The sequence below is a fragment of the Sus scrofa genome, chromosome 1, assembly GCF_000003025.6.
Source record: "Sus scrofa isolate TJ Tabasco breed Duroc chromosome 1, Sscrofa11.1, whole genome shotgun sequence".
NCBI classification, from domain to species: domain Eukaryota; kingdom Metazoa; phylum Chordata; class Mammalia; order Artiodactyla; family Suidae; genus Sus; species Sus scrofa.
In genome coordinates, this window is record NC_010443.5 from 195687046 (window position 1) to 195831224 (window position 144179).

At 37.8% G+C, this 144179-nt stretch overlaps 1 long non-coding RNA gene across 1 annotated transcript; it reads right to left on the reverse strand.

Moving 5' to 3' along the window:
* Positions 1729 to 113548, reverse strand: LOC110257021. The gene is made up of 3 exons (XR_002339173.1): positions 113347 to 113548; positions 59791 to 59961; positions 1729 to 2401 (listed from the first exon to the last, which is right to left on the reverse strand). It is a non-coding gene; the product is annotated as an uncharacterized LOC110257021 (long non-coding RNA).

Below are 144179 nucleotides of genomic sequence, written 5' to 3' on the forward strand. Positions count from 1 at the left end.
GTATCATTTGTGAGTAAAGAGCACATTGTTAACTCTTCTAAAGTCACAGTGGAGCATGATAAATTGATTCATACTTATCTTTTTATAAACATACAGTTAACAAGAAAAAAGAGATAGTTAAGACGTTGGATTGTATGCTTTAATGCAGCTCGGGTGCCCCCACCTGTAGAGAAACTCACCTGCTACAGAGCACAGAGGTGCATGTAGAGTGAGGGTTACGGGACCAGCAGGAGACCAAAGAGACAGCAGAGCGAAATACAGTGACCTACTACTGTCCTACTGAAGTTTCGTGCTAAGAGCAAGTCGTGGCTCCAGGGGACAGACAACCAGCAAATGGATCAAATATCATCATATACACTTTAGCCAACATAAGAGAAAAATAAGAGTTTAGGATTACTAAAGTCTGTTTGGAGATCCTTTTTTTTTTTGTCCTCTGGAACTTTATGAGATGATGAAGGGCTTACAAGGGTGGAGAAATAATGGATGAATTTTGAGAAGAAGGTAAAAAAAAGAATGACCTGGTATTATGAACCCAAGTATTCACAAATCATTGCTCTTTCTTCTCAGTTCTCTAGGTCCTCTCTTAATGCAGCATTTGAGCATTAACCCCAACAAAGTCTATAATACATAAGGCTAGAAAGTTTATTTTAGTACATAATATTTTCAGCAGTGAATAATATCCCACTTTACGTTGTTCAGAAGTTACACTTCTTTTCCTAACTAGGTCATACATTCTTATGAAGGCATGAACTATGCTATACATGCATGTGTTTATGTGCTCTAGATCATGCAACAGTCTATGATGTCACTAACAGTTTCATTAAGAATGAGCTTGGGGTTATCAGACACAACTTAGAATAGATTTACAAGGAGATCCTGCTGAGTAGCATTGAGAACTATGTCTAGATACTCATGTTGCAGCAGAACAAAGGGTGGGGGAAAAAAATGTAATGTATACATGTAATGATAACTTGATCCCCTTGCTGTACAGTGGGAAAATAAAATAAAAATAAAATAAAGCAGGATTTTGCATCTAAAAAAAAAGAATGCCCATTGAATTAAATTACACAAATATTATTGAAAGATTAATGCTATTGGGCAGTTGCAAAGAAATAATAAAGATGCTTGAAACATCATAAATGTTAATACATGAATTTGAATATATAGAGACTTTAAAAGAAAGTCATGACATATACTTAAAAAGTATTTCTTTTGACTGAGAAGCATTTGCTTAAACATTTAGGCTATACTGGGAATAAGTATCACAGTACAAAGTAGTGATTAGTACTAGCAGCATGACTGAGCTTTTTTATAGAGATCTACTTTATTCCTCTAAGAGTCACATTTATGTCAAATAAATATGGTAGTGGTAGACAATACAAATTTTATAGTTATTTAAACATTCAGAAAAAAATGGAAGCTTGAACTCTTACACTTAATAGCTTAATTATTAAAATGTTAAATTTTAACGAATTACTAGCAAACCTAATATTGATTTAAAGCTACCATTTATTATGCCGCTACTTCTATTAGGAAAAACATAACATACTCAAGCCTGCCTTGCGTTTAATGAAGAATTGTATTTGGTCAGGTTCCAACAGAATATAAAATATTGCTAACATTCTCCTTGCTATTAAAATATGTGAAATCTGAAGTGGGCAAAATAAATTAAAACTGCATCAAGGAAGGTTTATAATATATGAAAATATGTAGCTTGTTTGTATATTAAGTTTTACATTTTCTTCCTAAAATATGTATAAAATTGTAATTGGAATATAGGAATCAAGAAATTTATTCTATTATTATAATTTCATTGATTTGTGATTTGTGGGTTTAGGCTTTTCTGGTTCTCAAAGTAAAAAAAAAATAAATAAAACACAGGAAGAATCATTCTGATGTGCTTCAGTAGAATCGCATGATTGTGTACCAGTGTGCAGTTTCATGGGTTTATTGCATCCACATCATGAAAACCATAGCAACAGCAATAGCTTTCTTGGTAGCACTGAAATTGCAAGTCCCTGGTGCCACAAATCCATTTAAATCAGCACAAGAGAATTTATTTTATTTAAAAATAGATATATAAATTATTTGTATAACCCACAGAATGAAGGCTGATAACCCTCCTCTTTAGTTTTAATTCAGTGTTAATCCATGGTATCTGTGTTTTAGGGACTCCTCAGATGCAGGCTGTATTGTGTGTCCATTCCACCACCTCTCCAAGTTCCTCATATCCCTCTGGTCCTATGTCCAGTCTCCAGGCCGAGTAGCAAGGGTTAGCAAAGCTGTTCATGTATGAGATCTTTCTGAGTATCATCATCACCACCAGCACTGGTACTCTGCTGAGCTTGCAAATTGCTGTTTATCTGTTGAGGTTGCAAATGGCTTATGGTCCTTAAATTGGCTGTAATCAAAGGAAAGTGGTTGCAAGAGAGATGGGAAGAGAGTATTTAAGCAGAGTTCCACTTGAGAATACCCCAAAGTGTATATTAATCACAAGTAAACAAATGCATAGAATTTCATAAATTCTTAATATGGGTTAATTTTGTTATTATAAATGGAAGCTCTCAAGGTCTCCCTAGCAGGACATTCATTCACTCCTAGGTTTAAGGGCCTATAAAGGTAATATGAAGATTTTTTTATATACCATGGTTTTTATATACCGTTCCCTTTCTCTGGAAAATCCACCTCTTACAATTCTTCCTGGACCATCCTTCTCACTCAACCCCCTTTTTATCAGGGGCTGTCTTTGCTGTGTTGCCCTCCTTGACTCCACCTTACTTTCCCCTGTGCTATGCTTCCATTTGTCATGGCCTTTATAAGTATATAACTTACTCTATACATTTTTCTCCCAATTAGTCTGAAAGATCCTTTGGGGTAATAGTCCTTTTTTTGCTCTTTCTTTATAACACACTGTTCTGAACTAATCAGAGCTCTGAATTGCAGATTTTGTTAGAGATGGGTCTTGAAGTGTGGTTACCAAGTACCTGTTCTCAGTTTAGTGCTAGATTGAGAGGTTTTTAGGAAGACAGATTTCTGGACCCTATCTTTAGATGTTCTAATTCAGAAGATTGAAAGTAGGTACAGAATTATGCAATTTTTAAAGATATCTCAGCTTTTGGTCTCTGAAATTGTATTGGTGGAACAGATGTCCTGAAGATTCCTGTCCTGAGTATCCCACATTCAGACTCAAAATCAAGTATATATTTAGCTAAAGTTAAGCTGTGAGGAAAGTTGGGTATTGGGAGCTATTCTGGTTATGCCAAGTTTCTTCATTTCCTAAACTTTCTGCTCCCCTGAGGACATGAGAATCTACAGCAGATATGGATGCGATCAACAGAGACTAAGCTCTTCCCCAACATTTTTTTGTGTCTGCAATTCATGCCATTTCTAACTTTAAGATTTATGTTTCAAAAAGTCATAAATCAAATGAGGTATTCAACTATTTCATGTCTAAATGTGCATTTTAAAATTTTACTTGGTTAAATAAAACTTTTTGTTTATAATTTGTCACAATTATCTCTAACTCTACTATTAAAATTAGTACTTTTACTTATTCAAGTGGAATTAGCTAGAAATTTTCTACTATAATGGAGTTTCCATCTGAGATCTTTTCATTTTTCCCTGATAGTCATTTTAAGAGTTTTCAGTTTGGGTCTGCTGATGACATTCTCAGTTTTTGTTTGTTGGTTTTGCTTTTTGATCTGAAAATATCTTCATTTTGATTTTATTCTGTAAGGGTATAATAACTGGGTAGAGAATTCTAGATCATTAATTACTTTCTATTAGCTTAAAAATATTTTTCTACTGTCTTTTAGATTCCAATGGTAATAGAAAGAAGTTAGCTGTCAATCTGTCATACATTTGAGGACAGTTTAACTTTTCTTCTGTTGCTTTTGAGATTTTTCATTGCCGGTTTTCAAAGTTTGACTCTAATATACTTCTGTGTACTTTATGCACACATGCATGAATCCATATTTTAGGTATTTAAAAATATATCCTCCTCAAATATGTGATTTGATGTATTCATCAGTTACTGGAAGTTTTTAGCCATTATATCTTCAAATATTATATCTGCATTCTCCCCCCCCCACTCATTTACTTGGACTCAAATTAAATAGATCTTAGACTTTCTAACTGTATCAAGTATGCCACTTACCATTCTTCTGTATTTCCCATCTTTAGTTTCAGTACTTGACTGTAGATAATTTCTTTTAACATATCTCCCAGTTCACAAATACATCTTCAAATTATTAATCTATGTTAAGTACATCAATTAATTTTTCATTTTAATTTCTACCTGGTTCTTTTTTTTTTTTTTTGGTTTTTAGGGCTGCACCCATGGCATATGGAGGTTCCCAGGCTAGGGGTCAAATCTGAGCTACAGCTGCCAACCTATGCCACAACCACAGCAATGTAGGATCCTTAACCCACTGAGCAAGGCCAGGGATTGAATCCACAACTTCATGGTTCCTAGTCAGATTCATTTCCGCTGCACCATGACGGGTACTCCTATTTAGTTCTTTTTAGTGCTTTACTATCACATGCATTAATTTCCAGTTCCTTGCTGATGTTTTTCAATTATAAATTTTATCTCTGGAATAGACAGAAGTGTTGTTTTCAGTGTGTTTCTGATCATTCTATTATCTGAAGTCCCTAGGTATCTTCTCCTGTTTCTGGATAATTTTGTCATCAGGTATGATTAATAGTATTTTCTAAATTATATTATTACAAAATAATTTCAAATCTAGATGGCTTCTTTGAGGGAGGGTTTTAGCTATTTTTGCAGGGCATCTGAGGGCAGTAACATTCTCAGGACCAAGGGCTGAGAATTTTCTACTTCAACTAAATAGGAAACCAGGTCATATTCTGTACCACCATTTTTAAAAATAGCTCTCCAGAGTCCCAATCCAGAGCAGGATTGTTACACTGGGGTTTCTGCTGTTAGTGGGTACCAAACTCCAAACTTCATTGCTCTGCCCCAAGAGAACACCAAGATAGTCAGCCTCTCAGCAACATTCCAAAAATTAGAAAATGATCTCAGAGGAAAATCCCTGGGTGGCAGAGAGTGTTAAAAACAAAAGTTCTTGGAGTTACTTTTGTGGCTTAGCAGGTTACAAACCCAACTAGTATCCATGAGGATGCAAATTCAGCCCTTGGCCTAGCTCAGTGGGTTAAGGATCCACCAGCATTGCTGTGAGCTGTGGTGTAGGTCACAGAAGTGGTATGGATCTGGTGTTTCCGTGGCTGTAGTGCAGGCCAGCAGCTGCAGCTCCAATTTGACCACTAGCATGGGAACATCCATATGCTGCAGATAGAACCCTTAAAAAGAAAAAGTTCTTTCTCCCTCTCCTAACCCCCACAAGCTCAGACTCAAATCCATACACCCTACATCTCTTGCCCTTCACCAGAAACTGTCTCTGAGCTCCCTTTTCTAGATGGGCATTTACCCCTGAGGCAAAAAAAAAAAACAAACAGTTCTGGTTCAACTCTGAAGTGTAGTTCTCTTTCTAGTCTCAGTCTGGCAATTTTTCATCCTCTTGTTAGGTCTCTGAACTTTTTAGAAGGTGATTTTTTTTCAAGCCATTTTAGTTGTCATTACCAGGGATATTGATCCTATTTACCTGGACTGTTGCTTTGAGGATGTGTTACTAGTTACTATTAATAGTATTAATAGTCATTTTTCATTTTATGTTACTTTTATGGTTTTTCTTTTCCCTATGTTTTGCAATTTCATCAAATTGATATTCATAACCGTTTTTCATTTCTTTTTTGTTCGTTCATTTTTGCTTTTTAGGGCTGCACTCACAGCATATGGAGGTTCCCAGGCCAGGGGTCAAATCAGAGCTGTAGATGCTGGCCTACACCACAGTCATAGTAACTCAGGATCCAAGCCACATCTGCAACCTACACCTCAGCTCATGGCAGCACTGGATCCTTAACCCACTAAGCGAGGCCAGGTATCAAACCTGTATCCTCATGGATGCTAGTCAGAGTCATTTCTGCTAAGCCACAATGGGAACTCCCCTTTTTTCATTTCTTAAGGGTTTCACTGAGTTTCAATTGCATTAACTGTTGTTATTTTCTCAATACTCATTATCAATCATATATTTTTTTACTACTATGTACAATTAAGATTTAAAAAACATTTCCAACCAATATGTTTCTACTAGTAAATTGTAACTTTTAAATGTTTTAACCTCTCCATTCTCCTCCTCCCTGACATAGAGGAGATCTTTGGGATACTTTTACTTAGACTGTCTTTTCCAAACACCGCTCATGGTCTTTTCAATGTACGAAATTTTGCTGATATAGCTGAATAATAAAAAAATATTTTATTTACAGTTGGTCCCTTATATTTAAAAAAATCATTATTTAAATTACATATTCTCAGGAAGTTCACTACACATGTATTGCTTTAACTTTGTATGCACTACTATAAGTGGTACTGTATTTAAATTCAATTTCAATTCCATTGCTAGTAGCATAAATATAAAATTTTAACATTGTATTCTATAAACTTGTGAAGATACTTCTTAGACAGTAGTTTTTTCATAGATTACTTTGAATTTTTGGTAGATAATGACATCATTATGAATTAGAACAATTTTCTTTTTCTCCATTCCTATTTATCTTTCTTGCCTTATTGTTTTAGCCATGATCCCTAGTATGATGTTGAAGAGGATAAGAGAAGACATAACACATTTTTCCTCATATTAATAGGATAGCACTTGCTCTTTTACCATTAACTATGTTATTATCTGTAAAATTTTTCTAGAGATTCCTTTTATCAGTCTGAGGAGGTCTCATTATATTCCTAGTATAATTACTGTTGGTATTATAAATAGGTATTTTTTATTTAATTTTATTTTATATTGAAGTATAGTTGATTTTAAAAGGGTTTGTTAGGAGTTCCCGTCGTGGTGCAGTGGTTAACGAATCCGACTAGGAACCATGAGGTTGTGGGTTCGGTCCCTGCCCTTGCTCAGTGGGTTAATGATCCGGCGTTGCCGTGAGCTGTGGTGTAGGTTGCAGACGTGGCTCCAATCCCACATTGCTGTGGCTCTGGCATAGGCCAGTGGCTACAGCTCCGATTAGACCCCTAGCCTGGGAGCCTCCATATGCCGTGGGAGCAGCCCAAAGAAATAGAAAAAAGACAAAAAAAAAAAAATGTTTGTTAGTTTCAGGTGTACAGCAAAATGATTCAATTACAAATATACCTATATTCATTGTTTTTCAGATTATTTTCCCACACAGTTTATTAGAGAATACTGAATTAAGTTCCCTGTGCTATACAGCAGGTCCTTGTTGATTATCTATTTTATATATAGTAGTATATACATGTTCATCCTAAACTCCTAATTTATCCCTCCTCCCTCCAAACTTTCTCTTTGGTATCCACAGTTTGTTTTTGAAGTCTGTGAGTCTTTCTGCTTTGTAAATTTGTTCATTGGTATCATTTTTTCGATTCCACATACAAGTGATATATGATATTTGTCTTTGACTTAATTTAGTTTGGTTATCTCTGTCTAGGTCCACCCACTTTTCTGCAGATGGCATTATTTCATTCTTTTTTATGACTGAGTAATATTCCATTGTATGTATATACCACTTACTTTTTATCCATTCATCTGTCAAGGGACATTTATGTTGTTTCCATATCTTGGCTACTGTGAATAGTGTTGCAATAACTACTGGGTACAGGTATATTTTCAAATTGTGGTTTTCTCTGGATATATGCTCAAGAGTAGGATTGCTAGATAAAATAGTTTTATTTTTAGTTTTTTAACAAGCCTCTATACTGTTCTCTATATGGTTGTATCAGCTTACATTCCCATTTACAGTGCAAGAGAGTTCCTTTTTTCCAAACCCTCTCAAGAATTTACTGTTTGTAGACTTTCTGATGATGGCAGTTATGACTGCTGTGAAGTAATACTTCATTGTAGTTTTGAGTTGCATTTCTCTAATAATTAGCAATGTTGACCATTTTTCATGTATTTTTTGGCCATCTCTCTGTCTTCTATGGGGAAATGTCTACTTAGAACTTCTGCCCATTTTTGGATTGGGTTATTTTGCTTTTTTAAAAATAAAACTGTGAGATGTTATATATTTTGGAGAGCAATCCCTTATTGGTCACCTCATTTGCAAATATTTTCTCCCATTCTGTGTGTTGTCTCTTATATTCTCATTTTGTTTATGGTTTCCTTTGCAGTGAAAAAAAACTTTAAGATTAATTAGGTCCCATTTGTTTATTTTTTTTTTTTACTTTCATTACTCTAGAAGGTAGATCCAAGAATATATTGCTGCAATTTACGTCAAAGAGGGTTCTTCAAATGATTTTTATATCAACTGGACTTATATTTAGATCTTTAATACATTTAGAGTTTTTGTGTATGGTGTTAGAGAATGTTCTAATTTAATTCTTTTACATGTAGCTGTCTGGTTTCCCCAGCATCAATTATTGAAGAGACTGTCTTTTCTCCACTGTATATTCTTACCATCCATAGGTGGATGGGTTTATTTTTGCTCTTTCTATCCTATTCCATTGATGTATATTACTGTTTTTTTTCCTGCCAGAACCATATTGTTTTGATGACTGTAGCTTTGTAGGGTAGCCTGGAGCTAGGAAGCCTTGTTCCTCCTGTTGCATTTTTCTTTCTCAGGATTTCTTTGGCTATTCAGGGTCTTTGTGTTTCTGTACAAATTTTTTATTTTTATTTTTGTTCTATTTCTGTTGAAAAATCCTGTTGGTAATTTGATAGGGATTACATTGAATCTGTAGTTTGCCTTGGGTAGTATAGTCATTTTTACAATATTAATTATTCTAATCCAAGAGTATCATACTGCCATTTGTTTGCATCATCTTTGATTTCTTTCATCACCGTTGTATAGTTTTCAGAGTGCAGCTCTTTTTTTCTCCTTAGGCGGGTTTATTCCTAGTTTTTTAATCTTTCTGTTGTGGGGTAAATGGGATTTTTTTCCCTTAATTTCTTCTCTCTTATCTTTCATTCTTAGTGTATAGAAATGTAAGCCATTTCTGTGATTTAATTTTTTACCCTACAAATTTACCAAATTCATTTATGATCTCCAATAGTTTTCTGGTAGCATCTTTAGGATTTTCTATTTATAGTATAATGTCATCTGCAAACTGTAACATTTTTATTTCTTCTTTTCAGATTTGGATTCCTTTATTTCTTATTCTCCTCTGACTATTCTGGCTATACTTCCAAAACTATGTTGAATAAAAGTGGTGAGAGTGGATATCCTTGTCTTGTTCTTGATCTGACAAAATGCTTTCAACTTTTCACCATTGAGTATGATGTTAGCTTTGGGTTTGTGATATACAACCTTTACTATGTTAAGGTAGGTTCCCTCTATGCCAAATTTCTAGAGAGGTTTTATCATAAATGGGTGATGAATTTTTTTCAAATTTTTTTTGTATCTATTGAGATGATTGATATATTATTCAATTTGTTAAAATGGTGTATCAAAATGATAGATTTGCAGATGTTGAAAAATCTCACATAGCTGGGATAAATCTCACATGATCATGGTGTTTCCTCTGTTTAATGTATTGATAGATTGCATTTGTTGGGGAATTTTGTGTATATGTTCACCAGTAATACGGGCCTGTAATTTTCTTTTTTGTGCTGTTTTTGTCTAGTTTTGATATCAGGGTTGTGGTGGCCTCACAGAATGAGTTTTGAAGTGTTTCTTCCTCTTCAACTTCTTGGCAGTAGTTTCAGAAAAATAGGTGTTAACTCTTCTCTAAATTTTTGATAGAATTCGCCTGTGAAACCATCTGGTCCTGGATTTTGTTTGCTGGAAGTATTTTAATCACAGTTTCATTTTCAGTATTTGTGATTGTTCTGTTTATATTTTCTATTTCTTCCAGGTTCAGTCTTGGAAGATTGTACACTTCTAAAAATTTTTCTATTCTACGTTGTCCATTTTATTGGCATATAGTTGCCTGTTGTAGTCTCTTATGCTCCTTTGTATTTCTGTATTGTCATTTGTACCTTCTTTTTTTGTTTTTCTCTAATTTTATTGATTTGAGCCCTCCCTTTTTTTCTTGATGACTCTGGATAGAGGGGTTTATCAATTTTGTTTATCTTTTCAAAGAATCAACATTTAGTTATCTCAATTTCATGTATTTCTGTTCTGATTTTTTAAAATTTCTTTCCTTCTGCTAATTTGGGGTTTTAATTGTTCTCTTTCTCTAGTCACTTTAGATCTAATGTTAGGTTGTTTGAGATTTTTCTTGTTTCCTAAGATAATATTTTATTGCTATACATTTCCTTTTTTGAACTGTTTTTGGATCATAGTGTTTTTCTTGTCATTTGTCTCTAGATAATTTTATTTCTTCTTTGATAACTTCAGTGATATATTGGTTATTTATTAGCATATTGTTTAGCCTCTGTATGTTTGTGTTCTCTGCAGTTTTTCCAATAGTTTATTTCTAATCTCACGAAAGTGTGGTCAGAAAATATCTTGGTATGATTTCAATTTTCTTTTTTTTGTTGTTGTTGTTGTTTTTGTTTTGTCTTTTTTTATTTTTTTTATTTTTTTATTTATTATTTTTTTTTATTTTCCCACTGTACAGCAAGGGGGTCAGGTTATCCTTACATGTATACATTACAATTATATTTTTCCCCCACCCTTTCTTCTGTTGCAACATGAAATTTAGCAAGGCTTTCCCATTGCCCAGCATATAATTTAACCTGAAGAATGTTCCATGTGCACTCTGCTGCTTTTGAATGGAATGCTCAATAAATATCAATTCCATCTTGTCTAATGTGTCATTTAAGGCCTGCATACCATACTGATTTTCTGTCTGAATGATCTCTCCATTGATGGAAGTGGGGTGTTAACTTCATCCACTATTATTGTTTTACAGTTGAATTCTCCTTTCATGGCTGTTAGCAGTTGCCTTTATATATTGAGGTGCTTCTGTATTAGCTGCATATATATTTATAATTGTCGTATCTTCTTGGATTGATCTCTCGATCATTATATAGTGTTCATGTTTCTTGTAGCAGTCTTTATTGTAAAGTTTATTTTGTCAAATATGAGTATTGCTACTCCAGCTTTCTCTTGATTTCCATTTGCATGAAATACTTTTTTCTGTCCCCTCACGTTCATTCTGTTTCTGTCCCTGAATATGAAGTGGACCTCTTGTAGATAGCATATACAGGTCTTATTTTTCTATCTATTCAGTCAGTCTGTGCCTTTTGGATTGAACATTTAGTCCATTTACATTTAAGGTAATTATTAATATGTACTTTCTTGTTGGCATTTTGTTAACTGTTTTGGATCTGGTTTTGTAGGCTTTTTTTCTTCCTTTCCTCTTGTTCTCTTGTGATTTGATGACTATATTCAGTGTTGTGTTTGGATTGCTTTTTAATTTTTTTTATCTGTTTGTTATAGATTTTTGATTTGCAGTTATTACCGGGGTTTGATATTGGAGTCTCTCTCTCCATATATGTATATACATATAAAAGATTGTTTTAAGTTACTAGTCTCTTAATTGCAAATGCGTCTTTAGCATCTTGCATTTGTACCTTTCTCTTCTCACAATTGCTGGTTTTGATATCATATTTGTGTGGGAATGATTTTCTAATTTTATTATATCTTTGCCTTTATTGGTGAGCCTTTTCTGTTATAGTTTTCTTTTATCTAGTTGTGGCCTTTGCTTTTCTACTTAGAGAATTCAGAGAAAACACTACAGAGATAAATAGGAACCTTACATAATAATGATAATAATGAACAGATTGGTTTATTAAAGCAACTATGACAAACATGCATGCATATAACAACAAATCTTCTACATACATGAGAAAAAACTGATAGAACTAAAATGAAAATAGACTCAGACATAGAGAACAGAGTTGTGGATGCCAAGGGAGTTGTGGAGGGCATAGGATGGATTGGGAGTTTGGAGTGAATAGATGTGAATTATTACATCTAGAATGGATGAGCAATGAGACCCTACTCTATAGCACAGAGGATTATATCCAATATCTTGGAATAAAAAATGATGAAAGATAAGAGAAAAAGAATATACGTGTATGTATGCCTAGATCCTTTTCTATACAGCAAAAATTGGCACATTGTAAATCAACTGTAATAAAAAATGAAATGGAGTTCCTGTCATGGCTCATAGTAAATGAATCTGACTAGTAACCATGAGGATGCAGATTCAATCCCTGGCCTCACTCAGTGGGTTAAGGACCTGGCATTGCTGTGAGCTATGGTGTCAGTTGCATATGCTACGTGGCTCAGTCTGGCATTGCTGTGGCTGTGGCATAGGCTGTTGGCTACAGCTCTGATTCAACCCCTAGTCTGGTAACTTCCATATGCCATAGGTTTGGCCTTAAAAAGACAAAAAAATGAAATGGAAATATAAAGTTCTTCAATTATAATTAAACCTCAATACTCTTCTCTCAGCAACTAGTAGATACTAGTCATTTGCACATGGCTTTTTAAAAAAGTAATATTACCAATCTTCTACAAACTCTCCCAAACATAGAGCATGTTGTAGCACTTACCAACTTACTATAACTCAGTATTACCCTTATATCAAAGCCAAACATGTCATAAGAAAAATTAAAAACAAACATTCCTCATAAATATAGTTGCCAAAAATTCTAAGAAATACTAGCAAGCCAAATTCAGCAAAACCATTGGTCTTGCTTGGGAGTAACTTTCCACTTCCATTACATCAGGAGATTTCTAAAGGGTGTTATCTATAGGATTTTTAGGCCAGAATGGTTTCTGACAACTTCCAGGAATAAAGGACTAACTTTACTCCTCATTCAGCTTCAATGTGTCTTCATCTATATGTTCTGTATGTGATTTGCCTTTTTGCCACTCTTCCAGTTACATAAAGCTTTTTTGTTAACACAGAATATTAAAAGGAGGCTTTGTGACTGTTCACCCCTCTCTATAGCCAATAATCTCTACAGTCTTGGACCACCACTTAGGGTATTTTTACTGTCTCCTGACTTGACACTAGTAATTATCTCAGCACCCACTATTCTGAGAAGCATCCTGTATATGATAGAAGGCTTTCCTTTTGTCAACTACCTCTTCTTCTTGTACTTGGTCATAGGTGAGAGAGTTTTGGAATCCAGTTTTCTTCTTGGAAGTGTTTAACTCCTTGAGGGTTTCAGGGTAGTTGATTACCTTGTAATGTTGGATCTTTGATTATCTTAAGGAAAGTTATGATTTTTTTTTTAGTTTCTCCAGATTTTCCTCATTATTATGTTGTTAGCACATTCTCTGCAATTTTGACCTCTGTTCAAAATTGTTCTCACAGTCATAAGATCAACAAAAGTAAATGGATATATCCTAAATGAAGGGAATTGCATGCCCTCCCCTATTGCTCTGGTTCTGGTTGTCCCAATCCTGTATTCTGGTCAATTCTCTATTCTGTATTTTCTTCACTATTCATCCACACCTGTCCACTATGTTTTCATGTCCATTCCCTTCCCACTATTCTTTTGATCTTTCTGTCTCTTATATCCAACATTTTCCAGTGACTCTAGCATACTGAAATAAGTATATTTCCCTATGCTGAACAATATATACTGTTGCTTATCTATTTTAAACAGAGTAGTTCATATCACTCACCACCCTATTTTGCCCTTCTCCAGTCTCTTCTCCACTGTGTCTCAGTCATCAAAACTCCATCCTGTTAAATTGCTATCTTATTCAGCCTGGGCAGAAGCTCTTTCCCCACTTCCTCAATCACACAGCCCTGTACCTCAAGCCATTACACTTTCTCTCTTGAGGCTGCTGCTTTAGATTATTTCTTACTTTCTATTCAAAATTTCATGAATATGCAGAGAAGTCTCTGGCCAAATGTTTCCCAATTTATTTTTAAAATAAATAAATAAATCTAAAACAAAATAATACCATGCTTACATCCTCATAACATCTAAGGTCTTTACAAATAGTCAAACTGCTATGTTGCCCATAAGCATGTGTAATCCTGAAATCTTAAAAAAATAAACTTAAATGGAAAGTATGTCTTTCATAATTCATTTTTAACCCAGTTCCTAATTCATATACATGAGACATAACCTCAGCTATATTTATATATCTTTTTATCACATTTTAGACTTAAAAGAAACTCTCAAACTATATTATGACAGAAAATGTGATTTGTTTTCCTTACACAATATTTTCCAACTTTTGAACTAGTCATCAAAATTTAAAGTTCTGGAGATTTTACAAAAAATCTGGACTCAGTTTTTTTTGTTGAAGTATAGTTGATTTATAATATTATATTAAAGTGTGCAACATTGTAATTCATTACTTTTATAGATTATACTCCATTTAAAATTCTTACAAAATAATAAGTATATTTCCCTATGATGAATGATATATCTATTTTAAACATAGTAGTTCATATCACTCAACACCCCTATTTTGCCCTTCTCCACTCCCTTCTCCCCACTGCTAATTGCTAGTTTGTTCTCTATATTTGAGAATCTTTGTTTTGTTTATACATTCATTTATTTGTTAAATTTGACATATAAGTGGTAATACAATATTTGTCTTTTTCTGTCTTACTTTACTAATTATAATATATTTTAGGTCCATGCACATTGTTGCACATGACAGAATTTTCTTTATTATGGCTGAGTAATATTCTACCTTGTGAGTGTGTGTGTGTGCATGTGTGTGTGTGTACCATATTTTCATCCATTCATCTATTGATGGACAATTAGGTTGCTTCCATATCTAGCTACTGAAAGTAATTCTCCTATGAATATTGGGATGCTTGTATTTTTTTTCAATTGGTGTTTTTGTTTTCTTCAGATATATATCCAGTTGTGGAATCACTGTATGATTTATGGTAGTTCTATTTTTAGTTTTTGAGGAACCTCCATAACTATTTTTCATAATGGGTGCATCAATTTACAACCCCAACAGTGTATTAGGGTTCATTTTCACTACATCCTCAACAATATCTGTTATTTGTAGATCTTTTGGTGACAGCCATTTTGACAGGTATGCAGTGATATTTGTTTTTATTAGCATGTTTCTGATGATTAGTAATGTTGACCATTTTTTTCATGTGCCACTTGGCCACCTGTATATCATCTTTCGGAAAATATCTATCCAGGTCTTCTCCCCATTTTTTTAATTGGGTTGCATGTTTTTTCGGTATTAAGTTATACAAAATTTGCAAATATTTTCTCCTATTTAGTTAGGTTGCCTTTTTTGTATTGTCATTGCTGTATAAGAGCTTAAAGTCTAATTAGGTTCCATTTGTCTCTTCTGCCTTAGGTGGAAAATCCAAAGAAATATGCTACAATTTATGTTAAAGAGTTCACTTCTAGGAATTTTATGGTTTCAACTATTACATATAGACCTTTAGTCAAATCTGAGTTGATTTTTGCATATGGTGTGAGAAAATGTTCTAATTTTATTCTTTGATATGTAGCTCTCCAGTTTTGCCAGCACTGCTTATTGCAGAGACTGTCTTTTCCTCACTGATGATTCTTGCCTCCTTTGCCATAAATTACTTGACCATAAGTGCATGCGTTTATTTCTGGGCTGTCTTTTCTGTTCCCTTGATCTGTGTGTGTTTTTGTGCCAGTGTCATCTGGTTTTTATTACTGTACTTTGCAGTATAGTCTCAAGTCAGGAAGTATGATACCTCCAGCTTTTTTCCTTTTTTTTCTCAAGATTGTTTTGGTTATTTGTGTTTCTATATAAATGTTATGGTTATTTGTTCTAGTTTTGTGAAAAATATCATGGGTATTTTCATCAGAATTGCATTAATCTGTAAATTGCTTTGGATTGAATGCTCATTTTAATATTAATTTTTTCAGTCCAAGAGAATGGGATATCTTGTTATGACTTTATATCAGCTTCAGTTTCCTTCATCAGCATCTTATACTTTTCAGAATATAGTTCTTTCACCTCCTCGGCTAAGTTCACTTCTAGGTATTTTATTCTTCTTGAGAAAAATTTAAACAGGATTGCTTTATAGGTTTTTCTTTCTGATAGTTTATTAGTGTATAGGAAAGCAACATTTTTGGTATAATAATCCTGTACACTGAAACTCTATTTGAATAAATGAATTCAGTAAACAAATTTTGTGTGGAGACCTTAGGGCTTTCTACATATATAGTCTATTATCTGAAAAAAATAAAAAAATAAAAAGACAGTTTTAATTCTTCTTTTCCAGTTTGGATATTCGTGGCTGATTGCTGTGTTGAGGACTTCCAATATTATGCTAAATAGAAATGGCAAGGGTGGGCATACTTTTCTTGACTTTATTTTAGAAAAGTTGTTCAGAATTTCCACCATTGAGTATGAAGTTAGCTGTGGGTTTGTCATAAATGGCCTTTATTATTTTGAGATATGTCGCCTCTATACCAACTCTGATGAGTTTTTTGTCTTTTTTTAAATCCTGATTAGGTTTCATTTTGTTTTGTTTTAGGGAAGCACCCACAGAACATGGAAGTTCCCAGGCTAGGGGTCAAATCAGAGCTGCAGCTGCCAGCCTAGGCCACAGCTATAGAAACACCAGATCCGAGCTATGTCTGTGACCTACACCACAGCTCATAGCAATACCAGATCCTTAACCCACTGAGAGAGGCCAGGGATGGAACCAGCATCTTCATGGCTATTATTTATGTTCATTACCACTGAGTCACAATGGGAACTCATATCATGATAGGCTTTTGAATTTTTTTCAAATTTGTTTTCTTCATCTATTGAGATTATCATGTGATTTTTTTTATCCTTCCTTTTGTTAATATGGTATATCATACAAATTGGCAAATATTGAATTATTCTTGCATCTCTGAAATAAGTCTCACTTGATCAAATTGTATGATCCTTATTGTGTGTTGTTAAATTCAGTTTACTAGTGTTTTGTTGAGGATTTGCATCTATATTCATCAGAGATTTTGTCTTATAATTTTCCATTTTCATACTCTGTCTGGTTTTGGTATCAGATAATGGTGGCCTTGTACAATGAATTTGGGAAGTTCTGTCTTCATTTTGGTATAGTTTGGGAAAGATAAATACTAGGTCTTATTTATATGTTTTGGAGAATTCCCCTGGGAAAATACCCAGTCATGGAATTTTGCTTGCTAGGAAGCTTTTCGTTACTAATTCAATTTCACTACTAGTGATTGGTCTACTACTTCTGGTTCAGTATTGGAAGATTGTATATTTCTATAAATACCTTCTATAAATACATCCATTTCTTCTAGGTTGTCCACTTTATTGGCATTTAACACTTCATAGCACCCCCTTCTGATTTTTTTTTTTTTTTGTATATTGGTGGTATTCGTTGTTATTTCTCCTCTTTCATTTCTTATGTTGTTTATCTGAGTTCTCTTTTTTTCCTGGTGAGCCTGGTTTTATCATTCAAAATATCATCTCTTGGTTTCATTGATTTCTTTTTTTTGGTCTCTGTTTCCTCTCAGATCTTCATCATTCTCGTCCTTCTGCTTATTTTGTGCTTTGCTCTTATTTTTAATTCCCTTAAATTTTAGGTTGGGTTATTGGAGATTTTTCTCTGTTCTTCAGGTAGGTTTATTTCACTCTAAACTTCCCTCTTGGAACAATTTTGGCATATCCCATAGATTTTCAAAGTTTGGTTTCTGTTTTGATTTGTCTCAAGTTATTTTATGATTTCCTCTCTGATCTCTTCATCAATGGATTTTTTTAAAGTAGAATGTTGTTTAGTCTCCAGTAGGTTTCTTTTCCTATTATTCTTCCTGTAATTGATCTTGAGTTTCATATTGTTGTGGTCACAGAAATGGTTGATATAATTTCTACCCTCTTAAATGTATAGATATTCATTTTGTGACATAGCATTGATATCCTGGGAAATGTTCTACATGAACTTGAAAAAAAGAATGTGTATTATTCTTTATGGCATATTATGTCCTGTAGCTATCTATTAAATTTAAATGGTCGAACGTATCATTTAAGACTACTCTTGCCTTATTGACTTGCTGTCACCATAATTTGTCTATTGATCTAAGTGGGGTGTTAAAGTCCCCTGCTGTTATAGCATTTTTTTAATCAATTTTCCCTTTATGTCTGTTAGCCCTGCTTTATATATTCATGTGCTAATTAATTGGCTGTATACATGATAAGGAGTGTAATATCCCCTTTTGTATTTATCCCTTTATCATTACAGAATGCTTTTTTGACTTTCACTATAGATTTTAAAGTCCATTTTTTTTCTGATATAAGCATTGTTATGCCACTTTCTTGTCTTGTCTTTTGGCATGAAATATCTTTCCATCACCTCACTTTCAGTCTATGTGTATCTTTAGCTCTAAAATAAGTTCCGTTAAGCAACAAAAAGAAGGGTCTTGTCATTTTATCCAATGTATTGAAACTCTTAGTCCATTAACATTTAAAGTGATTATTGATTGGTGTGTACTTATTTCCATTTTGTTTCTTGTCTTACAGTTGTTATTGTTCTTCTGTTTTTTTCTTTGCAGTTGATGCTTTTCTTTAGTTATATGTTTGTGTGCTTTTTGGTCTGGTATTTTATATCTGATATAGGTTTTGATTTATGCTAACCATGGAGTTCATAATATGTTCACCTAAATCTACTTGTTTTAGACAGAAACTCCTTTAAGTTTAGACATATTTTAAAATATTTAAATATATTTTAAAATATTTAATTACTTTTTCCAAATTTTTTGTTTTTGTTACCATACTTTATATCTTTATGGTCCTAACTTTACTGACTATTAAGGCTCCCTAACTTCATACTATACTACAAAGCTATAGTTATCAAAACAAGATGGTACTGGCACAAAAACAGAAATATAGATTGATGGAATAGGGTATAAAGACCAGAAATAAACCTAAGCATCTATTTTCAACTCATCTATGATGCAGGAGGCAAAAACATATAGTGGAGGAAATATAGTCTCTTCAGTAAGTGGTGCAGGGGAAAAAAATGGACAGCTACCTGTAAAAGAATGAAATTAGAACACTCTAACACTACTCACAAAAAGAAACTCATAATGGATTAAAAACATAAACTTAAGGCCAGATACTATAAAACTCCTAGAGGAACACATAGGCAGAACACTCTTTAACATAAATCACAGCAACATCTTCTTTGGTCCACCTCCTAGAATAAAGACAATAAAAGAAAAAATAAACCAATGGGACCTAATTAAACTCAAAATCTTTGCACAGCATAGGAAACCATTTAAAAAAAAAAAAAGGAAAAAGAGGGTTCCAAGTACTTCCTACCTCAAGAAGTAGAAGACAGACAGGATTAAGATGGTACAATAGAAAGACTGGAAACAGAACAACAGAATTACAACCAAATGCTGAACAACCTTCAATCAAATGGACTGGAAACTTTCAAAAAGATAACCTACTCCAGAAGACAAAGAAGAGGCCATATCAAGATGGTACGAGGGGCAATTATGCGATACAAGCAACCCTATACCTGCCAGGTGGGAAGCCCACAGACTGTAAAGTAACTGTATCACAGAGACTCACCTACAGAAGTGAGAATACTGAGCCCCATGTCAAGTACTTATGCCTGGAGATTTGGTATTGGGAGAAAGCCCCTGGAGTATCTGGCATTGAAGACCAGTGGGGCTTGTGTACAGGAGCTCCACGGGACTGGGGGAAATGGAGACCCCCTTCTAAAAAGGTGCACATGGACTTTCTTGTGTACTGGGTTGGACAAGACTGCAGTTCTTGGAGGATCTCTGGGAAAACAGGTGGTGACTATGGCTCATTGTGGGGGAAAGACGTTGGAGGCAAGGGTCTTGGGAGTATACATCAGCATGTGATCCTCTAGAGGTGGCCATTGGGGGAAAATATGGCCCCACCCATCAGTGCTGAGAAGCCCCAGGCCAAACAATAATCCAGGTGGGATCACAGCACTACTGATCAGTAAACAGGCTGCCTAAAGACCCCCAATACAGGCTCTAATCTCACCCAGAGACAAAGCCCCACCTAACAGTGGACAGGCCCCAGTCCCTCCCATCACGAAGCCTACAGCAAGCCCCCATACCAAATTCAGCCACAAGGGGGGTAACACCTCAGAAGTAAGAGAGGCTACAACTCTATTATCTCTGAAAAGGAGACCACACCAAAAACCTATAAAAATGAAAAAGCAGAGAACTATAACTCAGATAAGGGAGAAAGAAAAAAACACAGAAAAACAGCTAAGTGATCTGGAGATTATTAGCCAGGAAAAATATTTTAGACTGATGATGCTGAAGATGATTCAAGACACTGGAAATAAACTGGAGGCAGAGATTGATAATTTACAGCAAACACTGAGCAACAAAATAAAATATTTAAAACTTAAGCAAGCAGAGGTGCAAAATACAATGACTGAAATAAAAAATTCATTAGAGTTGACCAACTGCAGAATACCGGAGGCAGAAGAATGAATAAGCAAGGTGTAGGACAGACTAGTGGAAATCAGTGATGTGGAACATAAAAGAGAAGAAAGATAGAAAAAGAAATGAAGACAGTCTCAGAGAACTCTGGGACAACATTAAATGCAACAACATCCATATTATAGGGGTGCCAGAAAGCGAAGAGAGAGACAAAGGGACAGAAAAAATATTCAGAGATAATAGCTAAAAATTTCCCTAAAATAGGAAAGGAACCACTCACTCAAATCCAGGAAGCACAATACCATATTAAAAAAAACCAAGGAGGAACACTCCAAGACACATATTAATAAATTGACCAAAATTAAACACAAAGAGAAAATACTGAAAGAAGCTAGGAAAAAGAAAGAAATTACATACAAGGGAACTATGATAAGGTTTTCCACAGATTTTTTCAGCAGAAACTCTGCAGGCCAGAAGGAGGTGGCACAATATACTTAACGTGATGAAAGGAAGAAAACTCCAACCTAGATTACTTCACCCAGCAAGGCTCTCATTCGGATTTGAAGGAGAAATCAAAAGCTTCATAGATAAGCAAAAGCTAAGAGAATTCTAAACCAGCTTTACAACAAATACAAAAGGAACTTCTCTAAGTAGAAAAGAAAAGGCCACAATAGAAACAAAAATACCACAAATGACAATGCTCACCCATAAAGACATATGTACACTAAAGATAGGAAATCATCCACACACAAATATGCTACCCAAATCAGAAACCATAAGGAGGGTATAAATGCAAGACACTGCAGATGAACTTGCAATTAAAGACCAACAACTTAGAACAACTATATATATATAATTGCTATATAAAAATATATAACAATTATATATATATAATTGCTATATAAAAATATATAACAATTATATATATATAATTGCTATATAAAAATTTCAGGGTACTTGCAAACCAAAAATCTGCAACTGATAGACACACAAATAAGAACAATCAACTCAAATACAACACTAAAGTCATCAAATGACAAGAGGAGAGAACAAGAGAAGATGGGAAGAAAAAAAGAGCAACAAAACCAAATCCAAAACAGTTAATAAAATGGCAATAAAAACCTACAAATCAATAATTACCTTAAATATAAATAGACTAAATGCCTCAACCAAAGACATAGGATGGCTGAATTGATACAAAAGCAGGATCCATATATATGCTGTCTTCAAGAGACCCAGTTCATTTCTAGGGAAACATATAAATTGAAAGTGAGAGGGTGGAAAGAAATATTCCATGCAAAAGGGAATCAAAAGAAAGCTGGAGTAGCAATACTCATATTAGACAGAATAGACATTACAATAAAGAATATTATAAGAGACACAGAAGGACATTACAAAATGATCAAAGAATCGATCCAAGAAGAAGACATACAATTGTTAATATATATGCTCCCAACATAAGATCACCTCAATATATAAAACAATGACCTTAAAAGGAGAAATTGACAATAACACAATAGTAGTGGGGGACTTACATACTGCACTTACAGCAATGGACAAATCATACAGATAGAAAATCATCAAGGAAAAACAAGCCTTAAATGATGCATTAGACCAGCTGGACTTAATAGATACTTATAAAACATCCCCCTGACACCTATAGTCAATTAATCTTTGACAAGGGAGACAAGAACATAAAATGGGAAAAAGAAAGTCTATTCAGCAAGCATTGCTAGGAAACCTGGACAGCTGCATGCAAAGCAATGAAATTAGAACACACCCTCACAACATGCACAAAAATAAACTCAAAATGGCTGAAAGACTTAAATATAAGACAGGACACCATCAAACTCCTAGAAGAAAACATAGGCAAAACACTCTCTGACATCAACCTCATGAATATTTTCTCAGGTCAGTCTCCCAAGGCAATAGCAATTAGAGCAAAAATAAACCCGTGGGACCTCATCAAACTGACAAGCTTTTGCACAGCAAAGGAAACCAAAAAGAAAACAAAAAGACAACTTACAGAATGGGAGAAAATAGTGTCAAACGATGCAACAGACAAGGGCTTAATCTCTAGAATATATAAGCAACTTATACAACTCAACAGCAAAAAAGCCAATCAATCAATGGAAAAATGGGCAAAAGACCTGAACAGACTGTTCTCCAAGGGAGATATACAGATGACCAACATACACAGGAAAAAATGCTCAACATCGCTGATTATAAGAGAAATGCAAATCAAAACTACCATGAGATACCACCTCACACCAGTCAGAATGGTCATCATTAATAAATCCACAAATAACAAATGCTCAAGGGGGTGTGGAGAAAAGGGAACCCTTCTGCACTGTTGGTGGGAATGTAAACTGGTACAGCCACTATGGAGAACAGTTTGGAGAGACCTTAGAAATCTATACATAGAACTTCCATATGACCCCACAATCCCACTCTTGGGCATCTATCCGGACAAAACTCCACTTAAAAGAGACACATGCACCCCCATGTTCATTGCAGCACTATTCCCAATAGCCACGACATGGAAACAACCCAAATGTCCATTGACAGAGGATTGGATTGGGAAGAAGTGGTATATGTACGCAATGGAATACTACTCAGCCATAAAAAAGAATGACATAATGCCATTTGCAGCAACAGGGATGGAACTAGAGAATATCATACTGAATGAAATGAGTCAGAAAGACAAAGACAAATACCATATGATATCACTTATAACTGGAATCTAATATCCAGCGCAAATGAACATCTCCTCAGAAAAGAAAATCATGGACTTGGAAAATAGACTTGTGGCTGCCTGATGGGAGGGGGAGGGAGTGGGAGGGATCGGGAGCTTGGGCTTATCAGACACAACCTAGAATAGATTTACAAGGAGATCCCGCTGAATAGCATTGAGAACTATGTCTAGATACTCATATTGCAACAGAACAAGGGTGGGGGAAAAATGTATACATGTAAGGATAACTTGATCCCCTTGCTGTACAGTGGGGAAAGAAAAATTAAAAAAATAAAAAAATAAAACACACAAACAAACCAAAAAATAAAGTAGAGAGAAAGTGAAACTAAGGATTAAAAAAAAAAAAATCCCATCCAAAAGCAGCAGAATACACAGTCTTCTCAAGTGCACATAGAATATTATCTAGGATTGATCATATTCTGGGCCACAGATCAAGCCTTGGTAACTTTTAGAAAATTAAAATCTTATCAATCATCTTCTCTGACCGTGATGCTATGCAACTGTAAATTAACAACAACAAAATTTTCAAAAAACACAAACACGTGGAAACTAAAGAATATGCTACTAAACAATGAATGGAGCACTGAAAAAATGAAAGAGGAAATTAAAAATTATCTAGAAGCAAATGACAACAAATATATGACATCCAAAACCTATGGGATGCAGCAAAAGCAGTCCTAAAAGGAAAGTTTATCGCAATACAAGCCTACCTCAGGAAACAAGAAAAAGCTCAAATAAATATCCTAACATTACATCTGAAGCAGCTAGAGAGAGAAGAACAGACAAGACATAAAGTTAGCAGAAGGAAAGCAATCATAAAGATCAGAGCAGAAATCAATAAAGTAGAAACAAAGAAAAACATAGAAAAAGATCAATGAAACTAAAAGCTGGTTCTTTGAAAAGACTGACAAAATCAATAAACCTTAAGCCTTATTCAACAAGAAAAAAAGAGAGAGGACTCAAATAAATAAAATTAGAAATGAAAAAGGAGAGGGTGCAACAGATATCACAGAAACACAAAGGGTCATAAGAGATGACTACATCCAATTATATGCCAATAAAAAGGAAAACCTAGCAGAAATGGTAAAATTCTTAGAAAAGTACAATCTTCCCAGACTAAACCAAGGTGAAATAGAAAAGATTAACAGACCAATCACAAGTAATGAAATTGAAATTGTGATTTAAAAACTTCCAACAACAACAAACTTCCAACAAACAAAAGTCCAGGACCAGATGCCTTCACAGCAGAATTCTATCAAACATTTAGAGAAGAGATAACACCTATCCTTCTGAAACTATTCCAAAAAGTTGCAGAGGAAGAAACACTCCCAAACTTATTCTATGAGGCCACCATCACTCTGATACCAAAACCAGACAAAGATACTACAAGTAAAGAAAATTACAGGCCAATTTCCCTGATGAGCATAGATGCAAAAATCCTCAAGAAAATATTAGTAGACTGAATCCAGCAATACATTCAAAGGATTGAACTTCATGATCAAGTGGGATTTATCCCAAGGATGCAAGGATTCTTCAATATCCACATATTAATCACTGTGATACACCAATTAACAAACCAAAGAATAAAAACCATATGATCCTCTCAATAGATGCAGAAAAAGCCTTTGACAAAATCCAACACCCATTTCTGATAAAAAACCCTTCAGAAACTGGGCATAGAGGGAATCTATTTCAATTTAATAAAGGCCATGTATGACAAACCTAGAGCTAACATCATTCTCAATGGTGAAAAGCTGAAAGAATTCCTACTAAGATCAGGAATAAGACAAGGATGTCCGCTCTCACCACTACTATTCAGCATAGTTTTCAAAGTCCTAGCCACAGCAATCAGAGAAGAAAAAGAAATAAAAGTTATCTAAATTGGAAAGGAAGAAATAAAACTATCACTATTTGCAGATGACATGATACTATACCTAGAAAATCCTAAAGATGCTACCAGATAACTGTTAGAGTTTATCAGTGACTTTGGCAAAGTCACAGGATACAAAATCAAACACAGAAATTGACTGCATTTCTATATACTGACAATGAAAGATCAGAAAGAGAAATTAGGGAAGCAATCCTGTTTACCACCACATCCAATAGAATAAAATACCTAGGAGTAAACCTACATAAAGAGACAAAAGACCTGTACTCTGAAAACTATAAGATGCTGATGAAAGAAATAAAAGATGACAAACAGATCAAAAGATATACCATGATATTGGATTGGAAGAGTCAATATTGTCAAAATGACTATACTATCCAAGGCAAACTACAGATCCAATGCAATTGCTATCAAATTACCAAGGACAGAACTCAATTTTTCACAGAACTCAAACAAAATATTTTAAAGTTTGTTTGGAAGCACAGAAGACTCAGAATAGCCAAAGTCATCTTGAGAAAGAAAAATGGGCCTGGAGGAATCAGGCTCCCAGGCTTCAGACTATACTACAAAGCTACAGTCATCAAAACCATATGGTACTGGCAAAAGGCTGAAATATAGGTCAGCAGAACAGGATAGAAAGCCCAGAATTAAACCCACGCACCTGTATTCAACTCATCTGTGAAAAAGGAGGCAAGAATATACAATGGATAAAAGACAGCCCCTTCAATAAGTGTTGCTGGGAAAACTGGACAGCCACATGTAAAAGAATGAAATTAGAACAATTCCTAACACCATACACAGAAATAAACTCAAAATGGATTAAAGGCCTAAATGTAAGACCAGATACTATAAAACTTTTAGAGGAAAACATAAGCCAAACACTCTCCAATGTAAACCACAGCAACATCTTCTCAGATCCACCTCCTACAGTAATGACAATAAAAACAAAAATAAACAAATGTCACTTAATTAAACTTAAATGTTTCTTCACAGCAAAGGAACCCATAAACAAAATGAAAAGACAACCCACAGAATGGGAGAAAATATTTGCAAATGAATTGACTGACAAGGGATTAATTTCCAAAATTTATAAACACTTTCTGCAGCTCAATAGCCAAAAAAAAAAAACCCAAACAACCCCATCAAAAAATGGACAGAACTAAACAGACAATTCTCCAAAAAGACATGCAGATGGCCAAAAAAACACAGGAAAAGATGTTCAACGTCACTTATTATTAGAGAAATGTAAATCAAAACAACTATGAGGTACCACTTTATACCAGCCAGAAGGGCTATCATAAAGTAGTCTACAAACAATAAGTGCTAGAGAGGGTGTGGAGAAAAAGGAACCCTAGTACACTGTTGGTGGCAATGTAAATTGGTACAACCACTGTGGAAAACTGAATGGAGATGCCTCAGAAAACTAAAAATAGAATTACCATATGATCCAGCAATCCCACTCCTGGGCATCTATCCAGAGAAAATCATGACTTGAAAAGACACATGTACTCCAATATTCATGGCAGCACTGCATACAATAACCAAGACATGGAAACTTAACTGTCCACTGACAGAGGTGTGGATAAAGAAGATGTGGTACATATACACAATGGAATATTATTCGGCCATTAAAAGGGAAGAAATAAAGGCATTTGCAGCAACATGGATGGACATAGAAATTATCCTACTAAGTGAAGTCAGTCAGACAGTGAGACACCAACATCATATGTTATCACTTACATGTGGAATTTAAAACAAAGGACAAAATGAACTTCTCTGCCGAACTGATACTGACTCACAGGCTTTGAAAAACTTATGGTTTCCAAATGAGACATTTGGGGTGTGGGGGGAAGTTCTCTGGAGGTTTGGGATGGAAATGCTATAAAATTTGGTTGTGATGATCACTGTACTACTATAAATACAGTAAAATTCATTGAATACTTTAAAAAAATACAAATAAGAAGTGGAAGACAAAAAAAAAAAAAAAAGCATTCCCATAATGGCTCAGCATAAATGAATTCTACTAGCATCCATGAGGATGCAGGTTTGATCCCTGGTGTTGCTCAGTGGGTTAAGAATCTGATGTTGCTATGAGCTATCCTGTAGGTCACAGATGTGGCTCAGATCTGGTATTGCTGTGACTGTGATGGGGCCAGCAGCTACTGCTCCAATTTGACCCCTAGCCTAGGAACCTCCATATGCCACAGCTGTGGCCCTATAAAGACAAAAGAAAAGACAACCCACAGAATGGGAAACAATCTTTGCAAATGATGCAACTGACAGGGGCCTATTCTCCAAAATATACAAACAACTCACACAACTCAAAAAAAATTCAAAAATGGGCAAAAGACATAAATAGACATTTTTCCAAAGAAGATATGTGATTGACCAGTAGGCATAAAAAAAATGCTCAGCACCACTAGTTATTGAATAAATTCAAATAAAAATTACAATGAGGTACCACCACATACCACTCAGAATGGTCATCACTAACAAGTCAACAAATAACAAATACTGCAGAGTCTGTACAGACCATAAGTCTGTACCCTCCTTCACTGTTTTGGGAGTGTAAACTGGTACAACCACTATGGAAAACAGGGTGGCAGGAGTGGGCTGAAGTTGGATATTTATTTCCCTTTACCCAGTCAGTTAGGCTCTACTAATAGCCCAGCTGGCTAGGCTCCCCTAAGGATAGGCCTTATTAAGAATATGGTGCTATGGCATATTTCAAAAGGAGTATTATTTACCTTCCCCCTGCCAGAAGCATAAAGAAATTATTCTGATATTTACTATGGGAAAATTATCACTCCAAGAATTATATTTCACAATACAATGTCACCCCCCTGGAGGTTTTAAGTCTTAGAGTTTTCTACACTGAGGCTCCAGCAATTAATCCATTACAAGTCCAGTTTTTCTACTCCAGCACTGGTTCCCCTGGCAGTTTCAGCTTGAGAATCTTTATTCTGGTAAGCTGTATTCACCTATCTGTCTCTCCAACCTTGGGGGCCACAATTTCCCCTAAATGCACTATCTTCTCTTACAGATCCAATAGGAGGAGTTCCCATTGTGACGAAGTGTAAATGAATTCAGCTAGGAACCATGAGGTTGTGGGTTCAATCCCTGGCCTTACTCAGTGAGTTAAGGATCTGGCATTGCCATAAACTGTGGTATGGGTCTCAGAGGTAGCTCTGATCTGGCATTGCTATGGCTGTGGGCATAGGCCCACAGCTTTAGCCTGGGAATCACCATATGCCACAAGTGTGGCCCTAAAAAATAAATAAAGATACAATAGGAGTTTTTGTTCAGTTTCCAGTCTGTTCAGCTTTATACTTGTTATTAGGGTGCAGTGGCAGCTTCCAAGTTTCTTACATGAGACACTGGAAACCATATATCTTTACCTCTAATGTTCTTTATTCTATTTTATCCTCCTTGGATACTCACTACTTCAAGGTAGTATATCCTGAAATATTAGATTATACTAACTTGTGTAGGCTGGATAGAAATCACTAATAGCACTATTACCAAAGATAACTAATTGCCATTGATACATATAACAAGTCTTTCCAAATAAAAGTATTTAAAATGGAAAGAACAAAAAATTGTCTTTAAATTAAGAAACACAGATTATTCTTGCCACCTTAAATACAACTTGTTGAATATTTATGAAGAACTTTCAAGAAGAGATAAGATTAACATTAATTAGAGAGATTCTGAAAGCCTCTAAAGTTGCATTATTGAATCCAAGCTCATACTCCTTGTCCCATGGCAGGCCAATAAGTCAAGAGATGAGTTGCTGGGAGCAAGCAATAGTGACTATTAAGAAAGCCAACAAACCAAGAAGATGGTGAACTAATATCCTAAATAACTATCTTAACTTTGAATAGAGTTCAGGCTTCTTTTATGCCAAGTGAAAAAGAGAAGTGGGAGGGTTCAGGATTAAAGGGAGAGGATGGATTGCAGACTTACTGGAGGCACCTGACCTTAAAATATTTCTTTGTTCTTTTTCTTGCTTACTTAGTCTGGATTACAAAGATACTGCAAAACTTCAATTTTTTTAGTAGTTATTTTTACTAACCACTCTTACCTCTGCTTATTCACAAGACTTCTATTCTGAAAGAAAATGTATCTACCACAAGAAATGGCCATAAATATCCAAGGACCTTGAGATGAGAACTTTCTGCAAGGAATTTAATGAGCTATCTGGGCACAAGCATTATTTCTTCTTTATTATTAATGCTTAGCTCCTGACATGCATGGCTAAAAGGCCAAGTGGAATGAAAGAACATCAGTATTTTTAAGCCCAAGTAGTATAATATTTCAATAAGAGATAATAGAAACTTAAATAAGAGTAATAGCCATGGGGTCAAATTAGGAGTAGTTTGAAGATGTGAAGAATTAATCTACATAATGTAGCAACTGACTGAGTAGGTGAAATGAGGGAAACTATAAAACCAAACAAGTTTTGTGTTTCTAAATTTACAACAGTGATGGGACAGGCAAAGGATAGAAATCCCCACTCTAAAAGGGATAAATAGGGAAAGGAAAGAGGGTGACAGTTCTCAAGCAACTCTAAAACTAGCAGGGAAAACTACACTAGACCTAAAGACTTGAGAATAATCATCTCTGTCTGCATCATCTGTCTTCTGGACCCCCTGGGGATTTGTGCCTCTGCAGCTGTGCTGGACAGGGGTTATACCACGAAGGCTCTGCCTGGAAGGCCTGCTTCTTGTGCTTTGATCAGCTCTGTGAAGAGGTCTTCAAGTCTGTTGAAAAGCAAATTTTCCCCCTTTGAAAAATCAATATTCTAAAAATGGCCATACTACCCAAAGCAAACTACAGATTGAATGCAATCCCTATCAAATTACCCATGACATTTTTTTACAGAACTAGAACAAGCAATCCAAAAATTTATATGGAACCACACAAGACCCAGAATTGCCAAAGCAATCCTGAGAAACAAAAACCAAGCAGGAGGCATAACTCTCCCAGACTTCAGGCAATACTGCAAAGCCACAGTCATCAAGACAGTGTGGTATTGATACCAAAATAGACATACAGACCAATGGAACAGAATAGAGAACCTGGAAATTAACCCAGACACACCTATGGTCAATTAATCTTTGACAAAGGAGGCAAGAACATAAAATAGGAAAAAGACAGTCTTTTCATCAAGTATTGCTGAGAAACCTGGACAGCTGCATGCAAAGCAATGAAACTAGAACACACCCTCACACCATGCACAAAAATAAACTCAAAATGGCTGAAAGACTTAAATATAAGGCAAGACACCATCAAACTCTTGGAAGAGAACATAGGCAAAACATTCTCTGATAACAACCTTACAAATATTTTCTCAGGTCATTCTCCCAAAGCAACAGAAATAAAAGCAAAAATAAACCAATGGGACCTAATCAAACTGACAAGCTTTTGCACAGCAAAGGAAACCCAAAAGAAAACAAAAAGACAACTTACAGAATGGGAGAAAATAGTTTCAAATGATGCAACTCCATCATAAGTGACTAGACATACTTCTCAGTGCTACCCAGCAGGATCTCATTGCTAATTCATTCCAAAAGCAATAGTTCGCATCTATTAACCCCAAGCTCCCAATCCATCCCAGTCCCCTTTGGCAACCACAAGTCTGCTGTACAGTAGGAAAAAAACTGTATTGGGAAATAACATTAAAAATATTTTTTAAAATGATGCAACTGACAAGGTGACAAGGGCTTAATCTCTAAAATATGCAAACAACTTATACAACTCCACAGCAAAAAAGCCAACAACCCCATGAAAAAATGGGCAAAAGACCTGAATAGACATTTCTCCAAGGGAGACATACAGGTGACCAACAAACACATGAAAAAATGCTCAACATCACTGATTACTAGAGAAATGCAAACAAAACTACCACGAGATACCACCCCACACCAGTCAGAATGGTCATCATTAATATGTCCACAAATAACAAATGCTGGAGGGAGTGTGGAGAAGAGGGAACCCTCCTTCACTGTTGGTGGGAATGTAAGCTGGTACAACCACTAGGGAGAACAGTATGGAGGTACCTTAGAAAACTATACATAAAACTACCATATGACTCAGCAATTCCACTCTTGGGCATATATCCAAACAAAACTTTCCTTGAAAAAGATACATGCACCCACATGTTCATTCCAGCACTATTCACAATAGCCAAGACTTGGAAACAATCCAAATGTCCATTGACAGAGGATTGGATTCAGAAGATGTGGTATATATACACAATGGAATACTTCTTGGCCATAAAAAAGAACAAAATAATGCCATTTGCAGCAACAGGGATGGAACTAGAGACTCTCATACTGAATGAAATGAGTCAGAAAGACAAAGACAAATACCATATGATATCATTTATATCTGGAATCTAATATATGGCACAAATGAACCTTTCCACAAAAAAGAAAATCATGGACTTGGAGAGTAGATTTGTGGTTGCCAAGGGGGAGGAGGAGGGAGTGGGATGGATGGGGAGCTTGGTGTTAATAGATGCATACTATTGACTTTGTAATGGATTAGTAATGAGATCCTGCTGTGTAGCATGGGGAACTATGTCTAGTCACTTATGATGGAGCCTGATAATGTGAGAAAAAAGAATGTATACATGTATGTGTAACTGGGTCACCATTATGTACAGTAGAAAATTGACAGAACACTGTAAACCAGTTATAATGGAAAAAAATAAAAATAATTATAAAAATACATAAATAGAAAAGCAGTAAGAATCCATGGGAAAGAGAAAATCACAATTGGAAAAGTGATAACAACTACAATGAACAGCAAAAGAGTAAACATAAAGATGCAAAAGCGGGACATCAAAATCATGCAATGTAGGAGAGAGGAGCAAGATAATGTGGATTTTTTAAAAGAATGTGTTTGAGCTTATATGACTACTAGTCTAAAGCAAGTAGGTATAGTAATCAGTTAAGATACTTGAAAAACAATGTAACCATGAATCAAAAATATACAATAGAATCACAAAGTAAAAACAAAAATACAAAGAAAATCATCAAACCACAAAAGCAAAAACAGAATAAAAAAAAAGAAAGAAGTATAAAATCAACTGGAAAACAAGAATTAAAATGGCAATAATTACCTTAAATGTCAATGGACTAAATAAACGCTCCAATCAAAACACACAGAGTGACAGATTGGATAGAAAAACAAGCCCCTACTATATGCTACCTACAGGAGGCCCACTTTAGGGTGAAGGACACATAAATTTAAAATGAGAGTATGGAAAAAGATATTTCATATGATATATATACATACACACACAGGATGGAATACTACTCAGCCATAAAAGAATGGAATTACTGCCTTTTAAAGTGTCATGGCTGGACTTAGAGAGTGAAAGAAAAATGTCATTGATATTTGTTATATATAGAATCTAAAACATGATACAAATGAATTTACAAAACAGAAAAAGACTCACAAAGAAAACAAACCTATGCATACCAAAGGAAAAATGGGGTAAGGGAGGGGTAAATTAGGAATTTGGTATTAGCATATACAAACTACTATATATAAAATACATAAACAACAAGGTCTTACTGTATAGCATAGGAAACTATATTAAATATACTTCAATAAACTGTAATGGAAAAGAATATGAAAAAGAATATGTATATACATACATAGGGTATATGTGTGTGTTTATATGTATATATGAATCACTTTTTTGTACACCAGGACCAAACATAATATTATAAATCAGTTATACTTCAATTCAAAAATGTTTAAATAAATTATATAATGTACTTCTAAATTATTAAAAAAAATATATACCCATGGTTCCACAGCAGTATATATAAATGAGGGGGGGAGAGATTTCAATGTGCATAAGTATTCTAAATAATTTATACAAATACTCTACCCTAAAAGAATAAGTGCAAAATTCTTCACTCCTTAAGTCTACACAATTAACATCTGCATAAAGTGATGTCCTTCCAAAGACTACAGTAATATACCATCCCTAGTTTAAGATAAATAGACAAAAAGGAAATGAGAACATAAAGATTAAATCACATAAGCAACAAGATGAATCTTAATACATATCAAATTTTATGTTCTGATAACAGCACATTAACAAAAAAGTCATCATACGTCAGCTAACAGAGAAAACATCAATAAGTCCCATAAAGCAGTAATACTACAAACAACCCTCTCTGATTCACATTACAATAAAATTAAAAATTATTAACAAAAGAAAAAGCCTTTCTTTGTGATATTAAATTTTCTATCAAACAACTCTTAGATGGAATGAAAAATATAAGCCAAAGTTACAGAATTTATTTTAAAATAATTAAAACTCTACCTTAAATTCTGTTAAATACATTTAGAACAGTAGACAGAGGAATATTCAGTGTGAAAGACTTATCAAGATAAAGCAAAGAATTGAAATAATTTCATTAAATTTTCATCTCAAAAAGCTAGAAAGAGAACAATGAATTAAACAAAAGGAACCCACAAAGAAGGAAATTAAAGATAAAAATCAGATAGAGAATAGATCTATATTAAATAAGTCAAAATCTTTTAAAAAATAAAATACACAAACCACTAGTCAGTTTAATCCAGAAAAATAGGGAGAAAGTACAAATATACAACATAAGAAATTACAAGGGGACATCGCCATAGATACATAAAAAATATTTCAAAGCATAAGAGTGTGTTTTAGAGAGCCCTATGCAAATAAGTTTGAAAATCTAGATGAAATAATTATATTCTGAACACACAGTTTATGGAAAAAAAACTATCCCATTAGTGATATAAAGCTTAAACAGACAAAATTCCATGGAAGTAAAAAAGCAAACAAACTGATGCACAAAAAAAAAGCACTGAGAGCTGATGGATTCACAGGAAATGTCTACAAAATATTTAATGACCAAATAGTACAAATGCTCCATAATCTCCAAAATATACAAAAAACCCATGTGACTCGACCACAAAATAAAAAAAAAAAAAAAACTTGAAAAATGAGCAGAAGACATAAACAGAAATTTCTCCAAAGACATATGGATGGCCAACAGTTATGTGAAAAACTGATCAACATCACTAATTACTAGAGAAATGCAAATCAAAACTACAATGAGGTAGCACCTCATACCAGTCAGAATAGCCAGCATTAACAAGTCAATAAACAACAAATGCTGGAGAGGGTATGGAGAAAATACCCTGCACTGTTAGTGGGAATGTAAATTGGTACAATCACTGTGGAAAACAGTATGGAGATACCTCAGAAAACTAAATATAGAACTACCATATGATCCAGCAATACCACTCCTAGGCATACATCAGGACAGAACTTTCATTCAAAAAATAAATGCTCTTCTCCTGTTGTGGCTCAGTGGTTAATGAATCTGACTAGGAATCAAGAGGTTGTGGGTTCGATCCCTGGCCTCACTCAGTGGGTTAAGGGTCTGGCATTGCCGTGAGCTGTGCTGTAAGTCACAAACATGGCTCGGATCCTTCATTGCTGTGGCTCTGGTATAGGCCAGCAGCTATAGCTCCAATTAGACCCCTAACCTGGGAACCTCCATATGCTGTGGGTGTGGCCCTAGAAAAGAAAAGAAAAAGATAAAAAAAAAAAATACATGCACTTCTATGTTCATTGCTTCTCTATCTGCAATAGCCAAGACATGGAAACAACCTAAATGTCCATTGACAGATGAATGGATTAAGAAGATGTGGTACATATACACAGTGGAATACTACTCATCCATGAAAAGAACAAAATAATGCCATTTTCAGCAACGTGGATAAAACTAGAGATTCTCATATTAAGTGAAGTAAGTCAGAAAGAGAAAGACAAATACCATATGATATCATTTATTTGTGGAATCTAAAATATGGACCAGATGATCTTATCTACAAAACAGAAATAGATCATGGTCAAGGAGAACAGATTTGCCAGGGATGAGGAGGGTGGGAGTGGGATGGTTGGGGAGTTTGGGTTTGATGGATGCAAACTATTACATTTGGAATGTATTAGCAATGGGTCCTACTGCACAGCACAGGAAACTGTACAATTGGGTCACTTTGCTGTACAACAGAAATTGAAGAAACATTATAAATCAACTATACTTTTAAAAAAAAATTTTAAGTAGTAAATTTTTAAAAACTGTTTCCATTTGGGAAATCTGGGTGAAGGATTAAGGGAACATACTTTTCTTATAGTACTATTGTTACAGTTTTTCTTTAAGTCTGAGATTACAGCAAAATTACAAATTAAAGGAAAAAAAAAAAACATTGCTCTGTATTCTCTTGAAAACAGGCCATAGGAAGTAGATAAGAGAAGTGAAAATTTGCCTGTATCAAGCAAGAAATGATACTGGTTTCAACCATGGTAGTCACAACAGAGATAATAGGAATGATACGATTTTATTTTGAATATATTTTTAAGACAAAACTAATATCATTTCCCAATAGACTAGATGTGGAATGGAGAAGTTAAAAAGGGTCAAGGAGGACTCGTGTTTTTGGCACAAGCAACTGAACAGATGGAGTTGTCTTCAACTGAGAAGGGAAAGAAACTTGGTGGTACAACTTTGGAGGATTAATTCAGGTTGGGATTTGTTAATTGTAAAATGTTTTTAGATAGTTAAATGGGGGTACAAACAACACACTTAACGCTTGCTCTAGCTTGTATCCATCCAGGACCTCATGTATTCTCAGGTTTTGCTACATAGCAGAACAGGGAAGAAAAATAAAGAGAGAGACTTTGCTTTCCCAGCCAACATAGTAAGCCAACATAACTTGCTATTGATTAATTTGGGCTCAGTATTGATTAGAAGGTTTCTGTGGGCAACTTTCTAGTGGTTTCTCCCCCATTTCATATGAATTAAGAGTAAAGAATTAAAATCACTGCCCATTATTCCATTCTAGCAAACCACAGTTGACTAGAATAAAGTACTTTATTTTGGAAGTTGCCTTAAGTCTTTTTAACTGTTTAAAAAAAAAAAAAAAAAAAAAAGCTATTCTAACCCTAAAAGGGCTGGTTAGAAAAACACATTTTTTAGTGTGTCTAAAGCTCAGATATATCATCATAGGGTTGAATTTATCATTAATTCAACCTTTTTAATTACCTTAAATTTTTCATATTGACCCAAGTTAAAGAAGCAGAAAAAACAACTGAAAAATTAGCTAATTAACAGACTAAATGTATGGAGATGGCAAAAGATATTTCATGGAAATATAAATGACAGGAAAGCAGGGGTAGCAATACTCATCAGATGAAGCAGACATTCAAACAAACACTATAACAGAAGTCAAAGAAAGGTATTATATAATTAATAATAAAAAGATCAATACACAGAGAGGCTATAACACTTCTTATCATATATGCACATAATACATGAACACCTAAATATATAAAGCAAATACTAACATACACAGAGGGAGAAATTCAAAATAATACAATAATGGCTGGGGATGTAAACACCCCACTTACATCAAAGGACATGTCATCCAAAGAATTAAAAAACAAAAATAAAAATTGGGGAGGAGGGATAAATTGGGAGGTTGGATTGGCATATACACACTGCTGTATACAAAATGATAGGTAACAAGCACCTACTGTTTAGCACAGGGAAATCTACTAAATACTTTGTGATAGCCTGTATGGGAAAATAATCTATAAAAGAATGAATATCTATTCATTTATCTATCTCACTTTTCTGTATACCTGAAACTAACACAAAATTGCATGTCAATTATACTCTAATAATTTTTTAAAATGAAACAAATTTATGCTCTTAAAGAATCAATTATAGGAAAAAAATAGGAAAAGCATAAACACATGTATGCTAAATAACATATTACTAAAAACCAATGGGTCAATGAAGAAATAAAAAAAAAATCAGAAAATACCTAAAAGAAAATGAAAATAAAAATACAACTTTCCAAAATCTATGAGATATACTAAAAACAATCCTAAGAGGAAAGTTTATAAGAATACAGGCCTAATTCAAGAAATAAGAAAAATTTTAAATAACCTAACCTATGAATTAAAGGAATTAGGGAAAGATCAAAGTCCAAAGTCAGCAGAAAGAAGGGAAATACGCACACACACCCAAAACTTAGAATAGATGAATTCAACAAAATTGCAAGACACAATATACAGAAATTTGATGCTTTCTGATACATTAATAGTTAGCTATCAGAGAGTAAGCAAACAATTCTATTTAAAATCACATGAAAAAGAATAAAGTATCTAGGAATAAATTTAACCAAGGAGGAAAAAGAATTATACTCTGAAAACTATAGATGTAAATGAAAGAAACTAGTTGGTACAAAGAAGTAGAAAAATATCTTGTGTTTGTGGATTTGAAGAATTACTATTGTTCAAATATCCATACCAATGAAAGCAATTTACAAATTTAATGCAATCCCTATCACACTAGCCATGGCATTTTTCACAGAATATAACAAACAGTCCTAAAATTTATATGGAACTATAAAAGACACCAAATAGCCAAATCAATCTTGAGACAGAAGAAATAAGCTAGAGGCATATACTCCCTGACTTCAGACTATACTACAAAGCTAAAAACAGGCATAAAAACAGACATATAGACCAATGGAATAGGATTAGAGCCGAGCCACTAATGCCCGATTAATCTACAACAAAGGAGGCAAGAATATGCAATGGGGAAAAGACAATGTCTTCAATAATTGATGCTGGGAAAACTCAACGACTACATAAAAAATAAGGAAATTAGAACAAGCTCTAAGACCATATACAAAAGTAGGAGTTCTGTTGTGGCTCAGCAGGTTGTGAACCCAACCAGTATCCATGAGGATGCAAGTTCAATCCCTGGCCTTGCCCAGTGGGTTAAGGATCCAGAATTACTGTGAGCTGTGGTGTAGGTCATAGACTTGGCTTGGATCTGACATTGCTGTGGCCATGGCATAGGCTCGCATCTGCAGATCCAATTTGACCCCTAGCCTGGGAATTTCCACATGCTATAGGTAAGGCCCTAAAGAGAAAAAATGAAACAAAACAAAACAAACAAAACCAACAATATACTCAAAATAGATTAAAGACCTAAATGTAAGACCAGAACATAAAAGTCCTGCAAGAAAACATAAGCAGAAGACCCTTTGACATAATCATAGCAATATTTTTTTGATATGTTTCCTAAGGCAAAGGAAATAAAATCAATAAACAAATGAGACCTAATTAAACTATTGTACAGTAAAAGGAATTGTCAGCAAAATGAAAAGACAACCTACTGAATGGGATAAAATATACATAAATGATATGACTGCTAAATATTATCAATGACAACAACAAAAACTGGATTAAAAAACTTTAAAACATGAATAGACATTTTTCCAAAAAAGACAGAGATGGCCCATTGAAAGATGTTCAATATCACCAATCATCAAAGAAATAAAAATCAAAACCACAATGAGAAATCACATCATAGCTGTCAGAATGGCTATCACCCAAAACACCACAAATAACAAATATCATTGAGAATGTGAAGTAAATGGAACACTTGTACACTGTTGGTGGTAACAGAAGTTGGTGCAGCCACTATCCATAATATAACATGGAGATCCTCAAAAAAACTAAAAATAGAACTACAATATGATTCAGCAATTCCACTTCAGGGTATATACTCAAAGAAAATGAAAACAACAACTTGATACATGTGCCCCAATGTTCATAGCAGCCCTATTTACAATAGCCAAGACAGGGGAGCAACCCAATGTTCATCAACCGATGAATGTATAAAGAAAATGTAGTATATGTATTTACAAATCAGTATTACTTAGCCATAAAAAAGAATACAATTATGCCATTTTCAGCAATATGAATACCTAGAATATTATACTTAGTGAAATAAGTCAGACAAATACTTTATTATATCACTTTTATGTGGAATCTAAAACATGAAACAAACTAATGTAGATAGCAAAACGAACAGACTTACAGATATAGACAACCAACTAGTGGTTACCAGAGGGAAGAGGAAAGGGGGAGGGGCAAGGTAGAGTCAGGGGATTAAGAAGCACAAACTGCTATGTATAGAATAAATAAGCCAAAGGGATATCTTGTACAGCATAGGGGACTTAGCAAATACTGTGTAATAAATTTAAATGGAGCATAATCTATAAAAATATTAAATCACTATGTTGTGTACCTGAAACTAATATTGTAAATCAATATTAATAAAATTTTTAAAAATTCTTAATATGGTATATTTCTAACATATAAATATTACAAAGATGCATCTATAAGTCCACCTCTTGGTGCCCTGGTACAACTTCATTTAAAACATTTTAAAATATTTTCTCTTTTCTTACATCTTATATGTGTATAATATAATGCAGATGGTCAGAGCTCCTTGCCTATTTAGAAATTTAGATATGATTGCCTCAGAGTGTTACAAATTCTGAATTTTTTAATGACTAACACCTTTGTGATTCTGCTTACTTCCATAGAATTTAATTTTTCCTATTGCCCTCTGACTCTAAATTTTGCGTATAGTTCTTCTGCATATATTTAGGCTCTTCACAAAATTCCACAAGAACTCCATTTAATCTGAGCAGAGACCTAGCTTTAACAAGCAAGTGGCCACTGGACACATAGACATATGAGTTTGAGTTCAGTGCAGGAAGGGGTTGAGGGTAGGAGAGGAAGGTGGAAAGAGAGGGAAGATAATTAAGCCTATTAGAGAGTAGCAGCTGCCTGGAGTTGGGGGTAGTGCAGAGTGGCAGGTAAATTCTATACAGTGAATGTACAAGATCAAACATCTGAGGAATGAACAAGGGAAGGGGAAAGGAGGCAGGCAGGAAGGAAATGCAGGATGGAGACAGAGAAGGAAGGGAGGGAGGGAGAAAGGAAAAAGGAAATCAAATAAAGGATCAAGGAAGAGGATATTATGAATATGTGCACAGAGAATGGGAAAGATGTGACATCATATAACTGAATTATGAGCCACTGCCAAGCAGGTTCAGGCGTCCTAACAGTATGGATTAAACTTCCCAGATCATCAGTGGAACAGGACTTGTAATCAAACCTGGCTTCATTTTTATGTAGGAAGTTTGTAATTAATTCAAATGCTTTTACTTCAGCATTTAATAAATTCAATTATTTGAAATGTATATTTTCCATCATATTAATCTCAAGATCCAATAAATACCCCTAAACCAGATATTGTTCATATCAAATATAATTCTAACAGTTACTGAACAGGAATTTAAGGAGGAAAAAGTAAACCCAAACTCACCCACTAAAGTAAAAGTGGCAAGCAAGGCCAGGCATTTTTTGGCATCTGAGTTCTCTATGACTGTTATATTAACATAATGCATATTAAGTGCAATTTTTTGAATAAAGCAGTCACCTCATTATTCTGCCTCTCTGGCAACACACAAGAGTAACTGCAGCAGTCTGAAATCACATCTTCCCATAGCACCCTGGTTCTCTGTTGCCATGACAACTCCAGAGAAAATGAAATGAGGTTCCAAGATATGATCAAATTCATTGATTTTTTTAAAAAACTGGAGTTACGTATTTCATGAATAGCAAATCCCAAATACTGAGCTAAAATTAAATTAGAATATATTGCTTGAATTATTTTATTATACATATTGAAGTAAGGACTTTACAATCTTGAATTCAAAAGGACAATATTCCTGGAGTTACTGAAATAAACCTAGCATTCTCTCCATTATGTTTTCACAATGAACATTGAATCATCTATGTAAAAACGATGAAGGGACTCTGCTGTCTGCAAAGATAATGAGTTGTCACTTTCTATCAGTTGCATTCTAGAAAACAGGTGTTCAGTAAAAGGTATCACAGCTCAGTGTTTTAATAATTATTGGAATTACGAACAGTATTTGGATATTTGGTGAAGAATACAAATACAAATTAAAATAAATTGCAGGTAACTAACCTTGGGAAATATCAATCAATAGATAACAAATAAATACATTGAATCATAAATATGTATAACCACTACTGTCTGATAGTTAAGGCCACTTGTGTTAGGCTGAGGAGAAATCTATGAAAAAAATGTACTGAAAAATTTACTTTGTACTTATGTTCTTCATCACTCTGTAGAAGTTTCAATAGAAAGAATAAAAATGTCAGTTACTACCTTAAATCACCAATATCTATGTCTAATAGTATGTCTAATGACAATAGCTTTTTTTAATATCTTAGAGAAACAATGTATATACTTCCACTGTTTCTTTTTTAGGGATAAATGAACTCCCTCTAGGCCTGGATTCATTTGTTTGCCAGTCTACTTTATAGGTTAGGCATTGTGGGACAAATGCCAAATTCAAGGCTTTTAGCTGCCCCATTTCATAGCTAAGAGTTTTATGTGAAGTGTGAAAGAAGGTCAGTTTGCAACAACACTTATGAAGAATTAAGTGGGGTGGTATGTGAGAGAAAAATATTCCCTGGTTCTTAATAAAATAATAATGAGATGTTATTTATGGTTTCTATATTTATAGTTCAGGGTAAATTTAAAAGGAGTCAAGGTTCTATTTATTTTGAGAAACAGAATAAGACAGTCTCAATATCTGGTTTTAATGGTTTATCACATTGTTCATGGTAAACAATGAACAAGGAAAGTTGTATATGGCCAACTGCTATGAATTTATGTCCCTTCCAAATTCATATGCTGAAGCCTCAACCCCCAATACCTTAGAACATGACTGTATTTGGAGATAGGACCTTTAAATAGGTCGTTAAAGTTAAATGAAATCATAAAGAAGGGGCCTTCATCTAATGATTGGTGTCCTTTTAAGAAGAAGAGGAGACACCAGGGATGATAGCACAGAGAAAAGGTCATGTGTGTATCCTGAAAACACCTACCAAGGGGTGACCCCATGAGGACACCAGGAGCAGACAGCTGTCTGTAAGCCAAGGAGAGAGGCCTCAATAGAAACCGAATCTCTGGTACCTTGATCTGTGGCTTCCAGCCTCCAGAACTATGAGAAAATCAATTTTGGTTTAAGCCACCCAGTCTCTGCCATTTCATTATAGCAACACTAGCAAACTAATAGCAATTCTGAGAAGTTAAAATCAATTCATATCAACTTATTTGGGGGGCCTTTCCATTCACACATCCCAACTCCAACATTCAGGCTTTCTTCTTCACTCTTCCTTACCAATCTCTGTCAAGTTAGAGGGATGAAATTAAAGACAAATAGGTTTCTCTATCTTAAAAAGAAAGAACCAAGATCAAGAGTCTCTCTTCATATTCTTCCTTATTCTTGGCATCTCTGGCTGGAGTCTAGAGATTGCTACAGCAGAGGGGCAGCTTAAAAAGCTTGGACTGTGGGAATCAGTTTATAAAACAATACGTTAAATTTATGCTGTTATTCTAAAGTCAATAAAGTTCCTACAATTTTCAGAAAAAGTGACCAAGAGAAGCTGCTCCAGGCCACAACCCTAAGTAGTGTGTCTAAACAATCTACCACAACCAAGTGAGTTTCTGTGGCATTCATTGTTTAACAGTTATTCTAGGAGGAGTGGATAGGATGACCACCACACTTACATGTAGTTTTCTTTTTAATTTGTTATTAAAGTATAGTTGATTTACAATATTGTGTCAATTTCTACTGTACAGCAAAGTAACCCAGTCGTACACACACACATATATATATGTATATGTATATGTGTACACACATTCTTTTTCTTATATTATCTTCTATCACATTCTATCCCAAGAGATTGGATATAGTTCCCTGGGCTGCACAGCAGGACCTCCTTGCTTATCCATTTGAAATATAACAGTTTGCATCTACTAACCCCAAACACCTAGAGCATCCCACATCTTCCCCTTCCCCTTGGCAACCAGAAGTCTGTTCTCTAAGTCTGTGAGTCTGTTTCTATTCATTTTTGACATATTTTAGATTCCACATATAAGTGATATCATACAGTATTTGTCTTTCTTTTTGACTTACTTCACTTAGTATGAGCATCTCTAGTTGCATCCATGTTGCTGCAAATGGCGTTATTTAATTCCTTTTTATGGCTGAGTAGTATTCCACTATGTATATCTATGATATCTTCTTAATCCATTCATCTATCAATGGATACATAGGTTGTTTCCATGTCTTGGCTATTGTGAATAGTGCTGCTATGAATATATGGGTGCATGTATCTTTTTGAATTGTAAGATATTAATTGAAAAGGCCATGAGATACAAGTGGAAAAGGATAGTAATTCAAAGTAAACAGTAAAGGAGATGAAGCCCCTTCTTGCCCAGGGACATATTATTTCTGTGCTGAAAGTCTAGATGGTGGTAACTTGTGGAGATAAAAGGCTTAAAAGTTACCTGCATCATCTCTAATCTCTGTCTACTCTTCCCCTAGGGCATTTTAGTGCTAGGTTATGTACAGATGTTACCAATACATCACCTTCGTGCTGGAATACACATGGCTGTCTCTGTGTGATTCCTATCAGCATAATTCCCACAAACATTAATTCAAAAACATTCTTTCTAAATTCTCATTCTTATATCTCATCTCGAAGTCAAGAAGAGCTTCACAAATGATACACTCTACTCAAACTGCCCTCCAAACTTGAAGTAGATGGGAATAGTCACGATAGTCTTGAGTGACCAATTCCGGGTACACTTTCTATTCCCAAAGCAGTGTTATTCATGGCCATGGGGGAGGTATGTCCACCTCCTGCCAGCCGAATGAGATACCAGCCACCTGCCAGGCTCACAAAGACTGTCATCACAACTTCCTTACTTCTGAGGGACAAGAGGAGATATAGGAAGTAGGGCAAAAGCAGAGAAATAATGCATGATGCATGACAGATGTACTGGAATTAAATAGCTTTTATTTAGTAGTATACTTAGTTATGCATGAATTCCATCCTTTTAGAAATCATGTGCACTACATGTTTTAGCTTTTAGGCTAAAAGGAAGCAAATGCTCACCAGCATCCAATTACTATGGCAACCTTTCTATTCCTCAGTTAGAAACCTGATTTAGGAATTTTTGTGCATTACTCCCAGCAGTTAACATGTGTGGGGGGCCTCCTGAGCAGGAATTTTCAATCTTGCTTGCCTAATTCAACTCTCTTTCATATTACTCTAGATCAACAAGCATTCAGCGTGCCTCTACTACATATCCTGGCTGTGTTCTAGGGATTCAAAGACAAATATGGAAAGACCATGGCATATTGACAGCCTGCCTGCACACCTGCCCCTGGGAACACACTGGAAAAGTCTCACTCTATCAATCTTTTTTTTTTTTCTTTCTTTATGGCCACACCTGCAGCATATGGAAGTTCCCAGGCTAGATATCTAATCAGAGCTGCAGCTGTCAGCCTATGCCACAGCCACAGTCACGCCAGATCTAAGCTGCATCTACAAACTACACTGCAGCTCACAGCAATGCCCAGATCTTCTAACTCACTAAAGCAGGGGGTGCCAGGGATCAAAACTTCATCCTTGTGGATACCAGTCAGGTTCGTTACTGCTGAGCCACAAGAGGAACTCCCTCAATCCTTTTTCAAGATTTCTCCTAAACCACTGTCATAGGCTACCTACTCCCTCTCCTTTACATAATCAAGGTGTGCAGGTCAAAAATTCTCAAGGATAGAGTCTATACTTAGCTGTTATATTTTAAATATTCATTCTAAGATACTAAATCATGGAGTTTCCGTTGCGGGTCAGCAGTTAACGAACCCAACTAGGATCCATCAGAATGCAGGTTTGATCCCTGGCCTTGCTCAGTGGGTTAAGGATCTGGCATTGCCATGAGCTGTGGTGTAGGTCGCAGACATGACTTGGACCCTGTGTTGCTGTGGCTGTGGTGTAGGGCCAGTAGCTGTAGCAAAAATTAGACCCCTAGCCTGGGAATTTCCATATGCTGCAGGTGCAGCCCTATAAAAGCAAAAAACAAAAAACAAAACAAAACAAAAAATACTAAATCACGAGTCCCTCATTTATACTTAGGAATAAACCTAGCCATGACACACACATAAATAGCAGACTCATGCATGAATGAATGAAGTGAATAAACTAATGAGTTGACAGACTTGTGAATCACCTTTAGGTAGATCAGTTCCAGGACACATGGCTCTTCCTACCTATATTGGTTTTTCTTAGCTTCAGTGTCAGAGAATGTTAAGTTGGGGCTTGTCCTTAAATTGGGTGAGGCTGGTGGATAACTGCATCTTCTTGGAGCCAATGAATCTCTTGCTCAGACTTTAGACTGACTTAGAAAAGATGGAAGAAATAAGGATCTTTGGCTTTTACTCCCTAGCCTCATTGTACCACCCTGTCAGACAGCAGAGTAAAACATGCACTATTCTAAAGCAATAAAAAGTTTGTGGTGGCTCTGATACCACAGTCTGGAAAATACACTATATCAACATTTTTTAAAACACAAGTGAAAAGTTGAAAAGGTATCTATTATTTGAAACTTGCTCTTAACGAGGAAAAAAATTTTGTTTTAAAACACTTCTCTTTGTGGCTGGTCACGCCCTTGTTCATAATTGTACTCAGATTATCTGGTACTGAAAGAATAAAGACAATGCTCCCTGCTTAGGTGTTCATGGCCCTCCTCAGACTGGCCCTTGCCTACATTTCACCTTCTCCCTCCTTACCTCCACTGGCTAATGGTTTCTCCTCATTTGGCTAAAGTGCTAGCTTTGCTCAATTCTGCTAATGACGTTCACTTTACCCAAAGGGTTTCCTGGCTCCCCTGCACCAACTCCTACAATAGCTATTTTCTGAGGATCACAGGAATTCTCACCTCCCACTGACAGTTCACCGTGCTATGTCCTGCACAGCTTGGAGCTGTGTTACTCTCTACTATGTGGATGACTCTTCTGACAAATATATCAACCTTCCTTGAGATACTGCTGATCTCAAAGCTGCAGTTATTTTTATTCTGAAGACTTAGTTCCTAAAATGTGTAGGTGCTGGTTTTCAGAATTAGTCTAAAACTCTTTGAAATCAAAGACCATCATCCTCCACACAAACACAGGACTGCATTCTCATTGAATGTATACATCTATATAGATATAGATAGATATCTATATAGTTGAATGACTATATGTATGATTCTGAGTTTTATATTTTCATTCCCTGAACATTATTGGAGGCACTTTAAAATTATATTATTAAAGGTCAAGCGTAAAAGAAATATAAGCATTTAGAGGAGAGGGATACTGTGAACATTTCGAGGAGATAATGTTGATTTGGGGGTGCTTCACGTGATATACAGGATTGTCCATATTTAGGCGAGTGATTATATAAAGTGATGTACTTCATTTATTATGGAGAGACATTTAATGAGGAGGCACACAGAAATATCTTGAGTGCAACTAAGTGTTTAACAAATAAAAATCATTTTATCTTGAAATAATTAAAAACTACCACTTGAACCTTGAAATAAGGGATTAGATATTTTCATCTTTGAAGAATCATTGGAATGGAGGAGTCAGGAAGTTTTTATAGCCCATTGCTTTTGCTGCACTTATCTATCCAAACTTGGATTTCTTTATAGATATATTTATGCCATTTTATGGCTTTCCATTAAGATTATAAATCTCCTTAAGATCAATATCTGAAATCTCTTATTTCTTTAGAATATTGTCAGAGTGATACATAGTAAGTATTCAGTAGCTATTGGCTCTGGCCAAGTGATTAAACCTTGAAATCTGAGTCTCCCTGTTTTAAAAACAGGTAATTGTATGTAGCTTATAAAAACAGCAAGCATTTTCTGAATGATACCAGTGTATATCTGGTACATAACTTGTACTCAAAAATTATCTGTGGAAAAAAAGGAGAGAGGCAAAGTAGAGGAAAGGAGAGATAGGATAATATATGCTCTATAGTTTACAGTTTGGAATAGAACCTGTACATTTCTGCTATTAAGGGTAATACACTACCAGATATAGATAAAAATAGGGTACACAACATTTCCAGAATCAATAGAGAAAATCCTCCTTCTCTTTGCTTTCTGTTTTTATTCAACTCATATTCATCAAAATAAACAGTATGAGCTCCCCCCACCATCTACTTAGATGTCATCAAAGCTGTTTTCCTTTTACCTCTAGTATCAATATTATTCAAAGTAATCATATTTTACTACTAGCAAGAAGAACTTTTAAGAAATAATATTTTGCATTAGGAAAAAAATCTACAACAAAAAATGCCAAATTGCTAAATAACTGATGTAAAGTATTAGAAGCCAAAAACATGCTCAAAATTTGTAACCATGCCCAGAGCTACATTTAAGCAAAAGAATCATTATTTGTACTTTAAAGAAAAAGCATCTAAATCAGCAACTAAAGAAAGTCAGCTGAACTTTTCTCTGAATTGTTTGGCAAACAGCACATTTAGTAATATTTTTTACAGAAATAATACCACTTTTTTAAGGTGTTCAAAATATTTTGCAAACAGCCAGTCAGCTTCAGAACATTATGGTTAAATAAAGAGCAGTGTTTGTACTTTTCCATAGGAAAAAAAAAACTCCATAGTAATCAAATTGTGTAGCAAGCCAGACAGATTCTTCCTCAATCCTAACTTACCCCTCTACCCTAGCATATTCCTGCCTTTTTCCAGATCCTGTGCTAAAATAGAAACTGATTTCCTTACCTGGGACTCCTCAAGAAAGGTAAAAGAGCAAACCTAGGTATCTCTTGCTGTCACTCAGGAATAAATTGATTTAAGAGGTGAGTCTAAGGACATTTTCAGCTAGAACAAGCTACAGCTGCCTTTTGAGATAACAGTTATTCACTGATAATTGTGGTGTCTTCAAGTAACTACTGATTTCAGGAACATCCACAATTCCTCAGACTTTTCAGGTCTAAGGGGAAATGGCCAGCAGTCTCTTTTCCACGACACAGTAAAACAGCTTTTAAAAACTCAGATCTTGATAGGAAGGAGCATATAAAAAGATGCTCTACACCTTATGTCATCAGGGAAATGCGAAGTTTAAAAATGAGATACCACCACACACCTATTAGAATGGCCAAAATCCACAGAACACGGACACCACTAGATGCTGGTGAGGATGTGGAGCGACAGGAACTCTCATCTAACTTTGGTGGAAATGCAAAATGGTACAACCACTTCGGAGGAAGGTTTAGCAGTTTTGTATGAAATTGAACATAATTTGACAATATGATCCAGCAATCCCACTCCCTGGTATTTAAGGAGCTAAAAACCATGTACACACAAAGGAGCTAAAAACTATTTACACACAAAAACCTGTACACAGATGTTTATAGCAGTTTTATTCAGAACTGCCAAAACTTTGAAAGCAGCTAAGACATCCTTTACTGAGTAAATGGATAATCTATGGTGCATCCAGACAAATGACTGTTATTCAGCAGTGAAAAGAAATGAACTAAGACATTAAAAAATATGGAGGAAATTGAAATGTGTATTACTAATTGAAGAAGCCAGTCTTAAAAAGCTACATAGTGTATGATTCCAAGTATATAACATCCAGGGAAAGGCAAAACTATGGAGACTGTAAAAAGATTAGTACTGCCGTAAGTTGGTGGGAAGAGAAGAATGAATAGGTAGAGCACACAGGGCTTGTAAAGCAGTGAAACAAATCTATATATTATAATGGTAGGTACTGTTATATTAATTTGTCCCAACCCACAGAATGTATAACACCAAGACTGGACACTAATGTACATGAGGTATTCTGGACAACAATGATGTGTCAATGTAGGTTTATTAACAGTAACAAAGGTACCACTATGATAATGTTGATAATGGCAGGGGTTGTGTTTGGAGGGGGCAAGGAGTGTATTGGAAATCACTGTATCTTCCTCTCAATTGGGCTATAAACATAATATTGCCCCCCAAATAAATTCCATTTAAAAATTAATCCTTATCTGTGTCCACCATTTTCACAGTAGCCACTGATGACACTGACTATGGAAAACAGCCATCAACTGTTTGCTCCTGGTTACTCCAACAGTCTCATCTATGATCCCATAGTAGCCCGCTGTAGGTCACTCTTTTGAGTCCTTCTTAGGGCTGCTCTTTCCTAGGCTCCCTTAAAGACTCCATGCTGATACATTTGGTACCTCTCAACCAGATCCCTTCAATATCCTACCCATCTAAAGCTCATGGAATCAAAACTGACCATGATGAAAGATAGTATGAGAAAAAGAATGTGTGTGTGTGTGTATATATATATATATATATATATATATATATATATATATATACACGACTGGGGCACTGTGCTATAAAGTAGAAAATTGATATAACATAATCAATTATACTTTAATAAAAATAAATGAATAGAAAAAATAAAGTTATGCTACCTGTAAATTTAAGATGAACTTTTAAATATAAATCACCGCATTATAAATAGAAGGAACCAGTTAATTTACTAGGCATGGAGATTAGTCCAGTTTTCCAATTAGCTAAACTTGAGACATTTAGTCTTATAATAAGCAAGCTAGTATTCTAGGATAGAGCTATTTTAAGATGTGGGTAAGAGTAAACTGGCTAAACTGTAGTTCCCAAAAATGAACACTTATCTCTCAGCTTCACTCTACATTAGAAATTTTCCAATTGCATGTCTAATATTAGAGTAAAAACATCATTATTTAAATTTGACGCCATATCTTATGCCTATGTTCCTCTCACAGAACCACATTGTTTCAGAATTAACTATCTATGATTCTTTTTCTGACTCCCTCCTCTCCCTATTGGCTCTGAACTCCCTAAGACATATGCTATCTGTTAATCTCCAAAGGTCCAGAGCAATGCCTAGCACATGGTAAGTACTCAGTAGATACTTGTGGACAGACACACTCAATGTGTGAGTGAAAGATGAAAAGAATGAATAGCATGTTCAATAGCATATTCACTAAACACACAACTCTGTATTTTCTTTTTCTCTGTGTTTTTTCAATTGCTGCCAAAACGTTTACAACGCATAAAAAGAAACAATATAGATAATAGCAAATGATGCAGTATTATCAGTGTGGTTTTGGCAAAGATCTTAGCAGAGCTTCTCCTTGAATACTTCCTTAAAATCCAAGTGAAGAGGAAGGCAAAGTATGGGCTAAATTGTGCCCCTCCCTCCCCAAATTAGCATGTTGAAATCCAAATCCCCAGTACCTCTGGACATGATGGTATTTGGAGATAGGGCCTTTAAAGAGGTATTAAGTTAAAATGAGGTGACTAGAGTTGCCCTAATCCCACATGACTGGTACCCTTCTGAGAAGGGACAATTTAGACACAGAGAATGGACAGAGGGAAAACTAAGTGAAGATACAGGGAGAAGATAGCCAAGGAGAGAGGCCTCAGAAGGAAACATTTCTGACACCTTGGACATTTAGCCCTCAGAATTGTGAATCAATACATTTCTGTGGTTTAAGCCATCTAGTCTGTGGTACTTTGGGTTTTTTTGTTGGTTTTTTGTTTATTTGTTTTTGGTGTTTTTGCCATTTCTTGGGCTGCTCCTGTGGCATATGGAGGTTCCCAGGCTAGGGGTCAAATCGGAGCTGTAGCCACCAGCCTATAGCAGAGCCATAGCAACCTACACCACAGCTCACGGCAACGCCATATCCTTAACCCACTGAGCAAGGCCAGGAATCGAATCCGCAACTTCATGGTTCCTAGTCAGATTCATTAACCACTGAGCCACAATGGGAACTTCGGGTCTGTGGTACGTTGTATAGCAGCCCAAGCAAACTGACATAGAAGTGCACAGGCTGCTTAAGAAGCCATTGGCACTTCACCCAACAAAGCATATTTTATGTAAGAAAGAAGAAGTGAATGAAATGATCATGATTGTCTTCTATATGCCTGAGTGCAGTGCTAGGCCTTTCACAAGGATCACCCTTTTATCTATCGATCTATTTATTTATTTTCTTGCAGAAAGGAATTTTTAATTCCCTGTGTAGCATGGAAAGTTGACACCAGCTTCCTAAGGCAATAACGGTCCTGAGCACAGGTGTACACAGAAAATATTCATGAATCTATGCCTAGCCCTGAGTTTTGGCATGGGTGGGTAATTTGTAAACCCAAACCGATATGTTCAGAAATCTGATTTTCCAATCAGGCAGGAGAGTTAACTGAGCTCAGAAATCCATAGCTCTATCAGCACATCCTTGTCATATCTAAGTATAAAGTTAATACACAGATATCTCAATGAGTGCTTTGACCTCTTCCATTTGCAGTAGAATTGAAGAATTACCCTTTTAGTTCCCTCCCAATCATTATTAAATTATTAAATGGCATCCCATTTTAAAATAAGGGAGTTTTAGACATTAAGAAGTTGTCTAAAGTTACATGGCTGATTTATTTCAGAAGCAGAGTGTCACTGGGTATCTGTCTGCTTTCAACACCTATATCCTTTTAGCATGCTATGAGCCCTACCAGCTAGAAGTGTTCTGAAGCCTGAGGGTCTGGGAGAAAGATACTCCTGTGTACAGAGGCAGAAGAGCATCTCTACTCATGTTCTGGTGGTAGAACATGTGTAGATTCATATTTTTACCATGTATTAATAATTATAATATCTGTCAGGATAGAAAATGTTTTCTTCCACACATACACAAGAAAGACAGAGAAAAATAAGGTGGAGAAGGGAAGAAGAGAAGAATTCAAAATTTACCTTGCATCAGCTGAGCTATTATTTTGAATGAAGGGGAAGCAATTAAGGTCAGAACTAGAATAAACTAAAACACAAAGTATCACCACTGCAAAGTTCATGTTAGCAATCATTTTCTTAACAAAACAACAACAAAAAGAATTCACTAAGTGGAGATTAGGTTATACTTGGAACATATGAGAGTCTGTTGCTACCATAATACCTAATACATAATGAACTTTTTAACTTTATGAATTTGTACTTTTTTCTGGATTATTAGAATAGTAATATCCATAAGATTATAACATCATATCCAAAACATAGGATTTTTTTACCTGAACTTTATAATATAAAGTATAATATATAAACAAATAATATACTTCCCCTAGAATATATTTTATGACTGTATCATGGAATGCAATTCTTCTTCCAAATTCATCTATCTTTAGAAAATGAGATGTGTCTTTTACAATTTTGTGTTATATGTGGTATGAAAAGTGACACTGGGGAATTTTATATATTTTTTTTATTTATTTATTTATTTTTTTTTTTGGCCTTTTGCCATTTCTTGGGCCGCTCCCATGGCATATGGAGGTTCCCAGGCTAGGGGTCGAATCAGAGCTGTAGCTGCCAGCCTACACCACAGCCACAGCAAGGCGGGATCTGAGCCGCATCTGCAACCTACACCACAGCTCACGATAATGCCAGATCGTTACCCCACTGAGAAAGGCCAGGGATCGAACCCGCAACCTCATGGTTCCTAGTCGGATTCGTTAACCACTGAGCCACGACTCCTACACTGGGGAATTTTAAAACTAAAGTTAAAAATTAAGTTAAAAGTTCATTTAAATTCCCCATTCTTTTTATTTGTACAGACTAGATTTGCACAAATTAGGTTCAATTCAGCAAATATTTACTGAAAACTGGAGAAATGATGACAACTAAGAATTTCTAACTCTGAAGAATTCACTTTGTCCAGAATTCTGAAAAATTATTGACTCTATTTTTTTTTTTTAATAGCTGCACCTGCAGCATGTGGAAGATCAGCATATGAACGTTTCCACGGTGGAATCTGAGCCACAGCTGCAACCTACACCACAGCTATGGCAGCACCAGATCCTTAACCCACTGTGCCAGCTAGGGGATCGAACCCACACTTCCACAGTGACCCAAGCTTCTTGAAGTCATATTCTTAACCCACTGTGCCACAGTGGGAACTACGAATATATTACGTTGTTTTGTTAGTTATAAAACCAGTGTGCTGGAGTTCCCAGTGGTGGCTAAACAGGTTAAGGACCCGCCTGACTTTGTGAGGATGCAGTTTCAATCCCTGGACTCACTAGCTACAAGCTGCAACGTGTATTGCATTTGTGACTTAGATCCTCTGTTGTTGTGGCTGTGATGTAGGCCTGAAGCTGCAGCTCCAATTTGTCCCCTACCCTGAGAACTTCCATATACTGCAGGAATGGCCATAAAAAGAAAAAATAAAAACTGTTCCAACTTCTATTGCCACTAGAGTATAATGGTGAAAAAAAAAAAATGTCACTGCATACTTGCCAACACTAATTTTTATTTATGAAAAAAATGTAATCAAATGAGGTTTTAAATGTCCCTTAAATTTTGTTTAGGTCCCTGACTACTGATATGAAAGAAATTTTGTATATTTTAATTTGCATTTTTTTCTGAAAATGAATGTTCTATGCTGATTTATCTGTTAAGAGTTTTAAGATTTTTTTCATAAAAAGATAGAATTATCATTTATTAATCAACAGTCGTATCATTTGGTTTATGTATTATTAAAGGATTGTACTTATGGTACATTTACCAGGTTTCAAACTACCAAAAGAAACTGAAATCATAAGACTATTCAATACTTTCTACAAAGATCTTAGATGGGGGGGAATTTATTATCTATAACATCAAAAGCACTTAACACAGTTATCCACTTACCAAAGAGGCATGATTTGGTTTCAAAATTATTATGGTTACCAAGCTTAAAGTAAATAGAAAAAAAATAAGATAACCATCTGTTAAGAAATATCTTTACTCTTGTCTTTTCTTCCCCTCTCTGGGTGAGTGGTTTAAGGGGATTAATACAAACATCTGAACATGCTGTTTTGCACTGAACTCACTTAGTCTTTTCTTCTCAAGTCCTTGACCAGATAAAGGAAGATATGATTTCCAAATTCAATGAAAGCTTAAACTGGAGGGGAGGTAAAGTGCTATCTCAGCTCAAAGGCAGAACTTTCTGCTGTCCTACAGTTGTAATTGTAAAATAAAGCTTCACTTAAAAATACCTCCCTTTGTTCACAGAATCATTGTGTGCAAGGGATCTTGAGATGTCATGCACCATTGCAGACCACGCATTATGAACACAAACTCAAAAGAAATAGCCTAACAAAAGACTTTTTTCATCTTCTTTGCCAATGCATATATAATGATCTTATAAGTGTCCAAAAAGTCATATGAAGTTATACACAAATCAATTGCCCAAGTCTCACTCTCTCCTTTCTGTCCCTAAGCAATCTCATCTAGCATGAAGGCATCCATAGGACTAATGTGCTGCCCCCTCCTTTCTGTTTTCAGCTCTTCTCTAATTGAGTCAGTTTATTCTCCACACACATCCCATAGGTATATCAAACACAACACATCCAAAGTTGAAATCCTCTCTCATTCCAACCATTCTTCCACCTCTCATCCTCTTGTCATGAACAATACCACATCGTTCATCACCAAAGCCAGAAATCTTAGGGCCCTCACAGCCTTGCCCTTCTCCATCCCCTACTCAGTCCCTGAATCCTGCCAATTCTGTCTCAAAAGAATAAGATCTCATGTGCATTTCCTTCTCTTCATCCTCACCATCCTTATAACTTCCTGGGCAAATTATTGAGATTGTGACTTGCCGCCAATGTTGACCACCCTCATCTCTGTCATAGTCTTTAGAAAAGACACATCTCGTCACGTGAGCACCACTCTTTATGATCTTAAAGATGGAAGTTTTCTGCTATAACTGAGGTAGTCCTGAATAAAAATATTCACCACAATAGGGCAAATGAGAAACCTTGAATTGTTTTAAAGAACAGTTGCCAGGCTGATTTTCTTCTCTAACACAGTATTTCTAGGATCGAAAATTGCCAAGCAGCTTTGTGATCCTGTTTGTATTGACCCCCACCTCCCCACACCCAATCCTCCAATCTTACTTCAGAAAGTCTCTTACATTCAAAATATATTGTGAACCCAGTGTTGGAATATACAAAAGCAAAGAAAATATGTGGAGACCTCAAACAGCTGCAATGTATAATTATTCAGTTAAAGGAACAGACAGACCCTTAATGACAGTCCTTATAAACCATGACCAATTGTTATTCAAAGATCCTTTCTCCTTTGAGGTGCTGTGAGCTTTTAATAAATATCAACTCTTTTCTGAATATACAAACAGAAATATAAAAAGGAGTGAACACAGAAAGTATCTTTTTGTTGTCCTTTTCTCACAAAGACAATTCCTTAGGTACCAAAACCTGGGGATGAAAAGGATTAATTTATTTATATATACATAAATTCTTTCAATGGTAGTTCTGAACTATAATGGGCCAGGAAGTGTGCTCTGGGAACCTCCTGGTGCCAGAGAGAGTGTGTGATTTTTCTAGAAGTTTCTGAGGGCAGAGACCATATACATGTTGAACATTAGAGGAAAATAGTTGCAAAATGACAAGATACTGTTCGAAAAGAGGCATATAATAAAGCATTGCAGAGGAGAGGGCCTGACTGCAGTCCGAGTGGAGTGAGCTGGTATCCGGAAAGGTTTCTAGACAGAGTTCTAGGCAGGGCTCTTTAGGTGACAGATATTGTGTGCTGTTCCCACTTCTGGAAGTGTCCTTTCCTATTTCTCTGCATACCTACCTTTCTCTTACTTGTCATTCAAGATCCAGGTCAATTCTCAACTCCTCAGTGAAGCACTTCCCAACCTTTACTCTCTCCCCATCAAAATCTTCTTACTCCAGCTTTCTGGAGTGTTTTATGTATACCCATGTTTACATACACATTCTAATAACATGTACTTATCATGCACTAATGTCTTCTATTTATATTGTTGGCACACTTGTACAGCACTTACTATGTACCACGCAGTGTCATAATGGCTTTGCAATGTTATCTCACTTAATCCTCACAACAAATCTATGTGCGGTTTTATTATTATCCCCACTTACCTAAAACCCAGATTTATAGAATTCTGTATTTTGCACTGTAGAGCAAGGTCCCTAGGAGAAGAAATTTCATTGTCTCCATCCTTATAAACTCAGTTTGTAGTACATGACTTGGAAAATTTTAGACTTTCAATCTGATAAAGATACATATGTATATAATTGAGTGAAGAATGTTTGGCAGAGACACCTGTTCGTATCAAAGAGACTCTACTTTTTAGAAGATATTTAGTTAAATGTGTTTTTCTATAACCTCTCCTACACAATTAAAATATTTAGTGAATTATTGCTATTGGGGGAAGAAAACCAGAAATAAGAAATAAGAGCTGTTCTGAAGCCCAAGGAAATCTCATTAGACATGGTTCACCCATTCGCTTCAGAAAGACAAATCTCACATCACTGCAAAAGGTAGATGTGGTACTTGCAAATTTTCTGTAAGAAATCCCAGTTCAATCCTGTACCAGCCCACTGTTTAATGTGCTCAAGAAAAAGGATGTCTGCAGTTAAAGCTACTGAAAAGACCAACACACTGTTCTCGTTGACAACCTCACCCCTGCCAGGGGTTGCACAGAAAGACCCAGAACACAGAAGCAGGGGTGACTGTGGGAAAACCCTTTCTCCACTCCCTCCCCAACTCCCAGCATTTAGAGAAGCAATATCTGCTCAAATATGAAAAGGAAGAGAATGCACAGAAGGTGGCAGAGAACTAAAGGACAAATGGAACTGTACGAATGGTGTGCACTCTCTCAACAGAGAGTAAGGTGTCATTAGGTAAAGACTTGCCTTGTAGGGCTCTGGTCCTCCTGAAATTTCTACCTCGAAGGTTATATTAAGTACTGAAAATGAAGCCTGGCCTAGAGAATGGACGCACTCTGATTTTGGAAAATGCCAAAAGACACCATCTCTTCTTCAGTGATTATAACCTCCTTTATTTGGGGCAAGTTCCTGTTTTCAAATGTCAACACCCTGTAAGAAGGTAAACCTTAGGTCCTTATCAGCTTGCATGTGGTTTACCCAATATTCCCTGTCAGAGCCTTGTTCACCCAGAGATAAAGGTAAGAAAAGGTCCCAGACTGGTGGCAGTCCTAGGAGAGGAAAGACCTCACACACACAGTGGCACACATTATATTTTTCCCAGTTTTTCCAGGCTGGCTGCATGATCAGGACAGGGCAGAGCTGTGGGGACACCCAGAGCACTGGAAATAATAAGCCATTTCTACTCAGGAAGCATTTTTAGTGGGAGAGAGAAGGACTGCTTTACCAGTTACTGTTTATTTCCAAATAATTATCTGAGTGAGTGGGGCCATTGGCTACCAGGCCAGCACCCATGACACCTTCAGATTAATCAAACAGCCAGGAGGAGGAGAAGTGCTGTGGCATCAGGCTGATCATCAGCACACAACTGAACAGAACGCTGGCCTGAAATTACTCAGAAGTGGTGGGCGACTCAGTGTTCTATTCTGACCGCACAGAAAGACCAGCCACTTGCTGCTCCCTGCACACCCTGACCAGAAATGTTTCACAGATAGCCTGAGTAGTTCACAGAGATGCTGTTGATGGTTTAACTCCTCCTATTCACGCCATCAAGGTCTGGAGACAATAAATTTTAAACATCCGGAAACAATAAGTATGAAACCTTGCCACATTCTAACCTTCTAACTAGAGGGCAAAAAGTTACCCAGTAACCAGAACTTTCAAAATGACCAAGTATGGGTTTGGGCTCCAGCACATAGACGTGTAAGAAACTTTCACTTTAGCTGAAAATGAGGCAAAGCTGATCCTGGATACAAACAGTGCAAGGAAAAAGTAAAAAAAATGAATTAAAGTTCTAAGTTCTTCCTATAGCTCCGACTCAACCCCTAGCCTGGGAACCTCCACATGACATGGGTGCAGCCCTAAAAGGCCAAAAATAAATAAATAAGTAAATAAATAAATAAAATTAAAAAAGCAAATATTTCTTGCTTAAATGATTCCATTTCTAAGAATTTATCCTGAATTTGTGGACACAGACATATACATAAATGCACTTATTGCAACATTGTTTTTAGTAGTAAAAACCAAAAATAACCTAAGGTTAATCAACTGGAAAATTGTTCAATAAAATAGGATACTCTATAGATGAATTACTATATAGTCATGAAAAGAAAAGCAGTAACTATACATTCTAACAGAGAACTACGTCGAAGATATGCTGTTGAGTATAAAATGTAACCTCTGTTATAGTGTTCATAAAATGATACCATTTGTAACAATAAACAGGATAGAACCATGCATTCCCAGAGTTCCCATCATGGCTCAGTGGTTAATGAATCCAACTAGGAACCACGAGGTTGTGGGTTCAATCCACTGGCCTTGCTCTGTGGGTTAAGGATCCAGTGCTGCCGTGAGCTGTGTTGCAGACACGGCTTGGATCCCTCGTTGCTGTGGCTCTGGAGTAGGCCAATGGCTATAGCTCTGTAACATATTTGCTCCTGGGGGAAAAGACTGAAAGTACTGGATAGAGCTGACCTTGGGTCTAGTGTGGACATAAGAATTTTCCTCTTTTTTAATCCTTTCTGTTTTAAATAAAAGTTTACGCCCTATTTTTAAATAAATTAAAAAATTGCTAAAAGTAATCATGCAAAACAGTTTCATAGCACAATGGCATAGTATATAATTTGAAAGAATAAAGTATAGAAAACCTCATGCCCTGAAATACCTCTTTATAATGTCATAAGTCAGGATTCTTATTCTGGGGCTAGGGGGCCCCTGAACTTGTGTGGGGAAAATTTTTTTTTTTTAATTTAACCTTTGCCTGAAAGCATTTTGTTCAGTAGGAATGCAGACAGCAAGCCATAGTAGAATTAGCAAGATATGTCACCCATAGAAATCAAATTTATGATATGATATTACATTTGTTGCAGATATCTTGAAATATTTCCACTTGTCACTATTTCAAATTATAGTAGTTATTTATTTGACTTGCTGTTAGATCTTGTTTAATATATTAATAAAGTACACTGTTTTACTCTACAAAAAAATAGAAAAAAAATTCTAAGTTCTTCCTTATGTTCTTGGGCCAAGAGCCAGGGCTTCCCTAAACTGTTGCACAAGTTGCGCCCTAGGCAAGGACACCCAGTCCAGGTGGGCTTGAGGAAGAATTCACTTCTTTCTGCAAGCCAAGCAGGTGGGCAGAACAGAGCCAGCTCTAGAAGGGGTGCATTTTCCAACTGGGCTGCCTGAGTGGGTGCCTTTTTTAAATCATTGGTCCACCTGCCAGAAGTACTGTGATTGTGGTAGGCACAAAAACACCTGCTATCTAAGCTGAGGCCATGCCAAGTCCAGTTTAATTGGATGTGAGCAGCAACAAAACTGAGAGCTGAAGGGTAACTGGAGCTCACCCGCACCACATCTACAACTACTGTTCTTTCCTCTCAGAGACCCTGCACTCTACTCAGAGTCTCTGCTCTTGTCTCACAACAGAGGGGTCATTGTCCCAGGAAGACCAACAAAGAGAGGCCCCGTGGCCTAGTCCATGTTCATGGGCATGGATGAGTTTATTTAAGTAGCTCCAGAGGCTCAAGAAGCACATGGATGAGAAAGTATACAAGTAGCATCCCCAAGGAGCAAGGAAGGGGAACAGGGGAAGCAGAGGTGACATGCATGCTCTGGATACCTGTTCAGTTGAGATACGGGCTGGGGTGGGGACTTAGCTGGAAAGAGCTAAGGGATGGCACCACCTCTGAGAAGGTCATGTTCTTTCGTTGCATGTTGGAAAATGAGAGGCCGAAGGGAAGTTGGAAGAACCTATGTGTTGAGCAATGGGAGTGGGTTAAAGTACTAAATATCATTTAAGTCCAACTACTAGGTTTCCTCAGAACTGGATGCAAATTTCCTATTTGCTTGTGATCTCTGGGTCCACATCTAAGCTCTTTGTCTGGCTTCCTTTTGAAAAACCCAAATCATTCTGCTTGGAGTTTTCTGTGTGAACTCAAAGATTTACCTTCTCAGGAGCCCTCCCCTGGTAGACTGGCCATCCATGGTTCTTCCTTGTTGCTTAATGCAGCCCCTGAGCTCCCAGCTGGCATGAGGGCAATGTAGAGGAGTCAAGCCCCTTAGAAGCCACCTTCACCTGCAATGGGGCCTCATTCTTTTGTCCCGTGAGCTGCCTCCACTGAAAGAAAGGAGCAGAGTTCTCATCATGGCTCAGCGGTTAACGAACCCAACCAGCAACCATGAGTATTCGGGTTCAATCCCTGGCCTTGCTCAGTGGGTTAAGGATCCAGTGTTGCCGTGAGCTATGGTGTAAGTCACAGACACAGCTCTGATCCAGCATTGCTGTGGCTGTGGCATAGGCCAGGGCTATAGTTCCAATTTGACCCCTAGCCTGGGAACCTCCATATGCTGTGGGTACAGCCCTAAAAAGACAAAAAGACCAAAAAAAAAGAAAAAGAAAGGAGCCTTTATGTCATTATGCTGTTACGCTTCTAAGAGTGAGGAACATACTTTGCCTGTCTCAGGCATCAGCCAGCTTGCCTGTGAATTGTGCATTTTAAGCACCTCAGATCTCAGCTTAATTAAGAGCATCACTGCTCCCAGAGCAATCTGGTGACAGAAAAGCAGGCAAGCAAAAAAAAGAAAAAAAAAAAAGCTCAGGAAGCTGAGTTTCACTCCTTCAAACAGTCATTCCAGAGAAGCTCAGCAGGGTATAAGCGCTGCCATGGGAGTGGGCCAGGGCAAGAGCCAGGCAAGCATCATGAAGCCACAGCCTGGTCAGAAACCAGAGGGAAGAAGCTAGAGGGCAGCTTTTTGACAACTTGGCACAAGGCTTCAACAGTCAGCCTCTTCCCAAACACACAGGATCACAGGTAAACGGTGGCCCAGCAGGGAAGCTGGTCCTAAAATTAAGCTTGGGGTTACTGACACCATTAAATGTGATGGTGTCTGGAAAGTGCTGAGCGAAGACCTGGCTGGTACTTTTGATCATTAGTAGCTACCACAGTTATTACAATGTGGCCCTTGGCCTTACCCCACTCAGCTCCAGGGCTCCCACCATATACTCCAGGAAGGACTGTCCTAGCAAATCCTAGCAAGGCCAGCAAGAACTTATCCTCTTCCCTGCCAGGGTAAGGTGGGCCCAGCCCCTTCCACCTGGAAAAGCTAAGCCCAGGAAGACTGAGAGAAATGGTTCAGCTAAGCTTCAATCAATCTGTGCCTTTGTCTTTAGCAGCTGACTCTTTGGAGTACTTAGAAAAGCAAAGAGCCCAACTGAAAGCTACCTGGTTAAGAGACACAATGTAGCTTTTTCTCTCCTAAAGCATCTCCTGGACCCATGCAAGCAGGTATGCATCCAGAATACACTTTTCTCAGTTAACAAAATTACATTTTTGCTTAACAGAAGTTCAGCTAGACTCCTCTGGATCTACAAGATAGGAGGAGAAAGGAAGGAGGAAGAGGAGCTAGAGCTTTATTAGAGAGGCTGGAGAGCAAGAGAGCCTACAGCTGAGCCCAACCTTGCCTCTCTCTAACCACGTGGCTTTGAGCAATTGTTAACCTCATTCGTCCAATGAGCAGAATGACATTATGTAGTTAATAGGGTTTTGAGAATATTAAATGAGCTGATACATGCAAAGTGCTTAAAAACAGTAGTTTACATAGTTTCTCGCCATATATATTCATCTAAGTATCATCCTTAGAAATTACTAATCCATAACAACACTGAAGTAGATGCTATTAGTATACTCGCTTTGCAGATAATGAAACTGAGGCACTGGGCCCAAGCCACACAATTAGTAAATGGTGGGCCTGGGAGTTGGACCCAGAGTCTGTGATACCCATTGAGCAATAGGGTCTTCTAAGAGCTGCACTTGACAAAGGGAGTGAAGGGGCTCTTGTTCAACATCACATTAAGATTTCTCTTCAGGTACCAAGATTTTATACAGACTTTTTTCCTAGTAACAAACTCTACCCATGAAAACTGAGCCATTTTTTTGTATTTTTAAAAATTTTTACTAGAGTATAATTGATTTACAGTGTTGTGTCAATTTCTGCTGTACAGCATAGTGACCCAGTCACACATATATATACATTCCCTCATCTTCCTTGCCCACCAGCCCACTGTCTCCTTCTCAATCTGCATATTAAAGGGCAATTCCTTGTGCCCCACCCCAGACATAAAATCAGACTTTCTGGAGTGGATCCTAGGAAACTTCATTTTTAACCAACACCTCTATGCATAGACAATGATCCCTGTCACCACTCACCATAGTTCTCATGCACCCCAAAGTGGGGGCTGTGGCTACAGGTTATACCTACCCAGTTCCAGTGCTTTTCGGTTTGTTTGTTTTTTAAACAAATCCTTAATAGGTACGTTCTAATTTCAGAACATCGAATTCAAAACTTACAAAAAACAAGGGAAAAAAAAAACCATAGCACTACTTGACTTGTCTTTTACAAATAACACACACAATTCATGTCAAAGTCCACAGTTTGCGGAAGGTAAAGGTTGAAGGAAGTCCCATCACTAGCGTTTATCTAGACTGTTTCCATTAGGAAAGAAAATATTAACTCCCTAATTAGCCCCACAACTCCAGGCCTGCAGTGGTTCTTTTAATCACCTGCTTAGGATGAAAAAGTTAACACTTTCCAGGGAAGCAAAAGAACTTATCCTTGTCCTCAAAGGTGCTGTCCTGGTGATGTGACCTGGAGGTCAAGGCTCGGAGTAAATGTGAACATACCTGACAGACGCATTCACCTCCTTCTTTCATTGGAGCATCACCTCAGAGAGCTGTTATTATTATTATTCCTAGTGCATGTTGTTCCAAACACAATATGTTATCTAAGTCACCCAAAAAGCATAAAGACCAAGCGATTCATGAACTACCCAGTCTCAGGACCTCCCACGGAAGCTCGCAATCCAGCCATGCAATTTGACTCTGTGAAGTCCTGTGACTATGTGTCAAGTGAACAGTTTTGTTGTGACAACAGCACAGCAAAACGTAATAGTAAGGAGTATTGACTGAGCCCTTAATTCCTAAGTTCAGTGCTCAGTGTTTTTCATAATTAACTGATACATTGAAAAGAACAAGAAAGAAGGTGAAAGCTGCTTGCCTTTGAAAAATGACAATGAGTTCACAGCAAATCTGTCTTGGTGAAATGTACAGAATGCAATTTACCAGTTCTCATTGCCCTTCCCCTTAGTGTCCAAGAAGTTTTTCCTGGCCCCCAACCACCTTGCAGATGACAGCCCCCAGCTGCCCTGCCAGATGGTCTTTGTCACCTGGAAGATACATGAACAGGTAACACCTCTGTTCTGCTGGAAGCTCTCTGCATGATGTTCTCCCAACACAGCACTTAGGGGATTTTAGTTGAGGGTTGAGGGGCAAGGAGAGGGTGGTGGAGTTACCGCAGGTTGAAAATGAGAAGCAATATGTGCAGCTGGCCATCCCCAATTAAACACCAGCTCTTTGGTTAGCAGTGCTCTAAGCCTGCAGCACTGGGGTTGTTTTTCCCCTGAGGTATCAGGATATTCATTAGTTCAAACAAAAATCTGCAAGCAAGCTGCTAATGAAGACAGTGAATTTTGCTTCTTACCAACTCGATTGTGGAGCATTTTGGATTGTTATCTCACTTAATTGTCTAAGGAAACTAATTGTTTTGGCTCATTTGTTGAAATTTATAATACTTGGATCCTTTTCTTTGCTTGTAGAGCAGGCCAGAACATTTTGGCATTGAAGAATACATATTTGATCCATGTATATAGTCTTTTGAATATGCATTTTCACTATGGTGGAAAATTTATTGAGAAGCTCATTAGTTTAAAGTGGAATGTCCTTTGGATAAGAATAAATATAATTATTCTATAAGAAGAATTGTTTTTGTACATACGGACAGAGGGAAAGGAGATATCCAACTCATTGAATGAGGAGTCTACGTGGGCCCAGAAATAGATTCTTCATTGACAATCCTGTGGTGACGGTGGTGGTGGTGGTGGTGGTAGTAATAATAATAGCAACAATAATAATGAAAGAGGAAGAAGCAATTGTTGTTGGAGGAGGAAAGAGAGAGAAACATACAAACAACTTGTATTTTCCAGTCCCACAGTCCTAGATTCAAATTAACTACAGCTCTGAACTTCATTTTTCTTACCTGTAAAATAGTTACTACTTTACAAGGTTGTTGAAAGAATCAAATGTGCTAATGTATGTAAGGCTTCTGACCCACAATGGGTATCTAACAAAATTAGTTCTTGCTAGAAGCCAGGTAAAACACAGAACAAACACTAAGTTGATTAGTTTCCTATTGCTGCTGTAACAAATCACCACAAGCTTAATGACACGAAACACCACAAATACATTATCTTATTATTCTGGAGGTTAGAAATCTACAATGGAACAGCAGGTTGTGTTTCCTATGGAAACTCTAGAGGAGACTCTGTTTCCTTGACTTTTCTAGCTACTAGAGGCCACTGACATCCCTTGGCTTGTGGCTTCTTCATCATCAAAGCCAGCAAAATCTTCTCTTCTATTTGAACTTCTTACATCTGGCCATCTGACCATCTTACTTCTTACATTATATCTGACCTTCTTCCATCCTTACATCTTCATCTTCTCCCTTATAAGGACCATTTTGGTTTTCTAGTCCAGATAATTCATGAAAATCTCATTCCAAGACTCTTAATTTATCCATATCTGCAAAGTCCCTTCTGCCATATAAGGAAACATATTCACTTATTCTGGGGATTAAGACTTGGACAACTTTGGAGGCCACTGCTTAGCCTACTACCTTCTGGCCCCCAAAGATGCACATCCATCTCTTATCAAAGTACATTCACTCAATCCCAACATCTCTAAAAATCTCAGGGCATTACAGCATCAATGCCATTTCAAAATCTCATTGAAATATCATCAACAAAGAAGTCCTAAATCTCATTTTTTAAATCATGTTTGGGTCCTAACTCTCAGTAGAATTCATTTGAGGTAGGATTTTCCTATCTGTGGACCTGTGAAAATAAAAAACAACTTGTGTGATCCTAAAATACAATGGTGGGAAAGATGCAGGATAAGAGTTATAGTCATTTCTATTCAAAAGTAGGGGTAGGGGGTGAAACAAAGAAAAGAATCCTTGGTTCCAAGCAATATTGAGATCCAACAGGAAAAAAATTCATTAAGATTCAAGGCCTGGGAATGACCCTCTGTGATGCTCAGTTCTGCCTTCTGGGCCCTAGATTCCATCCTCTGGGCAGGAGGCTCAGGCAGCTTCACTGTCTGGGTCATTCTTTCTTTTTCATGAAGGATAGAAGGCATTTGCAATTGATGATGTTTAAGCTTATCTCCTGCATGTAGAACTTTCAGAGTCTGACTCCTATCATTCCTTCCTCTATGTCTTTTAATCCACACTGGCAGTATTTCTGACACACATACAGCATGTGTATGAGAGAAGAACACACTCTGGTTATTGAATAACATTGGGAGTAGCAATGCAGAACATGTAACAGACCCAGTTCCCAACACTTCACATTCAGTGAAAGCATTTCAAGAATCCAAAGGCAAATATGAGGGTGCTAAGGGAAAACATTTAGACCCTTAGAGGAAAGATTATAAGAGAGTTGCAGTGATTTAATTTTCAGAAGGTAAAAAGATAAACTAAAAGTGCTAGTCAAAGACATGAAGCATCCCTATTACACAGATGACTCTCATCTCCATTAAACCCAAAAAATTTAATTTGGATATACATTCTTGCTGGAAAAACTTCAGGTCACTAATAAAGTGTAGGAGTGGGTCACCCTGGGGAAGCTAATTTCTTTCCTGGTGGAAATCTTCTAAAAAAGGAACTTCAAATCTACCTGGAATAATAAAAACAGTCTGGCTAGAGATGAGGACATAAATGAGCCTGAGGATTTCATAAGAATTGTACTGAAAAAACATTTACATTATAATGTTGAATAACTACCATTAGAAAAAAAACTTACAGTTTTTCTAGTGATAGTTGTAAGCTTATTTCCTTTTTTTTAGTTAGTAGAAGTACTTTATTACTTTCTAAGGTATCCATCCCTCATTTCTTTTTCAGACTCGCTTTCACTAAGGTAACTATTTCACACCCACCAGTTTTATTTATTTGCATTTATTTAACCTCCTTTAGTCTGCCTTTAAGTTTGGAGATGAGAATCTTTTTAAATGTTTTCCTTTTATGATTGGAAAATATATATACCTTTAATAAACATTAAATAAAGACTAAAGGCAAAAGAATAAAATCTCCATAAACACAAAACATTCTGGCTCACCAATTAACGTATAAATATTTTTTTAACAGTTAGAATCCTTAATATGGAAAGATTACGGTTCACTAGGCAAGTTTATCCACTGCTGGTCAATGTGCTGATAGAATGGATCCTACCATTTAGAAAGTGCTTTGCCAGAATTACTCAACAGCATTAACATTTTCATACCCTGTCATGCAATAATTCTAATTCTGGGACTGTCTTGAAAAGCTGTCTTAAAGAAAGAAGAAGCTTTATACATAAAGGTGTTCATCAAAACATTATTAAGGACATTGAATTTGCAATCAAAGTGTACAATTATAATACTCTACATTAATTTAAAATGATGGGCTCTGATAATAATATGTTAAAAATTGACCTTTTGCTTAAAATCATCCCTTGGCTCTCTCAGTATCTATCATTCCAAAAGATAGTGATGAACCTGCAGCAGAGACTTTGTGTTAGAGAAATTGCTTTGTTCTTCTCTTCTTTCAGAAGCCAGAGACAAATGATAGGAAAACAAAATCAAGTGAGGAAAATGTGTTGTCAAAGAAACCTGGTCCACAGAACATCCTGGAGTCACGGGTTTCATTCCAATCTCCTACTCTGCCCTTCATCTTTGCCTTAGTACCAGAGAGCCTTTATAGTCAGGGAAGGTCACCCGCATCAAAGAAGTATGCCATTTACGCAGCAGGTACTGCAAGAGGGAAAAAAAGTGCATTGGTTCCACAAAGTTTTCCAATGTTCTCCAACCACCTTAAAAAAAAAATGTGTTTCTGGACAAATCAGAGTTACAAAAACACTCTATCTGAACTGTTCAGATGTCTTCTAACTTGGGTAAGGGGAATATATACATGGGAATGTCAAATGCTTAGTAATATTCAGGGAAGAGAAACAACTGAGATTAGTGGTCCACATTTCAGATTATTGAAATCTCTAAATTCACATCAGCATCACATCCCTCCCACTAGTTTACATTTACAAAGTAAAGGGGCAGAAGGGGTCTAACCTTCTGGCTGGGGCTCTTATGACTGGTACTTCAAAAAAGGGCAGCAGACTGTAAGTCCCTCCTCTCTGACTATCCAAATATTGGCTGCATATGTCAATTGATCTATTAAATTGAAGTTCATGATCCTGGAATGAATACCCATAATCCTGAGCTTTAGAACAAAAAAAAAATTCTACAAATAACCAATTCTTCTCTATAAAATGTACCACATGCATTTTTCAATGAATTTGTTTATTCTTACACACACAATCATATCTAATGGTTGTTGTGAAATTAACCTGGGCTCTTCTTTACCAGGGAACTGGTAAAACCCCTCATTAACTATGACTCAGAAAATTTTCCCTACCCAGACCCATCTGAATCCTCCCTTTTTCTTCATCCTGGTCTTACTTTCATTATCCAAGTCCCTTTCATTTCTGCCTCCCCATTCTGATCTGAGTTGGAAAGAATTCTTCCTTGGATCAAAATTGCTATAGCAAATTATACAAACTATTCTTCCTTTTGTCTATAATTGCTAAAGTCCAGCACTTCCATTGACACACCTCTGCAGCTCTAGGTCATCTTAATTTAAGGTCCTGTCTATCTTGATGTATGTTCTGCAAAAGAGCTGATGCTACCCATTATCAAGGATTTGTCACCACCACCACTGCCATCACAACAGCAAGAATTTGCCATATAACAACTTTAAGCCCATTCTTCCTTAACTTGGAGTTTTCCTTAATTTTAATGATTTGGATTTGTTCTGAGTAAAATTTCATGCAGCCTGAGAGTCCCAAGAGAATACAAATAAGACTACTTACCAAGTAGGCCCATAAATACATTGTGTCCACTAAGAATTTTCTCTACTCCAGGCAATATAAGGGAAAAAATGGAAAATTCCAAGTTTAGAACACTTCCAGAGGGTAGATTTTTCCTGTGTTCACTCTAACAAAGGATGAAAGACCCCTTGCAAATTATTTGGCACTTGCCATGATGCAGAAAGCAATTACTTAGAGAATTCCAGTTTTGAAAGTTGATTTACTAATCAGTGGCACTGATAACTGGATTAATAGATCACCTTTAATAATTAACATCAAGCCACATGAAAACATGCTGAACATTTACAAATGCCTTTGGAGAATAAAATTCTGCTTAATAATAAATAACATTTAATGCCTGCCTTTTGCCATAAATTACATTTACAACTATGCAAAATGAATGTCATTTTTTCATTCACTTATTCAGCAAATATTCACTGGGTTCTGACTGTGTTCCAGGTACTGAGCTAAGACCCAGGTTGCCAAGGTGATTATGAAGTGACCTAGACCTTAATGAGGAGTACAGAGTGGTCTATAAGAGATACTCATGAAAGTTGCAGACATAGTTGCAAAGTGCAAACTATCTGGAGAAATCACAGCTGGCTTCTCTGAGACAGCTATATCTGAGCTGCCTGAGATTGTGTAACCAGGAGGGGCCTATTGCAGAGTCCAAGCGCCAGATGACTGGGGGAATGAAGACATGAGCAATGAGAGCCAAGAGTTCCTGGTGCCTAACTGGACACAAGGAAGAAGAGCAGAGAAGCCTTTACCTCTGAGGCAAATGGTGATGCCAGTATCCCAGATGGGGTCTATTTGAGCAAATTTGGGTAAGATGATGAGTTCACCCTCAGTTTACATACATGGAAACAGGCTCAAAGTGGCTACAGACCTACCCACAGGTTGCTCATGTTTAATGGATCAGCTGGGATTCAAGCATATTTCGGCTGCCTCTAAATTTATGCTCTTTTCATTGATCCAACCTGTATTTTTAGTCCTTCTGTAGGAAAACTAAATGGGTGGCCACTTTATTTTGTTTAGGGGTATTTACTAAAGAACAGTTCATTTGTTTCTGTTCTGGCACTCACAAAAAAAAAAAAAAAAAAAAAAAAAAAAGGCATTGAATCCATTTTTCCCTTACCCACCTCTCCTTTTCCCCTTTAAGCCTATTAGATTCCCTACAAAACACTAAGCTCTGGAAAGAAAAAGCATTAGAAGGTCCTCACATGACTCTAGATAATTATCATTATCTGTAAACTACATATTTACTTATCTATATCATCCAATTTTAAAGGCTTGATAAAATTGTGTTTTTATGTTGTTGCTTTCATGGTATCCAAAAGCAGATGCAGCTTGTAAAGGCAGCAGGGGAGAGAACATACATTTTGCTGACCGTCAAACTCATAAATCTTTGTACTGAGTGGAAAACTAAATTTAGATTTTAAATCAATTGGCTTTTCCAGAAGGTTGGAGTTATTGACCAAATGAAAAAAGAAGTATCCCTTTTCTACCCATTTTAAAAAAGTTTTAGGAGTTCCCATTGTATCCAGCAGAAACGAAACCGACTAGGAACCATGAGGTTGCGTGTTCGATCCATTGCCTCGCTTAGTGGGTTAAGGATCTGGCACTGCCATGAGCTGTGGTGTAGGTTGCAGACTTGGCTCAGATCCTCTGTTGCTGTGGCTGTGGCATAGGCTGGCAGTTGTAGTTGTGATTCACCCCTTAGTCTGGGAAACTCCATATGCCATGGGTGCAGCCCTAAAAAGAAAAAAAATTTTTTACAACACTTTACATTTTATTGGAAAATGGTAAGGCACAAATTTTGAACCATTCCATGCTTTTTATATTGAATTTTGTGTATAACTGTAAGATTAGAGAGTAAATTGCTCAGAATAATAAAAATTCTCTATTCACCCCGCCTGTATGTAAATTATGCATGTATATTAACGCATTTGTTAAAATTAGAAAATGCCCGAAAGAGTTGCACAGAACTTCAGAATTTTAGAATTTTAATACCTAAAATGTTCTAAGAATCATTTGAAGTCCCTATGGCAATCTCTTAATAAATAAATTATCCAAGTATATAGAAATTATTCCATTCACTCCTATAAATTTCACCACAGTTCATTTATGTAAACACATTTTAAAGATGATCTTTTTTTATTCTCCTAAGTTACTGATACTGATTAGTTCAAATAGTTCACTGAAAATGTACTATAAAGGAAGTGTCCCAAGGCAGATTACAAAATGTTTAATTTACCAAGAAACTGACTACCATCTCCAGAGAGTTCTTAATAATTAATAAAAGGAAAACCTTCTAATAAAATCTCAAAAATGCAGTACACCATTTCCTGGTTCATTCTGCTATAGACAATTCCAAAACTAGGAATCTGGGGTTAGGTTACAAGATAAGAAACCACAAAACACAGTTATCAGACTTAAATGTGAAATTGTGACTTGTTCTATACTCATCCATGACATATAAAATAAATTTTTATTGTTTTTCATCTATTCAACAAATATTTACTAACTTAAAAGTACTTTGCTAAGTTCATCTAGTTCTTCATGAAATATCCAAAATCATGATTTCTAAGCCAATTGGGAGTATTTTGCCTAAAATCTTATCTTCACTTATAGCTGCCAGCCTACACCACAGCCACAGCACCAGATCCGAGCTGCATCTGCAATGTACACCACAGCTTGCAGCAATGGAGGATCTTTAACCCATTAAGCAGGGCCAGGGATCAAACATGCATCTTCATGGGTACTAGTTGGTTACATTTTGGCTGAGCAATACTGGTAACTCTGAAAAGTGTCCTTTTAAATTTGAAGATAACTCTAGACTCCTCTAAGCCACCATTCTAGATGCCTTTTATGAAAGGATAGTTTCACAAATTAAAAATATTTACAAAAAGGAGTTCCAGTCATAGCGCAGCAGAAATGAATCTGACTAGGAACCATGAGGTTGTAGGTTCGATACCTGGCCTCGCTCAGTGGGTTATGGATCTGGCATTGCCATGAGCTTGTGGTGTATGTCACAGACACAGCTCAGATCTGGCATTGCTGTGGCTCTGGCATAGGCCAACAGCTACAGCTCTGATTAAACCCCTAGCCTGGGAACCTCCATATGCTGTGGGTGTGGTCCTAAAAAGACAAAAGGACAAAAAAAAATTTACAAAAGACAGAAAATGTATTCATTAGAAAGTTATGTACAATAGGAATGAAACAACATCAGGCTGTTTAGTGACTGATTTAACAGGGCTACAGAAGCAGGCCACACCCTGCATTTAGAGTTTGTCTCTTCTCCATAAAGCAGTAATTAAAATATTAGTAGTGGATATCCACTCTGGAATTATCTTGAAGAAAAATGAAAAAAAAAAAAAAAGCTCAGTAAGAACTTGAGATTGGGGCTGAATAGGGTAGCAATTATAAATTTTACAATGAGAGGGCCATATTAGGATCACAGTCACTGATAGACAGCTATGCTCAAAGGAGCTGCCATCCTAGTGGGGTATCCTGCAGAACAAAGAGGCAAGAGTACCTTAGCAAAAAGAACTTTTTTCCTTAAGTACATGTGAGTCAAAATCCAGGTAAACTCTCAGAAATAGGAGATGCAGAGAGAGAAGAAGTCAATGGAATGGAATTGAGAGTCTAAAAATAAATCTATACATCTATGGTTAACTGATTTTCTAAGGGCTTCTATCACCATTCAAAGGAGAGTAAATAGTCTCTTTAACATATGGTGGTGGGACATTTAGATTTCTACCTGCAAAAGAATGAAATTGGACTGTTATCTCAAGCCATATATAAAAGCTAACTCAAATGAATCAAAGACCTAAGTATAAGAATTAAAACTATAAAATCCTTAAAAGAAACCATATGGATAAATATATATGACCTTGGACTTAGCAAAGGATTCTTAAATTTTACTTTATCAAAATTTCAAACTTTATGCTACAAAGGACAGCATCGAGAAAGTGAAAAAACAATCCACAGGGTGGGAGGAAATATCTGCAAATCATATATCTGAAAAGAGACTTGTGTCTAGACTATATAAATAAAATCTCACAACTAAATAATAAATAATAATCCAATTTTAAAATAGGAAAATCATCTGAACAGCTATCTCTTCAAGAAATATATTCAAATTGCCAATAAATACATGAAAATATACTTGACATCATTAGTCATCAGGGAAATGCAAATAAAAACCACAATGAGATATTTAATACTTCACACCTACCATGACGGCTAAAATTAAAAACTCATTTAAGTGTTGGTGAGGATGTGATGAAATCAGAATCCTAATTCACTGCTGGTGGAAATGTAAAATGGGAGAGATTCTTTGGAAAACGGTCAGGTAGTTCCCCAAACATAAAGTCACCATATGATTAAGCAATTTCAATCCTAGGTATATACCCAAGAGAAATGAATATAATGAATATGTGTGTGTGTGTGTGTGTGTGTGTGTATTCACAAAAACATATACAGAAATGTTTACAGCATCATTATTCATGAAAATAGAAAAAAGGTAGAAACAACCCAAATGTCCATCAAATGAAGAATGAGTTACTCAGCCATTAAAAGGAACAAAATTGCAGCATTTTTAGCAACATGGATGGACCTAGAAATTATCATGCTAAGAGAAGTCAGTCAGACAAGACACCACCATCAAATGCTATCACTGACATGTGGAATCTAGAAAAAAAGGACACAATGAACTTCTTTGCAGAACAGATACTGACTCACAGACTTTGAAAAACTTATGATTTCCAAAGACAGCTTTGGGGGGGGGGCAGATGCTCTGTGGGTGTGGGATGGAAATCCTATAAAATTGGATTGTGATAATCATTGTACAACTATAAATGTAATAAATTCATTGAGTAATAAAAAATTTTTTAAATAAAAAAGAAAGAGCAGGAAAAAAAATCACCTATAATTCAACCCACCCAGTGTGGGTGGTGTGACCACTTTTCCTTATTGCCTTCTAGTCCCTATCCTTGCACATAGTTGAGATCATATAATGTGTATACATAATTGGTATCTGTCTAAAAAAGCCATGCTTTGTGGTTTTTTTCCTGTGATTTATTTTTTACTTTCTTTATTAAAGTATAGTTGATTTAGAAATGTTGTGTTAATTTATGCTGTACAGAAAAGTGATTCAGTTATACACGTAAATAAATTCTTCATAAAAAAAAAGAATGGGTAAGGAAAATGTGGCATTTCATGGAATGGAATATTATTCAGCCATAAAAATGTATGAAGTATTGAGACATGCTAGAACTTGCATAAACCATGAAAACATTATGCTAAGTGAAAGAAGTCAGTCACAAAAGACCAGATGTTATATGAGTCCATTCATGTGAAAGTTCAGAATGGGCTAGTTCTTAAAGATGGAAATTAGATGAGTGGTTTCTTAAGGCTCCGGGGAAGACATTGAGATAGACAATGCTAGCCAAAGGTCACAAGGTTTCTTTTAGGATGATGAAAATATTCTAAAAAGTATTCTGGTGATGGTAACTTGCATCTGGGAATATCCAAAAAACCATTGAATAATTTAAGTTGTAATGGCATGTGGTATAGGTCAATGAAGTTTTTTTAAAAAAATAGAGAAATACTTTTGGATAAGGTCTCATTTTCAACAGTACAGTAGGTCATCATAAACATTAAGGTATAGCAATTAAGTGTGATGACATCAATATTCATAATATCTTCTATCTTCACATAATAGGTGAATAAACATTTGTTTTTATATTATTTCCATTCTTTTTTGTATGACTGAAATATAAGCATGGAAAGGTAATTCTGATAGAGTATGTTTACTTTGTCTCTTCTTTTAACTGGTGCTATAAACCTCTACAAAATGTACAAAGCAGCTATTTGAGGAGTGTAAAAAGTGGGTATCTTAAAATCCTAGAAAGTTATTTTGTGAGTATCAACAAACTGCTTGTAAAGTTCACATGGAAAGGTAAAAGACCAAATAACCAACACAATATTGAAGGAGAAAAATTTGGAGGACTGATGCTACCTGACTTCAAAACTTACTGCAGACATACTGTAATCAAGACAGTGTGGTATTGGCAAAAGAACAGACAGGTCAGTGAAACAGAATATAGAGCCCCAAAATAAACCTCCATAAATAAATTCAACTGATCTTTGACAAAGTAGCAAAGGCAATACAATGGTGCAAAGATGGTCTTGAAACAATTGGACATCAACATTCAAAAAAATGAAACTTTAACAGGCCTTAAACCTCTCACAAAAATTAACTCAAAATGGATAATGAACTTCAAAATACACAAAGCTATAAAACTCCACGAAGATGACATAAGAGAAAACCTAGATGACTTTTGGTATAGAAATTAATTTTATATATAATACTAAAGACATTATCCAAAAAGAAGTAAATGATAAGTTTATCTCATTCAAATTAAAAATTTTTGTTCTATAAATGAAAATAAAGAAAGAGAATGAGAACACAAGCCTCAGAGTAGGAAAAAAACATTTGCAAAATATTCATCTGATAAAGGATGATTATCCAAAATGTACAAAAAACTCTCAAAACTCAACAATAAGAAAAGCACTCTAAAGACCTTAACATATATTTCATCAAAAAAGATGTTCAGAAGGCAAATAAGCATTATGTATTAGGAAACGAAAATTAAAACAACATACCACTACACCCTATTAGAAGGGCCAAAATCCAGACACTAACACCACAAAATTCAGACAAGAATATGGAGAAACGGAAACTCTCACACATTGCTGGGGAGAATACAAAATGATACAGCTACTTTGCAATACATTTTGTTGGTTTCTTAAACAACAACAACAACAACAAATATACTCTTACAATACAATCCAGTAATCACACTCCTTAGTACTTACCCAGTGGGGCTGAAACTTGTGTCCACACAAAACATGCACAATGATATTTACAGCAGATTTAAAAATGCCAAAACTTGGAAGGAATCAAAATGTAATTTGGTAAGTGAATGGAAAAATAATCTTTGGTACATCTGTGCTGGAATATTATTCAGTGCTAAAAAAACATGAGCTATCAAGTCACGAAAAGACAAGGAGGAAACTCAAATGCATATTACTCGGTAAAAGAAGCTAATCTGAACTGTATACTGTATGGCCCTTAAACAGCACAGGGGTTAGGAGCAGCAACTCTCCATATAGTTGAAAATCTGCATATAACTTATGGCCCTCCCACCATATTCATCCTCCCTATCTGTGGATTCAACCAACTGCAGATCATGTAGTATGGTAATATTAACTACTGGAAAAAAATCTGCATGTAACTGGACCCAATCAAACTCATGTTGTTCAAGGATCAAATGTCTATGACATTCTGAAAAAGGCAAATCTATGAAAATGGTAGAAAAACACAGCGTTTGTGGTGTTCCCATCATGGCGCAGCAGAAATGAATCCAACTAGGAGCCATGAGGTTGCAGGTTCAATCCCTGGCCTTGCTCAGTGAGTTAATGATCCATCATTGCCATGAGCTGTGGTGTAGGTCACAGACATGGCTCGGATATGGCATTGCTGTGGCTCTGATGTAGGCCAACAGCAACAGCTCCATTTAGACCCCTAACCTGGGAACATCCACATGCCACAGGTGCGGAACTGAAAAGACAAAAAAAAAAAAAAGAAAAAAGAAAAGAAAACATTAGTGTTTGTCAAGAGTTGGGGTGGGGTATGGGAGGAACAGGTGGAGGGCAGTGGATATTTAAGAATGAAAATACTCTGTACACTTCCATAATGATGGATATATGTCCAAAAATTTGTTGAAATGCATAGAATGTACACACTAGGAGTAAACACTAAGGTAAATTATGAACTTTGGAAATTATGATTCCCAATTATTATATGTTAATATATTTTATAAATTGTAACAAATGCACCACTTTGGTAAGTGACATTGGTAATGGAGGAAACTGTGCATGTATGGAGGCTGACAATATATAGGAAATCTCTGTACTTTCCTCTATATTTTGTTGTTAACCTGAGCTGTTTTGAAAAATAAAGTCTTTAAAGAAAAAAAAAAACAAACAATAGTTGCAGGTAGACTGGAACAGAACACCAAAATTTGAAATGCTAATGAACTGACAAGGAGTTTGCTAATTTCCACTTCAGGGTCCAAAGCAATCCAAATCCTAAAAGGGACCACTGGCATAGATAAAAACAGCTCCTAAAGAAGCCTTCTAGTTCTGTCTGGAAGAATAGGGAAAGGGTTTCCTAATTCTCAGAGAGTAGGTGAGCTCTCTGCAGTTTCTTGTCTTCATTTTACCACCCTGCATTCCCAAGACAAGCCCATGGGAGTGGCAAAATTGACAATGGCAGAAGCAGAGGCATGCAGGTATCAAAAATGCAGAGAAATGTCTGATTTGATCAGAACAACAATGGCCCTGAGGGAGTGTAGTAAATTCCATTGTCTTTTATCTTTTTCTAGGGCCCCACCTGCAGCATATGGAAGTAGGGCTGGGGTTGAATCAAAGCTACAGCTGTCAGCCACATCCACAGCCATGCCAGATATGAGCCACATCTACAACCTACACTGCATCTTGCAGCAACAGTGGATCCTTAAACCACTGATTGAGGCCAGGGATCAAAACCTCATAGTCACGGATACTAGTCAGATTTGTTTCCCCAGAGCCACACCCGAAATTATTCCATTGTCTTTTTTCTTTCTCCATTTTCTGAAGGGAAATATGTGGTAGAACATGGTAAATAAAGCCCTAGATTTCTTGTCAGGAGACTCAGAGATTGTGCCAGGCAGAAATTATACCAGAGAGATTAAAGAGAGAAAAGTAATCAGAAAAAGGAACCCATAAAATTATGTTAATTCCTGAGGTCACTCCTGAACAGTGCATGTGTGGAACTCATCCTTAAAGGCCATGCAATGACTTTAAGAAGTGAACTAATTGATAAAATACTTCCTGAGTCCAAGACTGATCACTTGGTGGCAGCCACATGGGACAGATAAGAAAAGCATGGCAAATAATTTGAAAAGAGAACAACCATTAAAATTACATGATGCAGGAGATTTGTATAAAATCAACTGGGTCAGGTGAATCCTGAAACAAAAACAAATATTTTCCATGGGACCAAAAGAAAACCAAGAATCTCATCACATAATATTCAAAAGGTCCTGGATACAATCAAAACTTACATGGCAGATAAATAACCAGGAAAATTTTGACTCATATGGAAAAATAAAAACAACATATGCCATCAATGAGATGATAAAGATACTATAAGTATAAAAAACAATTTTATAATTTTAGGGGAAATTATAAAAACCTTCCCCCAAAATAGAGGCAAAACTCAAAATCAATGGAAACATAGAAAGTCTCTGCAAAGAAATAAAATGTATAAATAAGAACCAAATGGGAGACAGGATTAAGATGGCAGAATAAAATGACTAGAGCTCAACTTCTCTCATAAAAACAATGAAATTACAACCAAATGCTAAGCAATCTTCAACCAAATGGACTGGAAACTTTTAAAAAGATATCCTACTCCAGAAGATAAAGAGGAGGCCACATCAAGAGGTAGGAGGGGCGATTATGTCCTGGGTGGGAAGCCCCACAGATTGTAAAGTAACTCTATCACAGAGAGTCACGTACAGGAGTGAGAGTTCTGAGCCCCACATAAAACCACCATGCATGGGGATCTGGCATTGGGAGAAAGAGCCCCCAGAGCATCTGGCATTGACGGCCAGTGGGGCTTGTGTGCAGGAGCTCCACTGGACTGGGGGAAATGGACACCCAATTCGTAAAGGGCACACATAGACTTACAAATGCACTGGGTCCAGGGCAAAGCAAAGTCTCCATAGGAAACTGGGTCAGACCTGACTGCAGTGCTTGGAAGACATCCTGAGAAAGCAGGTGGTTAATGTTAAAGCAGGAAGGGCATTGGAAGCAAAGGTCTTAGGAATCTTCATCAGTATGCATTTCTCTGGAGGTGGCCATTTTGGGAAAATCTGGACCCACCCATCAGCATTGAGAAGCCCCAGGACAAACAACATCCAGGTGGGATCACAGCCTGCCTGTGGACCCCCAGGAACACAGCCACATCTAATCTCAACTAGAGACAAACCCCAAACAGGCTGCCTAAGGACCCTCAGGCACACAGCCACATCTAATCTCACCCAGAGACAAACCCCAACCCACCAGAGGGATAGGAATCAACTTCACCTACCAGCGGGCAGGCACCAGTCCCTCCCATTAGGAAGCCTACACCAAGCCCCCTGAACCAACTTCAGCCACAAGGCGGGCAGATGCCAGAAATAAGAGAGGCTACAACTCTATTATCTGTAAAATGGTCACCACACCAAAAACCTATAAAAATAAAAAGACAGAGAACTATCAGTCCGATGAGGGAGAAAGAAAAAACCCAGAAAAACAGCTAAGTGACCAGGAGATTCTCAGCCTCCAGGAAAAAGACTTTAGACTGTTGATGCTGAAGATGATGCAGGACATTGGAAATGAACTGGAGGCAAAGGTGGATAATTTACAGGAAACCCTGAGAAAAAAGATACAAGATATAAAACTTAAGCAAGCAGAGGTGCAAAATACAATAACTGAAATTAAAAACTCACTAGAAGCAGCCAACAGCAAAGTACAGGAGGCAGAAGAACAAATAAGTGAGGCAGAGGACAGATTAGTGGAAAGCAAGGATGCAGAACAGAAAAGAGAAAGAAGACTGAAAACAAATGAAGAGAGTCTCAGAGAACTCTGGGACAACTTTAAACACACCAACATCTGTGTTATAAGGGTGCCAGAAGGAGAACAGAGAAAGAAAAGGAGAGAAGAACTATTCCAAGAGATAATAGCCAAAAACTCCCCTAACATGGGAAAAGAACCACTCACTCAAATCCAGGAAGCACAATGAGTACCACATAAAATAAACCCAAGGAGGAAACCCTGAGACACATATTCATCAAACTGACCAAAATTAAAGACAAAGAGAAAATCTTGAAAGCAGCTAGGGAAAAGAAACAAATGATATACAAGGGAACCCTGATACGGTTATTGGCAGACTTTTCAGCAGAAACTACAGGCCAGAAGGGAGTGGAATAATATACTTCACATGATGAAAGGGAAACACTTCCAACCAAGATTATTTTACCCAGCAAGGCTCTCATTCAGATTTGAAGGAGAAATCAAAAGCTTCACAGATAAGCAAACGCTAAGAGAATTTAGCAACGCTAAGCCAGCTTTACAACAAATACTAAAGGAACTTCTCTAGGCAGAAAAGAAAAGGCCGCAACCAGAAACAAAAATACCACAAATGACAAGGCTCACCAGTAAAGGTATATACACAGTAAAGATATGAAATCATCATGCACAATTATACCACCAAAATCAGAAATCATGAGAAGAGGAGGGTACAAATGCAGGACACTGGAGATGCACTTGCAATTAAGAGACCAACAACTTAAAACAATCTCATATATATACATATAGACTTTTATATCAAAACTTCAGAATAACTGCAAAGCAAAAATCTACAATTGAAACACAAACAAATAAGAAAAATCAACCCAAATATAACACTAAAGAAGTCATCAAACCAGAAGAGGAGAGAACAAGAGAAGAAGGGAAGAAAAAAGAGCAACAAAAAACAAATCCAAAGCAATTAATAAAATGGCAATAAGAACATACATATCAATAATTACCTTAAATGTTAATGGACTAAACGCCCCAACCAAAAGACAAGGACTGGATTAATGGATACAAAAACAAGACGCACATATGTGCTGTCTTCAAGAGACCCATTTCTCTTCCAGGGATACATGCAACGTGAAAGTGAGAGGATGGAAGAAAATATTCCACGCAAATGGGAATCATAAGAAAGCTGGAGTAGCAACACTCATATCAGACAAAAAAGACTTTAAAATGAAGAATATTTTAAGGGACAAGGAAGGTCACTACAGAACGATCAAAGGATCAATCAAGAAGAAGGTATAACAATTTCAAATATCTACACACCCAACATAGGTTCACCACAATATATAAGGCAACTGCTAACAACCTTAAAAGGACAAATCAATGATAACACAATCATAGTGGGGGACTTTAACATCCCACTTACAGCAATGGACAGATCATCCAGACAGAAAATCAATAAGGAAACACAGGCCCTGAATGATGCATTAAACCAGATGGACTTAATAGATATTTATAGGACATTCCATCCAAAAGCAACAGAATACACATTCTTCTCAAGTGCACTTGGAACATTCTCTAAGATTGATCACATCCTGGGCTACAAATCCAACCTCAGTAACTTTAAGAAAATTGAAATCATATCAAGCATATTTTCCGACCAAAACACTATACAACTGGAAATCAACAAGAAAAAAACTGCAAAAAACACAAACACATGGAGACTAAACATCATTCTACTAAACAACCAATGGATCACTGAAGAAATCAAAGAGGAAATTAAAAAATACCTGGCAGCAAATGACAACGAAGATAGGACACTCCAAAACCTATGGGATGCAGCAAAAGCCATTCTAAGAGGAAAGTTTATAGCAATACAAGCCCACCTCAAGAAACAAGAAAAAGCTCAAATAAAAAAGCTAACTTTACCTCTAAAGCAGCTAGAGAGAGAACAGACAAGACCTAAGTTAGTAGAAGAAAAGAAATCACAAAGATCAGAGAAGAAATCAATGAAATAGAAACGAAAAGCTGGTTCTTTGAAAAGATCAACAAAATTGATAAACCCTTAGCCAGACTTCAAGAAAAAAAGAGAGAGGACTCAACTCAGTAACATTATAAATGAAAAAGGAGAAGAAACAACGGACACCACAGAAATACAACGGATCATAAGAGGCTACTATATGCAACTATTCACCAATAAAATGGAAAACCTAGAAGAAATGATTGGAAAAGTACAATCTTCCAAGACTAAACCAAGATAAAAGCATTGCTTAGAAGCACCAAGACAAACAATAAATCCGATGGAAACACAGCACCAACCATCAGCAAACAGGCTGCATAAAGATCCTCCAGGCACACAGCTACCTCTAATCTCACCCAGAGACAAAGCTCCACCCACTAGAGGGGTAAGAATCAGCTCCACCTACAAGTGGGCAGGCATCAGTCCCTCCCATCAGGAATGCTGCAGAAAGCCCCCAAACCAACTTCAGCCACAAGAGGGGCAGATATCAGAAACAAGAGAAGCTACAACCATATCGTCTGCAAAAAGGAGACCATGCCATAAATCTATACAAAATAAAAAGGGAGAGAATGATGACTCAGATAAGGGAAGAAGAAGAAAAAAAAAAAACAGGAAAATGGTTGAGTGATCTGGAGATTACCAACCTCCATGAAAAATACTGATGATAGTAAAGATCATTCAAAATCATGAAAACCAAACATTACACTCACAAAAACTAAAAAGAAAAGTACTCAAGAATAAAATAAATGGAAACCATCCAACCAAAAAAAAGAAGAAAAGAGAAACATAGAATCAACCGGAAAACAAGGTTTAAAATGGTGATGAATAAACATCTATCAATAATCACCTTATATGTCACTGGAATGAATGCTCCAACCAAAAGACACAGAGTGGCAGATTGAATAAAAAGGAAAAACCTTCAATCTGCTGCCTACAAGAAACTCACCTTAGGGCAAAGGACACATATAGATTGAACGTGAGGGGATGGGAAAAGGTATTTCTTACCAATGGACAAGACAGGAAAGCAGGAGTTGCAATACTCATATCAGACAAAATAGACTTTAAATCAAAGACCATAAAGAAAGACAAAGCAGCACACAATTTAATGGTTAAAGGATCCATTCAAGAACAGGATATTATAATCATCAATATATATGGCCCTAATATAGGAACACACAGATACCTACAACAAATACTAACAGACGTAAAAGGAGAAACTGATGGGACTACAACATACTAGGAGACCTTAACACCCCATTCACATCAATGGACAGAAAATCTATAAGGCAGCAGAGATCCTAAATGACACAATAAAAAAGTTAGACTTAATCGAAATTTTCAAGACATTACACCAAAAAAAATCAGAATACACATTCTTCTCACGTGCACATGGAACATTCTCAAGGATCAATCACATACTGGGACCCAAAGCTAACCTCAACAAATTTAAGAGTATAGAAGTTATTTCAAGTATCTTCTCTGACCAAAATGGCACGAAACTAGAAATCAACCACAGGAAAAGAAACAAGAAAAAAAACTGACTACATAGATACTAAAAAAAAAAAAAAAAAAAAAAAAAAAAAAAAAAAGGTCAATGAGGAAATCACAAGGGAAATTGAAAAACACCTCAAAATAAATGATAATGAAGACAAAACCACTCAAAATCTATGGGATGCCACAAAAGCAGTGCTCAGAGGGAAGATCATAGCACTGTAGGCCTTCCTCAAAAAAGAAGAAAGATCTCAAATTGACAACTTAACCCATCACCTAAATGAATTAGAAAAAGAAGAATAAGCAAAACCTAAAGTCAGCAGAAGGAAAGAAATCATAAAGCTCAGAGAGGAAATCAATAAAATAGAGATTAAAAAACAATAGAAAAAATCAATAAAACCAAGAGCTAGTTCTTTTAAAAGGTAAACAAAATTGACAAGCCTCTGGCTAGACTCACCAAGAAAAGGAGAGAAAAATCCCAAATAAACAAAATCAGAAATGAAAAAGAAGTCTCAACGGATACAAAGGAAAAATAAAACATCATGAGTGAATACTATGAACAATTGTATGCCAACAAATTTGACAACCTAGAAGAAATGCAAACTATATATAGACTCACAGCCTGCCAAAACTGAATCAAGACAAAATAGATCAACTGAACAGACCAATTACCAGAAATGAAATTGAATATGTCATAAAAACCTTCCCTACAAATAAAAGTCTAGGACCAGAGGGTTTCACAGGTGAATTCTACCAAACATACAAAGAGGAAATTATACCCATCCTTCTTAAACTTTTCCAAAAAGTTGAAGAAGAAGGAACACCCCCAAAGACATTCTATGAAGCCACCATCACCCTAATTCCAAAACCAGACAAAGATATCATGAAAAAGAAAACTGTAGGCCAATATCTTTGAGGAATATAGATGCAAAAATTCTCAACAAAATTTCAGCCAACCGAATCCAACAACATATAAAAAAAGATCATGCTCCACGACCAAGTGGGATTTATCCCAGGTTCACAAGGATGGCTCAACATACGCAGGTCAAGCAGTGTCAAACACCACATTAACAAAAGTAAAAAACAACATGATCATCTCAATAGATGCAGAAAAAGCATTTGACAAAGTCCAACATCCATTCATGATAAAAATTCTTATCAAAGTGGGTATAGAGGGAACATACCTTAACGTAATCAAAGCCATTTATGACAAACCCACAGCAAATATAATACTCAATGGAGAAAAGCTGAAAACCTTCCCACTAAAATGTGGAACAAGATAAGGATGACCATTCTCACCACTGTGAGTCAACATAGTATTGGAAGTCCTAACCACAGCAATCAGACAAACAAAAGAAATAAAAGGCATCCAAATTGGAAGTGAAGAATAAAACTGTCACTGTATGCAGATGACCTGACACTATATATACAAAACCCTAAGGACTCAACCCAAAAACTACTCAAACTTATCAACAAATTCAGCAAAGTAGCAGGATATAAGATTACCATTCAGAAATCAGTCACATGTCTGTATACTAACAATGAAATATTAGAAAAGGATTACAATTTACATTTTAAAATTGCACCCCAAAAAATCAAATATCTAGGATTAAACCTGACCAAGGAGGTAAAAGACTTATATGCTGAAAACTATAAAACATTAGCCAAGGAAATTAAAGATGTAAAGAAATGAAAAGATATTCCATGCTCCTGGGTTGGAAAAATTAATATTGTAAAAATGGCCATACTACCCAAAGCAATGTACAGATTCAATGCAATCCCTTTCAAATTACCCATGACATTTTTCACAGAACTAGAACAAATAATCCAAAAGTTTATATGGAAGAGCAAACACCAAGCAGGAGGCATAAATCTCCCAGACTTCAGGCAATATTACAAAGCCATAGTCATCAAGATAGTGTGGTACTGGTACCAAAACAGACAGACCGACCAATGGAACAGAATAGAGAACCCAGAAATTAACCCAGACACCTATGGTCAATTAATCTTTGACAAAGGAGGCAAGAACATAAAAGGGGAAAAAGACAGTGTTTTCAATAATTATTGTTGAGAAACTTGGACAGCTGCATGCAAATCAATAAAACTAGAACACACCCTCATACCATGCACAAAAATAAACTCAAAATGTCTGAAATACTTAATTATAAGACAAGACACCATCAAACCCTTGGAAGAGAACATAGGCAAAACATCTCTGATATCAACCTTACAAATGTTTTCTCAGGTCAGTCTCCCAAAGCAACAGAAATAAAAGCAAAAATAAACCAATGGGACCTAATCAAACTGACAAGCTTTTGCACAGCAAAGGAAACCATAAAAAAACAAAAAGCAACTTACAGAATGGGAGAAAATAGTTTCAAACAATGCAACTGACAAGGGCTTAATCTCTAAAATGCAAAAACAACTTACACAACTCAACAGCAAAAAAAACCAACCACCCAATTTAAAAATGGGCAAAAGACCTGAATAGACATTTCTCCAAAGAAGATATACAGATGGCCAAAAAGCACGTGAAAAAATGCTCAACATCACTGATTATTCAAGAAATGAAAATCAAAACTACTATAAGGTACCACTTCATACCAGTCAGAATATCCATATTTTTTTTTGTCTCTTTGCCTTTTCTAGGGCCACACCCGTGGCATATGGAGGTTCCCAGGCCAGGGGTTCAATCAGAGCTGGAGCCATCAGCCTACACCAGAGCCAAAGCAATGTGGGATCCGAACCACGTCTACAACCTACACCACAGCTCATGGCAACGCTGGATCCTTAACCCACTGAGCAAGGCCAGGGATCGAACCCACAACCTCATGATTCTAGTCAGATTCATTAACCACTCAGCCATGACAGGAACTCCCAGAATATCCATTATTAATAAGTCCACAAATAACAAATGCTGTACAGGGTGTGGAGAAAAGGGAACCCTCCTGCACTGTTGGTGAGAATGTAAGCTGGAACAACCACTATGGAAAACAGTATAGAGGTACCTTAGAAAACCATACATAGAACTACCATATGACCCAGAAATCCCAATCCTGGGCATATATCCAGACAAAACTTTCCTTGAAAAATACACATGCACCCACATGTTCATTGCAGCCCTATTCACAATAGCCAAGACATGGAATCAACTGAAATATCTATTGACAGGTGATTGGATTAGGAAGAAGTGGTATATATACACAATGGAATACTACTCAGCCATGAAAAAGAACAAAGTAATGCCATTTGCAGCAACATGGACAGAACTAGAGACTCTCATACTGGCCGAAGTAAGTCAGAAAGAGAAAGACAAATGCCATCTGATATCACTTATATCTGGAATCTAATATATGGCACAAATGAACCCTTCCACAGAAAAGAAAATCATGGACATGGAGAACAGACTTGTGGTTGTCAAGGGGGAGCAGAAGGGAGTGGGAAGGACTGGGAATTTGGGGTTAATAGCTGCCAACTATTGCCTTTGGAATGGATAAGCAATGGGATCCTGCAGTATAGCACTGGGAACTATGTCTAGTCACTTATGATGGAGCATGATAATGTGAGAAAAAAGAATGTATATATGTATGTGTGACTGGGCCACCTTGCGGTGCAGTAGAAAATTGATAGAACACTGTAAATCAGCTATAATTGAAAAAGTAAAAATCATAATATTATAAAAAGATGTGGTATATATACACAATGGAATGTTACTCAACCATATAAAGGACAAAATAATGCCATTTGCAGTAACACAGATGGAACTAGAGACTCTCATACTGAGTGAAGTAAGTCAGAAGGAGAAAGACAAATACCGTGTGATAACACTTATATGGAATCTAATATATGTCACCAATTAAACTTTCCACAGAAAATAAACTCATGGACTTAAAAAACAGACTTGTAGTTGCCAATAAGAAGGGGTAGAGAGTGGGATGGACAGGGAATGGGGGGTTAATAGATTCAAACTTGTGCATTTGGACTGAATAAGAATGAGATCCTGCTGTACACCACAGGGTACTATATATAGTCACTTGTGATGGAATATGATAGAGGATAATGTGATAAAAACTATGTGTATATATATATATATGTGTGTGTGTATATGAATGTATGTATGACTGGATCACTTTACTGTACAGTAGAAATTGACGGAACACTGAGAATCAACTATAATGGAAAAAATAAAAATCTAGAAAGAAAAGAAACAAACATTATTTTTCCATTTCTTTGAATCCTCTTTATTTTTTAAAGAAAGAGAAAACAAAAGTCCAAAGCGATGACGTTATCAGCCCAAGCAATTAGCACATGGCAGAGCTAAGATATGAACTCAGGTTTATCTGATCTCAAAGGTACTTATTAAACTTAATATGTAAATAGGATTTTCTTATTGTCCAATAATTTTTCTAGACTCAATAACGAAGGTAATAGGACATTCTAAAAAGAGCTGCTAAACAGATTTCTGCAGAACTAAAAAAAATGTCTGCAGAGACCATCACCTTATTACCCATGTCCAATTGACAGAAGACTAAATTCTAAAAAAGAAAATTACTGTTGGGTACCACAAGGGAGGTAGAAGCAAAGATAAGGCAAGGGCCAGCAATACAGGGAATCTCAGCCAGAATATGTATCATTCACATCAGAGAGCTCTAGTAGAGGGCCCCAGTTATGCATCTCACAAAGAACAATCATCTGTACACATGCCATTGTGGGATTCATTTCACTGGTAATATTTAAGTGATGACCTCAATGATAGGACTAGATAAGAAAAAAAGATTTTGCCTCTTTCATCTAATCTTCTCCCCTTCAAATACTGAAATGAGAAAGAGAGGAAACAGGGAAATTGAAAACTATGAGCATGACAACCTGTCTTTTATAGGTCCCAGCAGTTAGTGTAGCCCAAGATTGGAAGGGAGGGAAAAAAAACTTGGAATAAGCTGTGAGACTCGGAGTTCCCGTCGTGGCTCAGTGGTTAACGAATCTGACTAGGAAGCATGAGGTTGCAGGTTCAATCCCTGGCCTTGCTCAGTGGGTTAAGGATCCGGCGTTGCCATGAGCTGTGGTGTAGGTTGCAGACATGGCTCGGATCCCGCGTTGCTGTGGCTGTGGCATAGGCCGGTGGCTACATCTCCGATTCGACCCCTAGCCTGGGAACCTCCATATGCCACGGGAGCAGCCCAAGAAATGGCAAAAAGACCAAAAATAAAAATAAAAAAGATATGAGACTCAAGTTGTTTAGACTTAATAAGAATTTTAATAGCTGAAACCAAGTCATAGTGGCCAAAAGCCCATTCTTACAATCAATAGGTCAAAACTATTGGATTTACCCAAGATATCAGAAAAGAAAGGCTACAGAGAATGTTAAAACATAGTGGTTGTATAGAAAAAGAAAAGGATACCTCTAACTCTTCCCCTTAACAAGTATACTTAAGATATGAAGCAAAATTTGAGAAAATGGTACTGTTTAGGATTAAATAAAACCATCTCAAGTGGTATTAATTTTTTTTAAATGCAAAATAATGTTTTTTATTTAAGATACATGAGAAACAATAGTGCTTATCTGTGGAGAAGTGGCTTGTGATCAGTAAGGTAGGGAGAATTACTTTTCATTTTATACCCTCCCACACTGAATTTTTTCATGTGCATATGTTATATTTAGCTAAAATATCAATTAAAAGAGTGATTCCATGTATTTCTAGATATAATAAAAAGCAATATTAGAAAATAATATATATATTTCAGACAAATCTCGAGTTATTTTATGTACCTCTAAAGAATCAGGACAAATATAGCTGATGTTTTCACAAAGCAATTGTATATTCTCCCTTTCATCAAATCAATAGTTAAGTGGGAAGAAACCACCATGGTCTATTCATGAAAATTCTCCACTGCTTTGGATTGTGTCTGATATTTTTAACTCTAGTGTACAATTAAGGCAGAGTTCTGAAGCAGCCAGATTTGTGGGCTCTTAGCCTTGTGCTACGCATGCTTGAGATGAGGGATGCAGGAAGCAAATTGATTGGTATGTGTGCAGAAAAATCCCACTTGCTGACAAAGGAGTTCCAGAGTAATGCCAACACTGTCACTGAAACTCACAACACAGATCCTCAAACTCCAATTATTACTCATTTTCTACACCTTCTTATCACTTGTGTTTGACAGCTGTTCAGTGACAATGAAAGAAAGGCTTTCCATCCCAGGTATTATGCTGGTTGGCCAGATTAACCTCAGGAAAGATTGAGTTATCTTTGAGAAAGCAGCCCTTCTGACAACATCCCTTTATCTATCTTGTCCAAATTGGTATTTGCTTCAGTGATTCTCATCCTGAGACTTAACTCCCCTGTCACCTCACACTATGAGTGGGCATCATCAAGCACCAGAGGCTGAGCCTCTTTTCAGGAAACATTAATTCTGTGGCTGCCTATTTCCAGCTGGATCTTGAGACACAGAATTGTGCTTGAGGTTGTCTATCAGGATAAGCATTAAAATTAGGTCACAGGAAAACCAGGTTATAAAGCAATTTCCATGGAATGAGCCCTTCAAATTGAGTACGTATGTGCATAGCAATGTAGTCTAGAAAAATACATTAGGATATTACCAGCCATTATCTGTGAGTTGGCATAACAGATTATCTTTATTTGCTTTATGCTGATGCATTTTCTGATGTTTTTCAGTCTACACATATTGCCTCTTTAATCATAAAAAGTCACAAAGCTGTTTTAAATATTTAAATGTTACTTCAGATTTGAGGAATTTTTAAAAGATTGGGTGTGCCTCCTAAGTTGAAAAACAACTCTCTAACTGCCTTATTTTGGAATTTGCAGATATGATACCCTACTTTTTTCCCAATTCTGATTCATTTGATTGTTGGAATTGTTTGAAGTAAGCTCACTCTCTGGTTTTCAAATTGAATTTCTAAGCAGAAGGAAATGGGAGATTGTGTGGCCTCAATAACTAAAGAGAAGGAGAACTAGACTAGACTTCAGTATCTCTGTAGACAACTGTACTTGTGTTCGTGTGCTGTGCTTGTGTGTATGTGCTTGTGCCCATGAGTAGTAGGCAAGCGTGCAAGTGCCTGTGTGAAAACTTCTCTAAAAGTTTCAATGGGCAAGGGTTACAATCAAAGTAAATCAATGTCCCCAGGAGCCCTCAGCTTCAGACAGTAACAAACCCAGGATCAGTTCCTCCAGCACCCTCCATCTGCCTCTTTGCTCTACAGTGTTCAGTAGTTCATTAGGTAAACTCAGAGCTTTCAAAGCAGCAAACTCTTTTCAGCACGTAGGTGGCCTGTGAAGCTGTCCAGAAACAGGCATGGGAAAAATAGCCACAGCCGTCTCTGGTCAACTCTCTGATGCTGGCATTGGGGTATCTAGGGTGCCTTTCTATAGCCAACATGAAGAGGACTACTGCTTCTCCAAAAGAGAAGAGTTTATGGTTACGGTTTACAGAGATCCAAGCAATAGTGTTCCTTTCCCTTGCCAGAGTTTAAAATCTAGAGTGACTTAGAAACTGAAAACCTGAAAATAAAAATATCAGCTTTATTTTATTTTCCTTTTTGGCCTCGTCTGTGGCATGTGGAAATTCTCAGGCCAGGGATTGAACCCACACCACAACAGCAACACAGGCCACTGAGGTGACAAGCCAGATACTTAACCTGCCAAGCCACAAGGAAAATCCTTAGCTTTATTTTTGATAGAAAATAGGAGAGCCTTCTTTAGGTGTGGCAATACTGAACTCCCTGCCGTTGAACCCCCAAACTAGACAGGTCTGTCCTAGGTAATCAGACATAGGCAGTTCTAAAATTGCAGGCTTGTGTTGGAGGCACCCCAGCAATCTGTAGCATGGAGGAGCACCTCAGATTCTTTAATCACTATAGGCAGGACAGTCCCTGTTAGAGTTCGAACGAGGGAGGAATGGTAACTTGAACACATGTAGCTCCTTTTTTCAACATACCCAAGTGATAATACAAGTATGTAAGGGCAGGGGGAAAGGCCTGGAGTGGATAGAAAACCCCTCTTGATGGAAGCAGAGTACAGGGGTAGAAGCTACGACCATTGTGTTGGGTTCTGCTTGCTTTCTAGTCCTCATCACAGCTACTTCTGTAAAGCTGGCAAAGAGTGGACCCCTTATTGAGGAAACTGGATCTCAGTTTCCTCGATTTTACAACGGCTTCTTGGTCTAAATTAGTGATAACCCATCAGGGAAGGCTTTATCCCACATTCAAATGCTGGGGAACCCCTGGAATTCAATATCCTCTGGTCTTGTCCAGGTCTCAGTCTTTACCCTCCTCCGCTTGTCACTTCTCTGAGCTTGTTGCCACCCACTACACATGTGACACTACCTTGAAGTTAAAACAAAAAGTCTGTGAATAGAATGAAAACTGGGTTAAAATATTTTAGAGCAATTTGGTGTCATTATTAACCCAAGAAAAACATCTGAAAAGCTAAATGGTAAATCATTTGTAAAAGATGATTAATTAAACATTCAAATAAGAGCAACATTAAGCCATGATTTATAATTCTCTTCTTATGAAAACACAGTTGACTAGAGGATAGCTTAGCAATTTTATCCATATCATGCAATTTGCTCATAACTATTACTCTAATGGATTACTCGTTTTGAAACTTCAGTCATTTCTGACACAATATAAGTAAACAAGACCCAGATTAGATGCCAAATTTGGAACCCAAGTCTGGATGTGAGCCAAGCAGAGGTGGGATGGTGCCAAAAGAAGGCTCAAATGTGCCAAAAGAATGTATCCTCATTACTATAGTCTGAATGTGTGTGCTCCTAAAAATCCGTATGTTGGAATCTTAATGTCCCATGTGAGTGGACTTGGGAGGTGATTAAGTCCTAAGGGTGGACCATTCATGAATGTGATTTAGACTTTATAAAAGTAGTTACAGGAGCTCCTGTTGTGGCTCAGTGGGTAAGAACCCGACATAGTGTCCATCAGGATGCAGGTTCAATCCCTGGCCTCACTCAGTGGTTTAAGGATCTGGTGTTGCTGTGGCTGTGGTATAGGCTGGTAGTTGCAGCTCTGATTAGACCTCTAGTCTGGGAACTTCCATAGGTGCCAGGTACAGATGTAAAAGAAAAAAAAAAAAGTGGTCCCAGAGAGATCCCTAGCCCTTTCCAACATATGAGGATACAATGATAAGATGCAACTCACAAGAGGGTCCCTATTCAACCGAGTTGACATCTTGACCTCAAATTCCCAGTCTCCAGAACTGTGAGGGGGAAAAAAATGTGTTGTTTATAAACTATTTCATCTGTAGTATTTTGTTAAAGCAGCCCAAACTAAGATACCCATTAACACAGATGTAACATGGCCTTGCAACAAAGAGGAAACATTTCTTCTTAATCTGCTTCATTTGCCCATATTAACATGATCCCATAGGATAACTACAGATAAAATGGAGCACTAAATCACAAACTGGCCAAACAGAGTTAGAAAGAAAATAGACAGGCTTAATCATTCATTCACTCGTTTATTCAAAAATAATTGAGCGCTAAGCACTTAGTGTGTTAAGAATTGGGGGTTATGGTAATAAATAAAATGGAATTCTGATTTTGCATTTTCTCCCAAACTGACTTAAAGTGAACTATTTTAAGCAGGACCATGGTAGAGCAGGCCTGATGGAGAAGAGTATTCCAAACAGAATAATATGGTCTATTACTGATTCCTGACAAATTTTCCCAGACCTCACAGCAAAATGAAATACATCAGATGTATATGAGTTGGGGGAGGGGAAAGTAGGGTGGGGCGTTGAGTAAGGTCACCTCTATGACGGTCAAATCAGAGCTGTAGCCACTGGCCTATAGCAACACCAGATCTGAGCCATGTCTGCAACCTACACCACTACTCACAGCAATGTTGGATCCTTAACCCACTGAGTGGGGTCAGGGATCAATCCTGCATCCTCATGGATCCTAGTCAGATTGTTTGCACTGAGCCATGACAGGAACTCCCAGAAAAATTATTCTTTATTCCTCCAAGTTTTTTAGTATTTAAAAAAGGTTTTTATTAAGTATAGTATTAGTGGAGTTCCCATCATGGCTCAGCAGAAATAAATCTTACTAAGACCCATGAGGATGCAGATTCAATCCCTGGCCTCAATCAGTGGGTTAAGGATCCAGCGTTGCTGTGAGCTGTGATGTAGGCCAGCAGCTTCAGCTCCGATTTGACCCTTAGCCTGGAAACCTATATATGCCATGGGTGCAGCCCTAAAAAGACAAAAATAAAAATATAATAAAAGTATAGTATTAGTAAGTGATTTATTTTCCTTTCAATGTTCTTATTTTTCAAACTAAAAAGCTAGAAACCCTATGTCAGCCCCCAAGTTGTTTTGGAAATTTTACTTGCTCTCAATTACTAAAGGTTTGGAAATTCTATGCCAGAAATAAAGAGGAAGATGTATAGCCTAAGTTGGCAGATGTAATACACCTTGGAAGAAAAGGAGAGTTGTTATATCTCAGATTAATAGGTGTTGACATAGTAGGAAAAGCAGGTTGACAAACAGTAAGTGCAAAATCATTGAGTCAGCTCTCCCGACTTTATTGGTTGATTCTCAAGCCTGGGCTAAGACTTCATTGTATCACTAGCTAGTTTGGATATAGGGCATTTTTCTTCAGGAGCACTGAATGCCCTGATTAGTAGTGGTCAGTTCTTACTGTCTAGGATTTGCCTACATTTGAAGAAAGACAAAGAAAGAAGCTGGCAATGTTCTCAATAGAAAATACAGAAGAAAGAAAGAAAAAGAAAAGAAAGAAAAGAAAGAAAGGAAGAAAGAAAGAAAGGAAGAAAGAAAGAAAGAAAGAAAGAAAGAAAGAAAGAAAGAAAGAAAGAAAGAGAGAAAGAAAAAGAAAGAAAGAAAGGAAGAAAGAAAGGAAGGAAAAGAAAGGAAAAGAAAAGAAAAGAAAGAAAAAGAAAATACACAAATCTTGATCTGAACAAAATAAGCCTGACTTTTACAATTCCTTAATAAGGCAAAAACAAAGTAAATTATAAGAAGCCATAACTTTTAAAGTGCATAGATTTGTTTGGATGGTAACCAAGGGTCCATATGACTTTGGGGAGGTCTCATCTGATGCACCCTGGAGAGGTATAATCTTCCCTGGACTTTGTGAAGTCCTGGCCCTGAGAATATTTTCTGTTGAATCTGAGGGGAGGGCATAAGGAATAGAGACAAAATTAGTAATGAATTTGAGGTAGCAGAGTAAACCAAAAGCAATACAGCAATAGATGAGTCACAGAGGTCTTATCCCAAAGACCTTATATGCTTAATACTCTGCTACCCAACCACTCGCTTTATGACCTATGTTCAAGTTCATAATTAATTCCTCTTTTTCAGAGTGGCTCTGTCCTTTTTTATTGAGTCCCTTTCCTTTCTTCCCCTATTCAAAGTACATAAGTTGCCATGGAAACCATGATGCTAATTGTAGGGGCGGAGTCAAGGAAGATTTAAAAACAGAAGGAGAGAGATTTAGTCTCAGAGTTTGAAATATAGACACTGAGTTGGAAAAGTGCAGAAGATGAATAAACCATATGTGACTTCAACTTCACAAGTATATAATGCTTGGACTAGTTCACTCTTGAACCAATTAATAAAATTCTAATAGTAAAATCAAACACATAACAAAGGTTTCTGTGCTGTTCTTCACTGGAGCTTTCCTCTAAATTAATCTATCAAGGAAAGTGCTTCCCATAGCAGCATCTGACTGAAGTATTTATGTTTCCCTATTTCTCAGATGATAGCCAGAGTCAAGCTCCTACAAACCATTGCCCTGTTTTCTTTGGGTATCAATGTTATATATTGCCTTCTTCTTTTGCTTGTTAGATAATTTGATCCCTCAAGTCTTTCAAATTTTCTCACTCACCAAGAGAAGATTTCTTCAAAGAATCAACCAAAATCAGCCAGGTCTGGAGTACTTAAGTTACTATCCTCTCAGCAGTTTTCATGTCTCTCTCCTACCTTTCCTCTGGTCGTGAGCATCAGAACATCAGTATTAGCCCAACCCAGACACTTCATCCCTGGTCCTCCCATTCAATGGGCACTGTGTTTATATCAATACAACAGAATTAATGTTCAGAAGTTCTTTTATAACCCAGGGCATTCTAAAAGTCATAATAAAATGTGTATTTACCTCAATGCATTTAGTTCCTCTTTTGAGTTTTTACACTGGAGGAAACAGTATTTAACCATCTAGTAAATTTGTGTCCTACTCTTCAAGAGGTGTTCTCCATAGCTTGTGGAGCTGGACTTTGAAAGGGCTGAATCTAAACCTTCAGATTATAAGGTCAGGATAAAATGGTCCAGTTACTTCCCACAAGTAGGTAGTTAGGGAAACATCAAACCTTATCAATGGGTACCAGCTGCTAAAGAGGAAGCTGAAAGGCATTCAGTAAAGGGATGATAACAGATGTGTCAAAGGGTAAGGAAACAAGAAGGGTACGGTGCCTACAACTAGCAACAGTGAGGAATACTTTGGATCTGAAGCAGCCACTGGAACACATAGGAAGCTATAGGAGATGAGCCACTTGAGAGGAGGCATGGTGTTGGGTAGAGGAATGGAGCCCCTTTCTGCTGCAGTCCTGCTGGAAGGGAGAGGAACAGGGTATGGGGGCTGGGGAGGAGGAATAAATACTGTAATCTCTCTCACCCTTCTATCTTCTGACTGTATCCTTGTCCTCCATTCAGTTGATCCTAACCAGAGAGAGAAGACATGGGAGCTAGGAGATGCATGGAGGTCAGCTTCCTGGGGGGAAAACTGGTAGATAATGATGAAGGGAAATCTGGAGGGGCTAACAGAATATTCAGTATGTGATACATTCTGTTTGTAGACTTTCAAATGAGCCAGTGCCCACCACAGGATGGGAAGTTCCCCACATATAATTATTCAAGTATTGGGAGTATGAATCATCTACTTTGCTGTTGAGAGAGGAGACACACACAAACTTAGTGGAAAACACTCATGAGCATAGTATGGACCTACCCCCAAGACAGATGGTTAAATGCTGTGCCACATCTTGGAGGAGTAACTTTCCCCAAGTCTTTGTTTTTCACGCATAAGAACTCAGATTCTGGGAGAAATCATCATCACAATTGTAATAGTTAACATTCGGCAGTACACAATGTGCTGGACACCACTCCAAATGTATAACCAAAATTAACACATCGAATTCTAACAACTATATAATGAGCATCATTATCCCCATTTCCTGAAGAAGGAAAGTTGAATGACTCAGAAATAGAGAAGTTACACATCAAGTCAATTGTGATACCAGGATCCGAACCCAGGGAGTCTGACTCCAGACCCTACACTCTTAAACCCTACAATTAACTGGCTCCAATTTATTTTTAATACTTACACTACTAGCCATTATTTTCATGTTACTGGCCTCTAAAGTAGTATCCAAACAGATGTGAAAGTAACTACACAGAATTACAGAACTTCACAGCAGAAGCAGTTAGCAGGATCTTACTTATTAGTAGGGAAATACATAGATGGACACATAGTTTCATTTACTTGAGGTGAAAATGTTTTGTGATACTGATGTCAAAGTTAGAACTCACTCCCATGGCTCTTTCAACATCATCATGGCTTCCACTGCACAGAAAGAAATTGGCCCTACAAAGGCTGTACGAAGGACCAGAAAATAAGTCAGGCAAGAATCTGCCTTCCAGGATCGACTAGAGTGAACTGGGCAGCGAGAAGATAGATGCTGCCACTAGAATCTAATTGGCCTTGCTAACTGTGATTCTCTATAAAATGACAGAGTTCAAAGGAACAACTGTTTTCTAGAGCAGCACATGGTAAGGTTTGGTAGAAGAGATGACCTCTAGTTTAGGATTTTCAGAATATGTAATAAGAGGAATGATTTCTAGCCCATGGAGTTTATTCAGGGCCAACACACATCCAATTTAGAGCCAAAATTTCTGCTCTCTAGGAACCTGAGTCATATTGAAGTTTGTGCATTTGGGGGGTAAAGGATTTGTAGATACTAACACTCCAAGAATGCCTTGCTTTCATCTTCCCATTCAAGATTTTTCACCCCAATCACCCACATCCATGCCATCACTCAGGAAATCTTCCTTTAAGAATTGAGCAGAGGATAGGAATCAGGATTTGAAATAATGGAATAAATTAGAATCACCACTGAGAAGAGCAATTGCAGAATGATAGTGGGTGCATTTCTCACTGCTGGACTCAGATTATGGGTTTTGGTGCTCAATGAACAGAGAAATGCAATAACTCTCTAGATTAAAGAGAACTTGGAGAGGGCAGAGGTAACTCCTTCACCTGGAAGAACATGCTCCAGCGTTGGTTCACACAAAGGCCCCAAGTGGAGTGCAAAACGCTCTTTGTTCTTTTTTTAAATTTATTTTTTATTAGGGTATAGTTGATTTACAGTGTTGAGTCAATTTCTGCTATACAGTATAGTAACTCTATATAGTATAGTAACTGCTATACAGTATGTATATACACATATACATATATATACACACATACACACATTCTTTTTCTCATACTATCTTCTATCATGTTGTATCCCAAGAGACTGGATATAGTTTTTTTGTGTGTGTGCTCTAGAGTAGGTAGGACCTCATTGCTTATCCATTCTAAATGTAATATTTTGCATATACCAGCCCCCAATTCCCCCTCCAACCCACTTCTTCCCCTCTCCCCCTTGGCAATCACAAGTCTGTTCTCTATGTCCGTGAGTCTGTTTCTGTTTTGTAGATAGGTTCATTTGTGCCATATTTTAGATTCCACATATAAGTGATATCATATGGTATTTGCCTTTCTCTTTCTGAATTACTTCACTTAGTATGAGAATCTCCATGTTGCACTAAAGCTTTTGCACAGCAAAGGAAACCATTTAAAAAAATGAAAAGATAGGAGTTCCCTTCATGGCACAGTGGAAACAAATCCAACTAGGAACCATGAGGTTGTGGGTTCGATCCCTGGCCTTGCTCAGTGGGTTAAGGATCCAGCATTGCTGTGAGCTATAGTGTAGTTTGTGGACGAGGCTCAGATCTGGCATTGTTGTGGCTGTGGTGCAAGCCAGCAGCTGTAGCTCCAATTGGACCCCTAGCCTGGGAACCTCCATATGCCACGGGCGCAGCCCTAAAAACAAAAAAAAAAAAACAAACAAAAAAAAATGAACTGGGTCTCCATGTTGTGCAGTATAAAATTCACAGAACACTGTAAACCAGCTATAATGGGAAACAATAAAAAAAAATCATTATACAAAAACAAAAAAAAGATAACCCACAGAATGGGAGAAAATCTTTTCAAATGATGCAGCCTTTGTTCTTACTCTAGATGACAAGACAGCTGGGTAAAGGCTGTTCAAGCTTTAAGTGTTCCTACTTTGTCTTCTCTTGTCTCTAGGCAGAGTAAGCACACTCACTACTCCTGCCGTCTTCAAGACCCCTTTTGAAAACTCAGTTGAGTTACTTGAAAGATAAATGATTTCCCCCTGAACACTTCTAAGATTAAGTTTCCACATCTACAAATTCCTGACTACCTGAGCTCTTCCAAACTTCACTGACCCTTCCCTTCCCTCCTCTGCCATTTCCCCCAGGGTATTTGGACAGCTTGATTTCCAGGTACAACTATAACATAGCCTCATGGGGGCAAGTGCAGGACATTTTTCAGTATATCCCATAATGCCTTCTCATAGCCAGTATAGAATAAATGTGCTAATTTAATATGACTACTAATTTAATATGACTTAATTACACTGCTGGAAAGGGAGCAGAGGGCTAATAAAAGGCTTGCCAGTGATTTTTTTTTTTTAATTTGAGACTTTTCATTTAGTCATTCCCTCTTTGTTATTAAAAAAACCATTTGGCTACTGACAGAGGCACTCTGTATTGAGCGAACCAGTTGTCCGCTCAGGTATAACAAACCTCATTGTTCCTGCACTTGACCTGGAGAGCTAGGGCAAATCCTATTCCTAATTGCTGTGAAGATTCTTTCAGACAGAGGGAGCTATTCCTGGAATTGGCTTGTTACTCATTGACCTCATCGAAACCTATTTGGGTTGCCTTAGACAGCCCTCTAGCGGTTTCCTTGTATAACACACTTCCCACAGTGCACAATGTCTTAGTGATTTGTGCAAGTATCCCTATCTCCTCAGATGCTTTCGCACTCACAAATCCACTCAGCCTCGTGGAAACCACTGATTCCCCTGCAGAGCAATGCTTTAGGACAGTTTGGGGCGCCTCCTTTAGGGGATAAATGCAGACACATTCATGAGAATACCAATGGTAAAGGAATATTGCTAGGTTGTCAAGATTTTATCCAAGATCTCAGCCTCTGGGTGGACATTGAGGAGATTTTTATCATTAATACTTGGAAGAAATAGATCCTCTACTATGAGCATGAAAAAAATTCATCCGAGAGCATATCATATATTATCCATGACAGGAAGGAAGCCAGAATGATACCAGATTCAGAGGATGGAGGGCTCCCCTGTAGACAGAGGGGGCTCAAAGCTGGTCTTTAGAGGGTAAGTAGAGCTCTGTGCTAAGAAAAGAAAGCAGAAGCCAATCAAAGTGAAGAGGGAAATGACAGAATGAGGATCAGACCATAAGATATGCCTTGTAGCTGGAGTAAAAAACAGGAGATATGGCTGAAAATGCAGGAATCTTAGATTTCAGAGAACATAGAAAATCAGGCTGCAGAGTTTAAATGTTAAGGACACAGAGCTCTCAAAAAAATCATCTATCAAGGATAGAATGAACTGCTCCTAATACAATGTCCTTCTATCATTGCAAATATGTCAACTAACACTAGACCTATTAGGGGTGAGCAGTTAGAGGTTTCTACCCTATGTTATGGAATGCAGGATCAGATGATCCAACAGGCATGGTGATGTAAAGTCTCTCAATCATTTGTATATTGCTTCCATGTTGAAATGGCATTATTTGGGATACATTGAGCTAAATAAAAATATCTTTAGGTTAATTTCACCTGTTTCACTTTACATTTTCAATGTGGCTACTAAAAACAAAGATGTGGCTGGTATTATATTTCTATTGAAATGCACTGGTTCAGTAGAAATATCGATATCTCTCAATAGAAACAAAATGGGGCTTTTTCCACCTCAACATCTCAAGAGTTCTCTCCAATGCTACTTGAATCAGCAGAACCTGTGAAGGAAACGCTGTACATTTTTAAGTTCCTAATGATTGTAAGGACCACAGAATTTCTGCATTAGAACATTCTAAGTATGCTTAAGCTTTATTTTAGTTTCTATAATCACCACCTAGGGAGCTCTTTAAGCAACAGATTCTAGCCTGAGGTATTTTGATGAGTTAGATATGAGGGTCTCAAAGACACTTGGAGTCACCTTTCATCACATGATTTGATGCAGGGACCACCTGTGGAGAAATGCCACTCTCAGGAGGGAAGTGCTGTCTTACCAAATAGGCAGGTTAGGAACCTCGGCCCAGCAGGATGCCATAAGAGCAGGGACAAAAGTAGGGAGAGGGGAATGAGGATCAAAATCAAGAACTTTTAACATTTTAAAAAATTATCATAGTAGTCTGATCAGACAGCATATCTGTTTATCTTGCTTACCTTTTTTGAAGTTTTGGTTTAGAATTTTCCTTCATTTCCTCTATTTCAAATTACGTGATAGGGGTGGGTTTCCAAGCTTGGGAAATTTAGCAATCTCAAACTGGCCCTGGGTAAGAATAAAATGATTGCCCCAAAGGTGGAAGTTATTCCATCTTCCTCTGTAGGTCCCTAGGATCAGAAGGATGTGCACACACACCAACTTTTTGGTTCATTAATCTCGAAGGCAGAACATCTCACCTTTTTGTCTCAATCTACTGCTTTTTGGCAAAACCAATTTTCCTTGTTAAAGGGGAGAAAAAACTACTATATTCAGAGGAAAATGGATCTTCTAGTATTAAAACAGTGTCTTGCAGAAGGCCTTCGGCTCATTAAGTACCCTAATTTAAGTTTTTCTTGCAGGCCTTCCAAGGCTGGCTGGTCAACAGCACAGCACAAGAATAAATACCTCGGGGAACCAACTTCCTGGCTACAGAGAGCAGCTGTTCAAAGGGACTGATTCTAGTGCTAATTAAAAGCCCACCCACCTTGAGCTACTGGGAGCCCAGGTCCAGGCCCAGATGCACCAACTGCATTCTAGTAACATGTAAATCACACCAATATCTGGAGCCTCTCCTCCCCACCCCCAGTTTTTATATTTTAAAACAGACTTTCTAAGTAGTCAAAAATCTTTGATGTGCATTGCTCCTTCTACCTAGTAAACTCCCACACCACTAAGTTTAACCAAGCAGACAGTGACCACCTTGGTAAGCGGTCCCTGGAAAAGAGGGCACTGCACTGCCCTTTTCACACCCGGGCAATTTGATGGGCTAACCCTTCAGCATTAGGTTACCCCTATCTCCATCTTTCTGTCCTTTTGTGGAAGTCACAGTGACATGGCTGTGTACCTCCTACTTCCAGAAGTGCTTTTCTCTGTGCTTGTAAAATTTAGGTCTGAGGTCAGAGAGACAGACAATCTTGAAACAGAAAATTTTGAACATTTTCCTTGAAAAGGAAGCTAACTGGGCCATAGAGAAATCAAGCCTATGATCTCAGCCTCTACAATTTCAGGCTTAATCTCCTCAACCAGCCAGCTGCCACGGAGGCAGAGCACCCCACTGCACTCTGTGCAGGAATCTCAGGGGAAATGCAGTCTGTCAGAACCAAAAGGTACAGAAGCAATTGGCAGACCCTACACTTCTCTGCAAGTAAAAAGACCAAAGGCCAGAGGCATTCAGGGACATGGAAAAGGTGATAAACCTAGTTAGTGGCATAGCCAAGACCAATACTCATATGTTTAAATTCTATTTTAATTACAATTACTTAAGTACTTAAGAACAACATGTTGGAGTTCCCGTTGTGGCGCAGTGGTTAACGAATCCGACTAGGAACATGAGGTTGAGGGCTCAATCCCTGCCCTTGCTCAGCAGGTTGACGATCCGGCGTTGCCGTGAACTGTGGTGTAGGTTGCAGATGCGGCTCGGATCCCGCCTTGCTGTGGCTCTGGCATAGGCCGGTGGCTACAGCTCCGATGAGACCCCTAGCCTGGGAACCTCCATATGCCGTGGGAGCGGCCCCAAAGAAATAGCAAAAAAAAAAAAAAAAAAGAACAACATGTCTTCAGCCAAAATTTATAATATTTTAACTACATATAAAGATCCTTTTGATATTTCACACACATGCAAAAATCATAAAAATATTCACATCATTAGTTATAGTTTTCCTATGGAATCAGCTTTAACAATAACAACCCCAATTTATTTAATATTTACCCCCATGTAAAGCACTGTATTAGGAATATGGACATAGCTAATCCTATCAGTTTCTAAAACTAAGACTGAGGAAGAACTGAGTAACTAAATATGGGTAAATAACTGAAGAGTTCAGTAACAAGTAAGTGGCAAAGTCTGAATCCAGGTCATTCTGTGTTCCAAGTGGACCCTATAAACATGATGCTATACAAACTTCTTAGAACCACATCCCCCTCCATATAGCAGGATTTGTTTAGGGTACTGTAGCCAGTTCAGGTTGCTGACAAAAGTAGATCCCCTTTTCCTGTGACGTACTGCCAAGCCCCACACTCGGCTGCCCAATTCCAGATCTCCAGTGTCCACAGGCAGGGTCTACACAACATCTAACCAGAGTCAACAATGCCCTTTCCTAAAAGTCACCTGATGGCTAGATTGCCCCCCGCAGAGAGCATTTTCCTCTTGACTTCAAGTAGAGAGACCTATGTCTACTGGAAAAAATGCACAACATGAGAGTTGAGAGTTAAGTTTTATTTGGGGCAAAATGTGGACCATAAGCTAGGATACCCCCTCTCAGCTCTCCGAGGTACTGGTTCTGAAGAGGTAGGGGGAGAGACCATATGATTTCAGTGAAGGAGGGTATATGCAATCAAGCACACACTTTGGTAGAGGCTTGCTGTTAGTCACAAGGATGTCAGGTGACACTGTTAATGATTGTAGTGCCTCTCTGTAGATGCAAGAATTTGGGCTCATAACATCTTCTCCTGAAAGTTTCTAACTATCTGAAGCCTGGTTCTGCCAGTTTTTCCCAGAGCACAGAGGGCCTTATTCCTGACCTCCACTCTGAGCTCCTTTCAGGACATGTTGGAAGTCAGTGGCTTCAGTGGCTAGTGACTTAGCACTGGTAGAAGCAGATGCCAAGTGTCGGTTTTCAGCTGGCACCTAAGATACCTTCAGAAGCAGTGCAGCTCACCAGAGGACAGGGCAAATGTACCACTTCCCTCGGTTTTGCCGCAAACCAGTCCAACTTTGAAGACAAGGGAATAATAACAGTTTTCTCGAGCCCAAAATTCTCCCCTCTTCAAAAATCTCATCTTCATACCCAGCCCTCCTCATCCAACACTCAAGTCCTAGTCTTTCCAACCCCCTTCTCACTCTTAGCTCATGACCAAGCTGAGGAGCACTCACGACCGTAAACTTATCATCCAAACAAGGACTCCTTGATAAGTATAAGGGAGCATTATTAATGCTGGGATATTCAGACATAAAACAAACTGTCTTAGACCACCTCTATGAATGGTCACTCTATAATACCTTCTTGTTGCCTTCTCTGCAAGGTTTTTTAATGGGCAGTGGAAGAAAAAAGGCCCATCTCCAGGAGCAGTGCTTTCCCAGTGGGGTCTCTGTCCAGAGCATCCTCCTCCACAGCACTTCTCCAAGTGACTAGCATCCCTGGCGCACAGAACTTACAAGGGCAACAACTGGCAACACAGGTTGGCTAGTTGTAATTCAGATTTAATTTCTTTTTCCAAAATCTTATTTCCTCTGAAGGGGGTGTTGGTTGAGAACAGCATATATGGAGGTGAATTTCTTAGCAAATGAAGGCATTAAATAGAAAAGGTAGGACACTTGTGAACAGTAAAATTTGGCTGAGATGCTTTAGGCGGGCAAAAGCAAACATCTGCTGCCCCCTGCTGGTGAAAGTGAGCCTCTGCCAAGGGGAGGACAGCAACCAGGCTCAAGGCATTTCCATGCTTCAAGAACCTGGATTCCTCAGCATATACTAGTGCTGAACTACAGAGCTACCATTTTAAGCATACATTCAGCAGACACTGTGAGCCAACTGCACCCTAAGGCAGGGGGAAGACAGTAAGATGATTAAGAATTAAGATCAGACTCCTGGCCTTGATGAGCTTGATTAGTTTAAATCTATTTCAAGGGAGGACAGAGGGCAGAGATACCCTGTAATACATCTTTGTGTCTTACGCACGTGTGCACACACACACACACACACAAACACACAAGAGCCTATTCCTTGATATGTTGAAATAGGAGTTTCCCAAGGAAGATGCATGCTTTAGTAACTTCTCTCAGTTCATTTTAATTAGGAAACAATGAATGTGCCAAACAGAAACTAACCCTAGGGGTTATCTTTAGTCTTACTTCTTGATTCTACTTTCCTTATGACCTCTGCCTTTTGTCCTATTACCATCATACATAGGTACACAAATGTCTCAGACTAAAATCCGGGAGTTCATCTTCTAAAATTATTTCTAAATTATTATATTAAATATTTTGCAAGTATGTTTTCAGTAAAGGGTTTAGAGGAGGAGGGAGAATCAGAAAGAGCAGAAAAGAGTGAGCATAACTTATCAACTGGTTGAAGAGCAAAATGCCATGAGATATCAAATAGGTGTTTTGTTTTGTTTTTGTTTTTGTTTTTTTCACCTCAACTGCTAATTTTGGGTCTAAGTTGAGGGGGCTTCCCAAACTGGATTGTATAAATCATTAGTATAGTCTTTAAGTCATGAACTTCAACTTGATTGCCTGGAATCCAATCCTGACTTCACCCTTTAGTAATTACGTAGCCTTGAGCAAATTACTTAACTTTCTGTGCCTGTTTCCTTACTTGTAAAATAATGACAACAATATCACCTACCTCAGGTGAGAAAACTTTGAGAGTGTAAGGGGTTATCACTAATAATTATAGTTATTATTCTGATGGAACTAATCAAAGAATTAGAGGCATTAAAATATGTCAGGCAGTTGAACAGTGTCTGGAACAGTGTCTGAAACACTCAAATTGTTTGTGTTTGTGCATGCCTATATGTTTGTGTATTTCCCTTATGCCCATTCTATCAAGTGCTTAATCAGGGAATGAACCAAAATTCCTATTGAGGGTTCAAGGACTTCTTCATATTAGACAACTGTCAAGAGGAAACTGGAACCTGCAATACTGTCAGTCTAGCACAGTCTATAGCTGAGAATAACCTCCATACCATTATCTACCATATGCCTCTTAAGGGGTCTCTGTCTTGAGAGTTTGTGTATCACAAGCATAAGGTACATGAACTGGTTAAGAAGTAAAACCCCATGAAGTAGCAATGGGTCATTTTAACTGCTGATGTCAGTTAGGGAAGCTGATAGAGCGAAACAGAAATAAACTCCAGTGTCAGGCTTTCAGCGGTAGAGAGATCATTTTAGATGTATTCTGGCTGAAAGTCATTCCCTCCTCCTCCTCCAAAAACACCAGAGGCTTATAAAGCCTGTCCACCTCTGCAGGATATATATTTTGTCAGCAGTAGCTATAATAAGCACTTTATAGAATCAGAGAGGAGGTGCCTTGAAATCCCCAGCTTTATGTCCCAATACAGAGAAATACAACTGGTAAAAACAATTTAAAGTTTAAGCTTTGAACACCCGCAGACAGGGAAACTGAGAATGTTCTGGAATTGGTAAACTGATCCCAGCATGAGACCTATTGAATATGAGTGACCTCAGACCAGAAGGCAAAGGAGGGGAGAATCCTGGCAGGACAGAAGGGTCATGACAAAGGACGGGGATGCACAGAGAAACAGGAGTAAGAGATTTCCTCTGGGCAAGGCTTTTCCTGGACTTTAGTGAGGAAGGAGCATATTGTGGATGTAGTTATAGCTGTGTGTTATTTATAATGTGTTTTCTGGGTATATTTAAATCTATGAAGGAAAATGAACATAAATCTTTCCAAGGTCTCTTTCAATCTCCATTCGTCACTTATGTCACCCTCATAAAATTCCAAATTTAAAATAATTCCTTTAATTTTTTTTTTTAAGGTTGCACCCATGGCATAGGGGTCGAATCAGGGCTATAGCTGCCAGCCTATGCCACAGCCACAGCCACAGCAACGTGGGATCTGAACTGTGTCTGTGACCTAGCGACCAACACCACAGCTCACAGCAACACCAGATCCTTAACCCACTGAGCAAAGCGAGAGATCAAACCCGCAACCTCATGGTTCCTAATGGGATTTGTTTCTGCTGCGCCACGATGGGAACTCCTAATTACTTTAAATTTAGGAAGATAAACAACTCCATTCCTGCTTGGGTATGTGACATTTTATACTTACCTTTCACTGCCTGTGTTTTTATGTCCCAAGTGAAAATTTTAAGTTGTCGGATTGATAAATTTTAATGACCCAGTAAGAAACAATGTATTTCTGACCCAGTCAGCGTTATAGAAACTAGTCATCAATATGACAGAAAATAAAAATTAGTGCCTAAAGAACATCAACTCCTTAACTTCAAACTCTATATTAATGGCTTGACAATTTGTCTCAATACTGCTTTTTAAATCAAATAAAGGAATAAGTCACTGCTCAGCTTACTTATAGGATGGCAAATTTGTTCCAAATTCTTTCGATATTACCTACATAATAGTTCTCAGAGTCACCTACCACTTGATCACCTTCACCTTGAATCCTATGTTTATATTAAATTTTTTATTAAAATATTTCTCGTGGCCCTAGCAATGTTTCTAATGAAGGCAGTTACCGGAAATGGAGGGAAAGGCCAGACTCTGGGTCCTTTTTTTGTCATCCTAAAAAGGAGCTGATGCGGCATTGCCAGGACAGGTCATCCTGCTTCATGTTCATTTAAAATAAGGCAGGAAATGGAAAAATCCAGTAACAATATAGACTGAGCAACGGTTCCCAATTTGAGAGTGTGAGGTTGAAAACATCCACTAATGAATTGCTCGATCAAACTTGGTTGGTGAATACTCTTAACCTGTGATAGGACTAAGGAAATCTCAGACTAGCATTTCTTTCCTGATCTAAATAGAGTCTAGTTAATCACCTGAATAACTGTCCCGCACATCACAAATGAATCACTCAGAACCTGCCCTTCGGCATCCACACATCAGAGCTGAGATGCCATTTGTCACAATGAGGTTGTTAGAGGTTAAAACAAGGAAGACTCAGATTCTCAGATCCAACATTGTTTGTCTCAGAGAACACAGAGGAAAGCTGCTGAGGGGGAAAAAGTATTTTGGGGGGGAAAAAAGGAAAGTTTTATTTTATTTATTTAACCTTTCTTTCCATCTCATTAATTAGCACAGCTCATCATCTAACTCATCATCTCCTGACAAAAGGTCAACTGTGACACCACATGGATTGTGAGAAGGATGCAATCTCAAGATCTCTGGAGTCCTCCGCTATTTAAAGTCCACTTTTTAAAGATTCTTTCCAATGCCCTGTTCTATCTTGTCTCCCCATTACTGCCTCTTCTTTGCAGATCATTTCTGAAGTGGGGGAATCTAATCACATAGGGAATTAGAAATGGGGTCTGGTGCCCATATTCTTTTGACATTCACAAGGGTCTGAGACCAGCATAAGTTACTCCTTCTCCCAATGGGCATGTGTTTAAAGGTAGAAGGAGGAGAAGAAGGAAATAATTACTAAAGCCCTGATGTAGCGTTGCCATGACAGGTCATCCTGCTTCATGTTCATAAAACCTAAGAGTGGAAGAATATCTTTAGGATAGTATTTCAAGAGGCACTAGAAAGCAAGAAAGAATGTCCTACTCTGTCTTTAACAGTTGGCAGTGAGTGAAGAATTCTACAAGGAGTGGCATTTATCAGTTTAGTGACACTAAATCAGTCAACCACATGAAAGGACATTGATGAGAGTTAAACTAGTCATTTGGCATTTTATACGTTATGTATGTTAACTACTAGAGAAAAGAAGTTCCTATTCCAATTCAGAGAAGCAAGTAGACAAAGGCTATAGGCAGTCCTTCCTGGGCTGGAGAGTGATTTTTTGATGGCATATTCAGCTTTGTGCACTAGGAAAGAAGCCACATGCCCTATATTTTTATCCTCTGAAATATCTATCTTGCCTAAATGTCCCTTCAGTTCTAGCATTCTCTGAGCTTTGATTTATTCTTGCATTAACTCATTCAACCAACAATTGGGCAAGATCCTGTACAAAATGCTAGAAAGGATGAAAAGATCCAGAACACATCTTTAAGTGTCTCATAATCTAATAGCTCTACAAATAGTTCTGTTTTAGAGAGAAAATCATTCCTATCACACACATACATAAACATAAATTACGTATATACACACGAACACAGGGAGAAGAGGAGAGGGGGATGAACAAACAAACTAAGAGCATAGGCAAGAGTCTCCATTATAGCAGTAAATTCAGGAAGTGTCGCAGAAGTAGGAATGAATGTTTGAACCAGAACTTGAAGGGTGGGAAGATTTTTGTCAGGTCAGCGATGGAGGGGACAAGGCAAGCCATGTTCAGCTAAAGGAATACCACACGCAGAGACCCAAAGGCATAAGATGCAGATCTCTTCAGGGACCTAAAATCCTGTGACCACCCTCAACATTTTCCTATTTCTTTTTTGATATCTTGATGGACAACAATCAACTTCAGCGCACGATTAAAATGCATTCACCTAGTGTAAAAGAGTGAAAGCACTGGACTTGGAAGGCTCTTTTCATGACCACTATGGGTGGTGGCTGTCAGTGAATTTAGTGAGCTGATGCATTAAAGAACTTGAAGGCCCTTAAGACCAGCCACTGGAAGGGGAAATGGGGCAGAGGTTGGGAATGTGAGCTTTGGAATCAGGATACCTGTGAGCATCATGCAGGATAATAACACTGTGAGATATTTAGCACAATGTCTGCACAAAATCAATCACCTAAAGATCAGGTGCTCTCACTATTATTAAAGTTATTATGTGGAGGTTTACTCTAAAATTACATTGTGGTATTGATGAATTTTGGTATTAATAGTTTTAATTCTACAGGATAAGAATGTATGAACAGGAGTTCCCGTTGTGGCACAGTGGTTAATGAATCCGACTAGGAACCATGAGGTTGCGGGTTCGATCCCTGGTCTTGCTCAGTGGGTTAAGGATCTGGCATTGCCATGAGATGTGGTGTAGGTTGCAGACATGGCTCGGATCCCACATTGCTGTGGCTCTGGTGTAGGCTGGCGGCTACAGCTCCAATTGGACACCTAGCCTGAGAACCTCCATATGCCACGAGAGCAGCCCAGGAAATGGCAAAAAGACTGAAAAAAAAAATGTGTGACCAAAATGAGTAAAATGAAATTATCTGGTAATATTTCAAAAGAACTTAAATCTGCAATTAAATCTACAAATCTATGCAAATTGTCATAATAAGTTCACAGGCTAAATTATTTCTGTATAATGCATATATATATATATAGATATAGGTATATTTCTATTTGTAGCAAATATTCATAGTATGAAAGAAAAATCAGGGAAACATAGATGTGATTTTTGTTAAATGACAGCTGTTTGAGAACAATTTTTTTAATGTTAATTCCTAAGGAATTTTCACTTTTACTACATTTCCCTATTAGTTTGACAATATCTAGCAGGAAAGCTATTTTATGTTAGTTTGTGTATTTGTATTCTCTTTATGTAAGATGAATGTTAGCATTTGGCTGACTTACCCAAAAAAAATTCTGAAGAGATCAGGTATTTTAAGGGTAAAACAAGTTAGATTTTCCATTATTAGCTCTAAAAATCAAAAGAAAACCTAGACAAGTGCAGACAAATGAATTTTAAGTTGTTCGGTAAAATTTCAAGTAAAAAAAAAAGTCAGGGATAGCATTATGACTCAGTCATCTGAATAATGTCTCAGAAAACAGGAAAGAAATCAGATTTTTTTTTCCACTTTAACATCATCTGATAGGTACTAATTCACTAATATCAATAAAACTCTACTTAAAAGAGACACATGCACCCGCATGTTCATTGCAGCACTATTCACAATAGCCAGGACATGGAAACAACCTAAATGTCCATCGACAGATGATTGGATTTGGAAGATGTGGTATATATACACAATGGAATACTACTCAGCCATAAAAAAGAATGACATAATGCCATTTGCAGCAACATGGATGGAACTAGAGAATCTCATACTGAGTGAAATGAACCAGAAAGACAAAGACAAATACCATATGATATCACTTATAACTGGAATCTAATATCCAGCACAAATGAACATCTCCTCAGAAAAGAAAATCATGGACTTGAAGAAGAGACTTGTGGCTGCCTGATGGGAGGGGGAGGGAGTGGGAGGGATCGGGAGCTTGGGCTTATCATACACAACTTAGAATAGATTTACAAGGAGATCCCGCTGAATAGCATTGAGAACTATGTCTAGATACTCATGTTGCAACAGAACAAAGGGTGGGGGAAAAAATGTAATTGTAATGTATACATGTAAGGATAACCTGACCCCCTTGCTGTACAGTGGGAAAATAAAAAAAATATATATATAACAGATAGAAACTGATGGCCAGACTATGAATATATCTTATTCAGCAGCAGTTCTGTCTAAAAGGGTAGGGAGGTACACTACGTACTATATCAGTGTCTATGAATTTAAGAATGACAAGCATTTATTCATCCAGTACATCTGGGGCCCTTGCTATAGGACTGGCAGAGTCTTGGTTGTAGGAAGAAAACAAGGTACAAAACAAAAACCACTGCCCTCATGTTACTCACATTCCAAGGTCATTCTTTTTCATCGTGGCATAATCTTGTTCACCCTTAGAGTTAGACATGGAGGATGTGGAAACATGCTCTAACAAGCCGCCCAGAACCTCCATTCCAGATAAAGGACTGGTCATTTTGCACAAACTCCCAGTTATGAGATGAATTAAGTTCTGGAGATCTAATGTACAGCATAGTGATGAGTTAAAATATTGCACTGTGTATTTGGATTTTGCTAAGAGATCTTAAATGTTCTGACCACAAAAAAGAAATGGTAATTATGCGACATGATGGAGGTTTTAGCTAACTCTATGGTGGCCATCATTTTGCAATACCTAAGCATATCAAATCAACATCTTGTACATCTTAAACTTACAAAATATTGTACTTCAATTGTGTCTCAATGACCTGGAAACAAAATAACGAAAGGCTTGTTTCCTCAGCAGCTGGGAATGCAGCTGTCCCCCTTCATTAGAGATTTGAACTAGCTGAAGAAAATGCTTCATCTAAAATCAGACTAATCAAACCTCCTTCTGGGGCAGACTATAGCCAAATACTGATTAATACCAAAAGTCAGGACTAGAGACATACCAGCAGAGGCCTTTACTGGCTGTAGATTGGGACTCAACTATCCCTTCTGCTTCATCCTTTAAGAATTGGTCCCAACAGCATTACCAAGTAGATTCAGTGGCCTCCTAAATGTCTTTCTCTGTTTTACATTTGGCTCTCCAGGGAATCTAACTGGTAACACATTTTGTATCAGGAGTGAGAAAACAAGTGCCAAGCAAGAATTTCAAGCTAGATCACCTGCCCACTTACTGGCAATGCAGACCCAACCCTGATGGCAGGGGCAGCACAGGGTAACAGCAACAGTTGAAACTTTATAGGTGGGAAACAAGAATTGGTGGAAGAAAATGCATTAGCCAAGTTTTGAAGGGAAATAGCAACTCGAAGAATAGAAATAAGGTGGCCGTTGCCATCTGTTGATGCTGTGAAGATAACAAAAAGCTAAGATGGAAATACTGACAGTTAAAAGCTAAGTATAAAAGGTGGAGGACTTCCTTGGTCTCAAATGAAGTGGTTCTTGTCTCCTCAGGAGGAGAGCAGAGAAAGCTCTGGACCTCTCCTAGAAGAGGTCAAGTTTCAGAGAATAAAATCCTAAGGCAGATCAGCTGCGCCACAGTCAGAGCCCCGATTTGAAAAGAATAGGATGTTGACATCTATGTTGATGGACTCAAAAGTCTTGACTTAGTGCAATAAACTCTCTAAGCCTGCAGAAGTGGCCCAGTCCTCCCAATGAAGGGTGAGCCATCTTTTTTCTCATGAAGGTCACGCAGAAGTATCGCCTATACAAAAAAAACATGTGCTAGCTCAGGACCTGACCCCACACTCCCTTCTGCACACTTGACCAATAACTATTCTAAAATCACAACATAACTCAGTTGAAGATGTACTATAAAGAAGGAGAGAATGCCCAGGCTCACTGCATGGTGCAGTTTTTGCCAGAAAAGTATAAATAGGCCTGTATTCTGGGTGCACTGAACCAAGATATATAAAAAATTAATGTGAGTAAAAGTATTGATATTGGAATTGTCCTTCAGGATACTACAATTAACAGGCTAGCAAAAACCCTTGGAAATGATGCAAACACAGCTAGGATGGCCTCTAGAAACATGAAAAAGGAGATGGCCCAAACTGAGATAGAAATATCAGAATTACTGTGCCAGACAATGGGAAAGGGATTAAAAAACATGTAGAAGCAATTATATCCATACAGATAGACTGTCTAAGACCAGAAAATCCACCAGATCAAGTTGTTTTGGCAGGAGAGCTAGAGGCTACACCACTTAACCAAACTGGGAATGATGGGTGAGAGGAACAAGAACATCACTAGAAGTTTGGTGGTGGTAGTTATTGAGGCAGATGACAGAGATGCAAAAAAATTGGCTCACATCTGATAGCAATGGGCTTGCTAACTCTCAGAAACAAGCAAGCCCCTGTGCCGGCACTTTACCAGTAAAAGTCAGGTGGATGCAAGCGTGGTGATGAGTGGTGAAGTCAATGAGGCAATGGAAGGAGGGTGACCAGCTGGGGGATATGCAAGTGGTGAACAGAAAAGAGCTTCTCTAGGAGTGAACTAGATGGGAAGTCAGCAAGGGTGCCTTCCAATCTGTATGATTAAAAGAAATCCAAGATGGCTAAGCAGCAATCTGAAGGCAGTTGCTTGAATACAAAGTCATGATTCCTTTATCAGCTGCTAAAGTTGAGCCAGTTTTCAGAGTAAGAACCCACTGATTGAAGGAGATGCTAGGTTTCTGAGAGGAAGAACCCAGTGTCGAGTGTCAAGAAATGATTCCGCTAGTCTTTGCCCAGAGATCTAGGCAATGATTCAGGGAGCTGTACACTTGAAGAAGGGAAATCCAAACACTTCAAGGACTTTTGACAACAGGTTTGAGTTGACAGTGACACTTGGATACTCAGAGAGTCTTCATTAGGTAATTATCCATATACCCAATGACCAGGCCCCTTACTCCAAACTCAGGGATTCTGGAAGACCACTCAGGCCCAGAGCTCCCCATGTGTTTGGCTGAAGCCTTCTTTGGGACTCCCTTGCATCTCATCTCTCTACCCAATTCTTCTTCCACCCCTACCTCCCATGGGTATTGATCACAAAAACACATTATACTGAATATACTGAAAGCTAATCTCCTCAGAGTCCATTCCCAAGTTAGCCAATCAGCAATATTGGACAAGTCAGGTAAACTGGTGGGAAGTGAGTGGTTGGCTGTGTGCATCTCCTCCTGGTCTGTCCTCCCCACTTCTTTCTGTTCTATTCTCCAGGCTTTCATCTAAGCCCCTTTTGCCCACTGGCTTCTCAAGGGAGCCCAACAGGAGATTGAAGGCTGGGAGAAGAAAACAAAGTATTTATCACCCAGGCTCTTTCACGGCCTTGCCATATGTTGGATCAAACCTGCAACTCTCTACTGAAGAGGGGAACCCTCTCCTATGTCCTGAGCTATCATTCTCTCCAGTTTCCCCTAATTGCCCCCACTTCCTCACTTCTACCTTGCCTCTTTTCCTCTAGGAATATAAATGGCTCTTTATTGATAGCCCTGGGAGCCTCATTTACCTTTTTGGAGGCGTTTCCCTTAATCCTGCTCACACATTTGTAAAGGGCATCCTTCCTAAACTTCGCTTAACTACCCCCACTTGACTATACAATCTGTTTCCTTGCTGTGCCTCTGATAAGTACAGACCAGCTAGAGCTTGTTGTTCAGGAGCCTAGAAATCAAACAGATATGGTTTCAAATGTCTGGCTGCATGACCTGAAAGAAGTGATTTCATCTCTTCTATGAGACTTAGTTTCCTCATTGAGTACTTGACAGCAATGATACCTATGTCAAGAGGCATTCAGCTCTAACCAACAGAGAATCTGAAGCAAACCAACCAAAATAATCATCACATTTACCTGGTATAGCAGTAAACTGAGAGGTGGTGAGGACTCGGAGTGAAGTACAATCAGGACTCCAGCACCATTTCTCTACAATTCTCTTGCTTTGCTTTACCCTCCTTTGTGTGTAGGTTTTTTTAAGCTGACATCCTTCACTATTCAAAGAAGATCATGAGCAGCACCAATGGCAACAATCTGTTTCCCTTCCAGTGAAAAAGTGAAAAAGCTTTTACCTGAACCAGGGAATAAAGCCTCTCCTTCATTCTGATTGGATCAACTTAGTTAGTTTGCCCTCCCCTTTCACAGTAAAAACTGCTTTGATTGGCCAAGACCTAGATATTGAACCAATAACTAGCAAGGAGAACAATATTACCATGATTTATTTAAATTAATTAGGTTCCATCCCTGGAGTTGGAGTCTGACAACCCACCTGAAGCAAAGAGAGATGCCGTTGCATGAAGGCCTCAGGTGAACCCCATTGTGTGTGAGCAGGCTGGGGCTGGCATAGCTGGATGCAGAGTGCAGCTGTGCTCTAGAGAGACCATCATTCTGTCTCATTCTCCCTGTCTATGAACAAAAACAATTGGGTTTGGTCACCAGCTTGTCTGAGTTGAGCCATGTACTTGTGACTTGTCCACTTTTCCATGCTAAAACTACACACAATTTTTTTTTTTTTTTGTCTTTTTGCCATTTCTAGGGCTGCTCCTGTGGCATATGGAGGTTCCCAGGCTAGGAAGTGAACGGAGCTATAGCTGCAGGCCTATGCTATAGCCATAGCAACATGGAATCTGAGCCAGGTCCACCACATACACCACAGTTCACAGTAATGCCGGATCCTTAACACACTGAGCAAGGTCAGGGATCAAACCTGCAACCTCATGTTTACTAATCGGGTTCGTTAACCACTGAGCCACAACGGGAACTCTGAGAATGCTTTTTTATATATAAGCAGTCCTTTCCAGCATGGAGAATACATTTTGTGTGTTCTCAGTGAATCTAGTGCCTAAAGAGCCCACTGCAAGCATCTAGTACCTAAAGAGCCCTTGGCAGCTGAGCAGCTCTATAAGCTTTGTTATACTTGAGGCCTATTTGGAAAAAAAGTAAGGGTTGCTTTCCTGTGGAAATGGCCATTGGGGCTAGTGCTCTTTTTCTGAGTGGCAAACACTTTGCAAGTAGCAAGCAAGAGGCCTCTGGTTTAATGTCATTTATGAGAATGCTATTGTGTGCGTATCGGCCTAAGCTGTTTATGGACTGCCTTTCTACTAAAATGAATTGAATGCCTTTTCATACCAAAACAGCCTTTTACAACATGGATAATATGTTTTGAATGTGTTCTAAGCTAGTTAAGCCCACTGCATGCAAATAGTGCACACAAGGCACTTAGCAGCTGAGGTGCCCGATAACACTGTTATATGAGAGGCTATGTGGAAAAAAGGCAAGGGTTCCTTTCTGGTGGAAACACCACTAGGGCTGGTGCTCTTCCAATGAGTGGCATACACTTTGCAAGTAGAAAGCTAAAAGTCTCTTGTTTTGTGTTTTTTGGGAGAATGCTATCCTGCAGATATTAGCCTAAGCTGGCTATGTGTTGCATTTCCACCATAGAGAAGTGCTGGAGGCCAGCTCCAACAACCGGATCCAGCAGCCAGGGTGTATACATCCCGAGAGGAGATGGACAGCCTCTTTGTCCCTTCTTTCAGGGTGCTGGACTGCTCAAATTTTATTGGCATAAGTGGTTAATTATATAGACAGTTTTTTACTACAGATTACATCATAGTGTTGAAAGTACCTTGGTTAACTATTAGGCTTTGTTTTTTGATCACATGGTACAGTAGCTATATGTCATGTTTTAAAATCTTTAGCTTAAGTAAATTTAGTGAGTACAATTCAAGGACAAACGGGCATAGCATATCATGTGGGAAAGAGTAGACCCAGCACAAACCATCTCATGGCCAGCCAATTCCCACAAGCTGAAGAAGTTACAAACACAAAAAATCCTGTCTTCACACTAGTGTCTATCTTCAAAGTGTCCTTGTCAGAGAGGCAGTGTGAGAACATACAAATCAACTTAGCCAGCTACCGCTACAAGTTTCTAAAATCAAGGACAAAACTCACAGCTGGGTTTCTTTTGATCAAGAATAATATATGTCTAACTTCTATGAACCTCATTAAAATCCTAACTCTAAAGTTTACTGTATAACTAGTTAGTAGATAAACACTATGTTTTAATTGAGTTGGATTTAAATAGGGGAAAGTCCTTCAGGATGATATTCTTATTATATTATTGTAATTTTGTTAAATCAAAAATCACCACAGGAAAATAAGAATGAAAAATAAGAATAATAAGTAAATAATCAGGAAAGACTGAGGAAAACTGAATAAAAAATAAAACAGAAAAGACTAGGTCACCCGAGAAACAATCCATGTTCTCTGGTGCAAACATGGGAATTGTTTTCCCAGGAATGCCCCAATTCTTCCCCATCAACATCAAAATGAGAGCTGTGTAACCTGAGGCCTGCCCTCGGCTTGTACCATAAAGGCAGGCTTTCATCCTGACCAGAAGCCCACCTTAGCATGCACCGTTCAGGCAGGCTTTTATCCTATCCAGAGGCCCACCTTCAGCATGTACCATTCAGGTGAGCTCTCTTCCTTGGTTAGGAACCTGCCTTCAGGTTTTTCTGCCGTCAGGCAAGGTCCTTTTTTCTGATTAGGAAGGAGCCTGCCCTCAGTTTTGCACCATTTAGGAAAGCTCCCTTCCTTGGCTCCTTGTATCTTCTTGGCTCCCCGCATATCCCCCTTTTTTTATTTTTTAAAAATGAATGTATGGATCGTTAAAAATATTTTTTTTTTGTCTTTTTGCTATTTCTTGGGCCGCTCCCAGAGACTTGTGGCTGCCTGATGGGAGGGGGAGGGAGTGGGAGGGATCTGGAGCTTGGGCTTATCAGACACAACTTAGAATAGATTTACAAGGAGATCCTGCTGAATAGCATTGAGAACTTTGTCTAGATACTCATGTTGCAACAGAAGAAAGGGTGGGGGAAATAATGTAATTGTAATGTATACATGTAAGGATAACCTGACCCCCTTGCTGTACAGTGGGAAAATTAAAAAAAATATTAAAAAAAAAATAAAAATGAATGTATGAAGTTCAGTTGAAAGTTGTCAAACATTACAACCTATAAGTTTAAAGAGAACTGGGAGAGACAGCAATAGCAGAATCAGAAGTAAAGCAGACACAGCAAGGTTAATGAGCATAGAGGTGAGAGATTTGTGATTCACAAAACCGTTTATGTTGTTAAATAAATCTGAGGCTATATTTTGAGCACTAAAGCCTTGTTCCCCCTGATTTATATCCATTATTTTCTGATATAATTTAGAAATATTCAATCCAAAGTCAGAGTGATTTCAAACTCCTTCTAGTTGATTTTTAATTTTATCCCAGGTATAACGAGACGAATTTACCTGGAGAGGAGTAACGCAAATCCATTTAAAATCTGCATGGCAACAAAGAGCCAATTTAACTTTGAGATATTATTTTCTGTTTCATTGCCATAACTGCTTTTTCCAAAGCATCAACCTTGTCACTTAACTTTTTATCAATAATCTCTTGTGTAGTTAAAGCTAAAGTAATATTTCTGTATAACTGATCGGCAAAAGTTGCAGTATGTACTTGTTTTGTTAAAGCAACAGCCAATGCTGTTAAGGAAGTAATTATAGAAATTAAGGCAGTAATTCCCAATATAAGACAAATTGTTTGGTTCGTGTTAACTGATAATTGAGCAGTTGTAATGTTTTTAATCCCTGATTATCATACCAATCACCAGTAATATTTACAGGAATATTACATTATGTATGGAGGCTATTTCACAATAAGCATAAACTTATAATTACCAATATTAGAACTAATACAATTTGTCAAGGTACAATTATCACATTGAGTAGTAAAAACATCTTTTTTTATGAATTTTTATATTAAAAATTTTTGAAAGAAGAAAAGCATAAGGAACCTGTAAACAAGCTTTTACAAAATAAGTATTTCAGCCAGGGACATTAGTTGGTCTAAGACCATAAAGGGTTAACGGCAAAGCAAAACAAATAGGCAATGTCTGAGCTTTTGAGGAATGAATAATTAAAGGAACTGGCTGTAGGAATTTCAAAAGGAGGAGGAGGAAGCCCTGGTCCCCCCAGCAGGTTAGACTGATTTACATGTACTTTAACCATCTCATTATCCCAAGTAACAGGCTGAAAATTGGGTGGATTAGGGAAAAAAGCCCAATGTGACTTAGTAGAGACGTTATTTGTTTGACAAGCAAGAATTGTAAGCATAGTAATGAACATAGTTGTAGGATTTAAATGTTAATTTTGAACTCTCACCAACCCCTCAGTGTCTTTAACAAGTCTCTCTATTTGACCGCCGGTAGGCGGGTGAGCAGCACCTGTCAGTCTTGCGAAGCGACCAGGTAGTTGTTGTCATGGCCACCGGAGGTTGAGATTTAAGTGTTTCAGCCGTGTAGAAAGGAGTTCCTTCACTTGTTTGTTTTGGGGTTTCTCTTTTTCGGTGTCTTCAACGTGGCACCTCATCCTTGACGGCCGTGGTGGTGACATGTCTAATCATCTAATCAGGCAATCAGGAACCCGGATGGGTGATAATGAGTCCTGGGGAAAAAAACAAGCAAAACCTCTTCCACAAGTTAGAAGAATATCTGGGCCTTTCCATTGACTGCTTAAAACATCTTACCATTTAACCATTGGTTTGGGTAATGTATCTGTATTCCAATGTCTATACATTGGAGAATGTCCTGAAGAATCCTCATTTAAATAATTGATTACAAACATAGTATGACTCAGCACATGATGAGAATTATGTCTAAATTTCCTTCCTATAATTTAGTAATTTGATTTTTTAATGTTTGATGTGCTCTTTCTATAATTGCTTGTCCTTGAGGATTATATGGAATGCCAGTTGTATGTGAAATTTGGAATTTTATACAAAAATCAGCAAAGAATTTTGAAGTATAAGCTGGACCATTTTCTGTTTTTAGATTTTTAGGCATTCCTAAAATAGCAAAGCAGAAAAAACGAATGTTGGATTACATCTTTAAAATCTTCTCCCGTCCTGGCAGAGGCCAAAATCACATGAGAAAAGGTGTCTACAAAGGATGGGACGTGAGTTACGTCCATCTGCAATAAATCATTAACTCTGAGGCCACGGGAATTAACCCCTGATTTTGAAGCAAAAAGGATTTGAGGACAAACACCACAGTTTTTACAATCTATCTGGCAGCTTCTCTTGTAATATTAAACTGTAACCTTAAGTCAGAAGCATTTTGATGATGAATAGATTGTGACTGAGTTGCCTCTTTTGTTTTGTCCTCCTCAGTTATTAATAAAGCCAGTCTAGTAAATTGATCTGCTTTAGCATTTCCTTCATGAAGAGGACCAGGCAGTTGAGAATGAGCTCTAATATGCCCTATAAAAAATGATTCTGTCCTGCTGTGAATAAGTTTTTGTAACTCAACAAGCAAGGAAGAAATTGAAGTTTTATGTATAGGTATAACAGCAGTCTCAATATGAGGAAACATCCCCACAATATATCTTGAATCTGAGTACAAGTTAAACTTTTGGTTTCTTAATAACATGAATGTTTCTATAACCGCCCTTAACTCAGCTCTTTGAGCAGACTTTTTTTTGTTTGAAAACTTATCAGTTTCTTTTGGTCAATTACCACAGAGGCATTTTATTAGATGACCCATCTGTAAAAACCAAGGCAGCATTTTTAAGAGGCCTTTTAGAATAGCAGACTGGAAAAATAATATCACATTCTTTTAGAAACTGTAACAAAGGACTTTTAGGCAAATGATAAGAGGTTTTTCCTGAAAAACCCCTTAAGTCAATTTGCCAATCCTCATCCTCCTGAAGGAGGGTTTCAAACTGTTGTTTATTATAAGGTATAATGATTTCGTGACAGACCTTACCAAACAGCTCTTCTTTTTCGCTCTTTAGTAATTAACGCAGCTGTCTGAGAAGGGTAAGAAGCCAAGACGTTTTTAGGAGTAGCTGTTAGAAGAATCCATTCCAAAGGTCTGTGCTGCCACAGACAGGCCATAGGTGAGTAAGATGTTTTAAGAATAATTAGGAGTTCCCATCGTGGCTCAGTGGTTAGCAAATCCGACTAGGAACCATGAGGTTGCGGGTTCAATCCCTGGCCTTGCTCAGTGGGTTAAGGATGCGGCGTTACAGTGAGCTGTGGTGTAGGTTGCAGATGTGGCTTGGATCCCGCGTTGCTGTGGCTCTGGCGTAGGCCTGTGGCTACAGCTCCGATTCTACCCCTAGCCTGGGAACCTCCATATGCCGCAGGAGTGGCCCAAGAAATGGCAAAAAGACAAAAAAAAAAGAATAATTAAACTCCAAGCCCTGTTATAATCTAATTTTACCAATTGACAATTTGAAATCGCTAGTTCCACCTCTTTTAATGCAACGTTGGCCTCAGAGGTCAAAGTTCTAGGAGAATTTGGATTAGAATCCCCCTGTAACAACTTAAATAGAGGCAACAACTGAGCAGTAGTTCATTTTAAATATGGTTTAATCCAGTTAATATTTCCAACAGCTTTTGAAAATCATTAAGAGTATTTAAATGATCTTTCCTCAGTTTTAGAGGTTGGTGGGTAACAGTCTCACTATTTAAAATTCTCCCTAAATAAGTAAATGGAGGTTGAACTTGAATTTTTTTCTGGACCCACTATTAATCCATGATCACTAAGGGCCTGTACTGTTTTTGTCAATAGTTGTTGTAAGACTTCTCAATCTGAGTGAGCAAGTAAAATATCATCCATATAATGAATAAGATAAAGGTCAGGATGATTTTGTCTAACAGTACATAAGACCTCATCAACAAATTTTTGACAAAGTGTTGGACTGTTTTTCATGCCTTGTGGAAGCACTTTCCATTGGTATCTTTGGTAAGTTCTCTTTAAATTTTCAGAAGGAAGACTAAATGCAAATCTCTTGCAGTCCTCCTGGTGTAAGGGTATGGTGAAAAAAAACAGTCCTGAAGGTCAATTATTATGATATCATAATCTTTAGGGACAGCTATTGGAGAGGGAAGATTGGGCTGTAATGTCCCCATAGTCTCCATAGTGGCATTAATAGCTCTTAAATCTTGTAGCAGCCTCCATTTACCGGATTTTTTTTTTTATGACAAAAATTGGAGTATTTTAAGGACTAGTGGAAGGCTCAATGTGTCCTGCCTGTAACTGCTTTAAAATTAGCTGTTTAGGTATTTCCACCTGTGTAAAACAGAAAAAAATGTTAAATAACATTTTTATATGTCTCACCTGTTTTGGCTGAGGCTCAAATTACATAAGCAAAACTGGAAAAAATGAGTAACATCCATTTGTCAAAGAACATTTAGTTTGAGTCCCCGTCAAAAACCACTGGGAAGCACAGAAAAGATGTCTCTTCATACCAGATCAAACTTTTCCAGCATGGAGAATACATTTTGAAGGTTTCCAAGCTAGTCAAGCCCATTGCAGACACCTAGAACACACAGAGCATTTTGCAGCTGAGAAATTCAAATGCTTAGTTATAACAAAGGCCTATGTGGTAAAAATGCAATGGTGGTGTGGAAACCACCATTGGCTCTGGTGTCCTTTTACTGAGTGAAATACACTTTTCATGGAGGAAGCTAGAAGCTTCTTGTTTTATGAGATTGCTGTGATGCGGGTGTCATTCTATCTCCCAGGTACTGCATTGCCCCTTTAGTGAAAAGAAGACCTATTCATACCAAATCAGCCTTTCCCAGTATGGGGAACAGATTTTGAGTGTGTTTCATGTTGGTAAAGACCTGTATAAGCATCTAGAGCATTTGGAATTTGAGCAGCTCTATATGGCTTGTTATACAAGAGGCCTACGTGGAAAAAGGCAAAGGTTGCCTTCCTGTGCAAAACATCATTGGGGCTAGTGTTCTTTTACTGAGTGGCATACATTTAGCAAGTAGGAAGCCAGAAGCCTCTTATTTTGTGTCATTTGTGAGATTTCAATCACACAGGTATCACCCTAGTTCGCTATGTGGTACACTGCCCCTATAGTGAAAAGAGAACCTTTCATACCAAATCAGATTTTTCCAAGCATGGAGAACATGTTTTGAGTATGTTTCAAGCTATTAAAGACCACCTTATGCATATAGTGCACACAGAGCTTTTGGCAGCTGTGCTGAGATGTAAGACTAGTCATATTTGAGGCCTATGTGGAAAAAGACAAGGGTTGCTTTCCAGTGGAAACCACCATTGGGGTTGATGTTCTTTAACTGAGTTGAATACCCTTTGCAAGAAGGAAGCCAAAAGAAAACATTTTGTGTCATCTGTGAGAATATAAGGGTATACTCTTAATCTGGTTATGCACTGCATTTCCAATATAGTGAAGAGAGCACCTTTTTATACCAAATGAGCCTTTCCCAGCATGGCAAATACATTTTGAAGGTGTTGCAAGCTAGTTAACGTAAACTAAGTATCTAGTGCCCACAGAACACATGGAAGCCAAGCAGCTCTTTAAGCCTTGTTATACCTGAATCCTAGGTGGAAAATAGCATGGGTTGCTTTCCTATGGAAAACACCATTTTGGCTGGAGCTCTTTCACTGAGTGGCATACACTTTGCAAGTAGAAACTAGAAAGCTCTTATTTTGTGTCATTTGCAAGAATATTATTGTGAAGGTATCCACCTAAGCTGGTTATGCATTGCACTTACAATATAGTGAAGAGAGTACCTTTTCATACCAAATCAGCCTATTCCAGCATGAATACATTTAAATGTGTTGCAAGCTAGATAAAAAAATTGTATGTACCTAGTGCACACAGAGCATCAACTGCTAAGCAGCTTTATAAGCCATGTTATACAAGAAGCCTATGTTTAAAAAGGCTACTTGCAAAGGTTATACCACTTAGTTAAAAACACCAGTCCCAATGGTGATTTCTACCAGAAAGAAACCATTGCGTTTTTCCCACATAGGCTTCAGGAATAACAAGTCTTATTGTGCCACTGACCTGCCATGTGCTCTGTGTACAGTAGATGCTTGCAGTGGGCTTAAATAGCTTGGAACCCACTCAAAACATGTTCTACATTCTAGAAAAGGCTGATTCAGTAAAAATAAAAAAAATTAAATTTAATTAATTAAATTAAAAAGCACTCTCTTCACTATAGTGGAAATACAGTGAATAGCTAGCTAGGTTATTACCTCATGATAGCATCTCACAAATCACACAAACAATGGGCTTCTAACTTGCTACTTGCAACGTATTTGCCACTCCATGAAAGAACACCAGCCTCAACTGTGGTTTCCACAGGAAAGCAACCCTTGCCTTTTTTCCAGATAGACTTCAGGAATAGCAAGGCTTAACAAGCAACTCATCTGCCAAGTGCTCTGTGTAAACTAGATGTTTAAATAGTGGGTTTAAGTAGCTTTTACCACAATCAAAACGTTCTCCATGCTGGAAAAGGCTGATTTGTTTGAAAATGCCCTCTTTTCTCTATAGAGGAAATGCAGCACATAGATAGCTAGGTGAATATCTGCATGATAACAATCTCATGAATGACACAAAATGAGAGGCTTTTAGCTTTCTACTTGCAAAGTGCATGTCACTATAAGAGAGAACACCAGCCCCAATGGTAGTTTCCAAAGGAAAGCAACATTTGCCTTTTCTCCACATAGGCCTCAGGAACAAAAAGTCTTATCAAACTGCTCAGGTCCTAAGTGCTATGTGTGCAGTAGATGCTTGCACTGGACTTAACTAGCTTGGAACACACTCAAAATGTGTTCTCCATGCTAGAAAAGGCTCATTTGTTATGAAAAAGCACTTTCTTCACTATAGTGGAGATGCTATCCATAGCTAGCTAGGTCTACACTGGCATGATAGCAATCTCACAAATGACACAAAAGAAGAGGCTATTAGCTTCCTGTTTGCAAAGTGTTTGCCACTCTGTGAAAGAACACTAGCCCCAACTTGGTTTCAACCGGAAAGAAACCCTTGCATGTTTTCCACATAGGCCTAAAGTATAATGATTCTTATCCAGCTGCTCAGCCACCTAGGGCTCTCTGTGCACAGGATGCTTGCAGTGGACTTAACTATCTTGGAAAAACTCAGAAGACTGATTTTGTATGAAAAGCTGCTCTCTTCATTAGAGAGGAAATGTAGCACATAGCTATCTAGGTGGATAACCTCATGATAGTAACCTCACAAATGACACCAAACAAGATGCTTCTGCCTTCCCACTTACAAAGTGTATGCAACTCTGTGAAGGAACACCAGCCACAATGGCAGTTTCCACTGGAAAGCAACCTCTGCCTTTTTTCTGCACATAGACATCTGGTATAAAAATGCTTTATTGAGCCACTATTCTGCCAAGTGCTATGTGTACACTAGATGCTTGCTGTGGGCCTAACTAATTTGGAAAACACTCCAAACGTGTTCTTCATGCTGCCAAAGCCTGATTTGATATGAAAAGGAACTCACTTCACTATAGTGGAAGTGAGGCACTTAGCTAGCTAGATTATACCCCCAAAAGAGAAATCTAACAACCATCCACAATGGGGGTTGCCGCAGGAAGAAACCCTTGCCTTTTTTCCACTAGGCCTCGTGTATAATGAGGCTTACTGAGCTGCTCAGTTTCCAAGTGCTCTGTGTGAACTAGATGCTTGCCATGGGTTTAACAAGGTTGGAACACACTCAAAACTTGTTTTCCATTCTGGAAAAGGCTGATATGAAAAGACATTCTCTTCACTAGAGAGGAAAAGCAGTGCAGAGCAATTAAGTTGATACCCACCTAATGGCAATCTCACAAATGGCACAAACAAGAGTCTTCTAGCTTCCTATTCACAAAGTGTATGCCACTCAGTGAAAAAACACCAGCCCAATGGTGGTTCCCACAGGAAAGCAACCCTTGCCTTTTTTTTTAATTGGCCTCAGATATAAGGAGTCTTATAGGTCTTCTCAACTTTCAAGTGCTATGTGTACACTAGATGCTTGCAATGTCTCTATATTTTACCATCACGCTGACAAATCTTTTGTTTCACAATAAATTTGGGTAAGCAATATCATTTCCTCTGTTCTTTATGAGTAGAGCTGTCATTCTCAGTCAACAGGATCCAGTCACAGTCCTATGGGATTTTTACAATACAGGCTTCCTGATATCAAAGTATTCCTTACTCTTCAGTATGGCTATTCAAAGACTTTATTACTTGATCTTAGTATTTGATCTATTTCTGGTTTCCTTTTAGGAGTTTGCCAAAGTAGAAATCCAATCATCTTTCACTTGAACCAAAAGAATATTACTTCTTAGTGACCCTTGCTATACAGCAAAGTCAAACAAGTAAGCAATGATTGGATCCAGTTTGTTTCTTTGGCAGACAACCAAGGTCTTACCAAAGTTCCTCTTCTTAGGATTGCTGGCTAGTCCATGGTGAGTACCTTGCATTAGGGTTCCAAGAAGGAATTCAGGTGCTCTGTGGGAAACACTGCATATGTGTAATACCCACATTTACTGGCTATGGTTGGTATATTTTAGAGTCAGTAGAACAGCAAGGGCATTACTTCAAATGTTCCCTGACACATTTCCATGGGTCACTCTCAGCATAAGGTGCAGTAACTACTGTAATCAAAATAAAATTTAGAATGAGCAGAGAAGACCATTTTGATTGGATTTCAGGAAGCAGAGAAATAAAGTCTGAAACTGTTTTCTGTCATTGTTCTATTAAATCACCTACAAGGAGCCACAGGAGGAAATAGAGAGTTAAAATCAAGGAATAGAAGTTTATCTTTTATTGAACTATCTCCTAAATTTCTCCTTGGACTGAAAACCAGGGAAATTTCCCAATTAAAAAGGCTCCCTTTAAAAAAAAACAGAGGGATCAAAGAACAGGTATGAGCAGGTGTGTCATTTACAGAGTTTATAATGACAAGTGCCACTGACTATGAGCCAAGGGCTTGAAATAGGCAATGTACACAGATATACTGACAGAGTACCAATGGCTAAGGATTTGGGGTGGGGAGAGATTACCTGCAAAATGATCTTCCCATTCTTGTGATTCTTCAAACTATGCCACTTATAAATGTCCAAGGCAAATTATATAACCATTCTAAGCCCAGCTCAATTAACTGTATAATCTAGATAAATCAGACTAGGCCACAGGCCTAGATGACTCTTTTAATCCTTGTTTCAATAAATACATAAGATAAAGACCCACCTGGCACACACTAAAATTCCACAAACAGTAGCTCTAGTTGTTCTCAAGCCAATTCCAAGATGACACTCTTTGAAGAATTCTTCCCTATTGCTAAAAGTAAAAGTTTTAAGACACAGAAATCAATTAGAGTCTGTTCCCAAAAGGATGATGAGGATGTGATTTTCTCTTAGTGAACTTCTAACTCCCTGGCAATTCACTGGAAGATCATGTCAAGGGCCACCTGTAGTGATGGGAAGGGATGTTAAGAAGCAGGTGGATACAGTCAAGAATTCTTATCAAATGTTTAGCATAGATAATCTCTTCTCATAAGCCTGTGTTTTGAGACATGTTTTTATAATATTTTCTTAGCCTCTTTGCTGAAAACTCCATCTTGTCCTTCCTTGCTTTGTTCCATCTTCCTGCTTGAGAAACAGTCACGGTGATGGTAAATGACTTGAGGATTCTCTGAAATGCTATGCAGAGATAGCTAACTCAAATGCTAATGATTCTTAAATGCCTAAAGTTTAGAGTAAAAGTTTAACCATCTACCAGCTAAGTGACTTTTAAAATAATAAAAGAACTTATAAAATAATAATTTAAAAAAACCCTATATCCTGCACCTACAACCCCCTCCTCACTTGACTTAATCCTCAAGAACACAATAAAAGCAGTGTGGTTTCTTGAGGCAGGGCTCTTGGTCCCTGAGACCTTGAGTCCCCCGGTTCCCACCTTTATTTAAGATAAATGTCTCTGTGTCTTGTTTTATGTTAACTTTCTTTCCTTAAGCTCCATAGCACCCGTTCTTCAGCCCCATCCTGCTGAGCTGGTCTCGGCAAGCCTGGCTATAATATGTTAATGGTAAAGTAGTTGCATAGATTCAGAAGTTTTTTTCTTGCTGTCATACTGTATATTGCATCCATGATACACACTATCACTTCTGGGTAAAGTCTTCAAAGACAAAATTTTATCATTAGAAGCTGCTAAACTTCTATCATTAAGCTAAATTCTGATTTCAGTTTATAGGCTTGTTTCTGACCAGCCTCTTTTCCAGAGATTGGCAATGTATGATATATATACAATCACCCAACTGTCTTGAAAAATTGAGGCTTATAACAAAAAGAAGTAATATTTTGAAATATAATTCAAGATGAAGTTTCCAACAAACACAGACTTAAAGCAAGATATTTTGAAAATGCTAATATTAAATTTCCCTGAGTACAGACATACATCTGAAAGAATGTTTGGGAGTTCCCATTGTGGCTCAGCAGAGACAAATCCAACTAGCAACAATGAAGTTGTGGGTTCAATCCTTGGCCTCGCTCTGTGGGTTAAGGGTCCAGCATTGAGGTGACCTGTGGTGTAGTTCGCAGATGCACCTCAGATATGGTATTGCTGTGGCTCTGGCATAGGCCCCTGGCTACAGCTCTGATTCGACCCCTAACCTGGGAACCTCCATATGCCATGGGTGAGGCCCTAAAAAGCAAAAAAACAAAAATAAAATAAAATTTAAAAATAAAAGAATGCTTGGATGGATGGAAGCAAACTTAATCCTCTGGAACCAAACGAAACCATAGTAACTCCTAAACTGGGGTGGGGGGAGAAAATGCAGTGCAGACATATCTATTTTTACTAAAGTTCTCTCTAAACTCCAAAGACTCAATGGCAATAAGGCAGTGTAGGAATGGAACTAACAGGAGCCATAAGGACGTTCTTTCTCTCATCAAAAATCTTCAGCTATTTGTGGATTTCAGATTTCCAGTTAATTCAACAATTTCACTCATTTTCTCCCAGATTTTAGTTTCTCTCTTTGATAAACATATGGGCAAAACAGGCTTTATAAAACCATCTACCAAGCAAAGGATGAGAAAGGGTGGGCTCCAGTTTGTGAATAAACTTCCAAGGTGATATGAGATAGATTTCCACACCATATTCTACTGTTCATGCCAGGGTATCAGAGAGAAATACAGGAGAGATGCAAGGGCATACAGGGACAACCATCCCTCACCATGATAGAAGACCCCCTCAAGCTACATAGCAAATTAGCTCCAAATGAACTCAACAGCCTGATGTGATTTTGGATGAAAATACCTAGCTTATCCACTTGACATTTCTCTTGACATCAAGAAAGTACAGTGTTTGCACTTACAAGCCCTTTTAGAAGTGGTATACCAAGCAGGTTATTACTATCACTCCCTCATTGTCCCGGAGGAAGAAGTAGGTTCAGAGAGATTCACTTGGTTCTTTGGGGTGGCACAGTTATCATGGGATTCAAGGCTATGGGTTTAGGGTTTTTTTTTGTTTTCCTTTCTTTGACCTCCAATGAAAGTTCCAAAAATATACGGTCATGACTGACTTAATTTTCAATACTACTGCCTGCCAAAAGAGTCGTTTCTTAACCCTTAGCCAGCTGGCTCTTACCACTCCTCCAATGTGATGAACACTGTCAGGCCCACTGACGTGAGAAGCATGAGAGGATCACAGCCACCAGGCCAACCTGAAAGAAGTGGGCACATCTCTGCAAACTCCTTTTGGGTTGTGTGCTTACCAACACTCAATGGTGGTAAAAAACCTGTTTGTGTCAGTTGTTCTTACTGTAATAATGTAATGTAAATTGTATATAAGCCAATGATACATGATTATTGAAATGAAAGATAATTGTAGTTTCCATTAAAACATATTTGAATGCTTTGAAGAAATCCCAAATGGTGAATTTTCAAAAAAGAAAATTATTTTGAATTACATGAACAAGAAAACTGTAAAAGAGTCCCAGGGCAGGGTGGATATATTATTTATGAGGTGTCTGGGTTTAGATTCCTTCACCAGTATCTTTGAAAAGAAACAAGTGATAAGAGGTGTGGCTAATGGGGGGAAAAATAGAAAAAGACATTAAATAGATGCATGCTCAAAAAGACCCACTGGCCCTATATCAAAATATGGGAGAATGAATGTTGCATATATTTGAAGTTCCATTTTAATTTTCTGCTTTTTAAACCGTTACTTTTATACTTTTTAAATTAACAAATTAGCTGCCAGCATTGTAATACCCCAAATCAATGTTTAATCAATCTATGTTAAAATGAATTTAAAAATCAAAATATGACATTATAAAAACAACATAATTATGTGAATGGATATAATAGCCTATGTTCAATTGTACAATATTTTTATGGAATCAAACAATAAGTACTGTCAAAATCAGTATGATTTGTAAACCAATCTACTGGGACAATAAATGCCTATTCGTCTTCCACAGTTTTTTGGACTCTTCATAAACATTTTAAAAATTAAAAAATAAATAAGACACCAAGAGAGTTTAATAACTCAACTGCATAGATGGGTAGATTTTTTTGTTCTTAACTTTCTACATCAATGTAGTCTAACATGTCTTTCCATTTCCATGTTAAGAATAGTAATAAAATTTATTTTAGTGGCTATTGCTTATACTATACGCTAAGAAATAAAAAGCTAAAATAAAATCATCAGAAGTATGTAAGGGGCCTTCAGACAGAGCCATGACCCAATTCTATGAAAGGTGGGGTAAGGAAAGAGTACAGGAAGTCCTCAGAGTAAGAGTGGTAAAAATGGAAAACCAAACTAACCATGTGTCTGAAGACTTCCAGTCATAGTCATATGAATGGATGTAGGTACATTTTCATCCTGTTATTAAAAGCTGTAAATTGAGTCTATTCCTCCCTCCTGCTTTCAATAGGTACATGGTTCTGGAGGAAACACTTTTGGGTGTGGACAAGTAAAAATTCTAGGATCCAAAAATGTCCCAGTGGTATTTGCCAATGCAGTCCCAGCTCTGTGCCTCACTCAACACAAAAGTATGAAGGTAAAAACAGAATCAAAGGGAGAAAAATGAATTTCAGTTCTATTCACAAGCAATTGAAATGCCTTTTACAGAACTAGATTTATGGCTCTTTCCTTGCTCTTGTATATTTCAGGGCCAACTTTCATGTTCCATTTTCCACACTTCAGATAGAACATTGAGCTATGTTTGGCATGGATCTGAGAGGTTATAAGGAAAGAATGTCTACAAAAGAAGGGAGTTGGAAATCATCCTTCTTCTCACCATGGTGTGTAGAGGAGGAAGAGCTAGGAAAGTATACCAGGGGAAGAGAAATCCTTTTCCTCTAAACACTTGACCTCTCAGGATAGCACTGCTTTCACACTTGGCCCCAGCACTCTTGCTTCTCGCTTAAACTAGATTTAGAAAAGTTGGTTTCCTTAGTGACAAAGAAAAGTTGTAACAAACAAACTTCTTTTAAAGTTTAGAGGTTTTTGTTTGTTTGTTTTTCTGTAGATCAACATTGTGCTTAAAAAGGAAAAAAAAAAAAAAAGACTGTCAGGGAAATAACACAGATACAAAGGTAGATGGATTCACACATCAAACCTGTAAAAAAGAACCCTCAGCATTAACCCCTTCAATTTCAGTCATGAGGCGAGGAAGGGAAAGACTTAAGCCACAGCCTTAAGGCACTGAGGCCAAATTTAAAATGGTTCTAAAAAGAGCCTTGCAGATTTTGTATCCATACCCCTCCCCTTTTCTCCTGATGTGACCATGAAGTAGAACATAAGTATTTACAGAGTAAAATGTACAGAGTAATTAACTAAAGCAGAAAAGTTTCATAATCCTATAGTAAGGCCAAGGGAAATCAAAACATATTCAGATTACTTCACGCCCTCATAAAAAAATTCTCAACTGCATTCATGAGAAATATTGATCTCGAAATCTGAATCCTCTCACTTTGGCTACCACACATGATTGGGATAAGTACCTTCTATGATGGAAATCTTTTGAAGGCCTCAATTCATGTTAATAAAAGACAACAAGGAGGAATTTATTTAAACAAATTATACTTGAGGCTGCTTACAAAGCAACTCAGAGTACTCTTACTGGAAGACTAAAGATGTTTCAAAAAAATAGATAGGAAAACTGTCAATGTTATCCATGGCTCTCTTCAAAATTACAAGTTTGACTAGGTAAAGTTTTATTTAAATAGATTTGGTTATGCTCAAATTATCACTATACATGTTTAAACATAAAAAGTTTTGGCCTGGCTCATGTTCTTTACACTGGAGGATGAGAACAATCAACTTCCAAGTCCTTCTTCTCCTCCCTCTGGTTTCAAGTTCAATCTTTCTTTGCCCTAGATGCTACAGAAAATTAGAAAGAAAATATCTCCTCAGCTTGGACTACCCATAGCAAATATAGTTTTTGTTTGCAGAAATCCTATTATCCATTGAAAAGTGTGTTTGTTCTAGAAGTGAACCAGCCTCTTCCACTCCAAAGAGCTGTGCTCCCTTCACAGACAGGATCCTTCTGACTAACCTAAGATAAACACAAAGACATTCAATCTATAACCCTTGTGTTCAATTCAAAAGCAAAGACCCTGGCAATTAAAGAATGTGTGGGTTAGTCTCCAAAAGTCATTCTTAGCTGTCCTCAGGTGCTACTACATAGTCCATGCCTTTCATTAAAATAGAAAAGAAAAAAATCTACTGAAGTCTAAAGGTAGGAGCTAGAAAAAAAGGAGAATTTCTCTCCTTGGAACTTTGGTGACATAATCGAAACAAGCGAGAAATAAATGTGAGATATTCAGGCAATTCTTCAGCAGTGCTGATGATACCTCAAATGAAATCTTCACTTCCATTTATAAATCATCCCCCAATCTCAGGCCAAAAAAATAATTAACTACCTATTTCTTTAAATTATCATACAACCTACCTATTTAAAGTTATCTTTTCTGGAAACTATATAATCTTCCTTTCATTAAAATTCCCCTTTTTGATATAGGCAAACCAGGTCAGTTTCAGCTGCATTTGCATACCTGCATTTTATCCCTTAATTTAACTCCTTGTTGAAGGTTTAAAATATCACGATCTGATCCTCAGATACATGTTAAATAAATATTTCTTAAATGTCTAAGTAAACACTAGCACCATTTACAGATTATCCTCCCCTTTTCCTTGGGGCTGAGAGCCCTGGCAATAATCATTACTTAAATAGGCTGTCAAATAGGCTGTCGTTCTCTTCTACAGAATGTAGGAAGGGAGCATACAGGGGTAGAAATAAAGACCTCCGGAATGAAAAGCAAGGAAATCAATTGAGAAGGAACATGAAATACTCACCATGTGCAAGCCCCTCCACACACACACACACACACACACATAAGGCTGAGAAGTACACCTACACTCCATTATTCACATCAAATGTATGACAAGAAAAGATAAAAAATTTGGGGTCTTCAAGAAAGGTGCACATATTTTCAATCCACTGAATACATTCACACATACGCTTGCCCACCCTTTATCACTCCACGAAACTCAAGCAGCTCGATTTGTTGAAACTTTACATACCTCCTGAGAAAATGTGCTCTCAAAAATGACTGCTTCGACCAAAGGAAAGAAAAGCAGCAAGGTACTTGTTTGACTGCCATTCTGGTCTGTGGCAGATTCCCTCCCTCCCCCTCTTCACCTGGTCTCCCAATTTATCTTTCAACTTATTTTTTACCCACAGCAGAGTAAAAGCGTAAGGAATGTCTCCATTGGAACTTACCCACAAATACAACAAGTCAAAAAAAAAAAAAGTATTAAGGGTTAAATAACACCCCAGGTAAGTTCAGGGAAATAGAAATTTCCCAGATGACTGAATCCTGGGTATTCCTTCTCAAGAGTTAATGATCAGCACTCTTCCTTCTCCTCCAGATGTTAGGGTTCAAAACAGAAATGCAATTTAAAAAAGACACAGGAGTTCCCACATAGCTCAATGGTTAACAAACTGGACTAGGATCCATTAGATGCAGGTTTGACCCCTGGCATCACTCAGTGGGTTAAGGATCCGGCATTGCTGTGGGCTGTGATGGAGGTAACAGAAGTGGCTTGGATCCCAAGCTGCTCTGGCTTGTGTCTGTGGTATAGGCCAGCAGCTACAGCTCCAATGTGACCCCTAGCCTGGGAACTTCCACATGTCACAAGTACAGCTCTAAAAAGCAATAAATAAATAAATAAATAAATAAATCAAGAAGACATAGCCAGGAAGTTTTTGGAGAACCTTACACAGAACTTGAACTGGCAGGCTGGGGGTTTGTCCTGAATAACCTTCATAGGTTGGACAAACTGTTCCTGGATCCTGATCAATAGTCATGAAACTGACAGTAATAATGGCCTGACCCTACCCGAACACAAACTGGGACTTGAACCCAAGTGCTGGGACGTTAACCCAGACTAAACCCAGAGTGATACTTGAACCTACTGTTTTAAATTAGAACCACCCACCTATGTCTGAACTCACTGATGTTCAGCTTCTTCATGTCTCTGTGCAGAAGGGATTCAGTGAAAGATAAAGTGGCATTGAAGGCCAGTGGGGCTTGTGTGCAGGAGCTCCACTGGACTGGGGGAAGTGGAAACCACATTCTTGGAAGACACACACAGATTTTTGCATGCACTGTGTCCCAGGGCAAAGTAGGGTCTCCATGGGAATCTGGGTCAGACCTGGCTGTGGTTCTTGGAAGACATCCTAGGAAAGCAGGGGTGAATGTGGCTTGTTGTAGGGGAAGGACATTGGAAGCAAAGCACTAGGGAATCTTCATCAATATGCATTTCTCTGGAGTTGGCCATTTTGGAAAAATCTGGATGCACCCAGTAGCACTGAGAAAGCCCAGGACAAACAACAATCCAGGTGGGTTCACAGCCCCACCCACCGGTAAACAGGCTGCCTAAAGGAACCCCAGAAACAGCCACCTCTAATCTCGCCTAGAGACAAACCCCAACCCACCAGAGGGATAGGAATCAGCTCCACCTACCAGTGGGCAGGCACCAGTCCCTCCCATTAGGAAGCCTACACCAAGCTCCCTGAACCAACTTCAGCCACAAGGCGGGCAGATGCCAGAAATAAGAGAGGCTACAACTCTATTATCTGTAAAATGGTCACCACACCAAAAACCTATAAAAATAAAAAGACAGAGAACTATCAGTCCGATGAGGGAGAAAGAAAAAACCCAGAAAAACAGCTAAGTGACCAGGAGATTCTCAGCCTCCAGGAAAAAGACTTTAGACTGTTGATGCTGAAGATGATGCAGGACATTGGAAATGAACTGGAGGCAAAGGTGGATAATTTACAGGAAACCCTGAGAAAAAAGATACAAGATATAAAACTTAAGCAAGCAGAGGTGCAAAATACAATAACTGAAATTAAAAACTCACTAGAAGCAGCCAACAGCAAAGTACAGGAGGCAGAAGAACAAATAAGTGAGGCAGAGGACAGATTAGTGGAAAGCAAGGATGCAGAACAGAAAAGAGAAAGAAGACTGAAAACAAATGAAGAGAGTCTCAGAGAACTCTGGGACAACTTTAAACACACCAACATCTGTGTTATAAGGGTGCCAGAAGGAGAACAGAGAAAGAAAAGGAGAGAAGAACTATTCCAAGAGATAATAGCCAAAAACTCCCCTAACATGGGAAAAGAACCACTCACTCAAATCCAGGAAGCACAATGAGTACCACATAAAATAAACCCAAGGAGGAAACCCTGAGACACATATTCATCAAACTGACCAAAATTAAAGACAAAGAGAAAATCTTGAAAGCAGCTAGGGAAAAGAAACAAATGATATACAAGGGAACCCTGATACGGTTATTGGCAGACTTTTCAGCAGAAACTACAGGCCAGAAGGGAGTGGAATAATATACTTCACATGATGAAAGGGAAACACTTCCAACCAAGATTATTTTACCCAGCAAGGCTCTCATTCAGATTTGAAGGAGAAATCAAAAGCTTCACAGATAAGCAAACGCTAAGAGAATTTAGCAACGCTAAGCCAGCTTTACAACAAATACTAAAGGAACTTCTCTAGGCAGAAAAGAAAAGGCCGCAACCAGAAACAAAAATACCACAAATGACAAGGCTCACCAGTAAAGGTATATACACAGTAAAGATATGAAATCATCATGCACAATTATACCACCAAAATCAGAAATCATGAGAAGAGGAGGGTACAAATGCAGGACACTGGAGATGCACTTGCAATTAAGAGACCAACAACTTAAAACAATCTCATATATATACATATAGACTTTTATATCAAAACTTCAGAATAACTGCAAAGCAAAAATCTACAATTGAAACACAAACAAATAAGAAAAATCAACCCAAATATAACACTAAAGAAGTCATCAAACCAGAAGAGGAGAGAACAAGAGAAGAAGGGAAGAAAAAAGAGCAACAAAAACAAATCCAAAGCAATTAATAAAATGGCAATAAGAACATACATATCAATAATTACCTTAAATGTTAATGGACTAAATGCCCCAACCAAAAGACAAGGACTGGATTAATGGATACAAAAACAAGACGCACATATGTGCTGTCTTCAAGAGACCCATTTCTCTTCCAGGGATACATGCAAAGTGAAAGTGAGAGGATGGAAGAAAATATTCCACGCAAATGGGAATCATAAGAAAGCTGGAGTAGCAACACTCATATCAGACAAAAAAGACTTTAAAATGAAGAATATTTTAAAGGACAAGGAAGGTCACTATGGAATAATCAAAGGATCAATCCAAGAAGAAGGTATAACAATTTCAAATATCTACACACCCAACATAGGTTCACCACAATATATAAGGCAACTGCTAACAACCTTAAAAGGACAAATCAACAATAACACAATCATAGTGGGGGACTTTAACATCCCACTTACAGCAATGGACAGATCATCCAGACAGAAAATCAATAAGGAAACACAGGCCCTGAATGATGCATTAAACCAGATGGACTTAATAGATATTTACAGGACATTCCATCCAAAAGCAACATTCTGTTACACATTCTTCTCAAGTGCACTTGGAACATTCTCTAAGATTGATCACATCCTGAGCTACAAATCCAACCTTGGTAACTTTAAGAAAATTGAAATCATATCAAGCATATTTTCCGACCAATACATTATACAACTGGAAATCAACAAGAAAAAAACTGCAAAAAACACAAACACATGGAGACTAAATAACATGCCACTAAACAACCAATGGATCACTGAAGAAATCAAAGAGGAAATTAAAAAGTACCTGGCAGCAAGTGACAACGAAGATACAACACTCCAAAATGCTATGGGATGCAGCAAAAGTCGTTCTAAGAGGAAAGTTTATAGCAATACAAGCTCACCTCAAGAAACAAGAAAAAGCTCAAATAAAAAAGCTAACTTTACCTCTAAAGCAGCTAGAGAGAGAATAGACAAAACCTAAAGTTAGAAGAATGAAAGAAATCACAAAGATCAGAGCAGAAATCAATGAAATAGAAATGAAGAATACCATAGAAAAGATCCATGAACGAAAAGCTGATTCTTTGAAAAGATCAATAAAATTGATAAGCCCTTAGCCCCAGACATATCAAGAAAAAAAGAAAACTCAAATCAATAACGTTAGAAATGAAAAAGGAGAAGTAAAAATGGACAGAAATACAAAGGATCATAAGAGAAGTAAAAATGGACAGAAATACAAAGGATCATAAGAGATTACTATATGCAACTATTCGCCAATGAAATGGAAAACCTAGTAGAAATGGGAAATTCTTAGAAAAGTACAATCTTCCAAGACTAAACCAAGATGAAATAGAAAAGATGAACAGTCCAATCACAAGTACTGAAATTGAAAAAAGTCTAACGCAGAAGTTCCCATCGTGGCTCAGTGGTTAATGAATCTCACTAGGAGCCATGAGGTTGCAGGTTCAATCCCTAGCCTTGATCAGTGAGTTAAGGATCCAGCATTGCCATGAGCTGTGGTGTGTAGGCTGCAGACACGGCTCGGATCCCACACTGTTGTTGCTCTGGCATAATCCAGCAGCTACAGCTCCGACAGGACCCCTGGCCTAGGAAATTCCATATGCCATGGGTGCGACCCAAGAAATGGCAAAAAGACAAAAAAAAAAAAAAAAAAAAAAGAAAGCAAAACTTCCAACAAACAAAAGTCCAGGATCAGATGCCTTCACAGCAGAATTCTATCAAACATTTATAGAAGGGCTAACACCTATCCTTCTGAAACTATTCCAAAAAATTGCAGAGGAAGGGACACTCCCAAACTCAGTTTAGGAGGCCACAATCACCCTGATACCAAAACCAGACAAAGATACCACAAAAAGAGAAAACTACAGGCCAATTTCACTGATGAACATCGATGCAAAAATCCTCAACAAAATACTAGCAAACCAAACCCAACAATACATTAAAAGGATGGTACATCATCATCAAGTGGGATTTATCCCAGGGATGCAAGGATTTGTCAATATCCACAAATCAATCAGTGTGATACACCACATTAACAAACTGAAGAATAAAAACCATATGATCCTCTCAATAGATGCAGAAAAGGCCTTTCACAAAATCCAATGCCCATTTCTGATAAAAACTCTTCAGAAACTGGGCATAGAGGGAACCTACCTCAACATAATAAAGGCCAACATCATTGTCAATGGTGAAAAGCTGAAAGAATTCCCGCTGAGATCAGGAACAAGACAAGGGTGTCTGCTCTCGCCACTACTATTCAACATGGTTTTGGAAGTCCTAGACACAGTAATCAGAGAAGTAAAGGAAATAAAAGGAATCCAAATCGTAATGGAAGACATAAAACTATCACTATTTGCAGATGACATGATACTATACCTAGAGAATCCTAAAGACTCTACCACAAAACTGGTAGAGCTCATCCATGAATTTGGCAAAGTCACAGGATACAAAATTAATACACAGAAATCAATGGCATTTCTACATACTAACAATGAAAGATCAGAAAGAGAAATTAGGGAAGCAACCCCGTTTACCATGACATCCAAATGAATAAAATACCTGGAGTCAAGCTACCTAAAGAGACAAAAGACCTGAAAACTATAAGACGCTGATGAAAGAAATCAAAGATGACACAAATAGATGGAAAGTCATACCATGCTCATAGATTGGAAGAGTCAATATTATCAAAATGACTATACCATCCATGACAATCTATAGATTCAATGCCATCCCTATCAAAATACCAAGGACATTTTTCACAAAACTGAAACAAAATATTTTAAAGTTTGTTTGGAAGCTCAAAAGACCCAGAATAGCCAAAGACATCCTGAAAAAGAAAAACGGAGCTGGAGGAATCAGGCTCCCTGACTTCACACTATACTACAAAGCAACAATCATCAAAGTACCATATGGTACTGGCATAAAGACAGACATATAGATCAGTGGAACAGGATAGAAAGCCCAGCATTAAACCCATGCACCTACAGCCAACTTATCTATGTATGACGAAGGAGGCAAGACTATACAATGGAGAAAAGACAGCCTGTTCAATAAGTGGTGCTGAGAAAACTGGACAGCCACATGTCAAAGAATGAAATTAGAACACTCCCTAACACTGTACACAAAAATAAACTCCAAATGGATTCAAGACCTAGATATAAGACCAGATATGATAAAACTCTTTGAGTAAAACACAGGCCAAACACTCTCCAACATAAACGACAGCAACATCTTCTGAGATTCACCTCTCAGAGTAATGACAAGAAAAACAAAAATAAACAAATGGTACTTAATTAAACATAAAAGTTTCTGCACAGCAAAGGAAATCCTAAACAAAACGAAAAGACAACCCACAGAGTGGGAGAAAATATTTGCAAATAAATCGACTCACAAGGGATTCATCTCCAAAATTTATAAACACCTCCTACTGCTAAATACCAAAAAAACAAACAACACCATCAAAAAATGGGCAGAAGATCTAAACAGACAATTCTCCAAAGAAGACATACAGATAGTCAAAAATACATGAAATGATGTTCAACATCACTCATTATTAGAGAAATGTACATCAAAACCACTATGAGGTACCATCTTACACCAGCCAGAATCGCTATCATCCAAAAGTCTACAAACAATAAGTGCTAGAGAGGGTGTGGAGAAAAAGGATCCCTATTACACTGTTGGTGGGATTGTAAATTGGTACAACCACTGTGGAAAACAGTATGGAGATTCCTCAGAAAACTAAAAGTAGAATTCCCATATGATCCAGCAATCCCACTCCTGGGCATCCATCCAGAGAAAACCATGACTCACAAAGATACGTGTACTCCAATGTTCATTGAAGCACTATTTTCAATAGCCAAGACATGGAAACAACATAAATGTCCACTGACAGAGGAGTGGATCCAGAAGATGTGGTACATATACACAATGGAATATTACTCAGCCATTAAAAGGAATGAAATACTGGCATTTTTAGCAATATGGATGGACCTAGAAATTATCATGCTAAGGGAAGTCAGTCAGACAATGAGACACCAACATCAAATGCATCACTGACATGTGGAATCTGAAAAATGGACACAATGAACTTCTTGGCAGAAGAGATACTGACTCACAGACTGAAAAAATTTATGGTTTCAAAGGAGACAGTTTGTGGGGTGGGGGGATGTGCTGGGGTTGTGGGATGAAAATCCTATAAAATTGGATTGTGATGATCATCGTACAACTATAAATGTTATAAATTCATTGAGTAATAATAATAATAATAATAAAAACCTTCCCAGATGCAACATCCTGAAAGTCTTCTAACTAACCCTTCTAATTAACCCTAACCCAGCCCCAGGTCAGGGCTGCTAGAAGTGTCTACAGCTTCACTGTAGCAACATCTCCAAAAAATCATCACACACATACACCCCTCACAACTCACCCCCACGTGGACACAACCTCACTAAATGGTTTAAGGTAGGCAGATTTGCTCAGCTCCTGTGGGAAGGCCCTCCCCTCAGCTCTCAACAGGAGCCAGATCCCACAGCTAGCCTGCAGGTTTGCAGTGAGGAGGGATCACACAGGCTTTAATCCTTTTCATGGGAATTTTTCCTCATTTGGGACCCACTGAAGTAGGGCCCATGAAGCTTGACCGACAATCTCCCTCTGCTTCATACCATCCCTATCCAACACACAGGAAAAGGCCAGGCTTGTCAACTTTTTTCCTCCCTAGAAGCCATTTGCATTTCTCTCAGTCTATGTGCCAAACCTGAAATGGGGTTGGGGGTGAAGGATGCTAGGAGACAGGCTGCAAGGAAAAAAGACAGCAGGAGGGCAGAAGGGAAACTCAGTAGTAAATCAGAGTTCAGTCACTCTTTAGTTACCAAATTTGGGGCTGGTGCGTGTTTATGGCGTGGGTGGTAGAGGAGGGAGAAGATGAGGAGGAGGCAGCATCCTGAAAGGGAGACAGGTCCAGGAAAGAGTATAATCATGAAGGTAAGAGGAGGTAGCTTTTGCATCAGTGGGCCAGAAGGGCATGGCCTGGGTACTGGGGATTCCTGGCACCGGAGGTCTGGACCCTGGAGCTCTGCTACTGAAGAAAGGGATTGTGTGGATAAGCCCCTGGTGCTGGCTGGGGGCTGCTGTTCGGCAGTGTTCTGTGCCAGGGTGGAGAGTGGCAGGTGAGGAGAGGAGCAAGGGACCGGTTGCCGACTGGGGAGTGGGCGGCGAGGGCCGCGCCAGAAGGGCAGGGAGCGATGGGGAGTTTCTGCAGCCAGCCAACCGGCCTTGAGCATGCCAGAGGGGCAGGAGCGTGTCTGCTGCTGCTACTGCTGCCACCGCTTGCGGCCTGCAAGAGCTCCAGCCTCGCCAGCATCCTGGGGGCGCTGCGCCCGGCTGCTATCCTGGGTGGGAGGCCCGCTCAGCCACTTGGCCTAGTGCCACCTTCAGGGGCCCAGCAGGCGGGCACTGGAGGGAGCCGCATCCCGACACGGAGGGCGGGAACCGCCTGACCGCAGCCAGAGGGGCAGGGGCAGGGGCGGGGGCGGGGGCGGCGCTGCCCAGCCACGTTCCTTGGGGAGCAGTCCCGCTGGCAAGGTGCACCTGTTCTTCAGCCAGCCCTCAGCCAACCCTTGGCCAGCTCTGTCTGAGGGAGACCAATTCCAGCTCCGTAGGCTGTGCCTCAGCTGGCGCCCCCTCCGAAGAGTCAGATTTCAGCAAGCTGCGCCACCGTGGCTTCTGGGGTGGTTGTTGCCCAAGCCGATGCTGAGGGAACCCCACCAGTAGTAGAAGATTAGAGAGCATTGCCCTATGCCCCTGCCCGATTGCGCGCTTGAAAGAAGGGGGAAACATGCAAGGAAAGACCACCCGTTGAGGGTCCGGAAGACTCTGGGCTGGAGTTGGCTCCAGGGGTACCGGTAGCCGGCGGGTGTGGCGTGAGCTGGAGCCACGGGCTGGGCTTCAGACACAGTAGCACCTCCCACCAACACCTAATGGTGGTTTTTTAATGCCTACAAGATACATAAATGATCCAAGCAAACCGCTGCAAACGTGTAGCAAAAGCAGCTCCTTACTGCAGAGTGAGCTGGTCTGCTGTGCTGATGCCATGGTGTCAGGGAGCTGGGTGTGTGAATGTCTGGAAGGGTGTCCTTACAGTACGCTGCCAGACTGCAGTGCTGCTGGATGGAGAGCCCTTTCCCTCTGCCTTCCTGAGAGAGGCTGGATGTGGACAAAAAAAAAAAAAAACAAACAAACAAACAAACAAACAAAAAAACACACAAACTAAAAGTTGAGAGTTAAGTTTTATTTGGGGCAAAATGATGATTTAAGCCTGGCAGGCAACATCTCAGGTAACCCTGAAAAACCCGTTCAAGAAGGTGAGGGGCAAGTTGGCATATACAGGAGTTTTTGTAACAAAGGGCAGATAGTAGCTTAACTTCTAATAACAGAAAACCAGATGTCTTAATTTAAAGAATTTAGTGCTTTTCTATGGGAAGATGCAAAGGTCTGGGCTCACTGAAATCAGCACCTCAGTTATCTGCGGCCAGTATTCTCTGTTTTCACAGCCTGAGTTTCCTCAGGTCTCTCTGTTAGGAGTGATTGCAGTCTGTTGGCTGCTAGAGGGCAGGTATTCTTTGTTTCCTTCCTGAGTTCCCTCAGGGCTCACCAGCTCACCCTTGAGGTGGCAGCACTTGCTAATGACTGTGTCATCCTTTGTTGAAAACAAAAACAAAAACAAAAAACCTCAGGTGCTATTATCAGATAGCCTCTGCCTTCTATAAAACTAGCTTAACTGTCGTGATAGTTTGATCAGAGTTAAAATTCAGAGTGGACAGGCACTGCCTTGGTGATGTAAACAGGAGGTGTATTTTTTTAAGGAAATGGGACACAATATTCTGTTGTGACATAATGTTGTGTCATGTAAAATATTAGTCTTAGAAATATTGTTTTAAGTGCAGTGCATTTGTATAACCACATTTTTTAAAAAGAGTTGCTAAACTGAATGGACATTTGGGAAATTTAAAAATTAAATAAATCATTAGAAAAATTTGAAAAGTGTCAGTAATGCACCAAAAGTCCAAAATCAATGTAAAATTTAGTCTTCCTACTTAGGACAGATTTAAATGACATTTGTTAAATACTGTGGTGCTGCAATTTGTTAGGCACACAAATACTTAAAAACTCTTGAACATAAAAAGTCTTTAAGCCAGAGATATTTTGTCTGTTGTAAAAACTGTCTGGAATAAATTTTTAAATCTTCAGTTCTTAGAAAAATTCTTTTTGCAAAAAAATCTAACATTGATAAGAGTTCCCTGGTGGGCTAGTAGTTGGTTCAGTATTGTCATTGCTGTGGTTTGGGTTCCTTCTTTGGCCTGGAAACTCCTTCAGGTCACAAGCAGAGCCAAAAAAAAAAAAGAAAGAAAGAAAAGGGAAAAGGAAATCTAACAGTGCTGGATCTTGTAAGGTCTGCTGAAAGGACAAGACCCAAGTTCAGGCATAAAAGACTTTATTAGCAGGGTATACTGCCAGACTGACTCACAAAGGGAGGTCAGCAGCCAGCCATTCGAGGAAGCAGGTTATATGTGAGCACCAAGAAAGGGGGTTTCTGTGCAGAAGCTGATTGGCCATTTCTTATGTAAATAGGGTGAAAAGGAACAGACCAATCAGTTTGGGAGAATTGTTAGTAGGATATGAACAGAAGTTTAGACATTCTCCTGGGTAGTGGGGTAGTCTTTAAGATTGGGTCACATGGAGTTCCCGTCGTGGCGCAGTGGTTAACGAATCCAACTAGGAACCATGAGGTTGGGGGTTCGGTCCCTGCCCTTGCTCAGTGGGTTAACGATCTGGCGTTGCCGTGAGCTGTGGTGTAGGTTGCAGACGCGGTTCGGATCCCACGTTGCTGTGGCTCTGGCGTAGGCTGGTGGCTACAGCTCCGATTTGACCCCTAGCCTGGGAACCTCCATATGACGCAGGAGCGGCCCAAGAAATGGCAAAAAGACAAAAAAAAAAAAAAAGATTGGGTCACATGATTTGGGGGAAGACTTAGTCATGTCTTAGTCATGTGTCTGGAGACTGGTGAGAGCCTAGATCTAAGTCTTGTTTTTCCCGGGACAAACCTAACATGTCTGTTCAGGCTAATCTTAATATTTTATAGTAAAATAATAGAATAACACAAATGAATAGAACTATAAAATCACTTCCTATACATAGGACAAAACATCCCAGAATTAAACTAGATTATGAAAACTGAGGGTAAAAGTTAGAAAAACAGATATATAGTTATCTATTACCACTACAAAAGTATTAAGTGACAAGGCTAAACATTAATGGTGGGAGAGGCAATAAATTTAAGGTTTAAGAAAACCTGCCTCAACAACCAGCCCAATCAAAATCACAGATTTAGAACAAAACATTATATAATTATTTTCCTTAATGTTAGAAAAAAGAGCTAAGATAGAACTTCACAGTAAAAACAGTCAAAAATGTTAAAACCTTGCAATTAAAGATAGATGAATAAACAAATTCAATACTGTTAGGGCTACATGGGGACTCATTGTTAAAATGGCTCATTATGCTGACCCATGAGACTGACCACCTTACTCAAGAGACATCCTGTTTTCGCTGCTGGTGCCGACTTTCCCAAGACTACGAGAACGAGACCCTTCCCCCCTTCACCGTGGGACACCACACACCTCCAGCTTTCTCAAGATTACGAGACCATCCTACCATGAGACACCTCCGACTTTCTCATGACTACATGACCACCAGAGTTCAGGTGCAGGCGAAAGATGAACTAAACTCCCCCTGCCTCAGAGAATCCAATTTCCCACCCTCAGGTTATAAGAAGGCCCCTGGAGAAGGGCGGGGGGGGGAGGGGTGCTGGCTCTTCTGGAGGATCAGTCACCCTCTCTTTTTCCCTCTAATAAATTTTCTTCTCTTTGCCTGAACACCTGGGTCATTCTCTTTTTCTCTGCACTCGCCTTAAAAATGCTGTCATTTTTAACATTTTACTTGCTAGAACCACAGCTAAAACCTTTAGAAATCTATTGTTTGGTAACGCCCTATCCAAAACCCACCCCTTTCTATCATTTTAGACAGAATGTTAAAACCTCTCATAGTATTATTTTTAAGTTTTCCTAGTAAGAATCATTACATCCTCTGCAATTCTAGAAGGCGCCTTCTTTCTGTAAGTCTAAGAATTCCATAAACAATACCTGTACGAGAACTCTTTTAAGGCATATACTGTCTGTAGTGATTATGGAGACATCTCGCATCTTGATGGAGTGTTTTTTACTCTCTCTCTTTTTTTTGGCTTTTGTCTTTTTAGGGCTGCACCCATGGCATATGAAGGTTCCCAGGCTAGGGGTCT